This window comes from Tiliqua scincoides, chromosome 2, assembly GCF_035046505.1.
Source record: "Tiliqua scincoides isolate rTilSci1 chromosome 2, rTilSci1.hap2, whole genome shotgun sequence".
In the NCBI taxonomy this organism is placed as follows: Eukaryota; Metazoa; Chordata; class Lepidosauria; order Squamata; family Scincidae; genus Tiliqua; species Tiliqua scincoides.
In genome coordinates, this window is record NC_089822.1 from 129,499,534 (window position 1) to 129,607,581 (window position 108,048).

General features: G+C 46.1%; 2 protein-coding genes across 15 annotated transcripts; one reads left to right on the forward strand and one right to left on the reverse strand.

The window, feature by feature from the left end:
* The first annotated feature begins 42,387 nt into the window (after positions 1–42,387).
* Positions 42,388–70,246, forward strand: MAP3K12 (mitogen-activated protein kinase kinase kinase 12). Its single transcript, XM_066616767.1, has 13 exons — positions 42,388–42,862; positions 46,909–47,092; positions 48,165–48,356; positions 49,361–49,519; positions 50,648–50,806; positions 52,285–52,393; positions 52,633–52,742; positions 55,978–56,094; positions 57,216–57,353; positions 63,682–64,237; positions 65,523–65,593; positions 68,941–69,214; positions 70,148–70,246. Exons 1-13 carry the CDS (start codon positions 42,388–42,390, stop codon positions 70,244–70,246), a joined length of 2,643 nt encoding a protein of 880 aa, XP_066472864.1.
* Positions 70,247–79,359: 9,113 nt separating this feature from the next.
* PCBP2 (poly(rC) binding protein 2) lies at positions 79,360–107,336 on the reverse strand. Of its 14 annotated transcripts, none has more exons than XM_066616769.1 (15): positions 107,052–107,336; positions 104,246–104,367; positions 103,751–103,774; positions 103,629–103,661; positions 103,030–103,146; positions 98,224–98,355; positions 96,266–96,394; positions 95,097–95,171; positions 93,290–93,376; positions 92,412–92,453; positions 91,184–91,256; positions 90,806–90,841; positions 89,958–90,013; positions 87,490–87,659; positions 79,360–79,769 (listed from the first exon to the last, which is right to left on the reverse strand). In XM_066616769.1, the coding sequence occupies exons 2-15, from the start codon at positions 104,312–104,314 to the stop codon at positions 79,733–79,735; spliced, it is 1,080 nt and encodes a 359-aa protein (XP_066472866.1). In that variant the 5' UTR covers positions 104,315–104,367; positions 107,052–107,336; the 3' UTR covers positions 79,360–79,732. The 14 variants fall into 14 exon arrangements, with proteins under 14 accessions (XP_066472866.1, XP_066472868.1, XP_066472865.1 ...); XM_066616771.1 differs by having other exon boundaries at positions 89,958–90,010; positions 104,246–104,384; positions 107,052–107,335; XM_066616768.1 differs by having other exon boundaries at positions 104,246–104,384; positions 107,052–107,335.
* Between the last annotated feature and the right edge of the window lie 712 nt (positions 107,337–108,048).

The window sequence follows — 108,048 nt, forward strand, 5'->3', positions numbered from 1 at the left end:
GGAGGCTATTGTTAAAGGACTGTTTAGTTTTTTAAACTGATTTTAAAGGGATTCATTTTTCCCCTTCTCCAGGGATCAGCACATTCCTTCTCATTTGCAGGGGCCATTTGTGTTGGGTCAAATCCGTGTATAACAAGGCTGGACCTGTATAGTTCAGTCACAGAGAACATGAGGCCCTGTTCAGTCCCTGTCATCTCTAGATGCAACTTCTGTTAAGACCCCTGTTAGACAGTGTCAGGTCAGTGAGACAGATGGACTAAGGGTGAAATCCTTTACACACTTCCCTGAGAGTTAGCCCCATTGAACACAATGAGACTTACTTGTGAGTAGACACACCTAGGATCTAACTGCAGTAGAGAGTTTCATATGCTGCTTGATATTTATTTTATTTATTTAAAAGATTTCTACCCCTCTTTTCCTCTTCTGAAGCAGATGCCCAAGGCAGCTTACAATTTATAGACGCACACACACACACAAAATATAGAATAGAATAAAAATTAGAAAATACAATATAACAATAGAAAATAAATTGTGAATGCAATCGGGGGAACCACCAATTGGAGGAGGGCAAAAATACTCAACTGCTATAGAGGCATAGGAGGCAGACATCCCAAATGCAAAATGAAGCAAAAATGTTTTAAGCTTTCACCGAAACACCATGAGGAAAAGGGTAGATCTTGATTCCTCCAGTAGGGAGTTCCGTAATTGTGGCACCACTACCAAGAAGGCTTACCCCCATGCTGCCATCCCACTAACTTGGGAGAAAGGCAGCACTTGCAGGAAGGCCCCCTCAAAAGATCTAAGAGGGCAGGTCAGAATATATGGGAGAAGGCACTCCCTCAGATAACCTGGCCCCAAACCGTGAAGCGCTTTAAAGGTCAAAACCAGCACCTTGAATTGGGCATGAAAACAATGGGCAGCCAGTGCAGTTGCCGAAACAGAGTTCCAATGGAATCAAAGCGCCTAGCTCCAGAAACTGCCCTGGCCACCACATTCTGCACTAGCCATCTTCAAGGGCAGCCCCACGTACAGCATGTTACAATAATCCAATCTTGAAGTCACTAGGGCAAGGACCGCTGTGGTCAGGTCTGATTGACTCAAGTAAGGCCGCAGCTAGTGCACCAGGCAGAGCTGAGCAAATGCACCCCTGGCCACCGCTGCCAGCTGGCTCTCCAGGGAAAGCTGTGAATCCAGGAGCATACCCAAACTGCACACCTGCTCCTGCAGGGGGGTGCAATCCTATTCAGAGCAAGCAGATGACTTACCTGCATCGAGGATTTCCTGGCCAGAAGGGCCTCTGTCTTCTTTGGATTCAATCTCAACCTATTGACCTTCATCCAGATCCCACCCATCTCTAGACTTTGATATATCTCTACAATCCCATAGTAAATGTTTGAGGAAAGGGATGATGAAAGGGATGATGCCTTTGAGGAAAGGGATGATACAAATGTAATAAATAAAAATATACCAAAGTCCATTTGCACATGTTTCTCTATCCAATGTAACAAACACGTGCAAATGGACTTTGGTATATTTTTATTTATTATATTTGTATCATCCCTTTCCTCAAAGGCACTCTGATATCAACCAGCATTGTAATAATAAAAAACCAAGTTGTCCTGGGAAGGAAAATCTAACATTAATCCATAAACTCCAGCCATTAAAGAACAATCATATCCATCAGAATGTATCATCATAACCACTCCACTCTACTTCCTTGACTCAGATTGCGCCCAATTCTTGAAGCTGCTAACACAAATCCCGCCACTGCCTTCATTTCGTTAGAATCCTTGGCTGCAACTCTACATAGAGCTAGGCTGCTCAACTCTCATTGACTTCAGTGGAATTCTATTTCCGCAGCCAAACTGCATGCAGAATTGCAACCCTTGACTCTGGGAGGAACGTTTTGATGAACCAAGGTCCCTAGTGGAAACTCGAGCAATTCCAAACTGGGTCCCAATGTTTGCTTTTAGGTAGAGTGTGTGGAAGATTCTCTGAGAGCCCGATCCTGTGGTCTGCGCTGCGCCTCTGCGGCACAGACCACAGTTGCAAATGTGCCATAAGGCACGTTTGCAGGCTTACCGCTGGGCTCCCACTGGAGCTGGCTCAGCTCCGGCCGGCGCTGAGCCAGCGTGCGGCGGGCGCCCAGGTTCCGCAGCCCGGCGGTTGCTCTGTGACCGCTAGGCTGCGGAATGGGAGATGGGGGCATGGTCGGGGGCAGGGGGGAGGCGTGGCCAGGAGCGTGGGAGAGGTGTGTCAGGGGGCGGGGAGAGGTGGGTCCATGGAGCCGAGTTCCACAGCTCGGGCAGGGCTGCTCGCCCTACATGAGTGCCTTCACTTTAGTGGCGACCAAACAGTCACCGCTAAAGCGAGTAGTCCCATTGTGGGACTGCTTCCCTTACTCAGGGGAAGGTAAGGAACATCCCCTTCTCCCAAGGAGCCTCCCGCAATAGTGTGGGAGGCACTGGATCCGGCGGAAGACCTTCATGGAGCCGCTGGGTCCTGCAGCTCCGGGCAGCTCAGGATTGGGCTGTGATACTCTTCTGTCAAACCTACAAATGCAAAATCCATAGATTTTTTTGGGGGGGGGATGTCCCTCAAGAACCTCTGGAAATATAAATTGGAACCTTTAAGGGGCACCAGATATGGTTGTTGATACAATTTCTGACAGCACCTGCCACACCAACAATCAGTAATTAGTTTAACATGCAACTGTCATACTGGTGAAACAGAAACCCAGCCAGCAATAACAGGCACTTCTTGCAGTGGTTCCAGAGTTAAATCAGCATGAAACTTTTAAGGGTAAAGTCACTGCAGAGTAGCTGTTTCAAATCTGATCAGTGCAAAACAAGCAACTCCATGCAGGGGGCTGGTCTTATGTAGTGGCTTGTTACCTGGAATCTCCAATCATCATGTTGCTGCTGCAGACCCTTGCCCTGCATTTACATGTTGTCTGAATGGGTTTCACAGGAATGTGCCATCCTGAAGACCTCTAAAATGCAAAGATATGAAGAAAGATCTGCAAACAAGGACACAGCCTTTCTGTACAAGGTTTTTGGCATTGCTACCTGTGGCTGAAGATTGCCAAGTTATTTGCAGCAGTCACAGTGAGCATGAACTAAATGAAAGGTTGTGGTTTCTGCAGCTCCTCTCAGGTTGCCTCTTTTGCCCATAATTGATCCTTTGTGGATTTGATTTGCATGATGTCTGCATCATGACAGGTTTCAGTCTAAAACTCACTTAGAAAAAATGCAAGGCTGAATGGAACAGTGTGAAACAAATAACAAAATTACAAATTGCAACATACAGTAATCCCCAAATTTTGTTGTATGGTATACTGTTAGTGATGGGGGGGGGGAACAAAATTAATGTTTTCTACATTCATCAGAATTTTGCAAAAAAAAAAAAAAAATCAAGCTGCTGAAAAAGTCTCCTCTGCATTGAAAACTGCACCTTAAATCATCCTTTTATGAACATTACAGAATTGCTGAAATGGTGCAGATTTTCATTTCTGTGGCACTGGAAATACTGCAAAACCCTGCCTTGGCACAGATGAGCAGTGACAGCATATGCAATAAACACATTTATTGCAGCATAAACTTCCATGGATTACTGTCCACTTCATCAGATGAATGGTGTTCTCCAAGGTTGGCAGGTGTATACATGGATTTAGGAGAAAAGAAAATGTAAACAGCTGATGAAGTGAACGGTAGTTCACAAAAAACTTATGCCACAATAAATTTGTTAGACTTTAAGGTGCCACAAGATTTGTTATGTTTGCTGAAGCAGACCTAAATCCCTAGACGTCGTATTAGTTATGTGTATCAGCCTGAATCAAAGACTCTCCTTGTGCAGAGGTATCAGCACTTAGGACAGCTACCAACTCAGCTATTGCTCTTTGAGCAGCAGACAGAAGTGATTTGCTAACAACTGGTAAAATTGGTAAGATTGATTCAGCCTTGTAAACTGGACAGACAATGGATGAACAAGAGCCTTGCTTGAAAAGTAGGAGCTTTGCTGTGGTTTTCACCAGGTATAATTTCTCCTAAAAACAAAGTTCTTAAAACTGGCAGGCAGTGAGTGAAGACAATCGAGAAGCCTTTCTTAACAACAAGATGCCCAGGCTAGGAGTGGTCAAGAAGTGTTAATACTCACCAGTGCAACAGGTTTGGTCCCAGAGCATCACCTGCCTTTGTAGTCTAGGAGGATTTGGGGCTGTGATGTAAATCTTCCAACTAGACTTGCCTGTAGTTCCTTCCTTTGACCAGCAGCCCTGTTAGCGCAAGAACCAGTTTCCTGACCCACAAAGCTCCTAGCTTGAGCCCTTCGGCCTGACAAATACCAAAAGAGATCAGATCTAGTACTGGAGAGGGAGAATGTATTATATTCACTATTTTCAATTTAAAATACAAAGCTGCCTTCTATCGAGTGAGACCATTGGTTGATCTTGTTTAGTATTATCAGCACTGATTGGAAGTAGCTCTCCACTGTTTCAGAGCAAGCAGAGTCTTTCCCAGCCCTACCTGGATATACCAGGCACTGAATAGGGACTTTCTTCAGGCAAAGCAGGTGCTTTACCATTGTGGTATGGCCTTGGAATGAGTGATGGGGAACAGATATGCAGCAAACAGGTAACTGTGCAGTGAACAGGTAACTGTGTGTGTGAATGTATATATATACTGTATATACATATACACTGTGAGTAATGAGGAGACATTGCATATATCATCTGCCCAATCCATGTACCCATGGATGAATGCATGTGATTCATGTGAGGAGAATCTTACCACTCCCATGTGTCCCAGAGTTTCTGATCAGCTGTAGAAGTGTGGCACATTTTGTTTGTCACTTAGCCCGACTGTGCTGATGACCAGCTTACCAGGTGGTTGTAAGCATACTGTGAACTGGCAAATGGTCTTGAAGTATTGACTCCATCGGCATGGCACCAGCAGTACACAAAGGAGCACTCTGGGTTTTGTGTCCTAATGGCTTTATCATAATCACTCTATTATTACATCAGAGTGCACAAAAATAAGGAGCAACTGTGGGAAGCAAAGGGGTCTTGAGGCTGTTTCATGCAAGACTGAATTTCCTGCATGAACATTATTTCCATATTGGATTTTGGGTGAATCCCATGAGGCATTTATCACATGTAACAAATGTGCACATACCCATTGCACTCCAATACATACAGTGCAGTCTTGTCCATGTTTATTCAGGCATTCCAAGTCCCACCATATTCAAATGGATTTATTCCCTGAAACATGTGCACACGTGAGTTTTGCCATAGTCAATTTTAACGATTTAAAAATGTAAGGTAGTGTGCATTTTCTCAAACACAGAAAGGATGCTTCTTCTAAGATTTTACCTTGATGCTTCATGTAGGCACGTCATTGAACTACAAAGAAAGTGTGCTCTTCTCTTAAGTACAATTGTTATTACTTACATGCACATTTATGCTGATTTGATTGATTCTGAGCTGCCTGTTGCACTGGGACTGCCGCAGTGCCAAAATGGCTGCCGCAGCACCAAAATCCTGTACACAAAAGGGCAGCCACTAGCTCCTCCTTGGGAGAAGGGGGCTTTCATTCCCTTCCCCCAGGTAAGGCAAGTAGCCCCACAATGAGGCTACTCAACTCTGTGGCAACTCTTGCGCTGCCGTAGAATCAAGAACCTCCGTATTGGGCCTGTGGCCTGACATGGAGGCTCTGGGTGCAGAGGAGCAGAGCTGCTCCAGTCTCGCATCCCTCCCACCCTGTTCCTTCCCCCCCCGGCATGCCTTCTCCTCTCCTCCCCCCACGCCCCCACCTACTTCTCCACTGCCCGGCGGTTCAGGCGGCTACAGAGCAGTGGAGCAGCAGCGGTCCACTGGTGCTAGCCCAGCACTGCTTGGCGCTGAGCTAGCACCGGCTCTGGACTGGTGTTGAGGGCTGCAGATGTGCCTTATGGCACATTTGTGACACTCAGCCCCGGCAGAGGACTGGCTTTAAAAGCTCAGGATTGGGCTCTTAGTCTGCAATCCTAATCTAGGAGTGAACTTAATTGAATTTACTTCTGAACTTAGTTACTTCTGAGTGGACCTGACTAAAGTTTATAATCAATTTTGCAACAAAACTTTATTTTAAAGTTACTAGTATTACTGTTAGTGATGTATTTTTAAAGCTTTTCTTAGAAATGCAAGCCAAGGTGGCGTATTTTAAGAGTAAACCCAAAATTAAAACTTAAAAGTGTGCCAATTATTACAGCAAAAATCACAGCAAGAACCAAAAAAGAAAAAAAAATCAGAAGAGCCAAATGAAGGAACAAAAATCTCAGAGTCATCAGCCAATCCAAAAGACTTGTTGGGAAAGCCATACCTTTTGCTTGGGGCCTGTGAGAGTATGGAGGGCATTCTGCAAAGGTGGCGTCACCACTGAAAAGGCCACAAGGTTTGGCTGTGGCAAACCTCAGAATTTTTTAACCTGCGGCAGCAGCAGGCCAGTTAATTTGCTTTGGAGATGGGATCTATGACTTTTTCTCTGCTATCGTTTCTCCCCCTCCCCACCCCACCCTCCATCCTCTATTTGCAAAAGAGCTCAGCTTATTCCACTCCATTCCCCAACAGAGGCTAAGGAAGAAAGCAGTTGTCAATTCCCTTTGGCAAACTGAGAATAAAGAAGGAGCAACCCCCAACCCCTGACCTGCTGCAGTATGGGCAAGAGGACTGGATATGCGACAGGAACTCTCTTTTGCGTAGGAAAAGCTGGGGTGAAAAAGCAGCTATAGAAAAGTAGAAAAACTCACTCCACTCCCCTCACCATCCAGCTTACTCGCCCACATATGCTCTTGCTGGAAACTTTCCAGCTACGCTCAGAACTGCCAAGGAATTTAGTGCTGCAGCCTGAGCAACCCTAGATGCTTGTGTCATTCCATGAATGATTGTGCGAAGGGTCTCATCTCTGGCCCTCAACTCCTCGCACATGCCTGCGAATTCTCACACAGCTAGTAGCACCTTTGTGTGTGTGGTTTTTTTTAAAGGACAATGCTCGGAGGCTTGTCCTTTTACATCACTCGCTCAAGCTGCTGTGCTTCACTTTCAATCTCAAGGCACTCTAGTGATGAATAGCCCAAGCAAGAGTCTGCCAAGAAGGTAGAAGTACCCTGATTAATTACCCTTGGCCAGCTCCAGCCAGTTTAATTTCATTTCCGTTTGGTGGGACTTTATTGGCCAGATGAGGTTGATGGCTGTTGCTAAAGCTCAAGAGAAAACCTGCATGACATCTTTGCAGGGCGGGGAAGGGGGGGGCGTTATTGGGATGTATGCAATGCCTAGCAATGAGCTTGCATATACATGCAAGAGAGAGGGGACTACAGTAGGACTGCACATGATGGCTATTGCAGAGGCAAGCCCAGGATTCACACTAATGGAATGCCCAGCAGAGAGCTGAAACCCATCACAGCTCCCCATAGTGTATAGCCCTATATATAGTGTATAGCCCATAGTGTATATCCCATATGTATAGTGTATAGCCCTATGTATAGTGTATAGCCCATAGTGTATATCATAGCGTATAGATGAGTGTGCAGGTATAACATGCAGAGTCTGCCCTGTTTGCAGTTCAGATTTTCAAGTGTACCTATAAAATATCTCAAATATAAAGCTAAGACTGTATTTGGAGTGTATTTGGAGTGTGGTTCTCTCCATCTAGTTGTGATTCTTGGGCATTTCTGAAATGTTTGGGGCTGACAGCCTACGCATGGAGAGTTTCAAAATGGCAAAATTCAACTAAGAATAGGATTTTGCAAATCGGGGAGGAAAAAGCTGAAGGTTTTAAAGATCAAAGGACTGACTTTCCGTTCACAGTTCATGACTCTGGGGAGTCAAATTCAAGTTCTAAAATCATCCAAATGCTAAAGTTAATCAGTAAAATTCAAGTTTCATTTGACTTCAGGACACTGACCTACATTGGTCTTAAGCCATTTCAGATACATGCAGTTCTTCAAATTCTGTTGCCTTTGTTTCTTTTTCTGACTATTTCTGAGATACCATATCTATAGTGTGGTACCATATATTTAACTCCTTGCAGGTCTCAGTATAGATTATACCAGTAGTTCCCACTTACAACTGGTGGCACCCTTGACATACTGGGCCACTGGCCACGGCTCCCAATTAGGGCTACAATCCTATACTTTGTATAGGGCAACAGGTTTTTTGCAAAGATTATGTGGCTCCCCTGGCTGGTTTCCATTGCTCCCCAGGGAGCAAACAGCTCACAGTTTGGGAACCTGGATTATACTATTAGTCACAATTCTTTGAATAATTATATAAAGGAGCATTTCTACAGTTCATGTCAAGCATTCAAAACTCTCATACATTCTCAGACTGCACTTTTATCCACACTTACCAGGAGTAAGCCCCATTGACTGTAATTGGACTTACTTCTGAGGAGACATGCACAGACTTGGGCTCTGGGGTCTTGAAGCTGTGTGCTTCTGGAACTCCAACAGAGAGGCTGGAGTAGCCCTGCATGCAGCAGTGGGTTGAGTAAGGCCCACTAACTTGAGTAGGTTGGTGGGGGCAGGGAAGAGGGCAAAACAGGGTGGAACAGGGTAGGGTGGAACAGGGCATGCCAGAGGTGGGGTAACACCCAGCACAGGCAACTTGTGCTGGTTGCTATCCTCTCTGATAGCAACTGGCATGCCCCCTTTGTCTCCTCAGATTTGTGCCAGCTAAGCTGCTGGTGCAAGCCTGAAGGGACCTATAGCAGACCATGGTGTGACAGAGTAGAAGTAAGAAGGTCTTTGCCTTACTTCTTTCTCCTGTCAAATCATGGCACATGCACCCCCAATGCAGGAAACAGCACAAGTGGGGCAGGGGGCAAAATGATTGGACTGGCCCCTAGGTGGACATAGCAAAACACAATCAAAACATGCTGTATTTGTCTCCTTTAAAATCTACAACTAAGGTACTCTCCTTGTAATAATGTGTAAAGTTCATTTATTCACATTCCAGACCAAGTTGTTATAAGTGCTGTGAAGGTATGGATATTTCAGGGAGTTCTAGCTACCTCTCACATCTGTGAAGGTCTCTGTTATCTCCCCTGGGTAGCTTTTTTAGCTGCATCACTGAGGGCTGCATGTGATTTCTTTTGTTCTTTGCCAATTCTCACAGACATTTCCAAAAGCCAGATTTACACACACGTACACACTGTTCCAATGAGCTTGTCTGTGCCTTTAATCAAGGTATGAATATGAATTTGAAATCTGATTATTAGTGCAGTTCACACAAAAGAGTTTCAAGAGCATTGGCTAAATGGGATGTTTGTCCAAGCACAACGGTGAGAGGAGAAAAAGAGCACTGAACTGATAAAGGGCTACCACTGGCATATCCTGCAGGGGTCAGGGGGAATAAGTACCCTGGGGCACCACCTGGGGGGCACCGCAGCAACCCTTTCCACCCGCCGCCCATTTATTCTTTTTTTTAAAGTCCTTTCCAAGGCCGCCTGAGGGCCAGTGAGGCCACCTGCAGCCACCCCACAAAGGCCCTCTGAGGCCTCCAGAAGGCCTAAAAATGTCACTTAAGGTTTTTGGACAAAAACTGGAAGTGATGTTTTTAGACCTTTTACAATCTTCAGAATGTCTCTGGATGCACCAGGTGGGGGTGGGGCAGGGGGGTGAAACCTTGTGGTCCTGACCCTGGGCTGCACAGGGACCAGGATTGCAACTGAGAACTACCATTCTCTACAAACTGAAGGCCTTTTGAAACTCTCCTTTCCTAGGTTCTCTGTTTTCTTTGCCACTCATTCCCTAATCATCTGTGCCTGCTCACTCCTTCTGTGACATCAGAGCAGGTCAGCCAATGGCTACCAATCATCACCACTGCTGCCACTGCATTATGCCTTCAGCATAATATAGAAGAACATCCTCTTCTGTCAGTCATAAGGACCAAAGTGACGCTGTTCCCCCTGTACTAGAATAAAACCAGCTGGTCTAGTTTCACCAGGCCATGCTACCTCTGGCTAGATTCTGACTGTGGTGCATTGAACAGGCACTGCTCAAAGTACAGAATGGGTCTGGATCAGTTCTGAGCTCTAAACACAGAAGAGTGCACACAAGAAGGTGCCTAGCCTTGCGCTGGGAAAGAGTGAGCTGCCTGCACTGAAAGGAAAAAGCAGGAGGGGAAACTGAGGAGAGAGAAAGGAAGTGATGGGCCCTCATCAAGAAGGTGTTTGTACAATGGGGAGGATAAGCTGCAGTTCTGCAAGTGTCAGCAGGTGCAGACATTTGCTGTAAGATACTGAGGTAAAAAATGAGTCATAGCCCAGAGAGCTGCCTAGGAAAGGCTGTTCTGTTCTATTTTGAATGCATCCCTCGACCCATGGGATCCCTTCCTCGGGAACTCTATGGATAAGAGAAAAAAGAGCAAATGGCTATTCAGAGTCTAGCACTAGTGCTCTAATGAGCTTTCTCATCTTTTGGTTGGCAACCGCTGATACCTGGGCCAAATCTGGCCTCAGGGAAGCTGCCAGCTGGCCCTCTGGTCCAAATGGAATGCTCTCCCTGTTTGCCACAAAATCCATTGTTAAAGCAACAACCCCCTTGAGGGACAGGGAAGGGGAGCCTGTGGAATAGCATAGGGGGTTTCCTGGGGCTGATGGACTGCCGTGAGAGTGGAATAGCTGTCCCACCAAGCTCTTTTCTGTCAATGGCCAAGCTAGTTGCCCACCAAAGCTCTAGATCTACGGTTCCCAACCCGTGGTCTGCAGACCACTGGTGGTCCGCAGTGCCATCCCAGGTGGTCCACGACCTCTCTGGTGAAAAGAGAAAAAAATATGCCCTGCCAGGAAAAAAAAAGTCTCTGTAGCGCCAGCAGCCAATCAGAGCAGCTCAGAGCCAATCAGAGCATAGCCTTTCTCAGTCTCCTGCCTCCCCCCTCTACCTCCCTTCCCTCCTTGTCTGTGAGTGCCCAGACAAGCAAAAAAGTGAAGCGCAGGCGCCTTGTAAGGTGCACCCGTTTGTGCAACCTTGTGGCTCAGCTGCATGCAGAGGAGAGGTGCCCTGCCACTGCTGCCTCCAACCTGCTGCCTCCATTCCTTGACCCTGCGCCTTGAGGTGAGCCCTTGCAGCCTAGTTTTTCAGGAGTCAAATCAGGACTGCAGCCAACCTGGGAAGTCTCTTGGGCGGGCAGGCGGGCGGGGGGGCCGCCACCGCCGGAGGAGGACGTGGAGGTGGGGGGGGCCTGAGGAGGGGAGGAATGGGAGTAATGAGGAGGAGGAGGAGAAGGAACAGGCTCCCAAAGGCATCACTGGCTGGCTGGCTGATGGGGAGGATCCTGTGGGAGTGGGTTTCTCTGGTTGTGATTTCTCTGGGAGTCCGGACTCCAGCTGGCCAGGGAACACAGAGGAAGGGTGTTGGAGGCAGTGTGGCAGCAGGAGAGGGGAGAAATAGTATGCTCAACCCCCAGCCCTGGTACCCCCTCCCCAGTTAGCAGGATTAGGCCCCCTGGATGTGCTCTTCTAAAGCCCAGGCAACCAAGTTTTGGCACCCCTTTTGGAGAGGGAAACAGATAGCACCTCTGCTGTCTTACTGCAAGCTGCCCACCTGGGGAGAAGCAATCCCAGAAGTTGCAGAACAGGCACCACCATAGCCAAGTACAGCAGGTGTAACCCCTGACTCTTCCTCCTCAGAGAGCAGCAGCAGCTTTGTCCATGGGGAGCCCTCCCCCACCCCACACTTGGCCAGTTCTCCTATCTCCTCAGACTGCAATCCTATGCATACTTACCTTGAAGTGAGCCCCATTGACTATAATGGAACTTACTTCTGAGTAGACATGCCTAGAATGGGGCTGTTAGTCACACTGTGGCTGTGATGAACTTCTCCAGAAATTTCTCCAATCCCCTTTTAAAGGCATCTAGTCTAGACACCATCATCACATCCTGGGGCAAGGAGTTCCACAGACTAATGGCAGAGTAGGCAGCTTGCTCACACTCTCTTAGTTCCAACCAAAGTTCCAACCACAGCTAGAGCATGACGACAATTAGAACAGGAAGTGAAGAGAGGCTTCCCCCCCCCCAAAGATCTTGCAGTGCACACCAAAAGGACTTTTCTTCCTGAGACATGCAGCAGCCATTCTGAGATGTCGCTCTGAGCTGGTGCTTCCTTCACATGCCTCTTCTCCTTCATGACCCACTTGCCTAAATTGTGTTGAACACTTTCCTAAGGACTCTGGACTCACAAGTGGGGGAGAGCAGGGCCAGGGCTGTGTAAGAAAAGGAACTGTGGAGGGATGTGTGTGCTTTTTGTTGGCTCATTTAACTACCTTGCATGACTTGTCTATAATCCCCTTGTGCTTACCCTCTCCCTTTTTGAGGTGTTTTCCCACACTTAAAAGAGGCAAGGGCTGTGCGTAATGTGGCCTGGTGTGGGGGAAAAGAGACTGGATTGAATTGGGTGGGTGTGAAAACCTCTGAGTTGGGGGGGGGGGGAATTATTATGTGTCCCATGTATTCCATGTAAACCCAAGACTTTCACAGCTAGTGAAGCAAATGCAAGCACAACCATCGCATTAATTATTTAATAATCTTCTTATGTATTACAAATTTTATTTTATTTTTTGTGTGGGAAGGTGGTGAGGGGTTGCATGTGGTCCCCACCGTCTCAAACTTTTGCCTTAGTGGTCCCTGAGCTCCTGAAGGTTGGGAACCCCTGCTCTAGATAAAGGACCCATTTGGGAAAGGCACAGCACAACCCATCAGGCTTCTTTGCTGGTGCCATGGATAGCTCACTGGCAGTAGCTGTTCAAGGCACTGCAGTGGTCACAAAAGGCAGCCGGCATGTTAGGCTAAGCTGCTCCACTGTGGCGTTTCCATCTGCATGTACATTTGCATGTAGAATCTAGCTCCTGGTGAGGCTGGTTCACTGAAGAGGCCAAGTGAGGTGGGTGTCTCAGGCAGCAGGTTGGCAGGCTGCCTCCTACTCCACCTTCTCCCTGACTCTGAAGAATCTGTTCCAGCCCCCTTTTTCAGATACAGACTGTGGAAGGAAGAAGAGTGACAGAGGCAGCAGCTGGCATGCAACTGGCTAGTATTTGGTACAGCAAGATGAGACAGTCACATTTTGCCTGCTGCCTCAGGCACCAGGATGGATGTCTTGGGCTAACCCTGTCTGCTGGTATGAATTCTGGAGAATTTCAGCATTTTTATGTTTTGAAATCAGGTTTCTAGTCCTCACAGTTTTAGCAATATGCCTGCTCTTCTGCTGGTTCCATACTTGTTCTGTTTTGATGCCTGTTAGTAGAGATGTTTAGAAACGGTGTGGTTTTTTTTACTCAGAAGCAAGCCCATTGTGTTCAATAAGAGGGCACAATCCTAACCAGGTCTACTCAGAAGTAAGCCCTATTTGTTTCAATGGGGCTTACTCTCAGGAAAGTGTGGTTAGGATTGCAACCTTAGGCTATAAACCTTTTTTACTCACTGGAAACAAACACCTCCACCTATTAGTGCTGCTGTGTACCTGATTTTATCTATTGATACCAGAGCACATATGCTTGTCTGACTGATATAACAGCAATCTTCTTGGCACTAGTATTAAATCTTGCATGTTTTTTATTATACAGTGAATGCAGATATTCTGACCATTTTGGTATATTTGGGAGGTAGAGCTGCATAGGACATTGATAAATATTTAAGTGAGTGTTTTCCCTTGTCATTGATAGAGGCTTACTAGGTGATAGATCCTATAGAATCAACTTCTTCATAAGAACATATAAGAACATAAGAACAGCCCCACTGAATCAGGCCATAGGCCCATCTAGTCCAGCTTCCTGTATCTCACAGCGGCCCACCAAATGCCTCAGGGAGCACACCGGATAACAAGAGACCTGCATCCTGGTGCCCTCCCTTGCATCTGGCATTCTGACATAACCCATTTCTAAAATCAGGAGGTTGCACATGCACATCATGGCTTGTAACCCGTAATGGATTTTTCCTCCAGAAACTTGTCCAATCCCCTTTTAAAGGTGTCCAGGCCAGACACCATCATCACATCCTGTGGCAAGGAGTTCCACAGACCAACCACATGCTGAGTAAAGAAATATTTTCTTTTGTCTGTTCTAACTCTCCCAACACTCAATTTTAGTGGATGTCACCTGGTTCTGGTGTTATGTGAGAGCGTAAAGAGCATCTCTCTATCCACTTTATCCTTCCGGTGCATAATTTTGTATGTCTCAATCATGTCCCCCCTCAGGCGCCTCTTTTCTAGGCCGTAGCCTTTCCTCATAAGGAAGGTGCCCCAGCCCATTAATCATCTTAGTCACCCTCTTTTGCACCTTTTCCATTTCCACTATGTCTTTTTTGAGATGCAGTGACCAGAACTGGACACAATACTCCAGGTGTGGCCTTACCATCGATTTGTACAACGGCATTATAATATTAGCTGTTTTGTTCTCAATACCTTTTCTAATGATCCCAAGCATAGAATTGGCCTTCTTTAGTGCCGGCGCACATTGAGTCGACACTTTCATCGACCTGTCCACCACCACCCCAAGATCTCTCTCCTGATCTGTCACAGACAGCTCAGAACCCATCAGTCTATATGTGAAGTTTTGATTTTTTGCTCCAGTGTGCATGACCTTACACTTACTGACTTACTGACTTCGTACTGTGATCTCCTATGTAGAACTGTGTCCTTGAATACTAAATATTGGGAACAAACAAGGAAGAAGTGCTGTGCTTCATGCCTTATTTGTGTGCTTCCCAGGAAATGTTGCATTTAGGATTTTCTTGTTTTTCTTGCTTCAAGCAAGAATCTTTCTGCTTGTGTTCATATGCACAAAGTATGTGCAGGAGACAGGACAATGCAGGTTTACATTTGATCATCAGCAGTTCAGCACAGCATTAGACACCTGATGGAATCCAGAGAGTGGATCTGAGACCGAGGTGGGTCCCAATACATATCTTGCGAAGATCTAATTTGTCCCACAGTCTCTCTCAAACAGATCAGATACAGATGGGATGGTTGTTCCTGGATTTTTGTCCAACTGAGGTATCCCCGATTGGTCCAAAAAGAATTTCTCATGGACTCATTGCTATCACTCTATTGATTTTCTGAATCTGACAATTTTTACACTATTTTTGTTTTGTTTTTGCTCATAGGAATTCCCACAACATTGGGGAATGCAGCTTGCCATGGGGGTGCTGACTTTTCCTGCTGCGTTCATGCCTTCTCAATTTGGGAATTGCCAGATTTCGTGTTTAATTTGGATGTCAGCCATAGAATAGGTGCTGCTTAAATGTCATCATAAGAAGCTGCCAATTTGAATTTTGTGGCATGTGATGTGAACATGTTTTATTATGCCAACATACTGTATTGTGGATGCAGGGTTTGAAGGCTAGAAAAACTCTTCAACTGTGCTACGTTCATTATATTTTGCCATTTGCCACAAATCATAGCTTGGCTATTCTGAATTTGATAGATAGGTTGGAAGAAAGCTGCTACTTTGTTGATCCTAGATGAATAATAATGATTCTTAGCTCCTTTCAGGTGTTCAAAGCTCTTCACGTATTTCAGTAGTCTTTACACCAGTCTTATAAGGCAGACCAGTTTTGTAATTTTCATATTGCAGAAAAGAGGCTGAAGGCCCAATCCTATTCGTCCCCTCCAACGGTTGCAGTCGTGCTGAAAACAGGTGCACTGTATCTAGATTGGGAGGGCTTCTGAAGGAAAAGTGGAATTTCTGTGAGCCTCCCACTCTGAAAAGGGTCTCCTTGGACCTGCTCCATCTCTTTAGCTGGCACAACTCTGAGGAGTAAAAGGGGGCAGGGAGGCTGCTCACAGAGGGGATAAGATCCAGCATGCTCCATCACTGCCAGATCCACCCCCCTTGCAATCTCCCTGCCCCCCAAGTTTCAATCCCTTCCTGCACCCTACCCACTTCCCCTGCTGCCCTGTCTTCCTCGGCAGGCAACCAGTGGTCCGTCAATGCATGTGAGAAGGCTCCAGCCTTCAACTTTCCAGCGCTACTTCATGCACTACCAGAAGTGCTTTTGCACCTGCTGTAAGGCAGTCAGCACTTGCAGAAAGCTAACTCCATCAGAACAATAGTGCTGGAAGGTGCTGGTTCTGCCAGCATGAAGATCCCATATGATTGGGCTGCCAGACTAAGAGATACTGATTTGCCTGACGCCACCTAGGTAATGAATGGCCAAGGGAACCTTCTAGCTCGCTTTCCTAACCACTAGATTGGGACAGGGATGGGGTACATTGTCTACCACTAGTCCATTTTTTTGCCTTTTCTCCCCAGTAATACCTAGTTGAAAAAGTCTCATGACAAGGCCTAATTATGGACAACATTTCTCCACTGCCCTCCAATTCATTTGCTGCCATTTGCAGGAGGCAGGGAAGCGCCAGCTACTATGATGTCCTTAGATGTCTTTTTCAGCTGCCTGTTAGGAGGGAATTGTGGCAGGAGGTGTGAAGTTGCGGCAGACATGTGTCTCCTGTAATGTGTGGCTTGGTCCTAAGTATAACAGTCCACAAGCTTTCAAATTATACATAAAGCACACCTTAATCAAAGTCTGTGTGTTAGGAAAAAAATTGCATATTTGTACACCAGTGGCAAAAAATAGACTAAAATTCTAAAGATGCAATGTTACAGTCAGATACCAAATGACACATTGCAAAGTCATGAATTACAGATGGGGTAAATTCATACTTGAATTATGGGGGATGGGGCAGAGGGGGTCTGCCCCACTTAACTTTTTTGCCAGCCCCCTTTGCTACAGTTTTAAAAGGCTACTGAAAGGCATGAGGTGAGTCAAAATGAAGGTGATTAGCAGGTGGGGCTTGTGGGTTTCACTCTGGGCCTTCCTACCTTTCCCCCCCTCTAATTCAAGCCCTGCAATGAATTATGCAAAATCTCACTTGAAGTGAATCCAGAGACTTCAGTTTGATGTAGGAATTTAAGAGGCAACACAGTCCACTGTTGTGTTTGCCCAGCAGAGACGCCCATTTCAAATACCACCTTTGCCACAGATACACTGAGTGGCAGTGTGCAAAATATCAACTTACCCATCTCTAAAATGGGACTAAGTAAGTTATTTTAAGGATCACTAAGGTAAAGACTAGAAAACCATTTGCACTTTAAGAAGAGGAGCATAAATAATCATTAGATGATGTTAGTTAACTATGGTATGTGTGTATATGAAAGAGGTCAACCTAGCCAGTTGATCTACTGATTGCCTGAACTGTTTGTTTTGGGTGGGTAACCAGATAATCAATAGCTAACTGTTAGAAAGCAGGATATATTTAGGCAATTCTTGAAGGGGAAGGGAAATTCAGGAAGCAGGGAGTTGGTATGAATCCTAGGAGGAAGCTCGGTGAGAGAGCACAAGGACCAAGGTAGGACAGATGGAGAAGGAATGTGTATTACTATGAAGAAGGACAAACTCAGATTTCTGTCTGTATTCAAATACTTAGAAATGTCCCTGAATTAATATCCTTGGTAGGGATATCATGGTATCCCATGGTCATGTTAAGGAAAAAGTATTTGGTGTGTTCATCTCCCTGACCGCTTGGTTCCTTATTGTTACCTGATAGAATAATATCAAGGTGCTGACCATTGTATCAGATGCTGTCCATGGGGGACACAGCATCTTGGGTTTGACCATCTACCACTGCACACAAAGGTATTCCATTCTGGGAAGAAGTGTAAATCTGCAACTTGTTCCATTGAGCTGAACTGAAGGTCTGCACATCATTGATGTTTGTTTCTTGTATTTAGGCTTCACTTGTATACATATTTATCTGGGAATAAGCCCAGTTGGACCAGAGAGGGACTTGTGTCTGAGTAAGCTTGCACAATATTTCAGTGTATGGGGTTGGGTGTGAATTATCTTGGTGTAGAGGGGCTGGACTTGAGGACCTTCAGATGCATTCCAATCTTTGATTGATATTAGCTCAGTGAGATTGCATCTGCTTTTGCATGCAGAAGATCCCAGGTTAAATTCCTGAAACATCCAGGTAGGGTACAGGCCAATGGTTCTTCTCAGTGGAAGGCAGCTTCTTAGGAACATAAGAACCTTGCTGGACCAGGCCAGGGCCCATCTAGTTCAGCTTCCTGTATCTCTTAGTGGCCTATCAGATACCCCAGGGAGCTCACAAGACAACAAGATACCTGTATCGTGTCGCCACTTCCTTGCACATATAGTCATCATGACTTGTAACCTGTGATGAACTTTTTTGCCATAAATTTGTTCAATCCCCTATTAAACGCATCTTAAGCCAGGTGCCATCAGCACATCCTGTGGCAAGGAGTTCCACAGATTAACTACTAGTTCAGTAAAGAAATATTTTCTTTGTCTATTCTAACTCTCCCACCACTCATTTTAAGTGAACTTCCCTTGGTTCTGGCTTTGTGTGAGAGGGAAAAGAACTTTCCCCCTAGCCACTTTATCCATCCCATGCATCATTTTATATGTCTCAATCATGCCCCCCCCCAGGTGCTAAGAACATAAGAACAGCCCCGCTGGATGAGGCCATAGGCTCATCTAGTCCAACTTCACAGTGGCCGACCAAATGCCCCAGGGAGCACACAAGACAAGAAGAGACCTGCATCCTGGTGCCCTCCCTTGCATCTGGCATTCTGACATAGCCCATTTCTAAAATCAGGAGGTTGCACATACACATCATGGCTTGTAACCCGTAATGGATTTTTCCTCCAGAAATTTGTCCAATCCCCTTTTAAAGGCATCTAGGCCAGATGCCATCACGATCCTGTGGCAAGGTCCACCACCACCCCAAGAACTCAATCCATCAAAGCTCAAAACCCATCAGCACTTATGTGAAATTTTGATTTCTGGCCCCAGTGTGCATCCCTTTCCATTGACTTACACTGAAGTACATTCCATGTGCATTCTTATTTCTGAGCTCCCACCAGAGTGCCTCCAGAATCCTGTGAGCTGTGAATACAGATGACACTTGTCTTCACACTATCTATTTCCTGATCCACTCCTGCCTGCCCCCCTGCTTGGCAGCAGTCTTGGAGCCATCTGAGATGAAAACTGCTCTAGCCGTGTCAGGCAGCAGGTTTTCCTTTGGCTCCCCCGCCGCTGCATCTTGTCAGAAACAGAAAGTGAGAAGACAGACCCAAAACCAAGAGAAGGGTGCGATCCCAGCCCTCTCCTGCCTGAGGCTTGATCCTGGGCACGTCAGCCCCCCACATGGCACCACTTCACCTTGCCTCCCACATTCTGCTGCGATGACATCAGCAGCCGAGCCACTGAGCTACCTGCAGCAGACACAGCCGCCAATGCAGCCCATTGGCTAGCCTGAGCCTGGTTGTGCGAGGAGGGGAAGGAGTGGAGAGATTAACCCAAGAGAAGGAGGGAAAGAGAGAGGACTTGGGAGAGGCAGGCAGCCAGTGGAGTCCAGACTGCAGCACATGGGGAGAAGAGGGAGAGAGGCAGGAGGTGTGTTTGTGTGTGTGCTGAGGAGGGATGCTATTTGACAGGTAAATAGCTCTACAGTTTGATTCTGGTGGAGGTGGAGGGCTAGAGAGAGGCAGACGGGAGCTGGTGGATCTGCACAGCATAGCAGAGGGGTGGAGAAGTTGAGTAGATAGGTCAGCAAGCAGCAGCTTGATTCTCCGATGCCTGTGTGTTTGAAGGGAAGACCCCACAATGTTCAGGATTTGCTTGCAGGGAAGCATGACTAGAACTGCAGCTTAGAAGATTTGCATGGAGGGACAGGTAGGAAGGTGGTGTGAAGGGGTTGTTTGAATGGTTTCACAGTGCTAAGGATAGCTGAATAGCTAGATCTGCTGGGGGGAGAGGAAGAAGTGTGGAGTTCTCTCCTAGAGAAATTTGACCCCACACCACCCCTCCAAGGACCATGTTGAAGAGGAAATAATAAACAACACCGCATGCTATGGGCAAGCTTTTTCATGTGAGGGGTGGTTGGAGCTCTCCTCTCTCTGGGAGGGAGAGGTGAAAAAGTGAAACCCCCCCCAGAAGGATTTATGAGACTGGCGCTGACTACTGTTGGGGATTTCTCAAGCGTTGGATGGACTGAACAACTCACAGGTGAGGTGAGCACAGGTGCTTCTGTTTTGCCAAGAAAGCAGCAGCCACAGGACTTGGGGCAGGAGCCCTGCTGTGCAGTTCTTGTCAGGTATTGCAAAAAGAGTCCCAGGCACTCTGAGCCTCAAGACTGGGGGCCTGGTCTGTAATTGCTTGTGAGGGGGGGGGGGGAGAATGGTGGGGTGATCTGACTTCCAGTTTGGGGAAGCTTTTTCTGGTTATAGATTTTTAACTGGATTGGTGGGTTGTGAGTTTTTTTTTAAAAAAGCATATTCAAGGTTATTATTATTGTTGTTGTTGTTAATGTATACCAGTTTTCAACAAAAGAAGTTAAGGAAGTGATTGACATAGCAAAATAAATAACAGCCCAATTCTATGCATGTCTACTCAAAAGCATTGTAGTCAATGGGGATTACTGCCAGGTAAAACAGCATAGGATTGCAACCTAAATGATTCCCTGGGGTTCACAATCTAAAAAATGGCACCAGCAAACAGCCAAAAACTGGACAGTTGCTCCTCTCCTACGAAATATAAGAGGTGTACCATTTGAAAAAATGGCTCTTTGCCTCGTTTGCCCCATGTAGGAGCTGCTAAAGTCTGAACTCATTTTGGGTATTACCCAGCAGAGAAAAGAGTGAAAGAAAGGGCTTCAGAGATGACCCTGAAAATAGGTCTGTCCTGAGGTTTGAGCTCTAGGTACCTAAAAGACCATGTGCATCCTGCATCCTGTCATGCTTTCTGAGTTTGAGAACACTGTCTGAAACAGGGATTAGAAAGTGAAAGCCCCCGGGGCCAAATCTGGCCTTCAAACTGATACCATCTCCCCCTCAAAACCAAGAAGGGAAAATGAGGTGCAGCTGAGCAGCATTAACAACAGTGGGACTTGGTTGCAAGACCATTTGTGGAAGGTTGGCATGGGGCTTTAATCCACTTTGTCAAACTACCTGCCAAACCAGGGATCTGCTTTATACTTGGTTCATCTAACCCAGTATTGTCTACTCTGACTGGCAATGACTCTCCATAGCCTTCAGTGAAGGTCTGTTCTAGCCCTGGTGCCTGAGATGTTCGTAAACTGGAGATACCAGGGACTGTGCTGGGGGCTTTGCATGTGCAAAGCACACGCTGTACCACTTGAGCTATGGCCCATCTCCGTCACTCTCCATGCATCCTGTTTGAACAGGAGCAGCAAGCACTGAGATATCTGTGTCTGATCCATAGCTGTGGAACACCCACATTCTGGAGATTCACCAGAGCCTGAGCCTGAGTGTCTTTCAGAAATATTTGAGCATGGTTTAAATGTTCAAGGATAATCCCATATGAGAATGGGCACTTTACATTTAAATGCTATAGTTTTTGCAAAGATGCTATGTTTGGAATGGTTTAGGTTCATGGAATGAATTAATGTACAATATGCATTGATCAATCAGTTAATTAATGGCAGTGGGAAGACATTCCCAGTCCCAGGACAGCAATGAGATGATGAGTGTAGGTGTTCCTGCATCCATCCCTGTTCCCCCCACAGCTTGTTTTCAGTGTCCCAACTTGGTCCTATTGACTTGAATTCCACTGAACTGCAAAGGGATGGGGTTTCATAACTCAGCTCCTAACTGGCAGCACTGGCCCAATTTGTTCCTTGAGGAGGCCCCCAGTTTTGCTGACCCTCTGGAGAGGCACATTGGATGAGATGAATGAAAGCCACATGGGGGAGAGGGAACATTGGCTGTAAGATGGGCTCCTGATCCTAGAGAGCTATTGATGGCTTCTGGGGAGTGAGGGCCCAATCCTATCCAACTTTCTAGAGCTGATGTAGCTGTGCAAATGGGGTGTGCGCTGCATTCTGCAGTGGAGGGGGCAGTCACAAAGTCCTCCTCAAGGTAAGGGAACATTTCCCCCCCCCCCTAGTTCGGGGCTGCATTGCAGCTGCATTGGCACTGGAAAGTTGGATAGAACTGGGCCCTAAAGCAATAGGGGAAAAAATGTCACAGTGGCAGTTTGGATTTTGGTGACACTGCCTGCCTCTGTGTGGTGATATTTCTGTATTTCTCTTTGCTCTGTCCATCCACCTATCTCTGCTATACTTTATCTGCCTCCCTGCCTGCCTATTCATTCTGCATTGTAGCTGTCCATGTAGGTATGTCTCTACCTGTGCTATATATGATCAGGGTCAAAGATAGGGGGGTAGAAAAAAACCTACTGAGGGAGGTCCAAAGGCCAGGGAAGCTCTCATGGGACCTGGAATGCACTTCCAGCTTTTTTTTCTTCCTAGCCAAATATTGCACAAAGTGCAAAAATCCTATCTGCAGCCTTGCAACTCACCATCCATTCAGTAGAACCTCTGTATTGGTAAAGCTGTTTGTCCATCTGTCCAACTAATTTGTGAGTATCATAGGCTTGTGTACACACACACACACACACACACACACACACACACACACACACTACTATCTCCTATATCTGGTAGTTCTCTCTGATAAATCTATATATCTCCATCCATTCTATATGTCTGTTCTTCCATCCACCCTCGTTTTTTTCTTTTTTCTTTTGTTTTCTTCCTGCCAGTCTCTGATGTCCAGCCAGATGCAACCATCACCACCTTCCAGTCAAATATAGGATCCCTTTTCTCAAGAGTGAAGTCTCCCATATAGAGTGAGATTCATTTGGTTGTCTCTCCAGAGATGAGGATGGTCCCTGTGTAGGAGGAATTGGCACAAATTGGCATGAGGGAAGGGCTAATTTAAAAGAGAAAGAAGGTAATCACTCCACTGGGGAGGAAGAGGTTACCTACACTTTTGAAAGAAAGTGTTGCTTTTCCCACCCATTACTGCCCTGATAAGAAGTCAAAAGTGGAATTTTGTGTGGGTTGCTTGTCCTCCTGCCTTCTTGATGAGAGAGATGGGAAGGGAGTAAACCAAAATCAGTTATGATAATAATATCATTGCCCTGTGCCACTTTGATGCCATGTGCTTCTATAATTGGGCACTAGACTTCATTTGCATACACACAGATTGCCAGCCAATCACTAGCCTTTCAAGTCAGTGCAGGGCAGGCACATTGTGGATTCGCCTGCGCTCTGTGTGTGTGTGTGTGTGAGAGAGAGAGAGAGTGTGTGTGTGTGTGTGTGTGTGTGTGTGTGTGTGTGTGTGTGTGTGTGTGAGAGAGAGAGAGAGAGAGAGAGAGAGTGTGTGTGTGTGAGAGAGAGAGAGAGAGAGAGAGAGAGAGATAGTCCATTCTGCAAATACTGCAGAGAGATGAGGAGATGAGATTACAAGGGGTCGCTACTTTGATGTACAGACACAACCAGGCACTTGAGACAGAATCCAGCCTTCTGTTATTACTGACACAGATCCAGCTTTTCTGCCACTGGCCCCTTCAATTCTTACAGGACCTTAAGACAGATATGAGCTGGGTCTCCCTCTGTTCTGTTCAATCAGTGGAATTATGGTAGCAATCTTTTCATAGAGAGCATGTGGGTAAGTCTGTGGTCTCTCTTGCACCTTGCTCTGCCACTGTCTTCCCATATGACCTTAGGCATTAAGTGCATTTAAGCTGGCTGGTCTTCTGTTCCTCATCATAGGATAATATCCCTGGCCCTGCCTCTCATTACAGTAGGGCAGTGAGGATAAATCCATTAAAAGGTATGAGTCAGTCCAATCCTAAGGAGATGAAGAACTGTATAAGCATATTAAAAAGAGAGTGAAAGAATCTCACCCTGTACTAGGAAGTACAAGCAAGGGAAGTGACCTGCGACAGAAGCCCTGAGCATTACAATGGAATGGTAACATCTGTGACCCCCACCACACCTCAGGGGGCAATGCATTCTTGTCTCTGAGTTGGAGACACAACTCTGTGTAAAAATTTTGGATGTGATCTGACCACAGTTAAATCTTGTTGATTTCAATGGTAAAGCATATTAATACTGTATAGTACTATTATAAGGTGGGATCTCAGTATCCACTGATTTAGCATCCACTGAACGGGCACACCACTGATGCTGGGGTCCACTTCTAAATGTCTTGTGACAAGGAAAAAAGCACCAAAATACAATTTCCTACTTTTGCGCTGTTAAATAATTATAATTTCATTCCCTTAGAGTTCATTATTCACTCCATCCAATGGCTGAATGTGGTATAGTGTCTACACCAGGGGTCAGCAACCTTAAACATTCAAAGAGCCATTTGGACCTGTTTTCCGGAGAAAAGAAAACCTTGGGAGCCACAAAACCCTTTTGACATCTAAAATGAAGATAACACTACATATATAGTTTTTTTTACCTTTATGCTATGTATATAAAAAAAAAAAAACTATAGTGTGTTGCATTTTTTTAATCCCACCAGACATCCCTCAAGCACCACTGGTGGTACCACTGGGTATATTGGTGGAGAAACCCAGGAAGGCTGCATGTGCTGATCATGACTTGGTGCCTCAGAAAGCACAGCCTCTGGGCCACCCAGGCAAACAGACACCCCTGCCAAGGGCACTCACATGCAGTGTAGCTGGAGGAGGGCGCAGCACTCAGTCTGGAGGGGATGTGGGCGAGCGGTTGCAGGCAGACCTCAAATGTCCCTTCGAGGATCCCGCTCGAAGGGGCTTGAGCGCTCAGCGGGTGACGGGCTGGAAGGAGAGGAGAGGCTCTTCTCGCCCTCGTCCCCGCAGCTCTCTGCCTCTCTCCTGCTGCCTCTGGCTGCAACCCGGGTGGGGCAGCATCCCTTGGCCAGTGAAGGGGGCAGCTCTGCTGGACGTGCATCTCTGGTCTGCAGCCCGGTGGAGCGGAGGATGGGGGTCCGGGAGGGAGTCCTGCCGCTGCCCCTCTGCCTTCTTGCGCTCCTCGCACTGCCCGGCGCCGCCCCCATCACAGGTGATGTAAGTTCCATTGATTACAATGGGACTTACTTCTGAGTAGACAGACATGGGACTGGGCTCTCACAGCCCAATCCTATACGCACTTTCCTGGGAGTAAGCCCCATTGACTCCAATGGAACTTACTTCTGTGTAGACAGGCATGGGGCTGGGCGCTCGCAAACCCGCCAGCAGGGGACAGCGATGTCTCAGCCCCCCCGCCCCGCAGAAGAGGCTCCCCTGCCCCCCCCGCACCCTTGCGAGTGCGGGGGGGGATGATCTGAGGAAGGACCCACAGCGCCTGCCCAAGCCCCCCCCTTTAGGCTGCCCCACACAGCTCCAACCTGCTGCCCCCCCCAACCCTCCGCCACAGCGATGTGCCTGAGGAGGAGAGGCTGGCCGCTGCTGGGGTTGCAATCCTGTCTGCATTTTCCTGGGAGTAAGTTCCATTGATTACAATGGGACTTACTTCTGAGTAGACAGGCACAGGACTGGGAGTCAGAAGTATGTCCCATTGTAATCAATGGAACTTACTCCCAGGAAAATGCAGATAGGATTGCAACCCCAGCAGCCCGGATCGTGGCCAGCCTCTCCGCCTCAGGCTGCGATCCCGCACACTTTCCTGGGAGTAGGCCCTTTGGAACACAGTGGGACTTCCTTCTGAGTAGACCCGCACAGGCTTGTGCCCTCCTTCTCCTGAGAGAGGAGTTCTGCTGGGCTGGGCAAATCCTCGAGGCTCCGTGGCAATCAGCGGAGAGAGGGGGGCTGCCATGGCTGGGGCGAGGAGTGATGAGCCACCCTCCAGCTGGGCTTTCCGCCGTCCCTCCCCACCTGCAGTCTCTTCCGTTGGGAGGCGCCTTCTCCTTTGCTGCACGGGCTCTCCGCCTCCACCAAATGGCCGAGCTCCAGGAACAGCGAGAGTGCCACCACTTTCACCCAGACTCTAGAGCCGCAGCAGATGGCTGAAAGAGCCGCTTGCGGCTCTAGAGCTGCAGGTTGCCGACCCCAGGTCTATACCAATGCATTCTGGGGTGACAATGGAGGAGCAAAAAACCTGGAAGTGAGTCTTTTAAACTATTTTTCCATTGATTTTTTTAATTCCACTGGGGTTCCATCTGGAACCCCAGTGGATAACAAGGCACGACCTGTACAGTATTCTTATGGTTTACCATTGAAATCAACGGGATTTAACTTTGGACAGATCACATCCAAAATTTTTACGTCATAGGGCGTAGTTAGACTGCTGAGATAATGTACCACACTGAGCACTTTGCCTTTATGTAATTGTCATTGTTATCTCTCTCCCCACTCAAACCATCATGAAGATCTGGTAAAGAGTTCTGTACCGTATAACCCAAAAGCTTGTGGTTTACTGCACAAGCAGAAGTGGATGCAGTTTTTAGAAACTACAATGTCACTTTACCCACTCACTCCTGATCTTCCTTTCCATTTATAAACTGTACAGTACAAAATGGATATTCTTGTAGCTAGGATGCTGCACGAAAAGGGCTGGGATAAGAAGGATAAAAATTGTGATTTGCCTCCTGCTTTGGTGACCTAGTCTCCATCTCATGGACTGTGTTCATTGTCTACGCTTCCTAATTTTAGGCTTAAGCTTTGGGTTTCTCTGTAACCCATCTATGGGTCCTTTGAAGCTCTAGCTTTAATTGTCTGAAATTTAAAGATGTTTAAATAATATCAAGACTTCAGAAATCTTAACACACACACACACACACACACACACACACACACACACTCTACTTCTCAAAGCAACTGGTTAGCCTTTTCAGAGACCTGATGACCTATGTCTTGTTTGTGCAATGGCTTCCTATTATAGGCTGTGTGTAATGGGAGAAAGGAGCTTTCCTAGCATAGGCAGATCAAAATGAAGAGCAAGAAGAGTAAGTAGGCTGGCTGGGTTATGCTGATGTCTCCATGTTACCTAGTGACATGATGTTGTCCAATAGGAGTGTTTCCTTTTAATAATGCCTTTGAATCCACTGCCAGCTGGCAGCTGACCTCAGGGAGTAGCCCAAAAGGAGAAAAAAAAAAACCCCAGCAGGAAGAAAAGAAAGGGAACTGGTTTCAGCTAGTGGCTTACCATAGCTCCTAGTTCTCTGAAATGCAAAATAACGTGATGTCTTTTACTCTTTTTTACCACTTCATTTTGTTTGGAACTATGTAGGCTTCTGAGTTGCACAAAAGTCTTCATACCATCGAGTGGAAAAGTACTTAAATCTCATTCATTCAGCTGATCATTGCACCCCTTCCCCTAATTCCTTATTATGCTTGCAAAGACCAAGAAAATTAAACAGCACCTAAAAAACAAGAACTTGGGACTGATGCTAATGGTTCCTCTTTGTGTCTTAAAGGCAGGACCTGAGAACACTATAATTCAATTCCTTATAGCAGGTGACGTAGAGCATACAACCCTCTCAGTCGCACAGTTCCTAAATTTGAGTAATCTGAATCAAGCCAAGCTTTCTGTACCAAGCAATCACTGAGTAGATTACATCTTGGCAATATCTGTAGAGTAACTGATTGTTTTCTGTCTTTTAAATAATTCATGTGTGTATGTAAAATGTAATGTATGTTTGTATCCGTGTGTACACGTAGGTGCGCACATATACATATATTTGTGTACTGCTTAGGTTTCTATTCTGTCTACAGTTTCTGTACAGAGTCTTCACGCATCAAATGTTTATGCCTAATAAAGGTTTTGTTGACTGTTGACTGTTTCTAAAGGCAGGAGTGGGAAATGGAGAAAAATAGCTGGTTACACATTTCATCATATTTCAAACGTCTGTTCAAATCTGAATACATGTATGCTCCTGACCTGCCTGTGTAGTCACCGTATGTGTTTTCAAGCTTATGCATGCCTTTTGGACATTCTTTGCTTGCTCCTTTAAGTTGCAAATAGGAATAAAAGGGATATCAGAATCAGCTTCAATAACAAACCCACTGGGAACACCCAGGCAACAAAGGAAGCAGATGGCTGATGAATTCAGCACCATGGAGAGAGCCTTGGCCAGAGCAAGGCAGCGAATTCTGGGCCTACCTACATAACCAATTGAATAAGCCAGTTTCAAGCCCATTGTGACTGCCAACGAAGCAATTAGGAATCCTTTTCCAGCTGAAAAAGGACAGGGGCCCTTGTCCATTTTGTGTTTCCCACTGTGTGCATGATAGGGGCTGTAGTTTGGAGGTATTTTTCCATAGAGAAGGCCTCTAGGTTCAATTCCAGGATTCACCAAGGAGGAGTTGGAAAGACCTCTGTCTGAAACTCCAAAAGCCACTTCCACTCCATGTAGAAAATACTGAGCTAGATGAGCCAACAGTCTGTGTATACGGCAGCTTTGTATTTGGTTATTCCTCATATGTACAGATCGTGCCTCATTATCCACTGGCGTTCCATTCTGAGACCCCCCAGTGGATTTAAAAAAAAAAGAAGAAGAAGTGGTACCAAATCAGTGGGAAAATAGCTTTAAAGACCCACTTCCAGATTTCTTGCTCTTCTATTGTTGCCCCCAGAATGCATTGGTATATACACTATACTACATTCAGCTCAGTGGTGGACCTGTTGGCTCGGAATCCACACTGCGATTCTGGATAGACGCTCTCTGCAAGTACCTGGAGCCTCTTTACTACAACTCGGGGAAACAGCTTTCCTACAACGCTAAGGAGAGAGATGCCGCGGTAGTTGTTGCAGTCACCCCTGTCACCTTTGTTCTTGTACAGCGTGATGATGTTTGCATCCCTCATGTCTTGAGGTACTCCACCTTCTCTCCAGCAGAGACAGAGGATTTCATGCAGCTCAGTGACTATGATCTCTTTGCAACATTTTAGGACTTCAGCAGGGATGCTGTCTTTTCCAGGTGCCTTGCCAAAGGCAAGGGAGTCCAGGGCCACATGAAGTTCTTCTAGGGTTGGTTCACTGTCAAGCTCTTCCAGCACAGGCAGGCACTCAATGTTGTTCAGTGCTTCTTCGGTGACTACATTTTCTCTGGAATATAGCTCAGAGTATATAGCTCAGAGTATTCTCTGGAATATAGCTCAAGTGGGAAACCCTGGCCTCTGAGCGGCCCGCTTGGAGGCAGGCTGTGCAGCATGGCCTTTCCCAGTTTGAAGAGACACTTTGCCAACAGTCTGAGGCAAAGAGGCAAAGAAGGAAGGCCCATAGCCAGGGAGACAGACCAGGGACAGACTGCACTTGCTCCCGGTGTGGAAGGGATTGTCACTCCCGGATTGGCCTTTTCAGCCACACTAGACGCTGTGCCAGAACCACCTTTCAGAGCGCGATACCATAGTCTTTCGAGACTGAAGGTTGCCAATACAATAATAATACATTCAGCTACTAGATGGGGTGAATAGGGGAATCTATGGAATGAAATTATTCCATTAAATTCCATTATTCATCCCATCTAGTGGCTGAATGCAGTATAGCAGTGGTTCTCAAACTTTTAGGGAGCTTTATTCCCTAAGTAAGTCTTTGCAGGGGATGACGACAAGGGTAGTGATGTGATCCCCAGGATTGCATCACTAATGGGGGCAAGGGGGGTATTTTCACTTACTGTGGGCTTCTGCAAGCAGCAGGAGGTGTGAGGAACTCCCCGAGGCTTGGAATGTTGAGAAGCACCACGTGCAAACCTTCTCCTGGTTGTGACACAAAACCAGAATTAGTTTGCACGTGCAGTTTCTCAACATTACATGCCTCGGTGAACCCTGCGGAGGGCTACTCAGGGCTCCCTGCACCTCCTACTGCTTGCAGAAGCCCACAGTAAGTGAAAGCACCCCCCCTTGCCCCCGTTAGCAACATGATCCTGGGGTCATGTCGCTGCCTCCTCCCTTTCCCTGCCCTTTAAAGGGTTAGGGAAAGTTTTACATGAACTTCTGGGTTGCAATTCACCAGTTTGAGAACCACTGCGGTATAGTGTCTATATGATGCATTCTGGAGCAACAATGGAAGAGCTAGAAACCTGTAAGTGGGTCTTTAAAGTTTTCTTTAATTCTGATAAGCTCTGCAACCAGAGTGGTTTAACACCACAATGATAAGAACTGGGATTTTGGTGCTTTTCCCCCTTGTTACAAGGGGATCCCAGTAGCAGTAGTGAGTCAAATAGGGGATGACAAATCAGTGAATACCAAGGTCCCACCTGTACCTATATTTCAGATCAGCTCATTGTTTTTACAGATTGAGGTGTATGTAGTACATGCACATGACAAAGGATCTTACCTCGTTATTTTAAAAATGTAAAAGGACTAACCCGCACTGATAACTTATTTTTAATGCAATAGGTTAAAATACAATTTAATCTTGAATATACCCAACACTGGCCCTTTAAACTTCACTGAAAATCTGACCTCTCCTCCACCACACACACACAGACACATTTCTGAAATCAATGACACCCCTAGCAAATATCTGTGATTTTCAGCTTTGAAGCAAAAACTGCATGCTTGCTCTTGCAAACCAATAACTTTAACAGGCAACAGATTTGAGAACAGGGGTGCTCACACTTTTTTGGCTCGAGAGCTACTTTGAAACCCAGCAAGGCCCGGAGATCTACCAGAGTTTTTTTACAATGTTCGTGCCATCATAACATATAACATTTATGTGTACAATGTATGTTGGTGTACCTTGAGCCCCACTGAGTATAACAGGACTGAGTATAACAAGACCTCTTCATAAATGACCTGGAGACAGGGTTGAGCAGTGAAGTGGCTAAGTTTGCAGACGACACCAAACTTTTCCGAGTGGTAAAGACCAGAAGTGATTGTGAGGAGCTCCAGAAGGATCTCTCCAGACTGGCAGAATGGGCAGCAAAATGGCAGATGCGCTTCAATATCAGTAAGTGTAAAGTCATGCACATTGGGGCAAAAAATCAAAACTTTAGATATAGGCTGATGGGTTCTGAGCTGTCTGTGACAGATCAGGAGAGAGATCTTGGGGTGGTGGTGGACAGGTCGATGAAAGTGTCGACCCAATGTGCGGCGGCAGTGAAGAAGGCCAATTCTATGCTTGGGATCATTAGGAAGGGTATTGAGAACAAAACGGCTAATATTATAATGCCGTTGTACAAATCGATGGTAAGGCCACACCTGGAGTATTGTGTCCAGTTCTGGTCGCCGCATCTCAAAAAAGACATAGTGGAAATGGAAAAGGTGCAAAAGAGAGCGACTAAGCTGATTACGGGGCTGGGGCACCTTCCTTATGAGGAAAGGCTACGGCGTTTGGGCCTCTTCAGCCTAGAAAAGAGACGCTTGAGGGGGGACATGATTGAGACATACAAAATTATGCAGGGGATGGACAGAGTGGATAGGGAGATGCTCTTTACACTCTCACATAATACCAGAACCAGGGGACATCCACTAAAATTGAGTGTTGGGCGGGTTAGGACAGACAAAAGAAAATATTTCTTTACTCAGCGCGTGGTCAGTCTGTGGAACTCCTTGCCACAGGATGTGGTGCTGGCGTCTAGCCTAGACGCCTTTAAAAGGGGATTGGATGAGTTTCTGGAGGAAAAATCCATTATGGGGTACAAGCCATGATGTGTATGCGCAACCTCCTGATTTTAGGAATGGGTTAAGTCAGAATGCCAGATGTAGGGGAGAGCACCAGGACGAGGTCTCTTGTTATCTGGTGTGCTCCCTGGGGCATTTGGTGGGCCGCTGTGAGATACAGGAAGCTGGACTAGATGGGCCTATGGCCTGATCCAGTGGGGCTGTTCTTATGTTCTTATGACTTACTCCTGAGTAGACATGCCTAGGATTAGGCTGTGAGGCTGCAATCCTAGCCACACTTACCTGGGAGTAAGCCCCATTGAGTACAATGGGCCTTACTCCCGGCGTTTCCTCCCAGAGGCACCTGAAGGGGGGGGTCGGCACTCCGCAATCTACTCATTTTGCCTCGCGATCTACCGGTAGATCGTGATCCACCTATTGAGCACCCCTGTTTGAGAATGTTGTTATCAGATCCAGAGGGGAAAGAAGATGGCACCTGGATGTGCAAAAGATGCTCAGTTAAACCAACTGTGGATGTGCAATTGTGGTTATGCAAGCAATGAGCCACAATTATTGCATTACCTGCATTATCCTGATTGTAGAGATTCTGTGATTTTGAATGGGTAATGCAGGGCACAATTAAACCAATGGTCCATAACAGGGATGCACAATAATAATTTCTATCAGCATTGCAAAAACTGCATGCCTGCTTTTTGCGCAGAAGTTTCCTTAATAAGGGCTGTCAGGCAGCATGAGATAAGGCAGAAGCATCACACTTTAGGTCACTGTATCGTCCTTCTTGAAATGGATATATAAGATAGGCTATGCCAAAGAGGTGCAGTGAATAGCATATCAGACTAGGATTGGGGAGACCCAGTTCAAGTTCCTATGCAGCCATAAGCCACTGGATAATCTTAGATAAGTCATTCTCTCTCATTTAACCAACTTGACAAGTCAAGCAGAAAAGGGGTGGGACCTTGTGCACTGCTCTGAGCCCTTTGAAGGAAAGGCAGGATAAAAAAAATTATCTGGATTATTTCTTTAGATTTTAATTCCACTTTTCCTGAAACATTGGAATGGATAGCACACATCTCCAAAAACAAATTAAAACCCTAGGATAAAATGCTCACCAGTTTTTTAAACCTATACAATGTGTATCATTACATTAAGGCCCAAATTCTAACCCACTTTCCAGCACTGGCATAGCTTCGCCCATGGGACGTGTGCTGCATCCTACAGTTGGGGGCCACTCACGGAGGCCTCCTTAAAGTAAGGGAATGTTTGTTTCCTTACCTAGCAGCTGCATTGCCCTTATGTCGGTGCTGGAAAGTGGGTTAGGATTGTGCCCTAAATTAATTAAAACTACCCCAATGCCAGCTTAAATTTGATCAATCAAAGTGAGCTACAGCACAATACTATTTATGTCTACTCAGAAGTCTCATTGAGTTCAGTGGGGCTTATTCTCAGGTAAGTGCATATGGAATTGCAACCCTACTTTAGTATAATAGTTGAGCGCATGAGTGGGATTCTTGGCTTAATCACGAACACATGGAGGAGGGGAATGCAAGCCAACCACTGTCTTACCTCTGCCCCCAGCTCTGTAATATGGCATGAATAATGCCAGCTTACCTGCCAGAAAGCTTTTCAAACTGTATGTGTGTTTTCATACAATCTATTTTGCCTATCATTATAAAGGGATGATAACAGTTTTTAAAAAACTAAAGTGATTGTTACAAGAATCACTGAAATAATCTGTGTGAAAAGTTTGAGTGAGTGCTATATAAATGTCTATTGCTGTCATTTCATCTTGACTTGATTGAATATTTGATTGAATATTGCTATTCCTCAAGCAAGCTGAGCTCAGAAGGTTATATCGCAACGTATAAATAACATTTCAATCAACAAGCAGTACAAATTGGTATCAATAAACAGTAGCCATCTCACTATGACAACATCAACAATATAATCAGACAACAGCTGCAATCCTAACCACACTTTTCTGAGAGCAAGCCCCATTGAACAAAATAGGACTTACTTCTGAGTAGACCTGGTTAGGATTGTGCCCAACAGCAAACAATTTGTTGGCAACCTTCAGTCTCGAAAGACTATGGTATTGCACTCTGAAAGGTGGTTCTGGAACAGCATCTAGTGTGGCTGAAAAGGCCAATTCGGGAGTGACAATCCCTTCCACACCGGGAGCAAGTGCAGTCTGTCCCTGGCCTGTCTTCCTGGCTATGGGCCTTCCTTCTTTGCCTCTTAGCCTCAGACTGTTGGCCAAGTGTCTCTTCAAACTGGGAAAGGCCATGCTGCACAGCCTGCCTCCAAGCGGGCCGCTCAGAGGCCAGGGTTTCCCACTTGTTGAGGTCTACTCCTAAGGCCTTCAGATCCCTCTTGCAGATGTCCTTGTATTGCAGCTGTGGTCTACCTGTAGGGCGCTTTCCTTGCACGAGTTCTCCATAGAGGAGATCCTTTGGGATCCGGCCATCATCCATTCTCACGACATGACCGAGCCAACGCAGGCGTCTCTGTTTCAGCAGTGCATACATGCTAGGGATTCCAGCACCTTCCAGGACTGTGTTGTTTGGAACTTTGTCCTGCCAGGTGATGCCGAGAATGCGTCGGAGGCAGCGCATGTGGAAAGCGTTCAGTTTCCTCTCCTGTTGTGAGCGAAGAGTCCATGACTCGCTGCAGTACAGAAGTGTACTCAGGACGCAAGCTCTGTAGACCTGGATCTTGGTATGTTCCGTCAGCTTCTTGTTGGACCAGACTCTCTTTGTGAGTCTGGAAAACGTGGTAGCTGCTTTACCAATGCGTTTGTTTAGCTCGGTATCGAGAGAAAGAGTGTTGGAGATCGTTGAGCCAAGGTACACAAAGCAAGGTACACAAGCAAACAATTTAAACAAACAAAATCATAGTAATAATTCACAATCCTAATGATTCAAGCATCTTAGAGCAGTGGATCCCAATCTGCCTGCAGACTACTGAGGCAAAAATTGGAATAGTCATGGACCACATGCAACCTCCTACCCCCCCTCCCCCTGCACACAAAAATGCATTCAAGTTTGTAATACTTAGAGGAGATTTATTGTAGATGTATTATTTATAGAGAAGATCTGTGAGATTCTGCTTTTCTTACAGGCTGTGGGCAGTCTTTTCTCCACCCTCTCTGGTGGTTCATAGAGGAGCAGCAAGGCAGTGGAAATGATCAAAGTCAATCTATTTTTTTTCCTGAGGCCTCGTGGACACTTCTCAGGGTCTCACGGTCCACCTGTGGTCTGCAGACCACAGGTTGGGAACCTGTGTCTCAGATCATGTGTGAGAAATGCTCACACATGGAATGCTTAAACTTGGAATTTAAGGAGCGGCCTCCAGGGTTGGTGTATATGTATTTGTGTCGGGCAAGAAATGGAAAATGACACCCAGGGAAGATTATTATAATTGTGTATTTGTTTTATTGTGATGTACTGTATATAGCACCACCTATGTGTGCTATTTAAATATAGAAATTGGGTCAATGTTTAGCCAGTTTGGACAGGAGCTAACAAGACCAGGATCCATTTTATCTAGGTTTTTCATAGTGAGAGATTTCGCTTTCAAAATAATGGCCCCAGACAGTCTTGGGACATCAGAAGAACCTTGTTCTTTGGAGTCCATCTAAGAGCAGGTATAAATGCAGAGTATCCTTTTACACACAATAGAAGATTGGTCTTGATCTCCCACAAAAGGAAGCTTTGCAGTCAACAAAAGTACTTCTCCACAGGCTCTCGTCATTCAGTCTTGGCACACAGATGTTTTAGTCAAAAGGCTGTGTCTGCTGCCTTTTTTTGGTTTTGTCTTAAATAAACCTCTGGTGTCTCCCACTTCCATCCCTTCTCACTGTCTGGTGCGTTTGATTCTCTCTGCCTGTCTTCCTTTCAAAACGCATCCAAGACCTGTTTTTGTCTTATTGTTTTGCTTCCTTGATCTTACTATAACTACACTCAAGGCTGTGGATCCCTGTAATCACCACATTTTTATTTATCTGTACAGGCATTCCTCCAACATCCTACTGTGTGAGTTTTCATAATGCAAGTTGGGCACAACGTGATCAATAAAATAGGGAGCACTGTTTGTATATCATGATCTGCTATTAGTTACAACACGATCAGGAATGGACCCAAGTGCATGCAGCATAGGAATAGAAACACACAGGAACATGATCCTGAAGCTCTAGCCCAGGGTATCAAACATAAGGCCCGGGGGCCAGATGAGGCCCATGGAAGCTCTTCATTCAGCCCTCAGGCTCTCTCAGCACCACCATCAGTTGCTCTCAGGTGTCACTGCTGACAGGGTGGCACACATAATAATTGGGCTCTTCCATATCTTGAAAACATGGTCAAGACGTGCATATTTTATCTTCTGTTATTTGCAGTTGATGAGTTCCTAAGTGAAAAAGTGCTTATTTCTGGTCATGCTTAATGATGTCACTTCTTGCTAAATAACATCACTTCCAGACCTCAGTAGGCATCATGAATGCTATTTCGGCCTGCTGTATGAAATGAGTTTGACACCCCTGCTCTAGCCCATCAGTATTGGCAACCTTCAGTCTCAAAAGACTATGGTATCGCGCTCTGAAAGGTGGTTCTGGCACAGCGTCTAGTGTGGCTGAAAAGGCCAATCCAGGAGTGACAATCCCTTCCACACCGGGAGCAAGTGCAGTCTGTCCCTGGTCTGTCTCCCTGGCTAGCCCATCACCCCCATTGAAACAATCATTTCTATAATGTGATTTTTGATAATGTGAGGTTTCTTGGGGATGCAGCTATTGTCTCATAGCAGAACAGACTGTACATCCCCTTTTGTTTATCATTGAACTGAAGGCAGCTTACATGAGGTTCCCAGTAACGAGAACTGGACTTGCTTATCCTCAGCAAGGTGGCTGTACTGTGTGCTCGCAGACCATGTTCTGGGACCCTAGGGAAGGGCGTTGGTATTGGGTGAAGAATTCAACATCCTGAGTATAAAAGCTTTCTTATTTAAGAAATAAAAACAAGTTGCTAGCTCTTAAGATGTGGAAGCATGTGACAGTGTGTGGAGAAATTTCAGCAGGGAAGCTGAGCAGGACTTCAGTGTCCTGTATAGCACCATGCCATTCTACATGACAAGTAGCAGTGAAATAATTTAAGCAAAATATATATGTGCCAAGTTGCAACCTGTATACAACTACAAAAGGCATCTTTTCTGGGCACAGTATTTTTAGCATATGGAATGCAGAGTCTCAAGGATTGGGCAAGAAGGCAGCAGACATTTAAATAGTTACAGACAGCAGCCTCTGGGGAACAATCAAAAAAGCAGAGCAACAAGGAATCTTTCAACAGATCATGCAGATAGCCCTAGGTACAGACAGAAAATGGTAAAGAGAGAGGAAAAGTGTTCATTAGTAATAGTGCCCTATACCTAAGGCATCCATTCTGACTGCTTAGTGCTGAGGGCAGATGAAATGTTCATAAAGAAATGAGCCTGCTTTGGAAGCTTCCGTACCGCATTCAGTTCAAAATGTACCTCTCCGGGGTAGAATTCTGAAAGGAAAAAGAAAACAACAACAACAAAACCATAGTTCTTTCATTTACTTGTAGAAGCTGGCTGTGCATGGCACTGATTGGCCGGCGCTGCATGATTTACACTCACTTTCACACACACACACACACACGCACACACACACACCCCAGAACTAGAACTGTTTTGCTCTGAGAACTATTTTGTACTTTCGTGTCAGGTTTAATTGTTATTAGTCAGGTGGCGAATAAATGGAGAAAGAACTGCTTTGAATGGTATTTTCCCATCCAACTGATTCCACACAATTAAGAAATAAGATATGGGCACTTATATTGTCTGCATGCTATGCCCCACCCCATATCCAGTGCATGTGGTTTGTGATTAAGCAATATGGACCAGATACGAGGAAAGGAGCCATGATGTGGCTTGCATCAGGGCAGCTGCTGGAAGGAGCAGCATATTCAGGGTGTCCTTCACCCTAAGCCTGCCACCACCTTCCTCCAGCCCACTGTGGATGCAAACTACGTACATTGACCCACTCCCTGCTCACTAGCTGTGAGCAGGAATGGGATTATCCCCTTCCCTCCCTGCTCTCTGTCCTCTCATGGCATTCAAAGGGAATACTTTAAATTTTGTGTAACAAAGGAGCACTTCACTCCATACTCGTGGGGCATTTAAAGGGATGTGTTCCCTTTAAACACCATTCAAGGCTAGTGTACAGTTGAGGGAGTTAAGAGCTTCCCCCCTCCCCATTCTCTTTCCAGCAGTGCTGGAAAGGAAGAAAGGAAGAGTAAAGAAAGGCTGCTGGACTCTCCTCACCTACCTGGTGCTTACAAAGCAACAAGTAGGTGGAGCAGGCAGTTTGGTGCCCACCCCACTTCCTGTTTGTTTACTTCTCAGGACTGGCCTGCCTGGTCCATGCTGCAGGCTGGAAACCCAGAATGTTACCTCTTCCATTTCAAACAGAAGCAGCATGAACCAGGCAAACTGCAGGTCATGCTCCTGGTAAGTGAAGAGGGTGCATGCATGTGCATGTGCCCTTCCCTTCACCTGTGGGGTTGCATGTGCCTGGAAAGGCAACATTGGAAACATTCAATCGCCGTTACCTGAAATACTTATAGTCCATCTTTCCACAGTGCAGGCTACAAGATGGCTAGTGTAAATACGTAAAAACCAATTCCAATAAGAAAAATAAAAAGCAGGTGAAGAGAACATTGAAATAACTAGATTCAGGCATGGGCAAGGAGGGGAAAGAGTTACAGCAGAACCAGTGTTTTGTTGGGTGTTCCATCTGTCTTTCAAACTGTGATGGTGGGGCTCACGCTTGGGCAGAGAGAGGGACTGAGTTCTCTTTTTCTGATGTCCCTCTTCATTCAGGAATGCGTGACTTCTTTGTCTTGCTTTCCACTCTGATCCTGTAATCCCCTTGCCATTTTAAGACCCCCATTGTTGACTTTCCCTGTGTGCAACAGTGCCTTAAAGCTCCTTAGCATCCTTGCTGAAAAGTCTTGTATTCTTGTGTCTTTTTTCTCCAGGCCTTCCATTAAGCTTCCGATTTATTCCAGTACAGGAGTTCTCCGTCTTCTCAATCAATCCATTTGTTCAGCTCTCCTATAAATGTCTTTGTGGTTTTCTACATGCCACCCCCCTTAGGCAGCGTGCTTCACTATCCCTGATCTCTCTTGGTAAGATTCCTTTTCATTTGTCCATATTTAAGTGCCTTTTATAGACCTACTTTTGTTGCACTTGATTCTAGGGAAACTGACATGGAAACCCCTTGTTGTTTCCTTAGCACTCATGTTCGACTTGTGCTAAACTGTCAACACTTTGCACATATTGTGTCGACTGTTGCATTCAACTCTGGGCCAAAGGACTTGCAGTCTACTTTACATAGATGGAAAGCCAAGGAGAGAGGCTAGTGGTAGGCAGTGAGTAATGGGGTTGCTATAAGACCTGAGGGAGCATCAGGTGACGGTGGAGAATTAGCTACGGCCTGGTGTACACTTGCAACAGAATGAGGTGGGTGAACGGACCTTACGCTTCAGACTGCAAGGCGGTTATCACTTTCTTTTATATAGTATTCTACTCCAGTTTTTTAAAAAAAATCTGCAAGTAGAAAACTAACACAGTAGGCTTAAAGCTGTTACAACCTTTCCCACTCTTAAGCTTTGCTGCTTTTCCACTTGCCTGCTTTTATTTATGTGGCGGAGCACTCAAAATCAGAATCCTCCCCCCCCCCCCCCACAGTCTGAAGTGGTGCAGTCCATTCTACTACCTCATTCGCTGTCATATACAGATCAGGCCTAAGATGAGGCCTGGTTGCTGTAGGAAAGGAAGAGATCAGCTTTGAAAAGAGGGAGAGAGAAACACCATGATAAGTCTGGAGGGTATTATCTAAAAGAAGGCAAGAAGTGGGAGGGGGAGCTGTCATTGCTGAGTGATGCTGAGTTTGGGCAGGAGGAGCAAAAAGGGATCTCCAGGGGGACAAGAGAGGAGATGCAGGGCTTTTGCACCCAGAGAAGCTGCAGTTTCATCATTTTTGTTCATGTTCCACCACTAACTCCCCCACCCCCTAATGCAGTGGTGCCCAAACTCTTTAGCATTGGGGACCCACCTAAAAAAAAAGTTTCATTTTACCAGTCACTCAAGCCTCTGGCTATTGGGCAGCAGTGCTCTCTCCCCCCCCCCCCCGCTCCAAGTAGCAGGTTGTTTAACACTTGATGCTCATAGCCTAATGTACCGTCAGTTTCATGAACCACCAAAAATTGAATCTTGAACCACTGGTGGGTCACGGACCCACAGTTTGAGAATCACTGCTGTAGTGTGTGTGCCTATGATAGAGCCTGCTGCAGTGTGGAAAAACTAAGACACAATGTTAGGTGCACCCACCATTCCATGTTCGTCAGAGTAGGGCGCCCTCATGTAGCATTGATAACCTATGGCTAATATTTAACTGTTCTGTTCGCCTTGTGCTAGTATATGGGAAGTGATGTGGTCTTGAAGAACGCAATAAGACTATAGCAGGATTCCCTGGGGCAACTTGTCCTACAGCCAACAGCTGTGTGGGAGTCCAAGAGGCATCACCATTACCCTGAAAGCCCACTCCCATTCCTCAATCCTGAGTGATGGGCAGATGACAAGGTGGGATGCTGGAAGATGGCATTCCAGTTGACTGGGGTGGGTAAGGGGATGCTTGCACACTTGCCGAAGAATTGCAGAGGTGTGGAAAAAATGACTTTATACAAAAAAAAAATTGTGTATAAAGCATGCACATGGCTTGGTTGCCCCAGTAACATAGCTACTACCAGGAAAGAAGGGCAAAGAGATCTTAAAGCAGAGGTATTTCAATATTTGTTGCCAGAATATAGGAAATGGTAGTGTAGGTACATAATAAAGCACTGGAGTGTTGCATGCGTGTGGAGGGGGGTCCATCCCTTCCCTTCCCCAATCATGCCACCCTTTTGTCCCTATATCTTTTTATAAGGTTATAATGGCGTCTTTCTCAAAAGAACAAAAGGCAGGTATCAGAATTCAAAGTACCTATAAGAACTCTCTGCACTCTTGCCCTTTCCCTTTAAAAGCACACAGTGCATTCTTGCTAGCTACCCCGTAAATGGAACAGTCTGCTGACGGAGACTGGCCAAAGTCCCACCCTGAGCATTTTCCAGAAGCATTTCAAGACATCACATTTGAATGGGTCTGACTTGTAATGGCTCAAGACCAGCTGGAGCAGAGTCATTTTAATTCATTGAAGCATTCAGTATTCTCTGGTTCAGTAGCTATTTTACTGTATTAGCTTCATTGGCTTTGGGGAAAGGGGCCAGATTAAAAAAAAATCTCAGTGAATGAATGAATACGTACATAAATAGCATGAACTGAGAATGAATGAATCAAATAGTGACGCAGAAACTAAGTGTAGAGGAAAGAGTGGTGATTGATTCATAAACTCTGCTGTTAGCCCCAAACTATACATTACACACAACAGTACATATTTCTTTAAACGCCACCACTTACTTCTTGCAGAAGGAGCAGGTTTGCCTAGAGAAATGGTTGGGGGGTTTCACCTTTCCATACTCATCACTTTTCCATTGTGACTCCTCCCAAGTCACTTCCACTTCAATTCCTCTCCACTTCCATGGAGAGGAATGGCTACTAGGCAAGTTGCAGCAGAAAACTGGTGGGTGAGGAAAGGGTTAAGGACTTATCCTCCACTGTTTGTCCACTGAAAATTACCTCCTCACAAAGCTGCCTTTCACTATACAAATCTGCCACTGAGTTTAAATATGCACACTTGCATGTAACTTGGCCCAAATAATATTCCCAGTTGAAGGGTCTGTGGCAACTGAGTAGTGATTGGCTGGAACTGGGACAGGGGTTGAACTTGTACAGGAGGCAGCAACTGGGAAGAATTACACAGGCCTTCATAAAATAAAAAAAAACTTTTTTTAGTTGCCAAGCATGTTTGAATGAATTTAGAATATTTTTGGAGGGCTGAATCAAAAAATGGCATTGGTTTTGCCCAATTGGCTCTAGTTTAGGGAGCACAGCATAGCCTCGTGGTTCCCAAACTGGTAGACTGTGACCCACCAACCTGGGAAGCATGTAGCTTTGGCCCCTTAAGGGACGGGGGGAAGGCAGCAACATGATCCCCAGGATTGCGCTGCTGCCAAGGGGGAGGAGGTTTTTCCAACTTACCAGATGGAGTGCCAGGGAGAGAGGGTGTGGGGAGCCCTTAAGACACCTCTGCAGGGCTCCCCAAATCTCTGTAAAAAAACTCATTTGAAAATCACTTCCAGTTTTCGATCGAGAACCAAGGGTGGCTTTCAGTCGAGCTTTTTTTACTGTTACAGAGACTTGGGGAGCCCTGCAGACACAGCTTCCCACACCCCCTGGAGGCCGACACTTCATCTGGTAAGTTGGAAACACACACCCCCAGCAGCAGCAGCAGCAGCGCAATCCTGGGGATTATGTTGCCATCTTCCTCCCTCTCCCACACACACACACTTCCAGTGCTCTCAACTCCCTTGAAAGAGTTTGAGAAGCACTGGCATAGTAGCCACCTTATATGCTGATTAAATCCGCTTCCTCATGAGGAAGCCAACACCATGGCTTCCTCATGAGGAAGCTATTTGAATTGGCATATGAGTTAGCTGCACCATATCCCCCAAACTAGAGCCAACTGGGCAAAACTGATGCCATTTTAGGATTCAGCACCCCAAACATTCCCAAGAATAGGTCTTTTACAACAGCAGAATGTGTGTGAGCAGATATAGGTGTAACTGGCTCTGCTCCAATTTCCTTTTGCTATTCTGGTTCAAAGTATAGTTATCAGTAAGTCAAAAATGTGGCCTGCAACTCCCACAGCATATCTAATGTAGTTTGTAATCCTGTTTGTGAAGCTTTTCTCTCTGTTTTGCTTCCCTCTTAGGGCCTAGCCACACATTACCCACCGCTCCACAAAACCATGGCGTGCCTGCATGAGACCCGCACTCCTTCCCCATCCTTCGGCAGCTTCAACACTATCCTGACTGAAAGCTCTCTCCGCAAGCTGGACCCCGATGCCTCGGACTGCACCCCTGAAAAGGACCTCACACCTACGCAGTGTGTCTTGCGGGATGTGCTGCCCGTTGATGGGGGCGGCGTGGGAGGTGGGGGTGGCGGACACAGCCCCACGCCCAGCGAGGAGACGCATGAGCAGTTTGCGAACAGCGTGCTGCAGCTGCATGAGAACGAAGCTGGCAGTGGCGGGGGAGGCGGAGCCGGTGCAGGGGCTGGCGCTGGAAATCCCGAAGTGCGGCCCACCCGTTACCATGCCGACCAAGTCCGGATCCACTGCCAAACAGGGAGCGGCTTCCTGGAAGGGCTCTTTGGTTGCCTCAAGCCTGTTTGGACCATGATTGGCAAAGCATACTCCACTGAACACAAACAGCAACAGGAAGGTGAGTAGGTGGTGCCAGGCCGGTGGTGATGGGCAGCTGGGCCTACAAAAGCAAAAACAAGCATAGCTCCAGGGCTACTCAAAGGCACATAATAGAGATTCTGGGGCTACATCAAAAGTGGCAGCAGGTGAGAGAATTTTGGTAGTTTGGGCCAAAATTTTGTGCCAGCATTATTAAATTGCAACATGAGCCTACTAGTTCATTGTTACCCACAAGAACATGGTAACTGTGTATTATCAGGTGGCACCTGTGCCCTTCACAGTATGCAGGCTGCGTCTTTGGAGAATAGGGATCTGGCCATCATATAAGCCATAGTACAAATTTCTACAGTACACCTGGGGCAGCCTTTGCCAAGTGCTTGGAATGACAACTGGTCCAAAATGTAACAAATGAACTCCTAACAGGGTGCTAGTCAAATTACCTGTGTTACACCGAGCCTTAAAGGCCTGCACTGTTTGCCAGTTTGTTTCCAGGTCCTAATCAAAGGACTGTTTTGAACTTTTGAAGGCTTAATGGTCACTTAAATAGCTGCCTTTTCACATGCATGGCTCTAGTTAACCTTTGAATAGCTAGAGTTCCAAGGAGTTGCTCCAGTGGCGTTCACTAGGCCACTATGGTATTGGCTGGATAAGTGCCATTGCACACATTAAAGATATGGACTCTTTGTTCTTGCAGCCCAGAGCTGGCCCAGCCATGAAGTGGGCTGATGTGGCTTGCATCAGCAGGAATGGGAGGGGGCTGAGAGGGCAGCAGAACTGGGGTGCACTTCACCCCGAGTCTGCTGCTGCCTCCCTCTAACTTGCCATGGACATGAATCGCATTGATTCTTGCTTGCTAAAAGCAAGCCAGAATGGGAAAAGCTGCTTTCCTGAGTCCTCATTTGGCATTCAAAGTTTTGAGGAAACATGTCCCTTTAGACTTTTAGAACAGGGGTGTCAAAGATAAGGCCCAGGGGGCTGGACGTGGCCCACTGAAATTTTTTCAGCTGCTCAGCAGTGCTGCGGTGGCATTGCTGAAAGGGCAGCCTGCGTGATAATTGGACTCTCCCTTATCTTGAAATATGATCAAGATTTGCATATTTTCTCTTTTTTGCAGCTAATGAGTTCCTAAGTGAGAAAAACCTGCTTATTTCTGGTTATGACCTGTTTAATGACATCACTTCCTGCTGAATGACATCATCTCCGGCCCTCAGCAGGCATCTTGAATGCTATTCAGCCTCCTGTATGAAACAAGTTTGACACCCCTGTTTTAGACCTTGTGTGAGGGAGGAGCACTTCACTCTGCCCTCCCCTCATTTCATCCTCAGATGGTATTTACAGGGACATGAGGGGGGGGAGAACAAAGTATTCTGTCCTTGCATGGTGTTTAAAGTTTAAATGGATATGTTCCCTTTAAGTATTAAGCCCTGTGCAAGAACAGAGCAGGATGAGAAGGGGCATTTATTGAGAGGGGAGTATGCACAAGCAGAGTCAGCAGTAGTGAATCAGGGGCAGCATTGGGCAGCAGTTTGGGGTTTTTAGTTTAGCAAAAAGAAGAATAAAGGGGAAGATTGAAGTTTATGTAATTTTATGCTTATATGGATGTAAGAATGGAGGGAGAGAGCACTACTTCTCCTTCTCTCAGAACAGTAGAATGAGAGATCATCCTGTGAAACTAATTGGTGAGAGATTTAGAACAGACAAAAGGAAATATGTCTTCACGTAACTAATCTATGGCTTTCACTATGACATGATGTGGTGATGGCTGATCAATTAAATAGCTTTAAAAAGGGATTGGCTAAATTCATGGAAGTATGGCCATGTCTACTTGTCGTGGTGGCTATTTGCTGTCTCCAGGTTCAAAGGCAGTGTGCCCCTGAGAATACCAGCTATAGTTGAGCAATGGTGGGAGAGAGGTATACATTCAGCTCCCTCTTGTGGGATTACTAGGGTCAATTGATGGGCCACCATGGCAAACAGAATGCTGGTCAAGGTGGACCTTTGTAGCTCATTTCTATATGCCCCCATTCATCCTTGACTTCCAGGCTTAAGCAAAGCAGTCTTTGCCCTTATTCCTAGCGTGGGGTGTGTCGGTTGCTAGGCATGCAAATAGATGTGAGATGTGTCCAGATTAATGGATGCTGATGTCACATAAAGGTACTAAGTGGGGGAAAGGACTACTCTTCCCCTGTGCAGTTCCAAGAAGAAGGGGCCATGTGAAAAACTTCCAGGTGTAAAGTCACAAATTTCTCAGAGTCTGTTCCCTTCCTTTTCCTCTCAAATATCTCATGAGTACTTCTCTTGCCCATTCCAGCAAAGCAACCCAAGAGGAGAAAATAGGCTGATGGACTTATGGGACCGTGGGGTATTGTTTGAGACCTATTTCACCTAATCCTGAACCTACTGTGGGATGGATTTGAAACAAATCCAAATTGCAAAACAGCATCCTCTGAAAACAACATTGTATCAAACGTAGCACACAGATTATACACAACAAAAGCTGTCACTAACTGTAGATAAAAATTAATCCCCAAAGTCCTAGAATGAAACATCTTATTTCTCCTTTTGGAGGTATGAGGTGAACTGAGGCCACTTCAAGATGTATACCTGAATGAGGGCCCAATCCTATCCAACTTTCCAGTGCCGATGCAATTTCAGTGCAGCCTCCAAGTAAGGGGACAAATATTCCCTTATCTTGAGGAGCCCTCCATGACTGCCCCACCACCACAGGATGCAGTGCACACCACACTCCCATGACTGCATCAGTGCTGGAAAGCTGGATAGGATTGGGCCCTGAGTAAACTACAGTGAGCCCTGGGTTCAACAGGCTTTTCTTTAGGGAGGGAATGGCCAAATGATAAAACACAAGAACAAACAATAGACTGTGTATTTTATTGAACTGTCCTGAACTTGCAGCAAGGAAACCTTTGACCCTGAGTGGATGAGCAGATGTGGAAGCATGGAATGCTCAGTTGCTCAGTTTGGTTGCAGTTTGGCGCCTGTGATGGAAAAGAATGTCAGTTTGGCTGAGATAAAAGCCAGCTGAGGACTGGGGAAAGGTCCCATAAGAAAGCTGAAGGATAGGAAGCCCAAAGCCAGTGTTGCTGAAGGAATGTTGTAGAGCAGGCAGTGGGTAGAGAAACAGGAAGTTATGGGAATGATCATTAGATAATAAGACCTGAAGAAAGACCAGGAATCAAACAAGCAGGGAACATCAGAAAAGGGACTCTGAAAAAAAAAATTACACAAAATTATGAGGGGCTTATGGTATGGGTGAGAGAGAGATGTGCTATAAAAGCTAGTCAAGAGACAGCGCTAAAGGAAATGGAACGAAGGAATCAGTGGCCTGAAAAGCTGGGATCTGAGGAAGCCCTGGCTGATGGAAGTATAGAACTGAGGACAAGAGACAAGGAGAACTGGAGCAAATCCTCATGTTGGGGTAGGAGGGGCCACGTTGTCTTGGTGGGAAGGAAATGGAGAGGTCAGGGAAGCTTGGAGGGCTACAGAGTGTGACTTGGGAAGCCAGAGGGACAGAGCTGCCTTGTGCCTCTACTGCCCTCTAACCTCACTGGCCTCAGGTCATCAGTATAAGACCTGCTATGGGCTTGAATTCCAGCCCAGGGGCATTGGGCCTGAAGGGGAACATTGCATCATCTTTTCAGCCATGAAACTTATTTACTTGTTTAATGGAAATTGACAACCCAGTCCTAACTAAAGCCCACACTCTATGCAGCCACACCAATGGAGTGCATGCCAACTTAATTCTTGCAGGCCATCTGGTCACACACTCACACCCACCGTAGCATGCAGCACATGATTCATCAGTGGCACTGCCTGCTATGGACTGGCAGGGAAAGGGTTGTGCTGTCAATGCTGCACCTGCAGGGAGCTTGCGTACGCTCCTGTCATACGCACTGCCTTGTTACAACCTGGTGAGTGTCTGCCTCTCAGGTCTTGTGCTCTTGCAGGAACAGGTGCCTTGCCTCCATCTTGGCAGGACATTTGCCACCTTCCACTTGCTTCCTCTTCCTGGCTGTTGGAAATCATTTTCTTTCCCTTACGATGCAGACCCCTGGGAAGTGCCCTTTGAAGAGATCATGGACCTGCAGTGGGTGGGGAGTGGGGCCCAAGGCGCTGTCTTCCTGGGGCGCTTCCACGGAGAAGAGGTGGCTGTCAAGAAGGTGCGGGACCTCAAGGAGACGGATATCAAACACCTGCGAAAGCTGAAGCATCCCAACATCATCACCTTCAAGTAAGTTGGAGGCAGGCTTGGCAAGACTCTTTGTGGAGCCATCTGGGAGTTTCGCAATGGGCAGCAGCTGAGGATGCCTCTCTTACAAAAGAAGTCCTTATTCTGAAGGGGTGGTGAACTGAGCACCTGTGTCTGGCAAGCTCCAACCTTCCCATGATGACATAGTACCTACTGTAGGCCAGTGGGATACAGACAGGAAAACCTCTTGTGAAGAGAGCCCATAGACTGAGCACTTGCTTTGCATGCAGAAGGTCACAGGTTCAATCCCTAGCATGTCCAGGTAGAACTGGAAAGGATCCCTGAGCCTGAAATCCTGGAGAACTGCTATCAGTGAAGACAATACTAGACTGGGTGAACCACTGGTCTAAAACAGCAAAATGCTGTTGGTTTGGGTCATTGCCCTACCCCTCTTCTCTAACTCATCTCAGGGAACTTTATGTCCTGCCTTTCAGGCCCAACAGCAGCATCAAATAGAAAAAAATGTCCCATATAGATGACAACAAAGGCTGCAGTCCTATCCACACTTACTTTAGAGTAAACCCCATTGACTATAATGGGACTTACTTCTGAGTAGACATGCGTAGGTTTGGGCTGTAAATCAAGCAGCCAAATAGTGTTCATTTACCCCAACAGCCTTCACAAATAATAATCTCCACACTGCCTGTCAAAAGGCAAGCAGTGATTTAGCCAGGTCACCTCCTTCTGGAAAGGGGTTCCATCAGCCATAGATAAGAGGAAATATTTTATAACAAATGTGTCTCTAAGCATATGTAGAGTGCCTTTCATGCACTATCAAGTAGTGGCAGCCTAATTCACAATCTGAGAATTAAGGATCAGGACTCATGAGATGGGATCTGTGTTTGAAATAAGCCCCCTCTTTTGAAAATGAAGTTCTGCCCAAGACTACTTTGACAGGATTCAGACAACACAGCGCAATATTTATATAAATTTCTAAAACCTACAGCAGTATTTCTGTATCACTGCTAAACTATATACTGATACCCCAGACCTAAGCACACCCATTTATTTTCCTTGATATCTAACATATGTCTCAAACTCTCTTTCATCCTAGGGGTGTGTGCACCCAGGCTCCTTGTTACTGCATCATCATGGAGTTCTGTGCCCAGGGTCAGCTGTACGAAGTGCTGCGTGCTGGGCGCAAGGTTACCCCTTCGCTGTTGGTTGACTGGTCCATGGGCATCGCTGGTGGCATGAACTACCTGCACCTACATAAGATCATCCATCGTGACCTCAAATCACCCAAGTAAGGAAGGAAGCTAGATTGTACCGGGAAACTAACTATACTGAGGAAAGAAACGGGGAGAAAATGGGGTGACTGAGTGAGCATTACTGTGGGTAGAGAACCCAAGGTGGTATTGAGATTCCACTCTGCCCCAAATGTCAGATTCTTCGGATGCAGTTCCAAGAAAATTCGAGTGTTATGATTTGCGTAACTTTATGAATATTTCTTTACTTATTTCCAGTATTTATATTTCATTCTTTTCAGTAACAAAACATCTCAGAGTAGCTCGAAAATCAAGTCACCTTTATTATATTCCCCCTCCCTTTTTCGGTGTGTGGATGTGACTTTAGGACACTTTCTAGGAATATTGACTGTTGTTACAATGTTCTGTTTATACAGTTCTTCCACTTTACACAGTAGTTTAATAAAAAAAAAAAAGACAGCTCCCTGCCCCAAGGATCTTACAGTCTGCAGTAGAAAATTTCATTTGCTGTCATGACAGCAGAGGAAGGGCAAGAGATATAAGTGTGGTGAAGAATAAATGTCAGCAAATGCACCTGCATGTACTCAAAACTTAGTTACAGTAGCTGCTGAACACAGATGCCCAGCTAACAGTCCCGAGTTCATGGCTCTGCAGCAAATTAATGGGTAATACCCTCTTGCTGCAAAAAAGCACATTGGTATCTTACACTGTCAGTCAGAATGTAGGCAGGACAGAGTGCTGGTAAGTTGGATGGGTGAAGACATCACTTCTTCTCCCAGTTAAACCAATGAAACTACCATGAGAGTTTAGAGAAAATAACCATCCTGTCTTCCAGTTCTGCAACCTGCTAACTCTGCTGTACTAATTTCCCTGAGCGAGAAAGGAAGTTATACAGAATACTGTATAGTAGTCAACACTGCTCCCCCTATTGGCAACTGAGTGTATTGCATCCCTTTCTGCTTACCTGTTCCCCCTCTGAAACACTGGGAAGAAGCAGGATTCTACAATTCACACTTCTTCTCTCCTTCCCCCCCCCCCCCAGCATGCTGATCACTTATGACGATGTGGTGAAGATCTCCGACTTTGGCACCTCCAAGGAGCTCAGTGACAAGAGCACCAAGATGTCTTTTGCTGGCACCGTGGCCTGGATGGCCCCAGAAGTCATTCGCAATGAACCCGTCTCGGAGAAGGTTGACATCTGGTGAGGAGGGGAAGGATCAACCCAGAAGAGGGAAGATGTAGAAAAAGGGCAGGATATTTCTCCCACAGCTATTTTTTTTTTAATGACACATAATAAAATTTGAATCAAATACTGTACATAGACTAGAATACAATAAAATGGCATGGTGGCTGGGTGAGAATTCTCTTCCATTGCTATGTTTGTTTACCTACTTCTTTCTTCCCTTTAAGAGGGTTTTCAAGGCTCATCTACTCCCCTCTCCCCTCCCTCGCCTCCCCTCCCCATTTTATGCTGCTATCCCATGCATACATTCCTAGAGGTAGGTCTCATTGAATAGGTCTCACTTCTGAGTAGTTATTCATAGGATTGCACTGGTAGGCTGTTGGTTTTTTAAAAAAATTGGCTAGGCCAGAGTTGCCTTCTCTTGTGTTTTGGTCCAGAACCTAGTAAATGATAGGCAGTCCAGAAGCAACAATAGTATTTTATTTGCTTAGCTTTATCTTACTAAATGGCAGTTGTGGGAGACCCCACACCAGTTCAGAATCATGGTGTAATGGGAGGGCAGCTTTAGCCCTCTATCCCCATCACACTCCTGCATCAGCTCCCTTCCTTTGCCACCATAGGAAAGCTCTCCAAGCCCCCATCTGCCCACCCCACAGCTCCCATTGAGTTAAGAAATGTTAAGTACGTCTCTTCTAATGACATAACATAATGTCTTGTTTAGTCCTGGGTGACTCAGGTGAAATGGCTGAATGATGGAGACAATGCTGGGAGGGGAGGAGCCAAATTGTCCCAGTGTGATCAATGGAGAGGGCCTCGCTGAGGCAACCAGATGAAATGGCAATCTCTGATATCCTTTGAAAATCAATATTCTTCCTGGCTTTAATAATCATGCCACATCTCACTATATTCTGTGGCATTCACCACACCAAAACAATGGAGAAGTATCACCTCTTGGTGACATTACCACACAAAATGAGACTGAGGAGACTGGGGGATGAGGAACACAGAGAAATTGAGCAGCACTCATTGCCCCTACAGAAAAAAAGATGGGATTGGGCTGGAGAAGCTTATGAAAGGGAAAGCAGAAAGAAGATTTATGTCCCGTCCCACACACACACACACACTAACATTTCACTTGCTGTATAGGTCCTTTGGAGTCGTTCTCTGGGAGTTGTTGACGGGAGAGATTCCTTACAAGGATGTGGATTCCTCCGCCATAATCTGGGGTGTTGGCAGTAACAGCCTTCACCTGCCTGTACCTACCAGCTGCCCAGATGGCTTCAAGATTCTGCTTCAACAATGCTGGTGAGTCCATCTCTTCCGAGCCTCTCTCTGCCGTTGGAATTTGACTCACATAATCCTTCCACCCAGGACCTTGGAAATTCTTAGGGCTCATTAAGACATGAGCTTCACTCACATGGAGGCTGCTGAAAGACACTGTTGCATGCCAGCATTCCACGTGTGGCCCAGGATGACTTTCACAAACACTTGCCCTGCAGACAGTCACGCAGGAACGTTTCTGGGTTGTGGGCTGATGCAGCCAAAGACCTGCGATGCTAGCACAGAGGCACTCCATGCTGCTGCAAGAGCACCCTTTGCATGTATGATTAGGAGGTGAGGGCTGGCCTTCTTCATTCTTCAGTGATCTCATTATTACAGTGATGTTTCTGAAGCCATTTTTAAAAACATTGCTCTCTTAGGGCCCAATCCTTTCCAACTTTCCAGCACTGGTGCAGCTACAATGCAGCCCCAAGGTAGGGAAACAAATGTTACCTTACTTTGAGGAGGTCTCTGTGACTGCCTCCCCACCAAAGGATTCAGCACCCCCCACTGGCATGGCTGCACCAGCACTGGAAAACTGAACAGGATTGGCTGGTTTTCTATATGCAGGAAGGATTTTTTTTTCTTTTTTGTATTGTGGAGAAACATTCAAAATTGTGATACCCCCGTCTGAGGTCTGAAATGGGACTACATGTGTCATAACCTGAGGCTCTGACTCATTTGAAGAAGGAGCTGTTTTTGAAGTCTGGAAGGGATGGTTCCCCAGGTTAGATTGCTGAACAATTCTTGAGTTCCTCAAAATTCAAGACCGAGGGCACGGGACACCCCTGCATGCACATGTTCCCAAGCAGCAAAGAAATACTGAAGAGTAGCACTAGTGAGCAGAAGAAGCAGGAGAAGAGAAGCCTTCAGTAGGTAGTTGGAAATGCTCTTTGATGGTAACATGCTGTATCTCGAAGCCTATTGCTGCTGTACTCCTCTCCTTCAGGAACAGCTTAGTTCCTTCTGCCTCAAGGTAACTCATTTCCTAGCACCTGCAGAAGTCCTCTCTGTTTCCTGCTTCTTCTTGTTCCTCATTATAACCCACTTGCATTGAAGTGCCATAATGTTAGTTACATAACACTGAAAAATCACACACATCTCACAGGTACATTTTGCTGTTAAAAGGAATGTTTTTAATAGAATGATAGTTAAAAAAAAAAAAAAAAAACCAGCACAAAAGCAAGCCTAACCTCCTGCACTTCCAAGATGCCATCAAGTAAAACTAGACATCAGGCCTAGGCCCTGTTCTCAAATTGGTCCTGCTACCTAACTTGAAATTCCGCTCCCTCTGCATTCCTGTGCAGCTGTCCTCAAGGATGTGTATATGCTGTAATCAACAACCTGCAGGGTTCTGCTTCTTTTTTAAGCTAAGGAGCTTGCTCAATCCAGAGTGGACAACTATCTGTCTGTATACTACAGAACAACTATATACATACCTCTTGTCTCTCTTTCTTCATCAGGAACAGCAAACCCCGGAACCGTCCATCCTTTCGACAGATCCTCCTGCACCTTGATATTGCATCCGCTGATGTCCTCTCTACACCCCAAGAGACCTACTTCAAATCTCAGGTATGGCTTTCCTGGTGGTAGTTGCTGTTATGAAATAAGCTGCTTTTCAACAACAACAACAAAAAGTTCACAGAGCAGTTTACTATGCTCAATGCTATTGAACTGCCCCAATCCTTAGGCTCCTCATCTTTCTGTCTGATGAGCTCAGCCTAAAGTGGGCTTGCTTCTGGTTCTCAGTAGGGTTCATCTAGTTTCAGGCTCCAGGAGAAAAGCTTATGGTCCTGTGTCCTCTTCCATAGGCTGAATGGCGAGAAGAGGTGAAGCTGCATTTTGAAAAGATCAAATCGGAGGGAACATGCCTGCATCGCTTGGAGGAGGAACTGATCCACCGGCGCCGAGAAGAACTCAGGTACATTGGATATGGGCGCATCGTCAATGATACTGTTCAGAAGATTCTTGCCATGTTGTTAATGATGGCGTACAGAGTTGCATACATTCCTTGCACCCTCTATATAACCTGATGTCCTGAAAATGCCTCATTCATTCCCCCCCCCCCAAAGCAACTTCCTAGCCCTCAGGGTTGCAGAGAAAATGTTGAACCCCTTTGTTGTACCCCTTTCTTTGTCTCCTCCCACTCCAACAACCTCCTTCCTTTAAATAAAAACTAGTCATGTGGAAACAGGAATCATGGACAGATAACATGCAGATGTGCCAAGCTGCATAATTGATGGCCCAATCCTATTGGCCTGTTACCATAGTGAACATTCCCCTCTGCTCTGTAACTGCAGCCACAACACTGCAAAAGGCACACTACTTAATAGAGCCTGGGAACCAGCAGCAGAAGTTGCCATGGCTCCTAGCGCTTGCTGACATATCACCCAGACTCTGAATGGGCAGGAGGGTATTCTGTTGGTGGGAGGTGTGTTCCTGGGTAAACTGGGGGGAGGGAAGGAGACATGTCAGGAGAGGAAAGGGTGTATCCTGATACAAGTGACTTACATTAGGATACTATCCCTCAGGATCCTCCCGACATGCCCCCTTTCTCTCTTCAGACTTGTGCCAGTGGTATAGCTGATGCAGGTATGAGGTGATTGAGGAGCTTATGGAGAGATAGGGGAAAATATTTTCCTTTGCCTCTCCCAAGCATCCTGATCTGTTTCCCGCCCTCCCCCACCCCCCACACAGCACATGGCACAGCCCATTTTGGCACTCCTGCATGCTATAGCATGGAGGAGGATAGGATTGGGCCATTATTCCACTTATAGAATTTGGATTGCATGATTGTAGAATTTAGAGGAAGAAACTATGGATAATACACACAGTTAGGTTATATTGTGCATTTGTGCATCAATTCTTATGCAAATGTCTTTGAAACATTTTTATGCTGCATTTCTGAAACAGAGAAGTGGTTTGCAAAAATGTTAAAAATAGAATGATCATTAAAGTCACAAAAATAGCATAGAACAGACAGCAAAACAAAGATGAAACAATAATAGCCGACTGTTGCCTCCTCAGCATCCTCTCACAGTCCTTTATTTATTGTCATTTTTGTGCTGTTAAAAATGGCAATTGAAGGAGGGAGAGTGAATGCTAGAGGGAGATATGTTTGTGTAAGGTTGGTAATATGGGATACAGGGGGTATCTCCTCTTCTACTCCATCCTTTGGCTGAACCCTTGGAAGGTGAAGCACACAGGTTCAGCACCTAACAACCAGCACCCGACCTCCCTGTCCTTGGTTCTTCCTTGAGCCAGGATTAAATTGAGATGGTAGTTAACTCTGCCACCAGCCAAAACTGGGAAATATCCAGACACAAAAAGGTCATCTTGGACAAATTTCCCTCCCAGTATGGTACAGAATCCTAAAATCCTGGAGAGTCCCCTTAAAAACCGGAAAGTAGTGAAGATAGTCAGTCTGGGAAGGTGGACATCCAACACGCTCCTGAGTGAAATTTGATCAGGCAGATGCCTGATAAAAGAGCTTATTTTAAAAATGAATAAAACAAACCAAAATAAAAAGGATGGAAATAAAAGACAAGAAAACCAGGCACTTTGGTAGACTGCTCTTAAACCCCTCCTGTAGCCGAGTAGGAAAGACAGTGGTCTTGCCTGGGAAGGAAAATGGGGAAAGGGACATGTTTTGCTTGGATTGGTGAAGAAATATTTTTTTATTTAAATAGTGCCACTACTGGAGCTTGTAGTTACCTCACTTGTATTAGGAGTTTGTCTGGCTCATAATGCTCCACTGCTTTAGTGATCTCTATTTCCCCAAGACTTAAGTTTCTCATTCACCTTCCTACCTTCCTTCCTTCCCTGCAATGGCAATGTAGCAGGGACCCTGGGCTATGTAGCTTTCAAGGACACTTGAGTTGGTTGTACCGACATCGGGCACCATGAAAGTCCACACCCCAGGGCTCTTTGCACCTGGGGCCCTGTTCAGCATTATAAGAAGAAGAGCCCCCAGGCCAAAGGCCCATCTAGTCCAGCTTTATGTATGTCAGTGGCCCACCAAATGCTTCAGGGAGCACACAAGACAACAGACGCAACCTGCCTCCTGGTGCCCTCCCCTGCATCTGGCAATCAGAAGCAGCCTGCCTCTAAAATCAGGAGCTTGCACATACCTACCGTGACGTAACCCATGATGAACTTTTCCTCCAGAAATTTGTCCAATTCTCTCTTAAAGGCATCTAGGCAAGATGCCATCACTATTTTCTGTGGCAAGGAGTTTCACAGTCTAATTACACACTGGGTAAAGAAATATTTTCTTTTGTATGTCCTAACTTTCCCAACACTAAACTTTAATGAATGTCCCCCTCGTTCTGATGTTATGTGAGAGGGAAAAAGAGCATCTATCTATCTACTCTATCCCCTGCATAATTTTGTATGTCTCAATCATGTCCCCCCGCAGGTGCCTCTTTTCTAGACCCAAACGCTGTAGTCTTTCCTCGTAAGGGAGGTGCCCCAGCCCGGTAATCATTTTGGTTGCTCTCTTCTGCACCTTTTCAAACCATTGCTTTGAGAATGAAGGGCATTTGTCTACCCTGGTGCTCACATGATGTGATTGAGGGTCTGCATTTTAAAACTGGATTTGGGGAAATCCAGTTTTTTTTGGGAGGAAACAAGCCATTGTCTGATTTCTGGAAAATAGCTCGGTATGCTTAGTCCATTTCTGAGACAAGCTGGGGTTCATTTCACTTTTGATCAAGAGTGTCAAACAAAAGGCCCATGGGCTGAATGCAGCCCCCAGAAGCTCTTTTATCTGGCCCTCAGGCTCTCCTCAGCATCACCATAAGCTCCTCTCAGCTGCTGAGCTGTGCTGAGGTGTCACTGCTGAAAGGGTGGCCTACATGATAATTGGGCATTCCCATATTTTGAAAATATTGTCAAGATTCACATCTTTTTTCTTCTGTCATTTGCAGCTAATGGGTTCCTAAGTGAGAACAAAGTGCTTATTTCTGGTCATGACCAGCTCGATGACATCACCTCCAGGCCTCAGCAGGCATCATGAATGTTATTAGGCCCACTGTCTGAAATGAGTTGGACACCCCTGCTCTAGACAGTAAATTGTTCCATCTCAGCATCTCACCATCTTTGACTCGCTGGAATACAGTAATTGATGCCTTCTTTCCTCCCCTCTCCACTTCCAGGCATGCTTTGGACATCCGGGAGCACTATGAACGCAAGCTGGAACGGGCTAACAACCTTTACATGGAGCTCAACTCCCTCATGTTGCAACTGGAGCTGAAGGAGAAAGAGCTGCTCCGGTGAGAAATCAAAACTCCCAGCAGTCCCTTGCCAGGTTGCTGAAGTTGGCATTGGATTTTTGATCAAGGTGACGACACACACACAAAAGCTTGATCCAACAGCTGTGTCCAATGTGTCCAACAGCTGTAATACAAAAGATCATGCCTGTCTTTTTGTACCATTCAGGGTACAAAATGGTGTACAAAAGTGTATGTTCAGGTGTCCTTAGGAACTGCATTGCCCAATGCAAAACAGGGGGGCCTTATTCACAAAGATGAGCAGCAGTGGTGAGGCACCCATCAGCAGCAGCATCACACACTGCTTGGGGGAGGGGCAATTTCAAGCCAATCAGACCCAGGGGCAGCCAGGAGGGAGGGCCATCCAGTAAGGCTCCACTGACCACACTCTCCTCATGACACTTGGCATGGAGGATTCCATGCTGGAGTGTCAGCTGCAGAGCAAGGTGCCAGCTGCGGCTGTGGGCATTCTATTCGCCGCCCAAGTACAGGGCTCCTCCAGGTGTAGGGCCCAATTTGGCCCAATTGGTCAAATTTCTCCAAGGTCAGCTCTGGTGCCATTGATCCAAAGGCAGGTGAACAATATTGGGGGTCTTGAGTCCAAAGAACTATCCTGCTTTTCCATTCAAAATTATCCATTTTAGTACTGGGCAGGAGGTCTGGTCTAGAGGGTAGAGCGTTTGCCTGAAGATAACATCCGCAGGTCGCCAGTTCGAGGCCACCGGCACCGTGAATGGTGAGTCCTTGAAACAGCTGACAAGCCGAGCCGAGTTATTCCACCTGCTCTTTGGTGTGAGCGAAGAAGCGTCTTGGCTGCCCTCCATGTGAGAGATGAAGGAGCTGCTTGTCAGCTTGCATGGGAGGAAACTGGAGGCCAGAATGTGATGCCAGATCAGAAAGATCCATCTGAAATGTTGTGGTTCTTGAAAGATAGAACCTTTCTTCAATTGTAAAAATCCCTACAGGGATTTAGAACAGCCTGCCTTTGTAAACCGCCTTGAATAAAGTCTGAGGAGAAATCTGACGACCAAGAAAGGCAGTATATAAATACCTGTATTATTATTATTATTATTACTGAGTATTCATCCTCATATGCTCCCAATCTTCCCATTCCCCACCTTCAGGCGAGAGCAGGCTCTGGAGAAGAAGTACCCAGGGCTGTTTAAGCATCATCCGTCACGCAGTCTCCTGCATGGCAACACTGTGGAAAAACTCATAAAGAAGAGGAATGTGCCCCAGAAGCTGTCTCCACACAGCAAGAGGTGAGGAGTGGGTGGGAATGTAAAATGGAGAAGGAGGGAGGATGGAGTGGTAGTGAAATGCAATGGCAGGGGGCTGGGCTCAGTGATCTAAAACAGTGGTTCTCAAACTTTTTAGCATCAGGACCCACTTTTTAGAATGACAATCTGTCCGGACCCACTGGAAGTGATTTCATTAACCTGGAAGTGATATCATGGCCAGAAGTGACATCATGTAGCAGGAAAATTTTTAACACACCCATGCAACAAAATCAAATCAATCAATTAAATTAAAAGCTTACAATAAGTGTAAGTTTAAAAAATTATTTAAAATAAAGAGGAACGCTCCTAATCCTCCCAAGCAGTTGCTGATCTGTTTATTCCCCAAACATCCCAAAGGCTGCAATTATATCCACACTTACCTAAGAGTAGGTGCAGCTCACAGTGAAGCCCAAGTCAGGTGAACTGCTGCTGCAAGCCAGGGGAGGTAGGACTAACTTACATGAACCAATGCCTGACTCAGAAGGCAGCTGCCCCTGTTGCTAGCAAACTATGCAGAATGGACTGGCAAGATCTGCCCCACACCCCATGCTTCTGAAACAGCAGGGAGGTGAAACTTACTTGGTTGCTCTTTCAGAGATCTTCACTTCCACAGAACAACCCTGCAGTTGCTTAAGACAAATTAAGACAAATTCTATGATGACCTGGCCACCACTATCAAGAAGATCCCCGTAAAAGAGCCATTGTTCATCCTCGGCGATTTCAATGCTAGAGTTGGTGCTGATCACAGTTCGTGGCCCACTTGCTTAGGTCAGTTCGGCACTGGGAAAATGAACGAAAATGGTCAACGCCTGCTAGAGTTTTGCTGTCTTCACGGTCTCTGTGTCAGCAACACGTTCTTCAACATGAAGCCCCAACATAGAGTCTCCTGGAGACACCCAAGATCAAAGCACTGGCACCAGCTCGACCTGATTCTCACCAGACGCTCCAGCCTTTCCAGCATCAAGATCACGCGCAGCTATCAGGGTGCTGCTTGCGACACCGACCATTCCCTGGTGTGCAGCAGAGTGAAACTGCAAACAAAGCGACTGTACCACACGAAAAAGGAAGGAAGACCTCGCATTGATACCAGCAAGACCCGGGATCAGAGAAAAGTGGAGGAATTTGCACGAGTGCTTGAGGAATCTCTTCCAGGCCCGGTCGATGCAAACGCATCCAACAGATGGGAACATTTCAAGAATGCCGTTTACAACAACGCCTTGTCCATAATTGGCAAGAAGACCAACAAGACGGCAGACTGGTTTGAAGCCCACTCTGAGGAGTTGACACCAGTCATTGAGGAAAAGAGGAGAGCTCAAGCAGCATACAAGGCCTGTCCCAGTGAGCGCAACCTGCAGGTCCTCCGAGCTGCTCAAAGCAAAGTCCAGCAGACTGCCAGGAGATGTGCTAACGACTACTGGCTCCAGCTCTGTTCCCAGATACAGATAGCAGCTGACATGGGCAACATCAAGGGGATGTATGATGGTATCAAGCAGGCCCTAGGTCCAACACAGAAGAAAATTGCCCATCTGAAGTCTGCCGCGGGCGAGGTCATCCAGGATCGGGCGCAGCAGATGGAACGCTGGGTGCAGCACTACTCTGAGCTATATTCCAGAGAAAATGTAGTCACCGAAGAAGCGCTGAACAACACTGAGTGCCTGCCTGTGCTGGCGGAGCTTGACAGTGAACCAACCCTAGAAGAACTTCATGTGGCCCTGGACTCCCTTGCCTTTGGCAAGGCACCTGGAAAAGACAGCATCCCTGCTGAAGTCCTAAAGTGCTGCAAAGAGATCATCGTCACTGAGCTGCATGAAATCCTCTGTCTCTGCTGGAGAGAAGGTGGAGTACCTCAAGACATGAGGGATGCAAACATCATCACGCTGTACAAGAACAAAGGCGACAGGGGTGACTGCAATAACTACCTTGGCATCTCTCTCCTTAGCGTTGTAGGAAAGTTGTTTGCCCGAGTTGCACTAAAGAGGCTCCAGGTACTTGCAGAGAGCGTTTATCCAGAATTACAGTGCGGATTCCGAGCCAACAGGTCCACCACTGATATGGTATTCTCCCTTAGACAACTGCAGGAGAAATGCAGGGAACAGCGACAGCCACTCTTTATAGCCTTCATAGATCTCACGAAGGCCTTCGACCTGGTCAGCAGGAATGGCCTCTTCAAGATTCTCCCCAAGATTGGATGTCCACCCAGGCTCCTCAGCATCATCCGATCCTTCCACAAGGACATGAAGGGCACTGTTGTCTTCGATGGCTCCACATCAGACCCCTTTGACATCCAAAGAGGCGTGAAGCAGGGCTGTGTTCTTGCACCAACCTTGTTTGGGATTTTCTTCGCTGTCCTGCTGAAGCATGCCTTTGGAACCGCAACAGAAGGCATCTATCTCCGGACCAGATCAGACAGAAAGCTCTTCAACCTCTCCAGACTGAGAGCAAAGTCCAAAGTCCAGCTGAAATGTCTGCGTGACTTCCTCTTTGCCGATGATGCAGCTGTCACTACCCACTCTGCCAAAGATCTCCAGCAGCTCATGGATCGTTTTAGCAAGGTCTGCCAAGATTTTGGACTGACGATCAGCCTGAAGAAAACACAGGTCATGGTTCAGGATGTGGACTCACCTCCCTGCATTACAATCTCTGCGCGTGAACTGGAGGTTGTCCATGACTTTGTGTATCTTGGCTCAACAATCTCTGACACTCTTTCTCTCGATACCGAACTAAACAAACGCATCGGTAAAGCAGCTACCACGTTTTCCAGACTCACAAAGAGAGTCTGGTCCAACAAGAAGCTGACGGAAGATCCAGGTCTACAGAGAACAAGAACAAGATCCAGGTCTACAGAGCTTGCATCCTGAGTACACTTCTGTACTGCAGCGAGTCATGGACTCTTCACTCACAACAGGAGAGGAAACTGAACACTTTCCACATGCGCTGCCTTCGACGCATTCTCGGCATCACCTGGAAGGACAAAGTTCCTAACAACACAGTCCTGGAACGTGCTGGAATCCCTAGCATGTATGCACTGCTGAAACAGAGACGCCTGCGTTGGCTCGGTCATGTCGTGAGAATGGATGATGGCCGGATCCCAAAGGATCTCCTCTATGGAGAACTCGTGCAAGGAAAGCGCCCTACAGGTAGACCACAGCTGTGATACAAGGACATCTGCAAGAGGGATCTGAAGGCCTTAGGAGTGGACCTCAACAAGTGGGAAACCCTGGCCTCTGAGCGGCCCGCTTGGAGGCAGGCTGTGCAGCATGGCCTTTCCCAGTTTGAAGAGACACTTGGCCAACAGTCTGAGGCAAAGAGGCAAATAAGGAAGGCCCATAGCCAGGGAGACAGACCAGGGTCAGACTGCACTTACTCCCGTTGTGGAAGGGATTGTCACTCCCGAATTGGCCTTTTCAGCCACACTAGACGATGTTCCAAAACCACCTTTCAGAGCGCGATACCATAGTCTCTCGAGACTGAAGGTTGCCAACAACAACTACCTAGGAGTAAGCCTCATTGACTGTCATTGTTAAACGCATATACATAGTAGCCTGTTCAAAGACTAGATCTATAACATTTCCCCAAGTGCAGTCACATACCATAGTAGCATCAACTCCAATATATTAAAAAATAACATATTGAAATGAATGGGGACCCACCTGAAATTGGCTTGCAACCCACCTAGTGGGTCCAGACCCACATTTTGAGAAACACTGAATTCTAGAAGGTTCCTTCTAACTCTGTGATTCAGGGCGCGATCCTGAAGACCCAGCACCAGCCCTCTGCCAGTGCTGAGTGTCACAAACGTGCCATAAGGCACGCCAGGTGAGACTCAGAGCTGGGTCAGTGCTGGCACCAGCTCAGTGCCAGTCTGTGCTGAAATAGTGCTAGCCAAAGGTCCACCGCATGCTACCTGGAGCAAGGGCCAAGCTCTGGGTGGCGGAAAGGTGAGTCGGGGTGGGGGGGTGGAGTTCCAGTGGGGGGGGGAGAGTGGAGCAGGAGGGGGTGGGACTGGTGGAAATGTCAGAAGCCACCAAACAATAGCTGAACAAACAATACCAGAATAAATTATATGCAGAACAATTAGTCAAAACATGCAAAAGTATGCAAATTTGCTTGAGTTGCATAATTTATACAGGTTGCAGAATTTTCCATTTTGGGGTGCATTGGATTATGTAGGAACAGATTTACAGCCCAGTCCTAATAGGGTCTTGCTGTTCCGCAGCATAAGGAGCACTGTCTGGAGCGCTGTCTGGAGCGCTGTCTGGAGGCAGTGAGGATCTGGATGGGGGCTAACAAGCTGAAATTAAATCCGGATAAGACAGAGGCTCTCCTGGTTCGGAAATCCTTGATGCAGGTGCTGGACTATTGGCTTGCGCTGAATGGGTTGCACTCCCCCTGAAGGAGCAGGTCCGCAGCTTGGGGGTCCACCTGGACTCGCAGCTGCTCCTGGATTCCCAGGTGGCGGCTGTGGCTAGGGGGGCCTTCGCTCAGCTTCGGCTGGTGCGCCAGCTGTGGCCGTACTTGGATCATGCAGACCTGGCCAAGGTGATCGATGCTACGGTGACATCGAGGTTAGATTTGTAACGTGCTCTATGTGGGGCTGCCCTTGAAGATGTTTCGGAAACTGCAACTAGTGCAGAATGCGGCGGCCCATGTAGTTACTGGAGGTAGGTGGTTTGACTCTGTCAGTCCGCTTCTCCAGCGGCTGCACTGGCTGCCCATTCATTTCCGGGCCCAATTCAAGGTGCTGGTTTTGACCTTTAAAGCCCTATACTGCTCTGGGCCAGGGTATCTTAGAGATTGCCTTCTTCCGTACAATCCAGCTCGTCCTCTTAGGTCATCGGAGAAGGCCTTTTTACAAGTGCCGCCGCCTAGGGAGGTATGTGGGGTGGCGGCTAGAAATAGGACCTTCTCAGTAGTGGCACCAACGCTATGGAATTCCCTTCCCCTTGACTTAAGAATGACTCCCACTCTTGAGTCTTTTCAGTGAGGCCTGAAGACCCTTCTGTTTAAACAAGCCTTCTGAGTTCTCAGCCTTTTTAACATCTTTTCAACATCTTTTAATTTTTTACAGGCCTGATTCTTTTATGAATTGCTGCTCTATGCTCTTTTTACCTTTTTACTACTTTTTATCTGACTACTGTTTTTATGATATGTGTTAATATGCTTTTATCTGTTTTTAAATTATGTTTTTTAATCTGTTTTAACCTGTTGTAAGCTGCCTTGAGTCCCTTCGGGGAGAAAGGCGGGGTAAAAATAAAGTTATTGTTATTTATTATTAGAAGGTCCTTTACAGCTGTTGAAAACTGCAGGTCTGAGAAGACCCGTGCAGGTGGTGGATGCTTACCCTGAGGCAAGGGAACAAATGTTCCCTTACCACAAGGAGGTCTTCACAGCCCAAGACTCCTCTGTGGGATGCAGCGTGCACCACATTGGTTTCTGTGTCCTATGATTACAGAAACAAAAATAGAAAAAGCATAAGTTCTTAACAGAATCTCAAAATTTAGAGGAAGACTAAGCAAAATTTCCAGTTACCAAAAGAAACATCTCTCCCCGTGACATTTCTACTGGACAAATAAAAAAGTGTATCCATTTGGCATATTTGTTCAGGTACAGATATGTGTTGCAAAATGCATTGGCCACAGGATCTTTTGTATCCCACCCTTCCTCCTCAGAGCTCAGGGCAGATGGCTCCTTTCATCTTCACAACTACCCTATGAGGTAGATTTGGCTGAGAGATAGCAAGAGGTCCAAGGTCACCTAGTAAGCCTCAGGCCTGAGAAGGGATTTGACCCCACATCTTCCTGATCTAAGTCCAGCGGTCTCACCAATGTGCCACTATGGTTCTCACACAACAACCTGGAGCCTGGCCATTCTGTTGCTCAGTGTCAAGAAGTGGGACATGGTAGGGATAGCAGAGGCAGATTTTCTGGTGGGGAAGACAGATGTGTGTGGGACTTGGAACAATGGAAAGGAGCCAAAGTACATGGTTCTGCCAGGAATTTTGACATCATAGGAGTCTCATTTCAGGGGAGGAAACAGAGGGTCAGAAGGAAAGTTCTTTTTCTAGTCCTTCTTTTATGAGTGTCAGGAGAAAGGGGGACTGAACTGCTCATATTCCAGCTTGTTTCCCAACTTTCTATAACTTGTATTCATATTTATTTATTCATAATCTTTAACAGCGTCTCAGGGTGGCTTACAACCATTAAAACAATAATAATTGACAGTTTGTTAATGATCACAAAACATTAAAGACTCAGCAGTGCAAACACTGTATAACCACTGTTGATGCTGCCACTTTCCTCATCTCCTACAGGCCTGACATTCTGAAGACCGAAGTGATCATGGACCCCACGCTGCCCCAGCTAGCCATCCCGGTGTGTCAAAAAGGCCCCCCATCCCCTGGACGTAGTCGCCGTGCCAAGTCTCGCTACCGCAAGGTTAGCACCAGAGGCAGCTGTGGAGAACTGGCAGAGCCGGGGGGAGCCAAGCGCCTGGAGCCCTGTGCCGCCCTGCGGGGTCTTCAACATGACCTGCTGCTGCGCAAGATGTCGTCTTCCAGCCCTGACCTCATCTCCACAACGCTGGGAGCCGAGGCCCACAAAGGGGCATCTGGACCTGAATCTCCACCAGCAGAGCAGCCCCGCAGCGAGACCCCCAGTGAGGACACTGCTTCCGTACCCTGTTCCAGCAGTCCTGAGTCACCCTCGTCCCGCCAGGGTGCCGTGGGGCCAGCAGGGAAGGCAAGGCTGCAGCCAGGAGAGGACGCCGAGCGAGAACAGGGCAGGAGCAGCCGCCCAGGGTCCACACAGCAATCCCAGCACCTCACGCCAGCAGCCATGTTGTATCGGGCAGCTGTCACCCGGAGCCAGGTAGGCCAGGAAATGGGAGGGGAAGGCATGTTCTTGATGGCAGCAACCAGGGTTCGTACTCTCTGGAAGGGCTTGAACACACCATCAGAAGATCACCCGGTGTAGCTTTTCCTGGCCTATACCATTTCAGGCTGCAAGTGTGGAATCATGTATTTGAAAACTCCTCCATGTATTAATTTTTTAAAAAAATCTTCTCTAGACATTCGAGATTAGCCTGTGAGAGAGAAGGCTAGCTAGAAGCTTCGCCATTATGTGCTGGTTTTGAATATGCAGAAAGAGAGAGCATTCAAACATTCTAGTCTGTCACATGCACCCCCTGCAGTACGTAGTGGTACAGTCCTTTCTGCTCTCAGCCAAGCGGCTGAGGGAGTGACTGAAATGGTGACACCACCAAAAGTGGACCACTTGAGCAAATCCTTCAACATGTGATGGTCAGGGATGTGTGCATTCAATTATTCCTTGCTTACAATTTTTTTTTTACTAAGCAGAAGCATGGTTCTTGCAAATGCAGATTTGATTAATGTATGTTTGCTTGATGCACCCTTTCAGTCAAGATAGGTCATATCTTAAGGCTTCTTGACGGATTTGAAGGCGCCAGTGTTCATTAGTTTGCTAAATTCGTTACTTGCACATCTTCTAAAGCTTTGCCCCAATCAAACTGGGAGCCATACATAAATGGATGAAAGCTTCCATGCACGTATACCGAACTGCTTGGGTTATTGCACATGTGTGCAGGATTCCTCTTTCCAATTCACCAACTGGAGCTGTGTGTTTGTGTAGCTCCAGTTGGAAGCTCAGAGTAGCACCAACTGCTGTTCAGGATGGGAAACAGGATAGGGCCAATTGACACTCCTCAGGATCTCTCACCAGAGCTGTAGATGTTCAGTCCTGACTGCTTCACCTACTTAGATTTGAATTGGAGCCCCTAAATCAGCAGTTCCCAAGCTTACCATGGTCATGGCTGCCACTTTTGTGGCAGCCTCTTCCTGGCTCTCCTGGGTGCCACCATATTGGATCATGTGAGATTTTGTGTGATCCAAGATGGTGGTCCCCAGGAGAGCTGGGAAGAAGAGGATGACGGGGACATCCCACGGTGCCCCTGTGAGTTTGCTGAGGGCACCACAGCACACAGTTTGGAACCACTGCCCTAAATCCGTCAGTACCAAAAATGTTTAAAAAATAAATGCATTATGGATATATTTTTATTTCATCTGCAATCCTAACAGAATTTTACTAATATGGCTCCTTTTTCCCTTCCCCCCACCCCATCTCCTTGTTGGCTTAGAAGCGTGGGCTATCCTCAGAGGAGGAGGAGGGTGAGGTAGACAGTGAAGTAGAGCTGCCACTCCGGCAAAGGTGAGTGTTTCAGGCTGGATTTTGTATCTCATCTTGTTGAGCATATTGTGCTGAGGTTCCAGGTATCTTTATATGGTTTTTCCAAATGGTCTGGGAGATTTTGTGCAACCACTATCATCCTTTATCTGGTGTTATACAGAATTTTTGCAGAAGTAAAGTGGCACACTATTTAAATAAAAAAATAATAAATACATAAATGACATGAGCTTTCAATTTAAAATTGGGAATGGACCTGAGAAGAAGTTCCCAATAACCAAGATAACTGGGACGATCTAGATTTTTGTCATCTCCTGTTCAATTGTCAATACTACTACTACTACTACTACTACTACTACTAATAATAATAATAATAATAATAATAATAATAATAATAATAATAGGCACACAATTCATCACATATTACAGTAATAGAAAAAAATAAAGTGACCATCATCGACATAGCAATACCTGGCAATAGTAGAATTGATGAGAAAGAACATGAAAAAAAATCAGTAAATATCAGGATCTAAATATTGAAATCCAAAGATTATGGCGCAAACCAGCAGTGGTCATCCCAGTGCTTGGCACATTAGGTGCACTCCCAAAAACGCTTGAATTACATCTAAAGCATCTGAATATTAACAAAATTACTATTGATCAAATTTAAAAAACCACCCTGCTTGGTTCAGCACACAATATACGCAAATATATTATGACGTCCTAGGCCCCTGGGTGGGGCCTCACTGGTAATTAACACCAAGTCCAGCTAAAAAACTGGCAGCAGTGATATGAGAAATAGTAATTTTCAGAAAACAGCACAAACTAATGGTGATTAAGGGTCACGACTGACCCTTTTAAGTAATAGCTGCTGGTAAAAAAATTTGCTGATTCAGGTGGTGGATAAAACTGGAGATTTGTCCACATTTTTCCATATAAGGGGTATTCACAGTATTTACTAACGCTTGATCAAAAACTCATAAATAAGCATTATGATTCTCACTTTTACATTTATGATAATTGCTCTAATCAAAATTGCTGAATGCAGGCTGCTTAAACCTGAATATGACTTTGGTAGGAGCATGGTCGCAAGCTTAATGTTTTCCTCCTACTTCCAATGCAATGAATTAATCTGAAATAGTCTTGACCACCACTGAAGGAGATTACAGTTGTCCCAGAGCCCCTAGGAGAATGGAAAAGGCCAATAATTTTACTTAAGACCAAAGCAGTGCCAGGAATGTGAGCTGATATACTGTATAAACTTCATCAGATTGTACCACTTCACAAAGTAGGTGAATCCCATGTTTGAATTTCACATGCAAACTCATGACATCTGTGCACCAAGGTGCCAATACGTTTGAATGGTGTCCTCCAGCAAACACAGTTTCTAGATTCTTGACCTATAGACTGTCTATCTCCTAGGCCAAATGTTTCTCAAACTGTGGGTCGGACCTACCAATTTCAGGTGGGTCCCCATTCATTTAAATATTTTATTTTTAATATACTAGACTTGATGCTACCATGGTATGTGACTGCATTTGGGGAAACGTTACAGAACTATACTTTTAACAAGCTACTATGTATATTCTTTTAACAATTATAGTAAATGGTACTGACTCCTGGGTAAGTGTGGGTAGGATTGCAGCGTAGGATTGTTAAAATTTTCCTGCTTGATGACATCACTTCCAGTCATGACATCACTTCCAGTGGGTCCTGACAGATTCTCATTCTAAAAAGTGGGTCCCGGTGCTAAATGTGTGAGAACCACTGTTCTAGGCCTTTCCTTGAGAGATGAGGTCTCCACAGATGAATCTAGAGCAAACTACACCATATGGATCAGCACTGAGCGAAGAGGGAGTGGATAGGCTCAGGCCTGATTTCACACAAGATCACACCCTTTATACTTCACATTAATTAATCCTATTATTATTATTACTACTACAAATATTGATATACAACTTCTCAACAAAAAAAGACATTCACATAGTAGTTTACATAGAAAAAATAAATGAATAAATTGCTCCCTGATCCAAAAGAGCTCACAATCTAAAAAGATGCACCAGCAAACAGCCACTAGAAGAGACTCTGTGTTGGGTTAGAGGGACAGCTGCTGTCCCCATGCTACATATAGGAGATCCCGCACTTTAGAAGGTGCCCCTCAGCAGAGTTCACACCTTGATTCTTTATTCAATAACTGTATCTTAAACACCAGTTTCCTCAAGTCCCATCATGCTGTTTTGAAATGGGATGGTGGGGTTTTGTGGGAGGGATTGGTTTGTGTACACACCGAAATAAATGGTGGAATTTCCTCCATCTGTGGGGGACAGAAAGTATTTTTTTTTCCTAAGTCAATGACTTAGTGGAATGGGACCTTCTCAGCCTGGCTGGCACATTGTAGTGATGGGAGACTAGGGTAAGGCTGAGGGGGAAATGGAGCCAGGCTGAGGGCCCAGAAATGTGGTGCTTTAGGAGATGAGAGAAGGCAGCTGCATACATCTGTTTTATAGTCTCTGCACTTCCAATACCGGGCCTGGCTGCTTTCTGTTGTGTGGGCTTTGGGGGGAGGACAAAGAGATGCAGCATTTTTGCCCAGCCACTTACCAAATAGACCTCAACTGTGGGGAAAGAAATTTGTCTCACCCAGCTCCCTCCTCCTCCTCCTCCTCCTCCCTAGTCTCCAGTCCATGTGGGTTCCTGCTTGTGCTCAGGAGGTCCTCTTCGTCATCCTCCCTGCTCTGTCACAGATAGTTGTGTATGCTCTGTCCTTCATTCCCTCTCAAAACACCATGTGACACTGCTCCTCACTTGCCCCAATGGCAGCAGGAGTGAGACCCTTGTTCACCTGGGCCACAAAGCCAATTACTTGCCAACACATTGCCCAACCATATAAGCCATGGATTACACACTGTCTCACCTACTTTTTCCTCCCTGCAGTCCTCTCAGGTCCACCTGGGATCATCACTTCCCACATCCATGTCTTAATGTTCACTGTAGGGTGTGAAGCCTTCCTTTATTGATAGACTAGACTGCTCTTTCAGCTGCATCTGGGGCAACCAGGATTGGGGATCAAGTATCATTTGGTAGAGTTGTGGGGGGGGGGGGGTGGCGGCTTGGGAAGTTGGCATAAGCTGAAATAAATAGTGTTAAGGTGTCTAACTTTGGGGTGCTTAGGGTCATGACTGCTCAGTTTGGATTAGTGGCTTGATTTCTGGGCAGGAAGCTTTTTGGATTCCATTTTTAATCTTGCCCTCATCTTCCTGTGTGGCACTACACCTCTCTCTAGGCTAGGGAGACCCTGGCTCTGTATGATGGCGTGAGGGCCTTTTGCCTTTGCAGTGCTGACAGCCCCCGTCTTCTCTCTCCTCCCCAAGGTGGCCTCAGGCGATGAGTAAGCGACAGTCACTCTCTACCTTCAGCTCAGAGAACTTCTCCGATGGGGACGGGGAGGAGGGCACCGCCAGTGAGGGCACCACAGCTTCCCACAGCGGTGGCACCCCTGACGTGGCCAGCACCAATACCGACGAGCGCCTGGATGCTGAACGCTCCGATGACGACATTCTGGGACACTCAGATGGGCTGTCTGAAAAGGAGGCGGCTATTCGGCTTGTCAAATGCCAGCTCAGTGCTGAACAGAATGCTGGCGAGGTGGGTGTCCTTAAGGGTGGATGGAGGGCTTTTTCCCCCTCACTCAAGGGATGTGCATCCCACAGAGGCGGAGTCCTGCTCTGTTTTGCCTCCCTGGTTGTAAACATGATCAAGGCAGGGATTTTGGGAAAGCTACTGGGAAAAATATTAAGGATAAAGCAATGCTGTTTTTTAAAACACCTGTGGGTTTGATCAACCTATATAGTTCCTATGCCTGCTCTTGTGCTCATGGTGGCTTATTATTAATTTATACAGATTACATGTGTATGCCATCTTTCCTCCAGGAAGCTCAGGATGGTGCACATGGTCATCCTCCCACCTATTTTATATCCGCCCTTTGAGGGAGGTTAGAGGTCATGCAGCGAACTTTATAGCTAACTGGAGATTTGAACTAATCCGTTCCCTGTTGTAGCCTGCACTTTGACCTCTACAGATACTGCCTTTCCAATGTGAACGAATAATGAATAAGCCTGTGCTACTGTTTGTTGATAAGCAAACACAGGAGCCCTATTCCTTCAAAATGACCACATGTTCAGCCGTCAGTGCTGCAAAGATTGATTTAAAAGTACGTGAACAGTTTCAGGAGAAATCTCACAATTTTCTGGCCAGTATTTCCCAGTGCCAGGAGGCATAGAACCCACGGATACGGAAGCCACTGATATGGGAGCCCCTCTATACCTCTTTGCCCCTCCTCAAGACTAGCAGAAGTAAAATATCCTTTTGCAAGTCAGCCGTTCCTTTGCATCCTTGATAAGCATCTGATTTCAGTTTTCCTTGGTGCAGACAGTTGCAAGTCAAAGTGCAGGGGGCAGCTGTCGAAGCCTGTACCGGTCCAAATGTTGAGCAACATGTGGCGGGGGGGCAGGTTCCTCCCCTCTTGTTTCCACCCTGGTTCTGTCTCTGGTTCACTCCCCCTCCCTCTTCTTCTTCCAGGACCCTGCCGCCTATGAGGATTCAGACTGCGACAGTGCTGAACTGGACCACTCAGGCAGTGGGGAGGTGCAGAGACTGCCAGACATGCCCAGCTTGTGACTGCACCTGCTTGGCCTTCCCTTCCTCACACACCAGGTTGTACAGGTCTCCCTTCCTCTGCCTTCTTGCACCACCACCACCACCTTCTCCCCAGATATTTATATAAATAATCTATAAAGCTCTATATAAATCTATATATCATAATCTCTGGAAGGCGAGCGGGCACATGTCTCCACTGCCTCGGCTCCTGCATCCTCTTGGACTCACTGAGTTAAGTGTCACTTCCTGTCATCAGGGCTTGTCCTTTTCACTTGGGGCAGCTGGAGACGTTGAACAAACGAACACAAGGACTTGACAGTGTTGGCCCCTGCCCTGCACCTCAGCATAAAGGCTTCTTGCCAACCTGGGCTACACTCAGGAAGGAGTCTATCCCTTCTGTTCTGCTTCTTCAAGAGTCCTGAACATTGTGGGATTCAGCCGAGGACCAACCAGCTGCAGCAGGCCTGATAAGTCACCCATGGGCCTGTGGGGTGGAGCGATACAGAGAAGTCGCGGGCTGGGACATGGTGCTCTCATCTGCCAAAGGAAGCAGCAGGGTGCTCTCAAGGCCACATGAAGGCTCCAAGGCCCTTCTCCACATCTCAGCTGAACATCACCCTCCCCGGGTGCCAGACTGTCGCTGAGATGGACTCAATGCATGTTTGGGCCACAGTCAGCACGGAAACTCCCCTCCCCCAACTCACAGCTTGAAAACAGGTCCATCGCCTCCCTTCCCACTTGTAACAACCAAAGCCTAAGTGCAGCAGCCTCCCCCACCCCCGGATACACAAGCACTCCAACTATTGGAAACTGAGTCCCATAACTGTCTCATCCCCTCACTCATCCCCCCCAACACACCCACCCATATTGTATATACAAACACACACACACACTCGTGTGCAATGTGGCCCATTCCAGCCTTGGAATGGGGTAAACAAGAAAGCTCACCCTGCTCCCTGCTGGCGCCAACATGCACTGCACTTTTAAAAATTAAGTTATTTATTTTTTAATTTATAATGAGGAATGTTTACATTTGCACTTAATGTGTATCCCTGTCTGATGGGGGCTGTGTACCAGGGTGGGGGGAGAAGCAGTGGGGTTAGCAGCGCAAGGGACCAGAAGTGGGCTTTGCAACACTGACCCCAATTTTAAGAGGAGTAAGGGAGAGGAGGGTCCATTGAGTTTACAGGTGTGAGGAAAATGCCCTTTCCTCTTGGTTTCTCAGGTGAAGGTCTTGGTTTGGAGAAAGATTTTTTTCCCCCTTTTAACGTTGTTGCTTTTTGATGTGCAATTCAGCTCCAGGGATATGACTGATTAGGTCAGGTTGAGCATAGAAAGGACCCAGGAAGGCGCGTGTCCCAATGCAAAAGGCAAGCTGTCTTGGGGAAGCTGACCCTTGAATTCTGGGATCAGTACAGAGCTCCCCTCCCCTCACTTGACCAGTCACTGATTTTTTGCCACTGAGAAGTGGCTGTGCTGACACTACAGTAAAAAGGTACACATTCCATGAATGTTGGTGGGCTACAATGCACAGGAAGACATCTGTGTGGTACTCTGCTCTAGCCAGGATGCGGTGTGGCTCCCATGATGCTCCAGCTGTGCAGTGATCTCAGTCACAGTGTGTAGGGGGGGGGGTCTGTTCCATGGCCATCTCACCACCTCCTGGAGAGGCCCTACCAGACCAGCATACAAAAGTTAACACCAGGGAAGTAACAGTCATTTGTGAATGCTCTTAGGCCCAGGTTAATTTGCAAAAAATAGGACGGCGGTCTCAAGGGTGCTTGGCAGAGTTGAATTCAGATCTGTGCAAGTAGGCTGTGGCTATTCAGTCATGTAACCACATATGCAAGTCTATATTTGCATCTTCCAGCACGTTCTAAGTTTTTGCCATAGTCAGCTGTAGCTCCAATGTTAAAATGTGCTCCAAGGAGCAGGAGAGCTGCCATGGTGCTAAGTTCTTTCAGCCCACTAGAGGGCAGGATCTTTCAGTGTCCAGGCTGCTGCCCTTGTGGAATGTTTGATGCTTCAGTGCTCACCCATGGCCTTTTCCATTAAAAGGGGGAATGCAGATATTTTGGGGGAGAAGTCACTGCAGTTGTGAGCAGGCTTTATTCTGGGCTAGAGTATATGTTTTGTATGCATTAAGAATCCACACTCAATCTGCCCGATCTCAGGTAATCAGGCTGTGAAAAAAACCTTGCTTCCCCCCCCCCCACCTCCAAAGAGATGGATTTCAGATCTGTGGCCAGATACTGGATTCAGATACTGGATCTGATTGGCTACTGTTCTGATGTGCTATACTGCAGCTTACAGCCTCCAGTAGCTGCCAGGGCAGTATGATGTTACTCTTAGGATGTCACCAGGTTCATACTGGGAAATCATCCCCCATCCACTCACTGCAGCTGTGTGCCCTAGTTCTACTCCACTTTTGTTTTAGGAAACAACTTTAACTCTTATTGTTACAGAGAGAGGTGGAAGGCAACAAGGGTAACAAAATAGGCATAAGGAAGACAGCAGCACATCTCTACCAGATAGATGTTCCACCAGATACTTCCTTTAGGAAACTCTGAGCATGTGTTCTCTGCTATGTATTCTCAGCAAGGAGGACCAGCAAAATGCTTTTCACAAAACAAAAAATGAGATTCGCCAAAGTCTACATCAGCAACTGTTTTCACTGTAATTAGGGCTGCTGCCTCTCCCCGAAGGTAAGACTTTTTCATGAAAGAGAGGCTAGAATACTTTATATATGTTGATCTGTTCAAATTTACCCAGTTTAAACACACACACTGACACATACACCATCAGGCAGCAAAAGTAATAGAAAACAAAGAACTGACCAGTCCCATTAGAAACTGACCGCCCTAGCAACAATACAGGCAGCAGACTTCCAGCTGGGTCAATTAGACTATTGTTCAATGCTCATATGCCCATCCAGCAGATGGTGTGAGCAGGGAGTGAAAGTACACAGCATCAGGCCAGGAGGAGGGAAGAGCCCCTGTGTGATCCCTTGAGGGATATCAGAAATCATTCCCCACACCCGCCACCTAGAGGGCTTGGAGACAGCACTCAATCTTCCAGTCCTGGGCTCAGTTACAGGCTATCTGATGTATATGAGGGCTTCTGCCAAAAAACCCGTTAACTCCAACAGCAGATAGGAAGAGTATCAAAGCTGTCAGCTCTGCAGTAGGTACACCGGGCCTAGCAAACCAATGTCTAGCATTGACAACGGCTAGTATTATAATGCCGTTGTACAAATCTATGGTAAGGCCACACCTGGAGTATTGTGTCCAGTTCTGGTCGCCGCATCTCAAAAAAGACATAGTGGAAATGGAAAAGGTGCAAAAGAGAGCGACTAAGCTGATTACGGGGCTGGGGCACCTTCCTTATGAGGAAAGGCTACGGCGTTTGGGCCTCTTCAGCCTAGAAAAGAGACGCCTGAGGGGGGACATGATTGAGACATACAAAATTATGCAGGGGATGGACAGAGTGGATAGGGAGATGCTCTTTACACTCTCACATAATACCAGAACCAGGGGACATCCACTAAAATTGAGTGTTGGGCGGGTTAGGACAGACAAAAGAAAATATTTCTTTACTCAGCGTGTGGTCGGTCTGTGGAACTCCTTGCCACAGGATGTGGTGCTGGCGTCTAGCCTAGACGCCTTTAAAAGGGGATTGGACAAGTTTCTGGAGGAAAAATCCATTATGGGGTACAAGCCATGATGTGTATGCGCAACCTCCTGATTTTAGAAATGGGTTATGTCAGAATGCCAGATGCAAGGGAGGGCACCAGGATGAGGTCTCTTGTTATCTGGTGTGCTCCCTGGGGCATTTGGTGGGCCGCTGTGAGATACAGGAAGCTGGACTAGATGGGCCTATGGCCTGATCCAGTGGGGCTGTTCTTATGTTCTTATGTCTAGCTGCTAGCAATTTCCACTCTGGGTTACCATTCAATACTGCAGAGAGGCTCCAGCTACAGACAAGAGCAGAAGACAGATCTCACCACACAGTGCCTGAGGCAACAAGAATGGTGGTGCCAGGAGCCCTACCTATGCCCAGGAGAGATCAGTCTGCTCTCAGCCAATCTTTCAAGGAAGGGGGAAAAGGAAAGCTTTAACTAGAGCTAGGGAAAAAGTCAAGCCAGGATTGAAATGGCATATACTGATGTTGCAAGCATTTAAATTCATATCACCAACCACATTTAGGGACAAAGGGACAAACCAGGGATCATGAGCCACTAAGAGAATGCTCTTGGTGAGTCTCAGAGACAATGGTGTCATTTCAAAAGTTGACAGAGCAGGCTGCCACATGAACATACAAAGCAGTATCAGGTGAATTGGGCCCAAGCCTCCTTGTGAACACCACAGAGGCCTCTGGCTGGCCCATGTGTGACAGAGTTCTGGATCTATGGTCTGACCCAGCAAAGGCAATTGTAGGTGGAGAGGAACTGAAGTTTTGGCACAATCAAGCAAATTGACTTTCCAGTCAAGTGGTTTGCCACACCCTACCAAGTTTTATAATCTCTACAGCTATTCAGCTGTGGTTCAGACCTCACCATTTTCAATGCAGAGAAATCAGCCCCCTTCCAAACTCAAAATGTGTTCCAGCCTAGATTTCAATTCACACCACATAACTGGGAACCACCAGAGCAGTTGTCCTTGGCTTTTTAAACCCTTGCTTTGCTCTGTGGATCTTCCATGGTTGCAAACCACATTGCCTAACCTGTTTTCAAAGGATTCTTAAAGCCCTCTAGCAAGATGAGCTCCCCCATCTGCGACTCTGTAAAGATCATGACAAGCAATGGCTTAGGTATTTGGGCAATAAAGGGGCAATCTTGTGGCTCTGAAACAGGAGCATGAAGCTGTAACTCCATGGTAGTAGAGGACATGTTTTCCATACATGAAGTCCCAGGTTCACAGCACATCTAATTTAAAGACTTCAGGGTAGCAGGTGCTGGGAGAGCCAAGCTCCCCCAAGGCTGAGCATCAAAGCAAAAGTTCCACTAACTGGGTTCTTTGTGCTTCCATTTTTTGTTTTGGTTTTTAAACAAGCAGCAGCCACAGGGGAAGGGGGGCAAGCAGGATTGGGAGAGGGACTGCATGGTCACAATGGAAGTTCTCTCAAAGCATCTTTTTTTGGTGCCAATGGAACCATCCCTCCCATGAGAAATAGCTGCTTTGGGGGTGTTTTTGTCAGCACTGTAGCACGAGGAGAAAAAGTTGAAGTATTGGGCCCCATCTGCTGCAGTCCCACACACCTGCAGATGCACACCTGTAGCTATATGACATCACAACACCAGGAGCACAAATGATGCTTTTATTGTCACATGTAAGTAGATTCTCAAATTTTAAGCATTACTACCTGTCAGAGAAGCCAAGACGAGGCTAGACAGACCAAAGCTCTAATGGTGTAAGGGAGCTTCATGAGTCCACAAAAGGGAAATTTGCAGTTTTAAGAAAATCTTGTATAAAAATATGCATAATCTAATTGGTAGCCATAACACACTGTACTCCAAACACAGAATTGGGAATGAGCCAAAGTGCTGCTTAGAACAGCCCACCTTCCTGCACGTTGCAGATCATATAAGCCCGTTTGAACCCTGACCTTTCAACTGCTTGGATTGATTCGGGCCTCTCTGTTATATCTCTCTCAGTTCAAGTCTCTAGATGGCTACACTTGTCCCCTTTTCATCAGCCCAGTTGACACAGGACCTGCCCCAGAACAGGTTGCACTGTGGAGCGAGCATGGGCACACGACCACTCCCAGTCCAGTTTGTCATTCTTCCTGTGGAAGGCAAGTTCTCAGTCCTTAGGTGAAGCCATACTTCCTACCACATTGGATCTGTGCATCCTCTACACTTATTTTAACATCCTCCTTGTAAGATATATCATGTCTGTATGGTAATAACATTGCAAGATGAATATAGCACTGCAGATTTCAATTAAAGATCATTTTGTATTGAACATGGCATGTTCTTAATGTAGCTCTGTACCTTGCTCCAAGTTCTAAATCACAGGAGTGTATGTGCTGGAAGGGAGGAAGGGGAAAAGCTGCTGAATGGAGATAAGGATTGTTTACAGAAGCCTCAGAGGGGGCTGCAAGCCTCCAGAGCCCTGCAGGATGCCAGCTCTGCCTTCAAGGTAAGAAATAAGCCCCTTGGCAGCAACAGTGGAATGACACCTGTGGCACCATTGCTTCCCCCCCTCTTCACCTCCCTCCCCACCCACACAAATACTTACCTGGTTCCCAACTCCCCAGTAGGAGTTGGGAACCACTGGTCTAAACAGAAAGGTTCACCAGCTACTAGGTCACTGTAGGCCTGACAGAGATATGGTAACATTCAACTAAATCATTGGTACCTTGTGATGGTTAAGGATCAGCTACAGCTGGAGACACCAAATTTTGAGCTGCCAGGGACACATCATTGAGTCTTGATCTTACAGCGGAACTTGGCAAGTCACTTATAGAAAATATACACTTGTGAATGTTCACTCTAGGAAAAAATATTTGCAGCTAGGGAGCTGCTTGCTGTCTCCCAGCAACACAGCACAGCAGATACCTTTTGTAGCATAAAGGAAGAGCACATAGTGACAGGGAAAGGGGGGCTGCAAATCATTATGGCACTAGGTTCATCAGGCCACACAAAATAATGTCAGTGGGTTGGATGTGGCCCACAGGCCGTAAGTTGGAGACCCCAAGCTAAGTACCGCATAAGCAAGGTTGGTTACGCACCTGTTTCTTTGCTGCACCTGCAGCATTTACCCACTATGGTCTTACCCAAGAACTGGCAACAAAGCTGTAAGAAGCATGTGCAAAATTTTGTGCAACCCTCATGTACACTACCCCCTCACTTTTCTTTGTACACACCACCACTCTCAAAGAGCAAAGCCAGCAGCCCCACGCTGAACTGACTGCAGGCAAGATGGAAGTTCCCATATGTCAGAGGAGATGCCTAGGCTTACAGAAGCTAGACATTCCAAATTAAGTCAGCCAGCTACCCCCAGCAGGCAGAAGACTGGCCATGTCTCACAGCTTCACACTGCATTCTAAACCAGTGGTTTTCAACCTTTTACATGCCATGACACCCCTATATAAAAAGTATAAGACTGGGGACCTCACTGTTGATCCCTCCCCCATTCCAGGATCCTTTCCACCTACCACACTCATTGCCACCCTCTCCCTACCCCTGTAATGCCCTCCCAGCACTGTCCACTGTAACCAAATATTCTTATTAGAGAAAACAGAAAAAGTTACCACGAAGCCTGGCACTAGTGAAAGTTACTTTAGTACAAATGCTAAGAACCTGAGCAGGATTTAGGCTCCATCTCCTGGCACCTGGAAGGGTACAGTGGCTGTCTCTCCCGTTATCTGGTGGTGCTCTAGTTCAGTGGTCCTCAACCTTTTTTATTCCTGTAAGTTGCCATGGTCCCACAACTGAGGCTTCCCAAACTCAAGGTTGAAAAACATTGGTCTAAATCAGTGTTTCTCACATTATGGGTTAGGACCCACTAGGTGGGTCACAACCCAATTTCAAGCAGGTCCCCATTCAATATATTTTTAATAGACTTGATGCTACCATGGTATGTGACTGCATTTGGGGAAATGTTACAGACCTGTACTTTTAACAAACTACTATGTATATTTTTAACAATGATAGTCAATGGGTAAGTGTGGATCGGATTGCAGCCTAGGATTGTTAAAAATGTTCCTGCTTGATGATCACGTATGGCAACATCACTTCTGAAGTTAATGACATCACTTTGGCATGTCCCGACAAATTGTCATTATAAAAAGTGGGTCCCAGTGCTAAAGTCTGAGAACCATTGATCTAAACTATTTCCATTACTTCTCTCCCCCCTCCCCCCAGAGCAGAGGGGTATCATGGTGTGCATTTATTTTCGCCAACAGTTGCCCAGCTCCATTCTGCTGTAGCACCCAAAATGCAGCTTTGTACAAGTTAATGCAGAAAGGGGGGTGGTGCTCAAGTGGCAGAGTGTCACTGGAAAGGAAGGGTGGCTAAGGTGCCACTTGACCCTGAAAGAAAAGGACAGGGCACAACCTCTGAAACTTACTTGAATTACAGGCTGTTTCTTGGGGAACCAGCATCTCTGAAGGCACTATTCACTCTCCACTGTCTGGTCACAACAACAGCAAGGTCTCAATGCATCTAGGAAACCACTAAACATAGTGTTCTTCCAGAGCTGGATGATTGCACTGAACAAATAAGGAGCTGTGGCCTAATAAACCCCAACTTTAATCAAGTGAAGTAGAGGTTAAGAGGAGCAACACCTGGGTCTCAGGGTCTCACATAGCCACTTATGCAGCATTTAGCAGGCCATTTAAGTCACCAATGACAACTGTGCAGCTGGTCTTCTGAGGTCCTGGTTATATATATGCCAAGTTTTCAAGGCAGTAAAAAAAACCCTTTCGTGTGGTATAAGGCACAGAAGGCTGCTTCCTATGCCTTTCAGGCTCCATATTGAAAAGTAACATCAGTGAGTTATTTATGCTTGAAAACATGCAACACAATGTCAGGTAAGAGCTCTTTAGCAGGAGGCACTACAAGCCTTCACAGAAGCCATTCCTGAAAATGCCTTTGTCCACTCTCCTAACAATCCACTGTCCTGTGTGCCTTTGCTCCCCTCAAAATGCTTTTAACCCACTTCTCCAGAATGTATGTAGGCTGGAAAGTAATGCAGGGGGCCCACATATTCACAGATTGGGTATGCCCCCTATCCCCCGCTTCCCTTGCCACCGGAGGGTCCTCTGAGCCCAGCAGAGGCCACAGACTCTCTGGAGTCAAGAATGGAGCTCCCCTCAGACTGAGGGTGGGGGAAGCAGATGCCAATATCCAGGGTTTCTCTTAACCACGGTGGGTTCCAGAATGGAATCCATGCAAATACAGGGGCATGCCTGTGTTATCCAACAGGACACAGTACTGCTGTCTTAAGTTGGACTATATGCTCCCCTTTGGTTCCTAGACAGGAGAGCTTCACCCTTTTTCTACCTCCCTAACCCAAGGAGACCTCAATTGCTGAACCCAACTTAAACACTTTCAAACAAGCACATTCCTGAAGGATTTAAAAAGGAGTCATAAGAATAAAGAGCAAAGATAAAGACTCAAAAGTACCACATTTCTATTCACAAGGAAAAAGCTCCAGTCCATCTTTTTATTTTTTTGAAAAATTCCTGACATTACAGAACTAAACTGAAATGTATTAATTCCACTCTTACATTTCGTGACATAACAGAAAAACTTCATGAGCCAAGAAGGGGAGGGGGAGAAGCTTATAAACTAAAATATGAATCAGCATTTTAACAGCTGAACAGAGAAAAGGAATTAAAATGCTGCATTTAAAAAAAATCATGAGTGGATGGGTAAAGCATGTAGAACTGAAAATTTACAAACTAGTTAAAACCTGGAATCGCTGACTGCTCAGAAACTACACAGATGGATCATGGGGATGAACAGCAGAAACGGGTAATGAGTGAGGCGGTTGCATTGTCCTAGCTGCTTCCCATTCCACCAGTCTCCGAAGAAAGCCTACAATGAGAACAAAGGTTAGAGGACTTTTTTAACAGAGTAGACTGCTTGACTGCCACAGATTTGAGGCAGATAAACCCCCTCCCCACACACACGCCCTCCCTGTTGTAGGACACAAACAAAAACTCAAGTTTAATCAGAAGCTAGAATTGGCTTGCAGTCCTCCTTGGTAGGGCAGTATGCAAACAGATCTGCCCCACCACAAAGTTAATTCCAACTGGACAACCCAGAAGCAATGCCGGATTTAGAGCAACGATGGCCCTGAATACCCTGCTATCATTTAGATCAGTGGTCTTTGACCTTTTTCATGCCACAACCCCAATAAAGTATGAGACTGGGGACCTTTGGTCCCATCCCCCTCCTGAGACCCTATCCGCCCGCTCCCTGCCCCTGTCGCCATTGACTCCCTGCCACGCCCTCCCAGCACTGTTCACTGTAACCAAATATTATCAGAAAGCAGAAAAAGTTACCATGAAGCCTGGCATTAGTGAAAGCTATTTTCAGCACAGTTGCTAAGAACCTGAGCAGGACTGGGACATAATCTCCTGAAGAGGTACACTAGATGTCTCCCCCTTTTACCTGATGGTGCTCTAGTCCAGTGGTCTTCAAACTTTAATTTCTGTAAGTTGTCATGACCCACAACAGAGGCTTCATGATCACACTGGAGTCCCAACCCCAAGGTTGAAGAACACTGACTTAGATAGTCAGGAAGACAGCAGAAACTACTACTACCACCCAACCAGACCATACTACCCATGACAGTGATAACTTGAATGTCCTAAATATCCAGTGCTTCATGCACACTGTTTTTATGCTGGAACATGCTGATACCACCACTGTTCTCCTAACTATTAAACTTTGTTGGCAACAGAGACTACATACAGTGCCCTCTACTCCTGACAGAATCCGGTAGATAGAGCTACCAGAGGTACTGTTGCATTGTATGTTTAACATGTCCTATCCCTGAAATAAAACTAATCCATAATAATTAGGCAACTGCCATTCAGGGTCAGTGGGCAAGAGCAACACATCTACAGAATGACCTGACTATAGTCAAAATCAACAGAATCGCTATGGCTCTCAAAAAGGTACAAGAGGAATGCTCTTTCATCCAACATTATGCCCCACCTACAAAGACTAGAGAGCCTTAGATTACCAACTTCAACCCAAGTTTAAAGCAGATATTATGCACTTTTCACCATTGACTGTTTCATGCTCAGAACCTAAAGCCAAACTATAGTTATTCTGCCAGCAAATTCTAACTTATCCCAAATCAAGTCATTGGAATGAGAATTTACCCCTCAAGAGGGATAATCTGGATATCTCAGCCAATTTACATTTTACCCACCACTGACACCTTGCTCAACTACCAATTTTTTCTTTGGGGGGGGGGGGGGGAAGAAGGGTATTAAAACCTCTAAAGCAAGATTGTTTGAAGACCCCATTAACACTGCTTTCTGCATCAGGGCTATTACAAGCCTAACATCCATGCTAACATTTTTGACAGAAAGTCAACTGATTTAGCTCCAAGAATTTGGGGCCTTTAATAGCAGAGGTACATCCAAACTATACAAAACTTACCTTCTAAGTTCCAAAGACCTTTAGAGATGTTCTCCTAGCAGTATGCAAGTTATTTACTAGTCCTGTGCAATTTGGAGAATGCAGGTGACTTTACCATCTAAGCAGGGTCCAATCATTTGGGTTCTCCCATAGAACTGTGACTAAAAAACCCACATGACTAGATCCCGCCTATTTAAATGGGTCATTTAAATATCCTCATTCCCATTAGAATATAGGCTCCCAAGGGGGTCTGGTAGATGAAAATGGCAGCCCAATAGAAGTGGTGACAATTCTATGGTAAGCCCATTCAAGTCCACTTTAGAAATAGAACACAAGATGTATGTGCTTTTTGTTGTGCTGCAGATTGGTATTTTCTCCACTATTCTGATGGAAACTGGAAAAAATGGCACACTAAGAGTGAAGTTGTCTAACTATCCCACACCCAGCCTCAAAATGTAATTTACCAGTATCTACAACATAAAGGGAAAGGGTGGTACTCAGTGCATGAACCAGGATTCTGCATTTGCAGAGCCTTGTTTTCGGTGCAAGACCAAAGCCACACAGGTTCCTACACCCCTTGCACGTGAAGGATGGGAAAGAACTTGGCAAAGCAACGTTGGGAGAAACAGCATCCTTTACATGAGCCCATAAAAAGCACTGCTGCATTTCAATGCACAGAGGGACTTGGCACGTGCTATGCAATGGGTAACAGTCAACTGAACAGGCCAAACAGGTAAAGCAGCCAAATCTTCACTGCTTAGCCTTCACTGCCTAGAAGAAATCTGCACGGGTCCTAAATTACCATGGCTGCACAGGAAGGGAGTCAGTCAAATCCCAGCATTCTGCCCTCAGAACACATGTCTCATTTACTTGGTTTTGAAGCATGATGTTAACAAATGACAGGGAAAAGATTCTCACTGCATGAATGTACAAGCCAGGAACTGGACTGTGTAAACCAGCCACAGGAGAGGCTGCAGGACTAATCAGGCCGAGAGAGAGAAGGCAGAGCTTTACTGAATATAAGACTCTGCTAGAGTTCAAGTTATTTCTACTTCTCTAAAAAAGCCAAATCCTACAAAACCCAAACCCTGGAAGTAGATCTGCTCTGCATTATTCCTTGGCTATCACTGAAGCAGTTGCGTAAGAGCTTAGTTCTTGCACATGGGTATAAATGGTGGGAAGGGCAGGATTCACAGGGATGCAGAGACTGGGTATATGCAGTGTATATGCCTCTTGGGATAGTCATTTTGGTAGTACCACATGCCAAGTGTGTGTCTCCCTCTAATAAAGTTTGACAGTGGAATATCTTTTGATTGCTCCTATACAGAGCTAAGGATATTAAAGGTTATAGCAGTTAAGGCCCATATGGATGCCAGTTGGACTTTAAAAAAACCAACACAGTGAAGCTCAGATATCCCCCCTTATACCACTGACTGGTAGTAACTTGCTGCATGAACAGCGTTTGGATACAACCAAACTAGAAGAACAAGTTATAGCCCATTAAGTCAGCCCCACAGAACACTATGAAACAGACGGCCAGCCCAAAAACATGGTTAAGAGTGGACAATTTTTACTTAATGTGATTACACTACAGAGCAGAACAGTTTTTTTAAAAAAAGTTACAATTGTGAAAGTCAAACTGCAGAAACAAGTACTTAAAAGAAAAATAGATTCCTGCTACTCAAGGAAAAAAGTGTTTGACAGAACTGCATAAGCCAGCCAGTTGACAGCCTCTCTCCTTCTCCACAATAGAAACAAGTGAGCCCCTCCATCTCCCTGAACGCAAAGTATGAAATTACGTAGTCTAAATATCTAGCCATCGATCACTATTTCAAACTTGTTCTAGAATTTTTTAAATACAAAATATAAACAAAAGCATCTTAACAATTCCAATCGTCACTATTTCTTATTCAGTGTTGCCTTCGTTGGTTTTGAAAGTTTATATGCACCAGAGACTGCTCAAAAACGGAAGCACTTGCAGTGCTTGTGTGACAACCCCAGGCTACAGATAAAGTGAATTCAGGTAGAAACTGAGCACCATGTTGGACACAAGCACATCCTCACTGCATCATTGGTTTTGCCTACCTATTTTCTACTTGCTTTTCAGTTTTCAGTGAACCCTTGGGTAGGAGACAGCTGTTGGCCTCAAAGACCAAAAAGAAGAACTGGGACAAGTGAAACCAGCTGGCCAGACTACTAAATTATCTAGGGCCCACAATGCAGACAAACACCAGGTGCTTAAAGCCATTCCTACACACATCGTAATTTTAAAAATGCACCTGCAGTATTATAGCTGTTCACTGCAGTATCTCCATTTCTCCTGATGCCCTTGCCTCTCCAGTTGCAAAGAGTCCTGGGTGTGGAGAAAGCCAGGAACCTGAAGTCTGTGCCAAGGGGAAGATGTGTATGCAAGGAATACATCACAATTCTGAGTAGGTGAATTATATAAGCCAACTGGGTAACTGCTTTCAAAGACAAGTGGCAGTTTGTTTGGAAGCAGGGATTTGGCTAGTAGCCCAAAAAGACACAACCAGAACACCAGGTCTAAACTGCACCCCACCCCCAGCATTGACAGCACACATCCTCATAATTGTGTATTAAAAAACAAAACCTTCAAGTGATAATTTATGTACTTCATTTTCTAAGACAATAGTTGGTGTCTGTTCAAAAGTAGTGGGGGGACTTTAGCCTGGGGGTGCAGTGTGATGTTCAGCCAGCTTGTGGTCACACAATTCAGTTCCAATTTAGGCACACCTGTGCATGTTCTCACTGCAACAGCTTTATTACAAGGACAGACAGACAGTTTGGCCAAAATAGCCTCTTTGCACAGCTTAAACCAAGAAATTTTGAGCATTTCGGTTAACAGACCCTAGCATTCCCTGCCCCCCTCCCCCAGTATTCCATGTAACAATGCAAACAAAACTACTAAAACTACTACAAGCTACATAATCAAGATCACTACTGGACTCCAGAACTGATTAATACACTTGCTCAATTGTCTTTGACCTAATGGAGGTCGCCAGCAAAAAACGCCATCCTAAAAAGGAATCACAAGCTCACTTTTGTTTTGAAGTGTTAAAAAAATCTCTTCCAAGTCTCCTCTATGATATTCCCATTGCTGAAAAAGCAATCTGCTGTTCCTCTAAGGCCACAAGCAGACACTCAGTAGGGAGAAAATCTCTGTTTTTCCGTTTTCAGTTTGTTAGTAACACATGGCACAGCTGAGGTGGTGGAGGCACCCTTAGCAGCAGACACAACATTTAGAGCCAGGAGAGGGACGGGTTTCATGCCAAGCAGACTGGAGACACAGGGGGCGGTCGGAAGAGGGTTGGGGAGGCTGGAGGGTGCGTCGGAGACCCCTGCTGTCGCAAGCGAGGGGGTGGTGGTGGAGGAGGAAGAAGAAGAAGGGGTGGAGGGTTGAGAGAGGTTGATGCTGAGGTGGTCGGGGATCGTGACGGAGGCTGCCTGGGAGGAGGGTTTAGCGCTTTCTAAACTGTAACAGAGGAAAAAAGGAACAAAAATACGGGTGGGTGGGTGGGAACACCACAAAAAAAGCACAGGACACAAACAGCTTAACACAGCATGAACCTAGCCTGGGAAAGTTTGCAAACAGCAAAGCTGGAAGAAGGGTGGGATGGGAAGAGAATGCTGGCTGCAAGGGAATCTCAACATTCTCTAGGTGTACCAAGGTCCACTAAACCCAACACATGTGCAGCCCACCATAGTCCCAATCCCATGATAAACAATAGTTCCAGCTTTAGTTTATATCAACTTTAGAAGCAGCAACTTGGCTGCTTCAGTACTGAACTACAAAGCACATTTCCTATTATAGCTACAGCAAAGAACTACTAAACATAATGCAGTCAAGCAGGTGAAATTCTATCTGTTCTAGACAAGTAGGTTCTTACAATACACCACTCTTCCTTCCCCCTCCCCTGCTCATGCAGCTGTTCCTTCACGTTTAACACAGGCAGCCTGTAGTCCTTGCCTGTATTCCAAACATGCACTTAAGTAACTAATTCTAACAGTGTGCTGCATTTCAAAGCCAGTTTCCTCCACCCTTGCAAAAGAAAATTCTCTGGTAGCAGAGGAAGCTGTTCCTCATCTAGCCAGGGAAATTCAAAATTCTGCTTCAGAAAGTGCAGCATCAGTGGGGAGAACCACCTAATTACCAGAGGGAAAGTTTAATAGCCTTGCATTAGAATAAGGCAGGGCTTGCAGAATCACGTTTTTCCCTCCCAGATGGAGCAGTGTGGTCTTCATCTACATTTTGTAAGTTCCTTAATACAGCAAGTCAGATGTAGCCCATTTTCACAGATAAGAGCTTCCCCCCGCCCCCCCACTGAACAGTAACTGCAGCTCAAGTTGCAGAAACATTCTTCCTTAGCACTCAAGAAACTATTTCAACTTGGCTTAGCTGGCACTGGCAAAGCTTTAAAGATACCCAGAACACCAACATGATAGGTACTGAATGACCGATAACTAGAGTAGTTGCTGCACTGCTTAAGTGATACTGACAGATTTTCACCTCCAGCAAAGTTTCTAATGCCATTCAGAGACAAAGATTAAAAGGAGATCCACTGATGGACTTTCTCCAGAATCTGCTAAATGGAGTAACTTTGCTTAATGGCAAGGCCAGCTTTAATCGTAACTAGGATTCTTATGAGCAGGTTAAATCATGTCTATGTGGAGGTCTGTTGTAAGGACAGCAGAATGCAAAATGCAGGGTTTATATGCAGTACTTGGTTTTCAGCACTAAATACTGCAGTTCAGGCTTGGGTATTTTGTCTTCTTAGCAATCCTATAACTTACTTGCAAATGACTCACTAAGCTATTCAACTCAGCTTCCCCTCTTGCAGATTTTTTTCAAGGTGCAGTCATAGCATAATTGGATGGGATGCACCACCTAGAATGGAGACCACCATATCTGGACCTCCAAAAACATCTCAGCTACAGAACTGAAGGCAATGAAGCATTAAAAAATGTTAAAACAGCACTACACTAGGGGAACTGCTTCAAGCAGTTCCCTATACTAAAGGTTCTAATGGTCCAGCAAGACAGCCTCACTAGAGGAACAGAGAGTTTTCCGGGTAACCAGAAACAACTGCTTTCTTATGGGAGTTTCCCATTTTTTCAAGGCAAGAGAAAGAACAATGTAGCAGTGTCACCTTAAAAGTTCTATAAGGTAAAGATTTGGGAGGGCAATTCTTCATGGACATTTGGGTCATACATTGAAATGAACCAACTGTGTAGTGGTTAGCAAAGTCTACCTCCACAAACAGCCTTAACTGTTACAGCAGGAGAAAGCTTCTGGACACAATGTGAATGAATCACAACATGAGTGCCCAACACATTCTAATAACCAGTTTTGTCATTTTGCAATGAATGCTTTATCTATAGCAGGGAAGAAGTCTAGGAAGTCGGAAGCTCTCCATTAAGCTGATGCTTTTCCTTTTGCCTTAGGAGAACTAAGCTGCTCAAAAGCAGCAGAGAGCCACTTGCCAAGTTGGCTTTTTAAGGACAGGCCCGAGGAGCAGCCACTGCTGCAGTCCATATCTGAAACTGCTCCTAGTAAGAACACTTCAGAAAAAGGAGCTGCAAGAGACTTTGCAGTGCAAAACCACATCTGGTAGAGCAGACCTTTCCTTGTGAGCTGCAATCCTCAACCAGACTACACAGTTTTTAGAAGGATCCCAGAATGATGCACCTTCACTTATCTTTTTTTGGAATCTAGTTAAGCGTCACACTGTTGAACAGCTTCAACTCAGCAATAAGACTTCCTAGTCTAACTGTGTAGACTTTCAGGATGCAGTGTTGAATCCAGCTCTGTCACAAGTCAGGGAAGTCTAGTTTAAAAAGCTTGAGAGCTGCCAGCCACATGTTCCCATTTCAATCCCCTTCACATTCTAATACTTTCCTAGCTTCCAACAACACATCTGCAAAAAGGATAAGGAGAGGGATGCCACCTGCAGTATCAACAGTTTTCCCCCACTACTTCCAACCTAGTGGGGGGAGGCAGAACTGTCTTGGGTGTTCATTTCAGCTTAGAAATACTGCCTTTTTCCAAAGCACTGCCCTGGTTTTAGAAGTCCTTCACATTCCCCAGTTCTACCAATTCATACATGCACTAACAAGTGACATGCCAGTGAAAAGCACTTACCTGACATTAATTAGATACTGAGCCAGGCTAATGCTGGCTGCAGATCCAGTTATGGTAACCTGCCTGTCAGTAGATCCTTCCACTGGATTGGCAATTTTGATCTGCGCCCCAGACATCTGGCGAATCTCATTTATCTTGGCGCCCTGACGCCCAATGATACAGCCAATCAGCTGAGGAACAAAACAGTTCACTAGTCAGAATGGAGTTCAAGGCTGCAAAATGATGTACATATTCATGTTTATGTTCTCTTTTCAGATCAAGGACCAATCCTAAACTCTGGGAAGCTGCATAAATTCCAACTCATTTGACACATCCACCCCACATTTTCACTAACAAATGACCACAGTAATTACAGACCTGAGTAGCTATTTTTGAATTGTTTCTCCCAGTAACAACACAGCTGCACTTATATACATTCAAATCACCTGTCACATCTAGCCAAGCAGTTTAAGATCCCTCATGCTGCAGGCACTATTCTGGTTTTTTATCTGTGAACCTTACCACTACAGTTGCAGTATGATGGACAACTTGAAAAAGGTTCAGATTATAATTGTTCTTTCTACACTCAATGTAGCTGTACTGAACAAAGTGGGGTACAAGAATTGAGGTTTGTACAAGCTTTGTATCATTGGGACACTTATTTCTGTGCCAATCTGAACTTGGTCAGTTGGCTCTGGAAAAGATAATCTCATGTTATATTTCAGCTGTGGCTCCAGGGACCACCCAAGATGACAGACTAGGTTAAGATGCAACAGCCTAGTGGTTCTCAAACTCACCAGAGCCACAACCCACCTTGGCCTCCAGTGCTGCCATTGTGACCTAAAATGGGCTTCTGGATACAACAGGAAGTTGCATTCAGCAATCCAGAAGTGATGTAGAAGTCACTTCCGGAGGCCCACAAAGGCCTCTGGAGGCAATCCTGGGCCTGGCACAACACAGGAGTAGGTTCTGGAGATGGGCTACAATTCAGGAGTGGCCCCCACTTGCATCTATTAGGCTCCAATTTGGAGATGGAGGCAAGGTGGGCAGGCAGGTGCAACCCACCAAACCTCGGACCATGACCCACCAAGTGGGCTGTTACCCACAGTCTGAGAAACACTGGCCTAGCTACTTTGCTTATATGCTTACAAATACATATTACACCTCTGTTCTTCCTCATTCCCTCTGTAATTTAACAGTCTTTAAGAGCAATTCTAAAAGTTTGGTCAGCTGCCTGCTCATGACTAGGTTTGGCCACATGATGGATGTGACGACTTCAACCTTGCATACTTTTATTTCCAAAGTAAGAGTCCATACTCAGTTAAGGCATAACTAATATTAAATAATCCCAAATACATAATCATGCTGATGAGGTGTTTTGGGGTAACAAAGGCCCACCAAGGTGCTTATACAATCTACCTTTTGCTCTGCTGGACTGCCACATCAATATCAACAAACAGAAGAACCTGCAACCTTATTTGTAAAGCAAGTGTATGATTACAATCACGACTGGGGCACTAGTTCAACAAGCAGAGCAAACAGGCATGAAATAGGCCTGCGTAAATTCCAGGACCGCATCAGGATACTTCCTGGATTCTTGGGTTATCCAAGCAGCTTATCCAGTTTTAGCATTTGCTTTTGAAAACATCTGCAGTGACCTCAAATCACCCCAGAAAACTACAATGGCAATAAAATTCTGACAGTTATCCAATTGTATTGTCTCACAATCATCCTCTTGTCTGCAATGCTCTCTCAATAGAATTAGGGGACACAGGCATTGACAATAGCATCAGTTTTGGATCACATGGTCCAATGAGTATTTGTATGCTCATGGCTTTACCACTCAAAAACCCCATGTAGCATGATGCAAAGGATTCTGTAACCTGCAAGTCTCTGCTTCACATGTGTGATTGGAGAAATATTGTCCAGGAAAAACTTTGCTTTTTAAAAAAGCACTTTAAACAGCATTGCAAGGAATGAGTGCCCAGAAATCCTCATAGGTACTATGCTCTGGTTTTTCTGACCAATCAATATCTGCAGCTCAGCTCTTCCTTCCACCTCCCTCCTCCAACAGACAGGCAAATGCATATACAACATATGCCTAGTTCTGAATTGCAAAGCTTGTATTAAAACTAGCTTCAGGTGGACTGCAATAAGAAAACAATCATTCCTTGTTATTTAATTCCAATCAATTCTTAACCCAAGAGCTTCTTAAAAAGGAAACCAGATGTCTGGATGTTCTCCGCTTCACTTCAGTTGCCACTGCCCCCCCCCCACTAGTACAGTGATCAGACCTTAGCCCCACCCTCCCATAACAGATGGAGGACAGCTGTCCAGACAGTAGCACAAGAGCAGTTCTGAATATGCTCTGGAAGCTCCTTTAATGCACCTCTTAAAGAGCTACAGGAGATTGATGGAGATAAGTTGCAACTTCCAGTCAATCTGTATCTAAGATTTCCCAGAAGTGTAGACTTCTGCAAAATACTTACATCATTTGGAATGGTGAGTTCATGAGAAGTAGTTTGAGCTGATGCATCCAAACCTGCTGAGACACAGAAAGAGACCAAGAAAAGTTCAATGCAAGGCAGGGAGAGAAGACATCAAATAGAAACCAGACCCATCAGGCTAGCATTTGCTGCTGAGAAAAAAGCTGCTAGCCTGAAGTTCCAACCAAAGAGCAAGATGTTAAATTCAAGCACCTCCTTCCTCTTCCTAAGTACCAGAGGTCTGTTATAAGTTCTAAGTACCAGGCTCTGTTATAAAGCAGACACCAATAGGCTTTCATTTGTCCAGGGGAAAAAGTGAAGAGATTCCACTTGTTCACAGGCACAGAAGTGAACGATCCAAAATGAAATGAATGACCCTTTACACATGGATTCTCCTCAAAAACTGAAGACAGACCCACAAACATGCATGCATTTTCATCTCTCCATTCAGCTGTCTGTCCATGTCCTTGCTCTCTGATAACCCATCACAACTACAGACCTTGTGCTAGGCCACAAATGAAGCACAGGCAATTGCCACAAAGCACAGGGCCTGAGCTATACATTAATCCAGTCTAGCCGTTATACACACACATGGCTGACCTACCACCTTCACAAGCAAACAGTTTTGCTTCCAAGTGAGAGGCACTTCATTCTACTTTGCTCTCCAAAGATTTTTTTTCAGATGGCAAAGGATTTATCAAGCCTAATCCATGAACCTTTGCACCTGCACTGCTTTCTAGGTTTTGTAGTTCTTTGCACTGTATGCAGTTAGCAGAATTTGCTGACCGGGAAAGAATCTCCCACCAGTATTGACACAAAATAGAGTAACTACAGGTTTTTTCAGTCATTACCCCAATAGCCTTCCACATCTGGAGAGCTGGATTCGCCTGTCAAGATACAAGGGACAGTAAGTGTAGTGGTCCTGGCTGTAGCCCTATCAGGCTTTCCGCCATGAGACAGCTTTCACACAATTTGGTACAGCTATCAGGATCACAGCAACTGGAAGGCAACTGGCAAAGCTGTTGAAAGGGTGAAGAAAGCAGCACGAAAACCCTACCTAACCAACGTCTTGTTTTCAAGGACAGTGAAATCCACCCACTTCCCAAGATTGTTACCTGTTTATTTATTTTTTAAAAATGAGATAATGGCGCTAAGCCAGGCATCTGCATTAAAGGCCAAGTGGTGACTCTTGGACTGCTAGCGTATACAGAGAGAAGGAATTTTCATACCACTGAATCCAGTGTTGCCATGAGACATTGGAAAGTGTGACTGTTGCATTGCCAACTGGTGCAGCTTGGTCAGCTAGAAAGGGAGAGAAAGAGAGACAGGTTGATGTTAGGTATTTAGCAGGGCAACACGATCAGCACACACCAATCTAAAAAGAGAACAGATACTGCAAGCTGAGCATGAGGCACAGCCCCTTGGGGCAAAAGTTCAGAAGGAAAACTAGGTTAAGGAGCAAGCGCTTCCCTGAGCAGAGATGGGTGCAGACAGAAGAAAAGCACCATAGGGCATGAGGCCAACACCCATCTCCAAGTACCCTGGCTCAACAGAAGGCATCTGCAGTGAACTGTGACAAACACTAGGAGACAAAGCACGAACAGCAAAGTAACACAGAGACTGGTTTGCAGTGGTGCATGGGACTACACCATGCAGGACTCTGTCAAGCATTTGGAGGGGAGAGGTATATCATGAGGAGTGACCAGAATGGAGCCAGATGCTCTCCCCTGTATTAAGCAGTGCAATTTACTAGCTCTCTCTCCTAGACCTACACATCCCAGTTGCACCCTTCACTGCTTTAACCATGCTATGAGCAGAGATCAAAACCCTATGTGCCCTTCCATTAGAAGTTGCAAGTCTCTATAACTAGCTCAACACCAGAAGGAATTAGTAAAGGATAGGGAAGAACATCTTTTCACATCAAGTGAATGTAACTAGCTAATGGCTTTATTAGCAAGAAGTATGCCAAGGCAAGACATGCCATGTGAAAGTCCCACCACCTTCTAACTACACCTACACAAGTGACTACATGATGCAGTCATCATGTCTGGAAATGAAAGCAGAAGTCTGAGGCCAGCCTCCCCATCACCACCACAGTGAAGCACACTACACCAAATACCCTATGCCCTTTACCAAAAACCACAATGACAGTATACCATGGAGTTTTGTTTGGGGGGGGCACTTTACATCAAATTGGGAGGGAGGTGCAGGGAGGGAAACTGGAACTTGGAAAAGTGTACCAAGCTTCGCTGTGCAAGTGTGTCACAGGCCAGCAGAAAAAGGACAGATCAAGATTGGCTACATAACGAGTGTTGAACAAATTTGAGGAATCTTTTTAGGTCAGATTTCAGTTTCAAATTAAAACAGACTTCTAAAGCTGCTTGCCGAGAAAGCATGGAGCAATTTTGAAGGGAGAAGTGGGGTGATTTCAAGACAAGAAGTGTAAACAAAACTTACATCTGGCTGTGGAATGGCATACTGTCCTTGAATGGTATAGGCCTACAAAAAGGAGGAAAACAGTCCTATTAAAAACCATTGGACAGCCACCCAGTGACAGACAGATTTCAACTAGCCAGGAAGCCAGAGAGCTGAGGGGGAGAATTGTTGGTGGGGAGCCTGAAGGCAGGCCTCTTAAAGGGGGCTGCTTGAAGTCGCTAGGTATGCAGTGTGAGGAGGGAAACCTGTCCCCACCACAAAAAGGATTAGTATTAACAGCTGGTTGTTGGTGAAGATTTGTTGTGTAGTGGAGGATTGGACAGTGCTACAAGCCCTCCTGCCCTATGCACACGGCAAACCAACACCCAAACGGGAAACTTCATTTACCTCCTATGCCTCCAACTGCTTTTAAAGCTAAGAGGAACCAGCTGGGCATTCATCCCCACCCCACTAAGTTTCCCCATCACTCCATACTCCTATGAATCTGCAGTGGATAACTACAGCCAGGTGCTGGCCAACAATGCAAGATGGCAGAAATGCATCTGGAAAAGTAGGGAAAGCACAGCAGCCAAACTTGATGGTTCTGGGAAGTCACCCTACTGAAGCAACCCAGTAAGGTAGTCACTGTGTGGAGACTCGCTTAACACTAAGTGAGGTTTTGGGAATGTCTCACTTCCAGGGTACAGGGAGAAATGCAGCCCAGGTTGGAATTGACCAAGCAGTTACCACCTGCAGGGGTGCTTACTAGGCCTGCCAGGTAGTGTTTGGTGGACTTAATCTAGTTCCCAATGAACAGGAGTTCACAGCACAAGCCGCCGCCACCACTCTTGCCACCCTTGTTGGCAGTCTCAAAGAGGCCAAGGATTGAATGGGCCATGGAGACTGAACTCCCCTCTCACCTCTTGAGGTGGTCCCTCCAGGTCAGAGTTGAGGCACATTGATGGGGCGGTGTGGGGGTAGCTTGCACTGCCGCTGCTGTACCTGTCCTGTGGATAAATAGAGGACTTCAGTCTCCAGGGCTGTCAATCCGAAACCTTTCACTAACACCAAAGTCATATATTAGCTTAGTCTGATTCAAGGGTTAACCTGTACTAGACAGAAGCTGGCTTACTCCAACTCATGTCACATCAGTAGCACATATGACACTGGGATTCTTCCTGAGGGCTAACGCCCCAACTATCTGCACTTGTGGGACTGGGAGCCTGCCTGGGCACAACGAACCTTGCTCTCTAACAGCATAATAGGGCGACCCTGCGACAAGACAAACCTCTAGCATACAAGCAAACTAGGACTATCTTCCAAAAACTTCCTATGTGCATTTTCATTGGCAATAACTGCCTAGAAAGCTGTCAAGAGCCTCTGGAGAGTAGGTAATATGAATGGGAGGGCAGGGAGGAAAAGGAAAGGGATTGAGGCAAGGACAAGACCACGACAGCACCTTTCCCCCACAAGATGCAACAGCCAAATCTCCCAATATAAGTGGCATAAGGTACCAAGAACTGGGTGCGCTGAAGCCAGCCCTGACCAGCTGCTGCTATTTTCCTACTGCTGACAAACTATTTACATCCATCACTTCCATTTTTCACCTTCATAACCTTCAATTTATGTAATCACCCCTCCCACCATCCCAAATCCACTTCTGAAACATATGAACTGTTAATGAAGCCCTCTTCAAAAAGCTTACAGGTGGGCATTGAGGCACTGTGCTCAAAAGTAGTCGAATGACCAAGACTTCAGAGTGTTCCAACTCCACTCCACATACTCATGAAAGTCTTCCCTGGGCATGAAATTCTGAGAGACTTCCTGCTTCTCAAATCCATATGCCCCAGCCTCACACAAGACTCATCTGCCTAAATTTGCGCATCTGCAAGAATCGTTTTAACTTTTAAAAAGTCTTGCAGGATCTATCTGAACTCACAGCCAACTCAAACAAGCATGCTTGCTTGAAATCCATGATAACAACAACAGGATTCCAGCCAACTGAGAGACTGAAGTCCCATCTTGAAATGGCCATAACAATGCTTTGTTTTACAAAAAAATTAATGTCTGTATCTCACGCCTGTGTGCTTCAAACAGATACGGGCTATGTTTAAGCCTGAAGCAAAATCGTACCTGAAAGCTAACAGGATTCAGTATCTTTTGGCATGTTTATGCTAACCACATGTCCTCCAAGACATGATTAACAGGGAAGTGATATTCAAACTGTCCTTAAAACACTATCGCCTTGTCAAAGAAGTTGCCCCAAAGTGTTTTCAATTTTGGCATCAGCATCATGGTGGCATCAACCAGGATCTCCTCCTCACTTCCCCAGTCTTCTGGGTTCCAGTTCTCCCAACACCTGTCCCTCTCAATATTCAGCCCCTGCTGCTTTATAACTCAAGTTCTAAACAATTCAAGGCCTTTTTACCACAGAACTCAAAGGCCAGAACACAAAATTTGGGTTAATGGTCCTATAACTGGAGTAGTTTCCAAATTCCAGAATTCCCCCACCCTCCACTACACCAATTACCAATAGACATCAGAGCCTGTCAAACATTCAAAAGCAGCCTCCAAAGAACAAAACCAAAGCAGCAGAGGTAGCACTGTGCTGGCCAAGTGGGCAGCACAGGTGATAAGCATGCACAGAGTGGTTTGATGTGTGCTGGCAGTGTTGAAGCTTAGTAGGCTACTAATTTCTTGCCCCCAGAAGAAGAGGAATGGCCTTACCTGACCGCCTGCAAAGATGACAGGAGAACTGGATGGCTTGGGTCGGTAGGGGATGGTGACACCCTTTGGGGGAGACTAGATTAAAAAAGAGTAAAACGAACAGCATATGGTTAATTACCAAAGACTCTACAGTTGCAGTATCCTAAACTTTGCATCTGTCAGAAAACTGCTTTGTTAGCTCAAACACCTAGAAAACTGTCCCATTCAAGAATTCCTGCTTCTGGCAAAAGCCCTTGGACAAAACGGCCTCCATCAGATACAGATGTCAAGAAAAAGTTACGGTTTAAAGAACATTCTATAGCCAAGTCAGCTAGAAGTACCTGGAACCAATCCAAGTAGAGAATCACTGTAATGGTCAACTACATGAAGCACTGCTGTGACAAAGACACAATCACGTGGGAAGAGTCCTAGGACTGATTTTGGGTACATTATGATTCCCCTGCAAGTCAATGGATTTAAGCACGAACAGACTTTCCTGAGGTGACAGCCACAAGTTCCTTGACGGCTAGGCAAGGAGGAAGGAGACCAAGATATCCCAACATATTCCATACCAGAAACCACCAGATTGCCTTGCAACTGCATTCAATACAGGCCCAGTGCCCTCAGACACTGAACTCACAATGTACAAATGTGACCTGTTTACCTCAGGTCAAGGAACATCTCCCTCCAAATACACCTAGTTATAGTACAGTTACCACCTTTGGGTAACCCTCAACTTTTGCAATAACTTAATTCTCACAATTCTCCTCTTCCAGAGTATGCTGCAGATCACAGTATTGCAATAAACTAAAAATTATGCAGAGAACCAACCACCAACCTCCCTAGAGTCCTCAGGATTGCCTGAGATAAGGAGGGTCATAAAGTTAAATCTCTTCAGCCAAAAATGCAGACATGATAAGAACCCCTGGTTTCCCCCATCTTTTCCAAGCGTTAATTGAACAGCACAACTGAGAATACTTGATTCTCTCACAGAATCATGTACACAATCCCTGCTGCTACTCTATGACATTAACATAGTTGTTGGTTTGGGAAACCCATATCAGCTGCTCCAAATCTAGAAAGTAGCTGGCCAATTTGTCTCAAAAGCTTTAAGCAGTATTCTCTCCCCCCCCCTTACATTATAAGGTTGGGGGTATCTACAAGAAAGCAGGCTGCCCCACCCTCCTTACCTCCAGCATGACCACACAGATTTGTTTGACGCACTCGATGATGGACTGTGGAATCCCAGCAATGGTGATCGCTCTCTCAGTCGAGTTGGGCAACATATCTCCTGCCACCTGGACCTGTGCCCCTGTGCTCTTAAGATTAAAAATACAAAGTTAGGTATTCTGCTTCATGGTTTAGTGGCCAACAACATGTTATACAAATGAACATGCCATCTCTTCTTGTAGAGCCAAGACAATTAATGCTAAGTTTACTGTGTGGCTTTTGTGACATAACATCACAAAATCTGCTTCAGCACAATATTCCATGCCTGAACCAAAGCTATAGGATCATTACCTCACTATTCTATCCCTCCTTTCTTAACAATTCTATGATCACCTGGACCTACAGGACACACATAACCTGTAAGATAGGGAACTATTTGCCTAATAAGCCAGAGAAGGATTTCAAACAAAATGATTACATTCAAATGTTCATCCAGTACTTCAAGCTTGGAGAACTTTGGCATCGACTTAGCCAAAAGTAGTAAACTAGGTTTGAAGTACACACACACACCCACCATACCAGGAGATGAGGTTTGCTTACACCAGACAATCTCCACAGCGATAGTGCTGAACTAGCAATCTGCCAGTATCAGCAGTGAACGTTAAGGTAGTTCTTGCCGGCGTGACACATTGCTCAGTGAGTTCAAGTCAGGACTATAGAAAGCCTGGTTCAAACAGCCCAAGATATCATTCTCTCTCAACCTAGCCCAGTCTCAAGGTGACGTATGGGGAGGGGGGCAATAAATGACAGTTGTAAACCATCTTGGGTATTATGGACAGGGCGGAAGGATTGAAACGAAAGACAAGATCCAGTCAGAGGGGGAGTATAACTAAACTTCAAGATTTAAGTATTGCATAATATTTACTGCATACTGAAAAATATTCTATGCACTTTCCTACATTAAAGGGATTGATTATTCTGTGGTATTCCAATTCCCTTTTGGGTTGTTTATAATTTGAGGGTTTCATTAAAATGTTATTAGGGTCACTTAGATTTCAACTGAAATCAATGGGGGAAACGACGCACTGCACATTCAAATGGGGGTAGCATCACGTCTAAGTGTAGTGTCAAGTCTAAGTGATCCAAACATGCTTTATTACCAAAAAACACGTAAGAACATAAGAACAGCCCCACTGGATCAGGCCATAGGCCCATCTAGTCCAGCTTCCTGTATCTCACAGCGGCCCACCAAATGCCCCAGGGAGCACACCAGATAACAAGTGACCTCATCTATTTGTGTTCATCCAGGGATCCCAGTAAATAGTTTGGGCTTGTTTTATCTGCTCTGCTAAATTTAACTGCTATTTTAAATATTACTGTATGCCACCATGCTAATGAAGGATGCCAAGACGTTTCTTAGCAGAGCTTCCTAAAGATCAGAGGTATCATCTTTGAATATCTGTATGTATGTGTTGCAAGTTCAATGTTTAAGACATGAGAGTCAGTTACACCTTTTCCAAGGAATCAGACTATGGTTAGCATCCCCTCCTAAACAAGTAATGTGCTTGTTATATGCACCAAAAATTGTATTTAGTTTTCACACTTCCCACTTAAAATCAAAAACTAACTCTCCAGTTAAAAGCTTGAACCACCCCAGGGGAGGGAAGTGTTGAGCCTCTGCCTGTCCTAAGCAAGTTCAGCCTGTCTATTTGGCAATGCACTGACCCTGATGAAAAGGGAGGGCAAACTTACAAGAAGCACCTGACTACATTATGCCTGGCTCCAACAGCACCGGGTCTCAGTTTCATGAGCACTAAATATAAGTGGCTGTATTAAGCAGGATGACGCAGAGTCTATGCGTGGCATTCAGCCTCAATACATTTTGCACAGGGTGGTGTTATAAAAGGGACAAGAACAGCAGTCTGTGATAAAGGCAGTCAGCAAGCAGTCCTCACAAGCCTAGCAGTCAGGTACATACCTCTCTTATCTCCTTGATCTTGCAGCCTCCTTTCCCAATGAGAGAGCCACATTGGCTGGCAGGCACCACCAGTCTCAGAGTAACAGGGGGCCTGCTAGAAGCCGTGCTGTTGGTCATTGAGCTGCTGATGTCCTGAGAACAGAAGTCAACGGAAACTTTAAGCTCCTGAGGCTTCAAAATTGAAGGCCAAATTAGTTCTTTAATCATCAGAATTACAAGATACAAATGCTTTGGAAGCAAAACACTGAAGTTGAGATAATGCACACAATTTCCAGGCAGTGCTAGTCTAAACTGTCACTTACTAGAGAATATCAATTCAAACTAAGCAGCACTCAACTTTTACTATGACTCAATTCTCTTGGGCCACATACTCCTCAATAGAGCACACACAGAGTGTAATAACACACTCATCAATTTTTAATGTCAGGAGCAGCCAAAATTAGAACATGCACACTTCTCCCAAACTCCATTGTCCCTAAAAAGGGTCAGATGTGCCATCCTATACTTTCCCAAATAATTTTCATTTTTCATATAAATCAGACAACACATTTAGAAACATTCCTTCCTTATCATGAAATAAAATCACAATTTATTTTTTTCACATTTTTATACCACCCTTCCTCCAAAGAGCTCAGGGTGGTTTACACAGCTGCTCACCTCCTCCTTGTCCTCACAACAATCCTGTGAGACAGGCTAGGCTGAGAGAAAGTGACTGGCCCAAGGTCATTATCATTTCTCAATATCAAAGAATGTCTCTAGGGATTATTACAACCTACACTATAAAATGGGGGAAGAGAAACACTGCAGCAAGTATTGACTGACACAATAAAGCCAAGCCTTCACTTCCATCTCAACAATGCCTGACAACTTGATATAATAATTTAGACCAGATCTTGAACCCAATATCCTTGAGATTTGCAACAGCACAGTCCAAGAACCTCAATGGTAGCTGTTGCAGCAATTGTGTTGAGCTAGCTGCAAACCTATATGCCAGGAGCAATGGAATACCATCTTTCCTTAGTCAAGGGCAGCAGCTCAGACTTTAAGACGAGATAGGATAAGCAGAAAGGGAGGTCTCAGGTTACTGAGCATTACCAGAATGTCAAACAGTGCATTTCAAAAGTTAAAAAGGCACAGCTAGCACACCACTCAAGCTGCACCCCTACTGCAAGAATCGTGAGCTGCTCTTTGACGTTAAGAGGAATATAAACTGAGATTCCTTTTAAAATTCGAATAGTATCCCCCATCTTTCTAGATGACAAATGTCAACTTGCAAATGTCTGAGGGAACCAACAATATCAAAAGGCTTAATCATGTTGAAAACCTAATACGATTTGGTTACCCTTAATCTTCAGAGCCACCTTTTAGTGTGTAACCAAGGCAGAGAGAAAAAATGAAATGGCTAACAGAATTCAGATTTGTTCCAGCTTTAAACAGCTTGGCGTGAAGAGGAGAACATAATCACGTGGGAAGAGTGTACAATCAAGTCCCACCATGCAGGAGACAGCACAAGAGCAAAGAACTGTTCTATTGATTCTACTATCAACAAAAATGCAAAAGCACACAGCTTTGATCACTTTTGCACCTGGAATGAATTGAAGGGCAGGTGCACATCAGAATTATACAACATCTGTGTTAGGAGGTACTTTAGGCTGGCCACCTGTGAAAGATCTGCCTCTTGCTCTACAGAGGACTCTCCAAACTACGGTCCATGGGCTCCCCTGAATGAACAGGGCTTACCAGGCCATGGGGAAACCTCTTATCTCTTAACCTCTTAACGATCGCATTCGTTAGGACTTGGATGCCTATGTCTGATGATGTCTGATGCCAATGTCTGATGATGTCCCCCTGGCAACTGTTTGTCCAGTGTTGTGGGATTCTTTTCAGCTTGTGCAGCCCGAGGATGTGGACAGACTCCTTTGGAGTGTGAGGCCGTCTGCCTGCCTGTTTGACCCTTGCCCAGCTTGGCTGATAAGAGCTGCCCGGGGTGGACTGGCTGAGTGGACGGGGAGGGTGGTCAACTCTTCTTTGGGGGAGGGGACATTGCCACCCGCTTTGAAGCGGGCGGTGGTTCGCCCCCTCCTGAAGAAGCCCTCCCTGGATTCCACTGTGTTGAACAACTATCGGCCAGTCTCCAACATCCAGTTTCTGGGCAAGGTAATTGAGCGGGTGGCGGCGGCCCAACTCCAGAGGGTCTTGGATGAAGCGGATTATCTGGATCCTTTTCAATCTGGTTTCAGGCCGGGCTTTGGGATGGAAACTGCCTTGGTCGCCTTGGTGGATGACCTACGCCGGGGACCGGACAGGGGGAGTGCGTCCCTGTTGGTCCTGCTGGACCTCTCGGCGGCTTTCGATACCATCGACCATGGTATCCTTCTGGGCCGATTGGCCGAGCTGGGAGTTGGAGGCACTGTTTTGCGGTGGTTCCGCTCCTACTTGGAAGGTCGGTCCCAGATGGTGGTGCTGGGGGATGCCTGTTCGACACCCTGGCCATTGAGGTGCGGGGTGCCGCAGGGTTCAATTCTGTCTCCCATGCTATTTAATATCTACATGAAACCGCTGGGTGAGGTCATCCAGGGGTTTGGAGTGGGGTGTCATCAATACGCTGATGACACCCAGCTTTATCTCTCCTTTCCTCCAGACTCCAGGGTGGCGGTTGAGGGCCTGGAGCGCTGTCTGGAAGCAGTGAGGATCTGGATGGGGGCTAACAAGCTGAAATTAAATCCGGATAAGACAGAGGCTCTCCTGGTTCGGAAATCCTCGATGCAGGTGCTGGATTATCGGCTTGCTCTGAATGGGGTTGCACTCCCTCTGAAGGAGCAGGTCCGCAGCTTGGGGGTCCACCTGGACTCGCAGCTGCTCCTGGATTCCCAGGTGGCGGCTGTGGCTAGGGGGGCCTTTGCTCAGCTTCGGCTGGTGCGCCAGCTGCGCCCGTACTTGGATCGTGCAGACCTGGCCACGGTGATCCATGCTACGGTGACATCAGGTTAGATTATTGTAACGCGCTTTATGTGGGGCTGCCCCTGAAGACGGTTCGGAAACTGCAATTAGTGCAGAATGCGGCGGCCCGTGTGGTCACTGGAGCTAGGCGGTTTGACTCTGTCAGCCCACTTCTCCGGGGGCTGCATTGGCTGCCCATTCGTTTCCGGGCCCAATTCAAGGTGCTGGTTTTGACCTTTAAAGCCCTATACTGCTCTGGGCCAGGTTATCTTAGAGATCGCCTACTTCCGCACAATCCGGCTCGTCCTCTCAGGTCATCAGAGAAGGCCTTTTTACAAGTGCCGCCGCCCAAGGAGGTTCGTGGGGCGGCAGCAAGAAATAGGGCCTTCTCAGTAGTGGCACCAACATTATGGAACTCCCTTCCCCTTGACTTGAGAATGGCTCCCTCTCTTGAGACCTTTCGGTGAGGCCTGAAGACCTTGTTGTTTAACCAAGCCTTCTGACTTTATGGCCTTTTTAACATCTTTTATACATCTTTTAGTTGCTTTTTTACAGGCCCGATTCCTCTAAGAACTGCTGTTTTACGCTCTTTTATTCTGACTTTTATTTACTACTGTTTTTATGGGTTCTGCTAATGTGTTTTTTAATATGTTTTTATCTGTTGTGAAATTATGTTTTAATCTGTTTTATATGTTGTTAGCCGCCCTGGGTCCCTTTGGGGAGAAGGGCGGGATAAAAATAAAGTATTATTATTATTATTATTATTATTATTATTATTATCTCTGATCTCCCCTCATGCTGTCCAGCTGCTTCTACATTCTGTCGCCCCAGCAAGCTTTGTGCCTGGATTTCCAGACAGGCATGGATGGCTGCCACAAGGTTTAGGGGAGATCAGGAACAAAAGTAAGAGGCTCCCTGGTGAACACTAAGCTCCAGTCGCGCTAGGGAGGCTGCTTTTGTTTTTTGCCCTACAACCAAGATTATTAAAGCAATGAAAGTCTTATTACTTTAATAAGTGTAACATAATTAAGTGTGAAATTTATGACATGATCATGACAAATTTAATTCAGCCCAACTCAGCTACATGCCGATTCAAGACCACTGTCACAACTATTTAGATCAGTGGTCTCACTCCTTTAGCACCAGGACCCACTTTTTAGAACGAGAATTTGTCAGGACCCACCAGATTGACATCATCAAGCAAGAACATTTTTAACAATCCTACCCACACTTACCCAGCAGTAAGTCCCATTTACTAACATTGTTAAAAGCATCTTCATAATAGCCTGTTAAACGTACAAATCTGTGACATTTCCCCAAATGCAGTCACTTACGAGGGAAGCATCAAGTCTAACATTTTAAAAATAAAATATTGAAATGAATGGGGACCCACCTGAAATTGGCTCACGACTCAGTTTGGGAAACACTGATCAATTATCAAAAAAAGCTTAGATGTATGACTAAGCTACTGTCAAGCACAAAATTAAATTACTTTATCTAAAAAACATGGACTTCCCAATATTACTAGATATGAAGAGTTTGTCCAACATAAACCTGCACATTCTGGGAGGTATAAGAACACCCATTCTGACACCAAGAACAGCAGATTATCTCCACACCCCTAATGAGAATCACACTAATATCCACCATATAAAATGGTTTGAATTCAACATTCTGTCTGTATTGTGATATGCTGCTACATCATCTAGATTTGTCATCCCTACCCTCAGCAACTACACTGAGAACTGCCGGAAAGTGGACACATTTTACATCCTAATGTCATTCCAGGAAGAAAGTACCAAAAATGATTGATTAAAGTCATGTCCTCAACTCATCAAGGCCTAGCTAAAACACACCACCACCTACCTCTTCCAGTTTGTCAATGATCATTGCAAATGCTTTGAAGATGGCATTAGTGGGTCCAGCAAGAGTGATAATCCTTTCTGGGCAGTTCCCTTCTGAGATGTTAATGCGAGCACCACTCTAAAGAAATAAAACAAGTTGCAAGACAAGGAGTTGCAAGAACTTTGAGACTTTGGTCACTCCATTATTTGGCTATCTAGCTAAGACTCCAATCCTGTGCATACTTTCTTGGAATAAATTCCATGGAACTCCCTTCTAGGTAAATACGAGAGAACCTACAACCTGATTCACTGCATGAGAGAACCTACAACCTGAGTCACTGCGTAACAAAACTAAAGCGCCAAGCACAACAAGGCTTGGCGCTTTACAAATCCAGCCAAGGCTTAAGCCAAAAACCAAAGAGCTCCTCCCATACAGACTTCCCTTGTCCACAGCTAGTTCTTCAAAAGAGCCACCCACTATAACATTCAAACTAGGATTAAGTGAAACTACCTTTATGTCTTTCATAACAGTGGCCTCAATTCAGTGAACTGCTATTGCCAGTTGAGATGTCCCCTACTACCTTATTTAACTTTCATTGTATTTTAAAGGCATTAACCTACCTCCTCACGCATCTTCTTTACAGATTCTCCTTTCTACAAAGGAAACAGAAATTGAGAGATTGGTTACTAATATCACTAATTTGAATTAAAGTTAAAAAAATAAATTAAGTTGCCTCACATACCTTCCCAATGATGCTTCCAACCTCCTACAATACAAAACAGAAGACAGTTATAATTCAGTCATTCTAGCAAGGTAGCCCCATCCTTTCATAGGATACCTGTGTAACACTTGCATAACACAGTAAAAGATTCCTACTCTTCAAACAAGAGCAGCCTCAATTTCCAGCTAATAGGGTGAAATTGAACATTTAAGAATTTAATATAACACTCCTATAAACTGGTACTTGGAGGTAATGTACAAAGTTTAAACAAAATCATGCAAAACCCCAACATTAAAGATAAAGCTTTATATCAGTTTTTCAAGAAATACTTAATAAGCTTTTATTAAGAACTGCTATGAATATCCTCCACTGGGGTGAACAGAGCACTCTGCTACAAAGAAGATGGTATGCAAGAGCAAACTGATGTTTTAATTTGATCAGACAACTGAGTTTTCCAAGACATTCACTGTGACCTACTTTCAGTCTAAGGCATACAAAATGAGGAAGAGCAAGTACCTTCCCATGCATAAGTAGGCGAATAGTAAGTGTGACATTTAAACCTCCTTCGATAACACCGGTGTCCATCTTGAGCTGTGTTCAGTTAAGTCAGGCTTAGTCAATGGTCAGATCTTTGGTCACTGGGGGAGAATCAAAACTATAACAGAAAAAGACCATTTCATACTGTTATCTGATTACACAAGCAACTTGTTAATGCTGTTTTACCCCTTTTCTTTTTTCCAGTAGCACCTGACATTCTCAGTTACATATAGGCCCCAGCATTATTGCATTTCTGTAACAGATTTAGCTCAGTCTGACAGGAGAGGTATAACCCAAGCTGATCATTAACAATGTGTCATAACTACAGATTTGCAAGTACTCATTGTAGCTAATCAGTTGGTGCACAGAGGTTTACACCTTCCATGTGCTTATTCACAAGCTGGTCACGTGGTACTTGGTAGCCAAATGTGTTAATACTCATTAAAGATCACTGGTTAAAGTTGATCCATGGAATATTCATGACACCAAGTAGATATATCCTTCTTTAACAACCTGATCTGCCTTCACTCCCTTTGCTAGAAAGAGAAAGAGATAAATTGTCACTTTCGGTTTTCAGCTCCATTGCTCAGCAAACTGCAAATAGTTTTAGCAGAGGAGCTTCTCAGTCATTTTCACAGCCTCATCACCACTAGAACTAAGAGTCACTGTCTAGATTTGACATTCCAGGGACAGGCTGCATGCCTTAGTACAATATGCTTTACCAGATGCCATGACCCTCAATGTTCAACTGTATAACCGAGCCCATTTTTAACACATGAGCTCAGTCTTGGGCCATGCAGACTAAAGTATGTTTGATAGATATTCTGCAGACTCTCTCACACTGGAATAGGCGCAAACAGCCACCACAAAAAAAGTTTTAAAACTTCGCAAGAGTGACCAGAAATCAGCAGCAAATTTTAAGCATCAAGCACAGTAACTGAGTACATGGAGGAAATGTGACAGGTCAGGAACTCAAGGAAAGAGCCTTTCATTATCTTTAATAACTATGGATCAAGCTAAAAAACATCTGTTCAATATTTCTAATATTGTTAAGTAGAAAATATTAAAGTCAAAGGGCACAACTAAAGTTTTTGAATTAACTCAAGATTTATTGAACTATTTCTGCTCTTATACAATATGATCTATACATTTAAAGAACATATTTCATATTTTGACTAAAATCCTGCTTATCTCAATTATCAGTTTTGCTTCTACTGCAGGAATTAAATCAGTTTGGGCACAAATTCCAACTAATGTGTTTCAAAAGGAACAGTTTGGGAATGACATGGATTGAAAGGCAGCTGCTTGTAAAGATAGTCAGCAATTTGGGGGGGGGGAAGGAAGGAGAGGTGCTGCAGGAGGTCAGATTTGGGTTTTATAAGAGTAACACAGAAGAATCAATACTGAACTATAAACAGACTCCAGCCAAGAAAGCCTTGGCATGTTTGCCAGGAGAATCAACTGGATTCCAGCCAAGAAGGCCTTAGCATGTTTGCCAGGAGAATCAACCCAACCAATCTGAAGGCATTCCCTCTAGAGCAGCCATTTTCAACGTGAATGGTCCCCAGGTGTGCCATGGGAGTTTGGTGGAGGATAATTTAGTAATAGAAATGGGGATATGAGCCCCTCCCCAACAGCAAGCTGTGCCTTGTCAATTGTCCAAAAACTGGTGTGCCTTGACAATTTTAGTACCTTGTTAGTGTGCCAAGAGATGAAAAAGGTTGAAAATCACTGCTCTAGAGACCCACAAAACTAGTATAAAATTACTCCTCTGTTCCGCCCGCCCAACCCAATTGATGTTCATACTCAAGTCTATTTCAGCTCTTGTGCTACGAACCTCAACGCTCTAGGAGGAAAAACTCTCATCCCCAAACCAGCCAGTTTAAGAAGAGGGAAAGTCGCTCTTTCCCCCTGCTAACTGGGTCAAAGGCACTTTCCCAAGCGGGGCTCCCCTTTTATTGATGAAGGGAGAGCAACGATCCCTCCTCACCCCCAGCAGTGCCTTTTCTAGTGGCCGCCTGCTGGTGTTTTGCTTGCACCTTCTTCAGACCTTCACGGACAGGGAGCCATTCAGTGGTCTGGTTCTCTCTGCAAAGCGCTGGAAGAACTTTCTGGGGGAGGGAAAGCGGCGTGCAAGTGCTGCTGATCACGATAAAGACGCCCCAAGCCCGCTTTCAAGAGAGGCCTCCCTCCGCAGGAGGCAGATCTGCGCTGGAAAGTTCTCAGGAGGACTTTCCGCCTCCTCCCCCGGAGAGCCGCGCGGGCTGGAGAAAGGGCCGCAGGGCGACGGAGAGGGCGCTGCAGCGCTGTGCTTCGGAGCTCCTGCCGCCGCTCCCAGCCACCTCCCGCGGCCAGCCTGCGCTGGGCCTCCTCCAGCCTGCGACTCGCAGGCACCGCGCTCGCGTCGACCTCGACCCCTCCCCCTTCCATGGCGCGCGCGGGCCAGGCCCAGCTCCCGCCCAGTGTGACGCAGCAACAGCGCCCCCCCTCCAGGCCGGTGCGGCCTCCGCGCTCCCCCCCCGCACGCGCACGCAGCCCGTTCCACGCGGGGCCCGCGCGCTCCCCCGATGCGCAGGCGGAGGCAGCAGCACCGCCCCTCCCCCTCCCCAACTCCAGCGTCTCACGCGCACTCGGGCGGCACTAGGCCGCAGTAGGCCCCGAGCGCATCCCCAGGCTCGCGCACAGGGCCGGCCGGGCTGGGTGGCGGGGTCGACGGACGAGCGGAGCTACTCGAGGCCCGGGATTCGGAAGGCGGGGGAAGGCAGGGAGGGGGCGGGGGCCTTACCTGGCGGGGTGGCTGGCCCGGCCGCGCGCGTTCGCTCACTCACTCGGGCGGGGGAGGGGATGGGACGGGGGGAGCGGGAGGAGGGAGGGCGGGCGGTGCGCGGGTCTCCGGGGCGGGCGGAGGGAGCGGGACGGGGGGAGGGGAGGAGGAGAGAGCCGGGGTGGGCGGGCGGGATGGCGGCGGCGGGAGGAGGGCAAGGGCAGCGGGAAGGGGCTGCGGCAGCTGCTCTTGCGGCGGCGGCCTCGGCGGGTCTGGGAGGGGGAGCTGAAGAGCGGGGCGATTTCAACCCCGCCTTGACCCGGAAACGATCGGCTCCCTCCCGTCTCCTCCCCCCGTGCAGACCTCTTGCGCGCTGGAACCAACGAGTCGCGGCGGGCCAGAGTGGCCTCGCTCGGCCGCAGTTTGTCTTACGGATCATAGAGAGCGAGCAACGGCGAGCCGGTGGAAGCGCCGGGTAGAGCGCCCCCAACGGCGGCAGGGGTGAGGCTCCCCCTGCAGTCTACGCGCGTTGCGGTCCTCCGTAGCGTGGCTCCGGCGAGGCGCTGTGGAGAGCGGCGGCGGGCGGGGAGGAAGAAGAAAGGAGGCGACTCACCCGCCAGGCTCTGGCTGCTCAGAGGCCTTCGCCCGCTTAAGTGCGGCCGGGAAGCGGAGCCCTGATAAAGGCTGCTGAGGCCCGCCGCGCTCTCATTGGACCCCTTTAAGTTCTATGGAACAAAGCGAAGACACCAGGCTGGGCAGGACTGACAGGGCCAAGCAAGGCTGCCGTCCTCTGCACGCTTTCCCGGGAGTAAGCCCCGTTCACTCTGATGGGACTTCTTTCTGAGTAGACATGCAGAGGAGTGGGCTGCCAGACTGCAGTCCTGTCCACACTTACCTGGGAGTAAGCCCTATTGACCATAATGGGACTTACTTCTGAGTAGACATGCATAGGCTGGCACTGTCAGCCTCTTTGTTCATGCACTGATGGTCACCAGAAGCTCAGCTCAGCTTCCCAGCT

Bases quoted from the DNA above. Each gene is read 5' to 3' on its own strand.
- MAP3K12 (XM_066616767.1), top strand. From the start codon at position 42,388: ATGGCGTGCCTGCATGAGACCCGCACTCCTTCCCCATCCTTCGGCAGC. The intron at 42,863-46,908 runs GTGAGTAGGTGG...CTTACGATGCAG, and splicing joins ACACAAACAGCAACAGGAAG to ACCCCTGGGAAGTGCCCTTT. The intron at 52,394-52,632 runs GTATGGCTTTCC...CCTCTTCCATAG, and splicing joins AGACCTACTTCAAATCTCAG to GCTGAATGGCGAGAAGAGGT.
- PCBP2 (XM_066616769.1), bottom strand. From the start codon at position 104,314: ATGGACACCGGTGTTATCGAAGGAGGTTTAAATGTCACACTTACTATT. The intron at 103,662-103,750 runs GTATGTGAGGCA...TTTCCTTTGTAG, and splicing joins TTGGAAGCATCATTGGGAAG to AAAGGAGAATCTGTAAAGAA. The intron at 93,377-95,096 runs GTAAGGCCATTC...ATTTATCCACAG, and splicing joins TCATCTTTGCAGGCGGTCAG to GACAGGTACAGCAGCGGCAG.